General features: G+C 39.1%; 2 protein-coding genes and 2 long non-coding RNA genes across 9 annotated transcripts; all 4 read left to right on the top strand.

The window, feature by feature from the left end:
* The first annotated feature begins 10,441 nt into the window (after positions 1-10,441).
* Positions 10,442-13,384, top strand: TCEAL9 (transcription elongation factor A like 9). 2 transcript variants are annotated; one of them, XM_026489482.4, is made up of 3 exons: positions 10,442-10,573; positions 11,096-11,169; positions 11,555-13,384. In XM_026489482.4, the coding sequence occupies exon 3, from the start codon at positions 11,638-11,640 to the stop codon at positions 11,959-11,961; it is 324 nt and encodes a 107-aa protein (XP_026345267.2). In that variant the 5' UTR covers positions 10,442-10,573; positions 11,096-11,169; positions 11,555-11,637; the 3' UTR covers positions 11,962-13,384. The 2 variants fall into 2 exon arrangements, with proteins under 2 accessions (XP_026345267.2, XP_057170924.1); XM_057314941.1 differs by having other exon boundaries at positions 11,558-13,384.
* A 20,597-nt stretch (positions 13,385-33,981) lies between these two features.
* BEX3 (brain expressed X-linked 3) lies at positions 33,982-35,665 on the top strand. Of its 2 annotated transcripts, none has more exons than XM_026489492.4 (3): positions 33,982-34,225; positions 34,616-34,699; positions 35,100-35,665. In XM_026489492.4, the coding sequence occupies exon 3, from the start codon at positions 35,112-35,114 to the stop codon at positions 35,418-35,420; it is 309 nt and encodes a 102-aa protein (XP_026345277.1). In that variant the 5' UTR covers positions 33,982-34,225; positions 34,616-34,699; positions 35,100-35,111; the 3' UTR covers positions 35,421-35,665. The 2 variants fall into 2 exon arrangements, with proteins under 2 accessions (XP_026345277.1, XP_026345275.1); XM_026489490.4 differs by having other exon boundaries at positions 33,995-34,225; positions 35,056-35,665.
* An 18,318-nt stretch (positions 35,666-53,983) lies between these two features.
* LOC113248104 (uncharacterized) lies at positions 53,984-103,209 on the top strand. 2 transcript variants are annotated; one of them, XR_003313449.4, is made up of 4 exons: positions 53,984-54,158; positions 54,636-54,799; positions 58,718-58,858; positions 102,659-103,209. It is a non-coding gene; the product is annotated as an uncharacterized LOC113248104 (long non-coding RNA). The 2 variants fall into 2 exon arrangements; XR_008959811.1 differs by lacking the exon at positions 102,659-103,209 and adding an exon at positions 88,022-88,229.
* A 21,273-nt stretch (positions 103,210-124,482) lies between these two features.
* On the top strand, positions 124,483-133,648 carry LOC130543982 (uncharacterized). Of its 3 annotated transcripts, none has more exons than XR_008959826.1 (5): positions 124,483-127,412; positions 128,891-129,013; positions 132,477-132,630; positions 132,815-132,972; positions 133,132-133,648. It is a non-coding gene; the product is annotated as an uncharacterized LOC130543982 (long non-coding RNA). The 3 variants fall into 3 exon arrangements; XR_008959821.1 differs by having other exon boundaries at positions 133,181-133,648; XR_008959827.1 differs by having other exon boundaries at positions 124,483-127,389; positions 133,181-133,648.
* Positions 133,649-144,179: the final 10,531 nt, after the last annotated feature.

A 144,179-nucleotide genomic window follows, 5' to 3' on the forward strand; every position in this document is an offset into this window, starting at 1 on the left:
AGATATCTCTCAGCCCTCCCTGAGTATCTCTGGGTTTTGGAGTTCTGAAAAGGCAGTGGAGTGGTGTAGGGTCCATGCCTGCACAGTTCACACATTCAGTACCTCATCTGATCTACTCAGCAGCTCTGGGAGGCAAATAGTATTCCCTTTTCACAGGTGACAAGGGTGACCCTTTAAGGTAATGTCATGGTAATAAATACTAGAGCTATAGTGCTAAATAAGAAATTCTAAAAAATAACTTGAAATGCACTTTTTTATTCTTTCAACAAGTTTTTATTAAACGGCACTTTTAAAAAGCTGATTGACACATTACTTTAACTATTTGTATTGTATTTAGGGATACAAGCAATACGTACAAATTCTGCGAAAGTACAGTTATCAAAGAGAAGAAATTTTAAATCATCTATAAGTATGACATATAAACAGCCCCAGTTTAGTAGATATACTTAAGACTCTGTTCATATATAATACATAATTTAAAAATAAGCAACAATAAATTCACACATTGTTTTGTAACTTTTTCACTTTAAAATACATAATGAACTGTACACCTGAAACTAATGTAACATTGTGTGTCACCTACACTCAAATAAATAAATATCGAACATCTTTCTATTCAATTGTGTGAAACACCTCTGCTGACAAAGACTCGATTTACTCAGAATGCAATCTTCAAATAGAAGCTGGCAATACTAAAAGCTTTGAAGCAATTGAATCAGCAAAAATTACATCAAGAAAAGGCAAAGAAACAAACAAACAAAAAAAACAAGCTTGAAAAGTATTAACTCCAGAGAAAACCTCAGTTTTTAAGGCATAACGAAAAACTCATCATGGTGGTGATGATGGCCTATTAAGGCCATGTGGACTATACCTTAACTTCGCTTACCTGAGTTTAACTCTCTCATCCCTTCCGTGAACCATTCCCATTTCATTCACATCTACATCTACCATGTTAACGTTATTGACAAGACTATTGGGCACCCATCTTCTTTTTTTTTTTAATGATGTTTTATTATATTATGTTAGTCACCATACAGTACATCCCCGGTTTCCGATGTAAGGCTCGATGATTCATTAGTTGTGTATAACACCCAGTGCACCATGCAATACGTGCCCTCCTTACTACCCATCACCGGTCTATCCCATTCCCCCACCCCCCTCCCCTCTGAGGCCCTCAGTTTGTTTCTCATAGTCCATAGTCTCTCATGTTTCATTCCCCCTTCTGATTACCCCCCCTTTCTTTATCCCTTTCTTCCCCTACTGATCATCCTAGTTCTTATGTTCCATAGATGAGAGAAATCATATGATAGTTGTCTTTCTCTGCTTGACTTATTTCACTTAGCATTATCTCCTCCAGTGCCGTCCATGTTGCAGCAAATGTTGAGAACTCGCTCTTTCTGATAGCTGAGTAATATTCCATTGTATATATGGACCACAACTTCTTAATCCAGTCATCTGTTGAAGGGCATCTCGGCTCCTTCCACGATTTAGCTATTGTGGACATTGCTGCTATGAACATTGGAGTGCATATGGCCCTTCGGGCACCCATCTTCTAAAATCTAGGGAAAGTGGAGCCCAACTCGATTATTGTCTTCAGGCTCTTGGCCTTCATTCCCTCCCATAGGGGTAGCTCCCTCTGCATTCTGCGGAGGGCCCTGTTTCTCCTCCTTTTTCCCTTTTCCTTTTTTTCCTGGGGGACATTTTTCATATTGAAGTCCCTCCCCTGACCCGTCCGCTTTTTTTTTTTTTAGACTCCATTTCTCCTAGGAGACAAAAGCCAAAAGAAAGGACTGAATGCTTGGTGGAAAGATTAGCACCCAAGACAGAGGCCCTACTATGTGCCTTTCAAGGTTCTAATACCAGGAGGTTTTTAAAATTCTATTTGCCGCACCCGAGAGGACTCTTGCGCCCTCTAGTGGGCACCTAGTAACTGCTCCCCACCGCCCGCCCCGGCTCGCTCCTCTTCCCTCCCTCATCTGAAGCTCACCATCTTTCCTGTAGATCCTTCCCCGGGACTACTGCAGGGGCCAAAAGGGAAGACGCGGAGGGGAGCCCCAGAAAGGGTCTGTTCCCATCTCCACCACTGTTCCTCGCACCGACCTGACCCTATGCTTGTAGTCTCCCCCTTCACGTATGCATTCTCGCTGGTAGGTGTGCAGCCCTGACCCTCAGACCCTCAGACCTGCAAACGGACGGAGTGGAAGGATCCCTGGCAGCTGCAGCCACGAGCTCGCTGCAGACCCGCCACTCGCCCCTCACCTCGCAGCCCCTTGAGTTCCAAATTTGTCACTCCTTATATTCCCTCTTTCTCCAAAGCCACCTTCTGCCTCCACTACTCCTGGTCTTTTAAATACCCACAATGGTTGAAGAGGGGATACTACTTAAAATAGAACTTTTACATTCTGTGTCTCACTATTGCCTTCTCCTGTGATTTGTTTCCACACCCCTATTACCTAAATGTTTTGCAACAAACGGGCATGGGACACAGGGAATGGGGCTTGTGTAAGTTGAAAGTTTTCCAGAGTATACCCGTATATCCATGTTCCTATACTGCTTGCCCCCAGGACCACCCACAGTGGACTTTGGGTAAGGAGGGGGCCTCAAGAACGAAGACTGACCCACTTGGTGGTTCTTCCTTCAGCTGCCAGCCGTCCTGGTGCCAGAGTTAGCCGAGCCCGCTCAAGTCGGAACACAAACCCAGGGCGTTCCTGGACAATTGTCCTGCCCTCATTCCTTGACTTTAAGTTTTTCCTCCTCTGCAACAGGAATCATTAGAATACAAAGCAAGAAAGGGACCTGGGCCCAGATAGACTCCCGTCATGTGACAGCCACCTCACAGTGGAGTATAGGCTTCCAATGACAACACCCCCCCGCCCGCCCCGTCTCAGGCAGGGCAGCAGGAACCCTTCACCCCTTCCTCCTCCTATCACCACGCTTGATCTGGAATGTCTCTTTTTCCACCATGGCACCTCAGGAGGCCAGATATAGTCTTTGGCTTTCTCTAATCATCGAGAGGCAGCATTTTCTCTTGGAGTTACTGTCCATTTGCAATTCTCATGGAATTAGCCCTTTCTCCTGTTTCCCCTGCCCTCTAACCTGTTCCTTCTCCTGGTCTCCTCTCACCCTTGTCATTATTTTCTCCTGAGGCCCTTGCTTGCACCTAAATGGCCATAAAGTTAGGTATCAGGAAAGGAGGCTGGGAGTGGAAAGTAGAACATTAACTTTCTTCTGTGTACTTTCCTGTTCCATTTTTTTAAATTTAAAATGCTTTGTTTTTACATTACAGAAATGCAATACTTACATTTTGGGTGAGGAAGAGAATGAGTATCCCAAGATTTCTCTTTTCGCAGGAGTGCCTTGTTATTTGACTAAATTAACTTATAACCAATAGAAAATATTTTGCATCAGCTACAAATGAAAGAGCAAACTTTTAAGAGCTAATTGTTCACAGTGTTTAAGACATACTCTTTGGGGAGAAAAGTAACTTACAATAAAAAATAAAATTTTCTGTTAAATAAGAAATCCTTCATAACTTGGTCATGTTTGTATTTGTCAATTAGAAAATGTTCTAATAATGCTTCCTAAATATTTTTTTTGAAAATACAGGCTAATTAGTTTGGCAATTTTAAGCCTAAATTTTTCAAAAACAAATCAACACTGTACATGTTCAGTAAATTAATCCCTATAGAGCCTAAGTGTCTTTCTTCTGTCCTGTTTTAGAGAAATGATCGATCTATTGTTTCCACTTCTGAGAGGTTTTTTTTTCTTTTTAAGATTTTATTTATTTATTTGAGAGAGACAGAGTGAGTGAGAGAGAGCACAAGCAGGGGGAGCAGCAAGGGGAGAGGGAGAAGCAGCCTCCCCAATGCGGGGCTCGATCCCAGGACCCTGGGATCATGACCTGAGCTGAAGGCAGATGCTTAACCGACTGAGCCACCCAGGCACCCCTCCACTTCCAAGAGTTTTTAATATTCATAAATAATTGTTTCAGTTATGTTCTGTTAGAAGGATGAAACCTGCTAGGCCTCTCACCTCTGGCCTCCTTACCTGCAGGGAACTCTAGCCTAGCCTTGCTGGAGGGTTGATGCCTGCCATTCCATCCCCACCATGGTGGCCCCTCAACCAGGCTTAGGCCAGTGGTTAAGCAACTCTCACCCACTGACCATATCAAATTCTTTTCTTTGGGGGGGCGCAGAGGGAGAGGGAGAAAGAGAATCTTTAAGCAGGCTCCACACCCAGCACAGAGCCTGATGGAGGACTTGATCTCACAACCCTGAGATCACCACCTGAGCCAAAATCAAGAGTCATCAAGAGTCAGAGGCTTAACCAGCTGAGCCACCCAGAAGCCTCCCTGCCCACTCACTGACTGTATCAATTAACCTAGACCAAGTGTTCTCAACCCAGGAAGTCTAGGGACCACCTGAAATTCTAAGCAAGTTTGTGCATGTTTGGGGCTCGTGAGGTACATGAAATTTTGTGGGGGAAGGGTTGTACCTGAGGAGCCTGAGAAAGCCTAATACACGAGCAGGGTGACATGATGAGGAAGCTGAAACTATGAGATAGAGCCAAGACATAGGAGGAGAAGGGGATGTGAGAGGAAGGAAGAATGAGAAAGCAGCTGAGCCAGGTTAATGGCAGAGCACTCCAGTGTGCCGGTCCCGGCTGCTTGAGGTCCATTAGAAACCGGCTGTTGGTGGGGCGCCTGGGTGGCTCAGTCAGTGAAGCGTCTGCCTTTGGCTTGGGTCATGATCCCAGGGTCCTGGGGTCGAGTCCATGTCGGTCTCCCCGCTCCTCTGGGAGCCTGCTTCTCCCTCTCCCTCTGCCTGCCGCTCCTCCCGCTTATGCTCTCTCTCTCTCTCTCTCTCTCTCACTTTCTCTCTCTCTCTCAAATAAGTAAGTAAAATCTTTAAAAAAATACAACACAAAATACTTTAAAAAAAAAAAAAAGAAAGAAATTGGCTGTTGGTTCAGATTCCCTTAACATCATAATGCTCTCTACTGCCCCATAAATGCTCACGATGGATCCCGCTTCAGCTGAGCTAACCTAAGTATCTATTCCTTACAAGCAATGAGACTAACTGAAACAATAGCTATCTGTAATAAAATGTTCTTGAAAATCAACAAAATAACAGTAGTTATCACTACCTGAAAACTGGTGGAAAGACATCAAAAAGATACTGACCAAAGGAGACATCTATGCGGAGAACAAGTATAAGTTATTCAGAGTCACTAGTGGTCAAAATATACAAATGAAAACTTCAGGGTACTCTTATTCACCTGTCAAACTGAGGAATATTTTTTTAAAAAACCATACTATCCGTTTTATGTGAGGTTGTTCACATGGACTGTCAGTACACTTGTAAATTGGTTAAATTATCTTGCAGACCCTTTGGCAATATACGTTTAAAATTCATAAGATTTTTCAAACTTTTAGACCTAGCAATTTTAATTTTTGAAATTTTTCCTTAGGGAATAATTATGATTTTGTGCAAAGATTTCAGTGATGGCTTGGCTTATGATAGGGAAAAAAAAAGCATGGAAGAAACCTAAATATTAAGCAACAGGGAACTGACTAAATTACTGTTAATTTTAACATGATGAAGTACAATAATAATAAGTTTGAGTTATCTTAAAAATATGTATTTCATTGCTTTGTGTGTGTAATTCAGATAAACTGCAAAGAATTTGGAAAGTATATAAGAATTATAGACATAAAATTTAAAAAATCCATATTCCTATAAAACTCACATACTGGTAAGTTTAAGTACTTTGCTATGATTTGCACCCCCACTAACATTGCAGCTTATGTTAATATGCTATGAAGTAGGGATCTAAATATTTCAAAGGTAAATTTGACCAGTGGGATTTCACTTGATACGCGGACTTCGGAATCCAGCCAGATGCAACTCCATTGCACTAACACATCCAATCAAGGATGATAATTGAGAAGAAAAGTCTGGAAGAGACATGGATTAGGGTTGACAATACCTAGTAAGCACCTAATTAATATTCGTTGAATGAATAAATGGATAAGATATATGTTCGAGAGTCATCAGATAAATGAAACTGAGTATAGATTCTTGACGGTTTTCTTTCCTTCTATATGTATTTTTAAATATAACCAGGATAATTTTATACACATTGTTTTATAACCTGCTTTTAAATAATATTCATTGTGTTTATTTGCAAAAGTAAAGCATTTTCACTGAAAAAATGTCAAGGAACTATAGAAAAATGCTGTTTGTCAAGCAGAGCCAGAAATGCAATCCTTTCTTTTCCTCTTCATGTGTATTTCTAAAAGAATTGAATTGGGGGGCGCCTGGGTGGCTCAATCAGTTAAGTGTCTGACTCTTGATCTCAGCCCAGGTCTTGATGTCAGGGTTGTGAGTTCAAGCCCCGTGCTGGACTCCACACTGGGTGTGGAGCCTACTTAAAAAAAAAAAAAGAAAAGAATTGGTGAATTGGTAACTAAAACTATTTTCTAATATGCTTAAAATATTATATTATTGCTAACAATATTACTTTTCCTGGCAAAACATTATCCTAGAAAGAAAGGTTTCTCACCAGGTACAATTTAAGGAAGAGATTCCTCCTTTCCTATGTATGAGTAATACTACTTATTGACTATCTCAAACTTAGATTGGAGAAGGCATAGTCAGAGCAATAAGAGGAGTCTCATTTTAATACATACGAGTCACAAATAGGGCAAGGGAACCAAATGTGAAGCATTCAGCTTCATTGCAAGGACCCACCCTTTAAAAGGTAGTGGAGCTCTTAAATCAGATCCTACTCCACTACAGAAGAAGTACGTATGTGAAATATGTGCTATAAAATTAGATTGTACTGTTTGCAGACTATTCTTTATTATAGAAGTTACACATCCCCACTGAGAAAAGGTAAAAAAATCTACAAAGAAGTATACAAAAAGAGAATACAAGTCACCCACAAGCCCACTAACTAACCAATCATACCTACTTTTAATATTTTGGTGTATATTGTTCCATAATATTTTCTATGCATACATACATATAAATATCTGCATACACATTACTTTTTAAAATTAGATCCTCTGCAAGTTACATTTTGTAACTTGCCTTTTTCACATACCAATATATTATAAAACACTTCCATTTCAATAAACATATGGCTGACTTATATTTGTAAGAGATTTTATTTCTTCTGCATGTTTTCAAAGGTTTGTCTCATTTTTCTGAATATTATTAATTAATACGTGGCTATTAAAGATAAAATTTAAATATATAAACGTAACATTGAGACAGTAAAAGTTGCCTTTATACTAAATACTCCTTCTCAAATATACCCTATGGGAATAGTTCAGTATATATTCATTCATATTTCTACTATGATATAGAAACACAGTAAGACCCCATGATAACATGGTGTTGGATATAATGTGGTGGGCGATGGGGTGTGGGGAGAGGAGGAAATGGAAGGACAACATTTAAGCACCAGTGCTGAGTAAACAACTGTTACAAGGTGGCCTCGGGACTCAGCTGAGTCCCTGATGGATTTGGGTTGTGCACACAGCTAACCAAACAGGCTCACATCAGTCGTTCATTCATCTCTCAATAACACAACCTGAAATTTTATAGGAGTTAATTTTGTGGACTTTACGTATGTTATGGTGCAATTTCATTATATGCTCCTATTTTAAATGCCCCAAAATAAATATGTGTGGGTTGTGACAGAAATGTCGTTCTATATATTTTAACTTTCAATTTGCCTTTTTTAATTTATATGTATATATAATGTAATGGTTACTTTCCATTTCTAAATGGTACATACCATTGGTGTAGTTTGAATTGTTTTAACAGAATCGTGAAGTTAGCCTTCTTTAACCCCTATCAAAATTATGTGGGAGAATCCTTGGCTCATGAGAATATGCACACACGTGTGTAAATGTGCATGTACACATGCTTGGGTGCATATCTGCTATTGCCTAGAGCTCTATGAACTTTGGTGTGGTAAATCATTGTGACTACCGTGAAGTATTTTCCTAGGATGAGTACCTAAGAATGGATTTACAGGCTCAAGGGAATGCATATTTCAAATACTGAACAATTGCTTAAGTGTGTCCTGTCCAGAAAGGTTGACCAATTCAGTTTCCATGATCTGGAAATAAGTGAGAAAATCCTTGGGGGTAAGTGCAGAACATGTCAGAAAGTCCTTACATCGAACCTACTTTCAGAAGATAGCCACCGGCAATAGACTTAAACTTCCCCTAAGGAGGAGCAAGTGGACTTTTACCCAGCAAGGCAGCATGACACAGGCCAGGGTGATGGTAAGGCCACAGGGCCTAGGTTCAGTCTGATTGCTCTTCTTTCCTGCCCACCTCCATCTAGATCCTGCCCACCCTCTGAGGCTCAGGTCAAGGTTTGTTTGGTTTTTTTCCTGCTCGAAGCTTTCTCTATTTGGGGCTAAATGGTCATTGACTTCTCTTAGTCCCTGTTGGCCTGGCCATCCACTCTTTCCTTTAGATTTCTCCAAATAGCCTCTTGTGAAGGACATCCTACCTTTTCAGCTATCTCATCGATTCTACCTTTAGTGTGAATCCATAGGGAATGTGGCCCACCGCTCTCAGGATACACTTAGAGAAGAGGCACAAGCCGGTCTTGCATTTGGGCTCCAGGTCTTTTGGGCAGGATATTCTAGGGTCTTAGGTGTCTAGAGTGCGGTCTAGAAGGAAATAAATGAAGGCTCCAAGTAAACACATCTTCTTGCCCCACTGACTCTTCACCCCCTGGGAAAGAAGGCATCCAGAAAAGGGCCAGTTGTTGACCCTCTAAAAAGTGGGGCCTCGGGCTGAGTGAGGCCTTTTCTGCTCAGGTGTAAGGAGATAATGTCTTTGGCCATATTGCTTAAATTCCTTGTTTAGTATAGGAAATGTATATATATGTATATATAATGGAAATGAATTATATAAGATAGAAATGCAAAAATCTTCCTTGCCGTTGGGTTGTTGAGAGTATAAAATGAAATGATGGCAGTAAAGCATCTTTCCCTTTTCAGGATGTTCTAAGGATTTCTGGAACTATTTTTAACAAGCCGAAGGAAAGCAGTTGCCATTCAGGATGTTTCAGTTTTCCTATGGGCAATATATTGAAATGTTTTACTAATCACAAGCTTCTTTCTAAAGTTCTGAGAGCTTGCCTGTGCTCTCCTGTTTTGGAGGTAAGGCCAGTACAGGGAGAGTAACTTACTAAGGGTCACAGAATCTAGGTCTGGCACTGGGACTAACATATCCTGTCACACCAGTGTTCTGTTTGGCAGACCCAAACCATTATATCTTGGGTTTCCTGGTACTCAAATACACATGCTTTCCAGAAGATAGAAAAATGTGACAGAAGAGCAAGTGAAATAAAACAACATGGGGTGAGGGTTTTTTTCTTTCTACATAATCTATTGAGCTCTTTATTCTGCCTCACAAAGGGGCATCCAAACTTACACAAAACAAAAATACATGTATGTCTCCTCCTGTTATTTTTTAAATGTTGCCTCTGAGAGCAATGTAATTTTTATTGGCAAATTTGTGACTTATACTAAAGACTCAAGTGAGGCTGAAAGCTAATCACTATCTGTTGAAGATGATATGAGCCAAGAGCTTGGAGCCAGGTTATCATTTAGAATTCCCAAAAGTCAGTTCTAAGAGGTGTACGTTATCATTCCCTTTCGGATGAGGAAACTTGGGATCATAATGTGTACCTGACACTTGATTCTGCAGGTGGCACAGCTTCGTGGCAAATACCACCGTCAGGGCTCTGGAGTTAAATACTACTTTCTTTTTTTTTTTAAGTTTTGTATCATTCTCCCCAAATGAAATCCTAATATAATTATAATAATAGCTTGCATTTTTAGAGCACTTACAATAGGCCAGGAACTATTCTCAGGACTCTACGTGTATTAAGTCACTTAACTAAAGTAATTTTGTCTTTGTCTTTTCCGACTATTAAAAAAATGTTACTTTTGTTTAAAAAATATACAAATATTAAGAATCAAGTGAAAACAAAATTTTAAAATGTCACTCTTGTCCCAGGCTCCCCCCCCCTTTTCTTTTTACAACCCGCTGCCAAACCAACCCTGTTCACAAGGGCCAGGGACCAGACTGCAGATGAAATGGAGTCTGGGGGAGGGGCGATGGATGGAGGAGTTCTTAAATCTGGGAGCTGAAGGCACCGACGTGACAATTCTGAAAAGAAGTAGAAAAGTTGAGTAGCTCCGGAAAAAAGATGCAGCCCCTCCCTAGTAGTCAGAGAAAGGCGAATAACATTTTGCCCTCCGGGATAGGCAACAACAACAAAGAATGACAAGCCAGATGTATACGGGGGGAGGGGGCATAGGCGGGCCCACTTCTGCCGCGCTTTTGGTGGGAGTGGAGATTGGGGACCCGAGCTCACTGGTGACGTAGATCTCACGTGACCAGGAGTCGACGTGTGCAGAAGTCCTGCTAGTCTGGTCCTTGTTCCCGTCTGGGTACCAGGTTTCCTTTAGCAGCGCAGACGGCGGAGCCTGACGCCGGGGGAAAGAGAAGGAGTCAACTTGTCGGATTTTGCAGGTTGGTGTCAAAATAGGTGCTGCCTGGGGATTTCTAGGCTGGGAGTGGCCTAGGGCAGAGACTTGAGAGGGAGCCCTGGTTAAAACCATCCCTCCACCTCCCTCCTCCAACTCTGCAGGAAACGATGATCCTTGGGAAAGAGACTAGGGGTCCAGGGAGAAGGGCAAGGAGACCTGTGATAATTTAAAAATAATCATCCTCTGCCACTTCAGACCGCTTTCCCAAGACCTACCCTCCCCCCAACCCCCGCTTCAGTCTTAAAGGTAGTTTGGAAATAATCTGTTTTTCCTACTCCCTGTCTGATGGGAAATTCGAGCTAGCTTGCACTGTGGGGCGGGGGGGAGGAGTGGGAGAGACAGAAGGTGGGAAAGTTTTCATAACCAAATACCTTAATGAGGAGAAAGGTACATGGTGCGGGTGGGCCCACCAAGGGCTCGCCCCTCCCCCACCCTCCCCCCTTCTCCAACCCTCCCCCCTTCTCCAACCCTCCCTCTTCGCTTCCCGTTTCCCGTTTGTCCGCAGGTCTTCAGGTCTGTCGTTCCTAGCGCTACGCAAGGCTAGAAAAGGGAAGGAAGAAACAGATCGGATAGGTACAGGTAGGTGAGAGGAAATTTTAAAGACCCCCGGGTGGAAGGGGTCGAGGGCAGGACAGAGGTTGTGGGCCCCACTCTTCCTCCCCCCACCCCCGCGCGTTCTCCCGACCTATTCTGTTCTAGGAGGGTCTTGTGTTTTGCCTTGTGCGGGGAAATGGTTGGGGAGGGCCTTGAAAAAGGCTGGAGGGAGGGACAAGAGAGAGGTAAGGAGGTGGAAAGCGGAGGTTAGAGCCGCAGGCTCAGGGAAGCCCTGATTGCTGATTAAGTCTCCCAAGTGGCAGATAAATTTAATGATAGCCCTGAATCAGAGAAAGTAAATGCTGAGACCTCTGTCCAGAGCACTGGTCCATTCCCCAAGCCTTTGACTTACGGTCACCTTGCTTCCTAGAAGTCATTGTATTCAAAGAGGAATAAATCAGGAAAAAAGAAAGGAAGAGAAAAGGAAAGAAGGAAGAAAGAGAGACTCGCAAGATGAAACCCTGTCAAAACATTGAAGAAAAACCAGAAAATGAGAGTGAACCAAAGCTTGAGGAAGAGCCAAAGCCTGAGGAAAAGCCAGAGGAGGAAGAGGAGGAAGAGGAGCCAGAGGAGGAGGAAAAAACAGAAGGAACTTTTAGAGAAAGGCTGATTCGGTCTCTCCAGGAATTTAAAGAAGATATACACAACAGGCATTTAAGCAAGGAAGATATGTTTAGAGAAGTGAATGAAATAGATGAGATACGGAGAGTAAGAAACAAACTTATAGTCATGCGTTGGAAGGTTAACCGCAGCCATCCTTACCCCTATCTAATGTAGTTTGCCTTGATTTTAATTTTTTCTGATCTTAACACTGTCATATAGCTTTCTTTTGATTTGCATTTTCCTGATATACCTTTGTCCATCTTTCTACTTTTAACTTGTTGCTATTAGTGATTTTAGATGCATCTCTTGTTAATCTGCATCTCATTGTTTATCATATTTTGAGCCAATATACAAGTCTCTGTCTTTTAATAGGAGAGCTTTACTCATTTGTACAAAAAGAGGTTCCTGACAGGATATAAAATGAAAAAAGGTTACTAAGTAATATGTGAATATCATATTTTTGAAAGGAAGAATACATTTGTATATTACATATATACACAGAAAAAATGTGTGAAGGATGAAAGACAAAAAGTGTAGTCAGTGGTAGGATTATGAGTAATTTTTTTATTCTGCTTATTTGTATTTTTCCTTATTCCTAGAACGTACACACATTATTGTTAAAGTAATAAAAGTTTTATGACAAAAAAGGAGTAATCTACAGCACTTAATTTATTTCTAAAGGCATTGGGCGCATTTAATATTTGTTGACAGAATTTTAGAAGCAAATGTGAATTCCAAGTTACCACCAGACCACTTAGCTAGAAGAATACATTTTATATGTTTTCTCATCCGTAAAATAGAGATAATAATCTCTAAGGGATCATGTGAGGACCAAATAAGGTAATGACTTTGAGCTCTATTTTAACAGGGTTTTTTCCCCACTGGCCCATATAGGATCCCAACTTCCAAGGGCTTTGTATCAGCTATTTAGAACGATGGAGAAAGTAGTTCTCACTTGTGCTTAAGAATAAATCCAGGTACCTGTTATGTGGGTGCGCCCTTTATGTTCCTTTCCTGCTGTGCCTGCCCCACCTCCCTTTCTTCTCCTCTCCATATTATCATACGTATTGGGTAGTTCTGGGCCTTCATCCAGGCCCCCACCTATCTGCTGATGATGTTCTGGAATTCTCAAACAGTGAAGCCCAACATATTTCTTCAGAACCTCAGTTGGCTGAATGCTCAGACTGACCTACAGAAGTGGGGAGAATGCCCATTTCTTCAGTTTAGAGAGATAGTTATGCAGGGCAACTTGGGTCATGATATCTTATAGATATCTTGACAGTTTGGGGAATTTTAACCACAGGCCCGAACTTCCCCCATAAGACTCTGACAACAATGTGTCAGTTTGGGGATTGGACCAGAAGACAAGTCTGAGTAACAGACATTATGCTTTAGTCAGAATTGCTTCTCTTTGAGTCTAAAGATTATGGTTTTATCTTCTGTTTCCTTAGGGTGAGTGATCTCTCCCAGAAGACTGGTGGCAGGCCCTCCTCACCAGTTCAACAGATGCCTCTAGACCTGTGTAAATTTTCAAGGGAGGTTAAGTCAGATTTGGGGATGCTGCCATCCTTAACTGGAAATGTGAGAATGCTATGTAAGACTGTGTGTGTATATCTACATCCAAATCTATATAACTATATATGTATGTATGTATGTGTATATATATATATGGCTCATTGCTTTTCCAGTTGTGTGTTATTTTATTTTTCCTCTGTGATACTCTTTTTTGGGGCAATTCATGACTCCAGACTATTCTTCAAGGTCGCAACAGCCTGATGGATGCTGGTCGGGCTGGATTCTGACTGGAGTGAGATAAGCTTCCAGGGGCTCACTGCCAGTTTTATAAGACAGGATGAATCCAATCCCCGGGTGCTCCGAGGGGTGTTACTCAGGCAGGATACAGAAGGGCTCGTCCAAGCCACACTCCTCTCCAGGGTGTGTCTGACTTTGGTTTCTCTGCTTCGGATTGAAGTAGGCACTAGACTCCTCAGCTGATGGCCAGGCTGTCCTGGATAGACTTACCTGGAAGATGACGACTGTCCCTGGAGCAGGTCAGAGCACTAGCCTTAGTTTCTCCCTTTTTTCCTTCACGAGGGGGCTTGATGAGAACTTTTTATAGGGAAGAAGATAAGACCTCAAAATTGACTAACTAAACACACTGGTTGTGATAGTCTGTCCCAGCCATGACCCCTGTGGATGCAATCAGCTTGGGGTTAAAGTAGAGGGCCTGGTGGTGGGTGGGAATGATTTTAGATAGCACCCAAATATATCACATTGTGATATTCATGTGTTTATTTGAATGTGCATTAATGAATACTCTGTTTCAGGCAAATGATGATAGTATAGATGTAGCATGGTATAAAGTTTCCTTTTCAAAAAAGTATTCAAACTAAGTCAGCGAGTCAGTTTGAAGACAGACATGAAGTAGAACACAATACTCAGAGCACAGGCGGTACATGGACAAAGCAAAAATCATCCTAGTGGGAAACACTGCACTAGCATACCTGATTGAGGGATAATATCTGGAAACACCTGTCAAGAATTATGTGACCAGAGATTTTACCCTACTTAAAATTTAACAAGTTAACCTGCTACTGGTTAATGGATACTGGCAGAAGACACTAGAATCCCAGGTCAAAGGACATTATTACTCATGGCAAGAGCCATAGCCCGAGCTTCATATTGATTTGTATTAGTTCTCCACAATCCTCAAGTCCTATGGGGTGACACAGGCCCTTTTATGGATGTCTGCACATGCAGTGCATTATGTAACAGGAAAGAAACCCTGTGTTTGGAGAATTCATTGCTTTCACGGTAAACAGAAGCAAGCCTGCTCTGTATCCAGGGAAAGATGTTGCCTCATTCGTCTAAGTGCTTGTTGCAAACAGCTCTGAGACATGGCCTGCCGCCTGCATAACGAGTGCTCAGGGTCTTACATGCTTTGTATACGCAATAAAAATGTGCAGGGGTAATCAGGATCCAAGGTGGATTGACTCCCAGTAACAGTTTCTCTGTGCAATAAAATCTTAATGTGAATGGTAACCTTTCCTAACAGCACAAATTTGGATTTGCAATTCCAAGTTAGATAAAGCAGATAATGCATTATACGGTAGAGTGTAAACAGGGCATTTGTAACTTTCTAATTTTTACTTAATACATAGGATTTTTAATGAATCCTAATTAACTGAAAAGAACAACTAAGAAACTAAAAGTAAATAGCCTATGAGGAACTTTAAAGTTACAATAAGACATAGCTGCCATGATGCACAAAATAAAAGGAGAGGAGCAAGATGATTTACGAGGACGCTAATGACAGGAGTAATCTTATGCAAAAATTTTCACTGAGAAACTGGCAGGAGAGTGTGTGCTTGAAAACCAGCCTTGGGGTGCCTGGGTGGCTCAGTCCGTTAAACGGCTGCCTTCAGCTCAGGTCAGGATCCCAGGGTCCTGGGATCGAGCCCCACATCGGGCTCCCTGCTCAGTGGGGAGTCTGCTTCTCCTTCCCCCTGCTCATGTATGCGCACGCGCTCTCTGTCTCAGTCTCTCTCTCTCCTCCTCAAATAAATAAATAAAATCTTTAAAAAAATAAAAGAAGAAGAAAAGAAAACAGCCTCAGTTCCCACACACACATAATCACCACACCTCTATAAAAGGAAAAGGCAAAAGGCAAGAGAAAAGCTGCTCTGTTCCCTCTACAAGGAAAGTTCAAGGTAGGGTAAGGGTTGATGGAGGGTGGGGCCTCTCATAACAGTGTCCGAAAGCAGTTATTTGATACTCTGACACCAGCATTTTGCAAGAGCCTTAGCAAAAACACCTGAACCATTGGATGGATAATTTAGTTGGGTATGGAGCATCTTTTTGTGTACTTACTGGCCATGTTTACATTTTACTTTGAGAAATGTCTGTTCAACTATGTTGCCTGTACCCCCTGCCAATATTTTCAGTATAGTGTAGGTAAGGAATCTTTAAAGGAATAAGGTAGAACCATATGTACTACACATTTACCAGCCATGATTAAAAGAGAAATGAAGGACAGGAGGGACAGTATAAAAATATGTACACACGCACACATACCCATCCCCACAAATATGAAGACGAAGCCCTTTAGCTCACTAAAGGGAATGATCATGTCTTTTTAAGTGGCATTTTGATATCTCAACACACCTTCTGCTATCTGGTTATTTAAGAAATAATTATGTTTAAAATTTTCTCCTAATGGATAATTCTATTATCCTTGCTTTGTAACTGTCAAAATATTTTCTTGGACTTACAGAGTCCTTTTTCCCTTCCATGAACTCTGAGTCCTTTTCCAGATGTTGTATCATCAGCCTACTACTTTTTCTCTTCTAAGATTTTATTTAAATTCAAGTTAGTTAACATAGAGTGTAGTATTGGTTTCAGGAGTAGAATTTAGTGACTCATCCCAAGTGCTCATCCCAAGTGCTCATCCCAAGTGCCCTCCTTAACGCCCATGACCCATTTAGCCCATCCCCCCCACCTTCCCTCCAGCAACCCTGTTTGTTCTCTATATTTAAGAGTCTCTTTTTTTAAAAATATATATTTTATTTATTTATTTTAGAGAGAGAGCGCAGGGGGGAGGAACAGAGAGAGAGGGAGAGAGAGAGATTCTCCAGCAGACTCTGTGTTGAGTGCAGACCCCGACACAGGGCGTGATCCCAGGACCCTGAGATCATGACTTGAGCTGAAATCAAGAGTTGGGCACTTAACCGACTGAGCCATCCAGGCTCCCCTATATTTAAAAGTCTCTTATGGTTTGCCTCCCTCTCTGTTTTTTATCTTATTTTACTTTTCCTTCCTTTCCCCTATGTTCATCTGTTTTGTTTCTTAAATTCTAGGTATGAGTGAAATCATATGGTATTTGTCTTTCTCTGATTGACTTATTTTGCTTAGCATAATACACTCTAGTTCCGTCTATGTCATTGCAAATGGCAAGATTTCATTCTTTTTGATGGCTGAATAATATTCCATTGTATACATATACCAACACCTTCTTTATTCATTCATCAGTAGACATACATTTGGGTTCTTTCCATAATTTGGTTATTGTTGATAGGGCTGCTATAAACATTGGGGTCCTTTGAATTAGTATTTTTGTATCCTTTGGATAAATACCTAGTAGTGTAATTGCTGGGTCATAGGGTAGTTCTGTTTTTAAACTTTTAGGGGAACCTCCATACTGTTTTCCAGAGTGACTGCACCAGTCATTAGCCTACTATTTAATAAAAAAGGAAAGTGAAGCCAAGAGAAATTAAGTGTCTTGACCAAGGTCACCCAGCTAGTAAATGAAATGCCTGCCTGAGGTCAAAGCCCTTGCTTCTAATCTCTACTCTGCAACAGTTGATATTTAATAAATAGTAACAACAACAACATCGTGCTTAAAGAATTCCTATTATTTCTTCAAAGTTCCATGCCCTTTTGAGTCCTGATCTTGGTTCCCACAGTTCTCCCTGACTGAAACATTCTCTCAATCACTCTTCACACACTTAGCGTGGATAACCCCTACTCATCCATCTCAGACCAGATGTTACTTCTTTTTTTATAACAGCTTTATTGAGCTGCAAGTCACATACCATACAACTCACCCACTTAAAATGTACAATTCAGTGGTTTTTACTATATTCGGTTATATGTAACTATCACCATAGTCGATTTTAGAGCATTTTCAAGTCAAAACCAAACACCATACCCTTAGCTATGACTCCTCCCCCATGCCTCTATCCCTCCAGGTCTAACCAAACACTAATCTTTCTGTCTCGACGGATTTTCCTGTCTTGGACATCTCATAAGAGTGTGCTCATATAAAATGTGGTGTCTGTGATTGGCTTCTTTCACTTAGCATATATTTTCAAGGTTCATCGATAGTGTAGCAAGTATGTCTTCTTTCTTTTTATGGCAGAACAATATTCTATTGAATGGATATGTCACATTTTGTTTAACCGTTAATCCATTGATGGATATTTGGGCTATTTCCATCTTTTGCTTATTATGAATAGTGTTACTATGAACAGGTTTTGTGAGGACACATGTTCTTATTTCTCTTGGGTAGTTATCTAGGAATTGAATTGCTGAGTCATACAGTAACTCCACGCGTAATTGTTTCAGGAACGGCCATACTGTTTTCTAAACTGGCTGACCATTTGATATTCCCATCAGCAGTGCGTAAGATTTCCAGTTTCCCCATATCCCTAGCAACACTTTTTTATTATCGGACTTTTTGATTCTAGCCATTTTAAGAGAGGTGAAATGGTATCTCAATGTGGTTTTGATTTGCATTTCCCTGTTGACTGATGATGTTGAGCATCTCTTCCTGTGCTTATTGGCCATTTGCATATCTTACTTGGAGAAATGTGTATTCAAATCCTTTAGCCATTTTTAAATTGGGATATCTGCCTTTTTATTATTGAGCTGTAAGTTTTTATCAGGTTTTTATCAAGTTCCTTATCAGATATACGATTTGTACATATTTTTCTCCCATTTTGCAAGTTGTCTTTTCACATTCCTGAGGGTGCACTTTGATGCTCAAAAGATTTTAGTTTTGATGAAGTTCAATGTAGGTTTTTCTTTTGTTGGTCATGTTTTTGGTATCATATCTAAGAACGCTTTGTCATATCAAAGGTCATGAAGATTTACCCCTATGCTTTTTTCTTTACTTTAAGATTTTTATTTATTTATTTGACACAAAGAGAGAGAGCGCACACAAGTGGGGGGAGCAGCAGGCAGAGAGGGAGAAGCAGGCTCCCCACGGAGCAAGGACCCTGGGATCATGAGCTGAACTGAAGGCAGACGCTTAACTGGCTGAGCCACACAGGCACCCCCCCCATGCTTTTTTTTCTAATGGTTGTATTATTTTAGTTTTTACATTTAGGTCTCTGATTTATTTTTAGTTAATTTTTTTATATGGTGTAAGGTAGAGATCTAATATTAGTTGCTAGTCGCTATCTAGTTGTTGTAGCACTATTTGTGAAAGGACGATTTTTTCCATTGGATGGTCTTGGTACCTTTATTGAAAGTCAGCTGACACATGGTTTTATTTCTGGACTCTTGATTCAATTCCAATGACTTATATGTCTATCTCGTGCCAGTATCACACTATCTTGATTACTATTGCTTTGTAGTAAGTTTCAAAACCAGGAAATGTGAGTTGATGTACTTTATTCTTTTCCAAGATTATTTTGGCTATTTAGAGTCCCTTGCAATGCCATATGCATTTTAGAATCATTCCATCAGTTTCTACAAAGAAATCAGATGGGATTCTGAAGGGGATTGCACTGAATCTGTAGATCAATTTGGGGAGTATTTCCACTTTAACAATATTAAATTTTGCAATTCATGAACATGAGATTCTTTTTTCCATTTAATTGTTTCTTCTTTTTCTTTTTTTATGTAAGATGTATGACCAATGTGGGGCTTGAACTCATGGCCCTGAGATCAAGAGTTGCATGCTCTAATGACTGAGCCAGCCAGACATCCCAAGGTTTATTCTATTTTATTTTTTTAGTAATTGCTACACCCAACATGGGGCTCGAACTCCCAACCCCAAGATCAAGAGTTGCATGCTCTTCCTACTGAGCCAGCCAAGTGCCCCATCTTCTTTAATTTCTTTCAATAATATTTTGCAGTATTCAGAGTATAAATTTTGTACTTCCCTTATTAAATTTATTTCTAAGTATTTTATTCTTTTGTTGCTATTATAAATAGAATTGCTTTCTTAATTTCCTTTTCAGATTGTTCATTACTAGTGTACAGAAATGTAATTGAGCAACACCTGGGTGGCTCAGTCCATTAAGTGGCTGCCTTCGGCTCAGGTCATGATCCTGGGGTGCTAGGATGGAGTCCCACATCGGGCTCCTTGCTCAGCAGGGAGCCTGCTTCTCCCTCTGCCTGCTGCTTCCCCTGCTTGTGCTCTCTCTCTCTCTGACAAATAAATAAATAAATCTTAAAAAAAAGAAATGCAATTAAGTTTTGTATATTGATCTTGCATCCTGTAACCATGCTAAAGTTGTTTATTCTATTACTGTATCGGCGGATCCCATAAAACTTTCTGTGTACAAGATCGTGTCATCTATAAATATAGTTCTACTTCTTATTTTTCAATCTGGATGCCTTTTATTTCTTTTTCTTGCCTAATTGCCCTGGCTAGAACCTTCAGTGCAATGTTGAAAGGAAGTGGTGAGAACACACATCTTTGTCTTGCTCCTGATCATAGGGGTAAGGCATCCAGTATTTCAGCACTAAGTGTGATATCAGCTGGGGTTTTTTTTGGTAATGCCCTATCTCATGTTGAGGAAGTTTCTGATTTGGGGATGTTAAACCCATCTTGCATTCTGGGAGAAATCCCACATAGTCATGATGTATAATTGTTTTTATATGTTGCCAGGTTTGTTTTCCTAGTATTTTGTTGGGGATTTTTGCATCCGTGTTTTTAAGAGATTCTGGTCTATAGTTTTTTCTTGCAATATCTTTTTTTGGTTTTGGTATTAGGGTAATACTGGTCTCATAAAATGAGAGGAGAAGTGTTCTCCCATTTTCTATTTTTTGGAAGAGTCTGTGAAAGATTCTTCTTTAAATGTTTGGTAGAATTCAGCAGTGAAGCCATGTGGACTTACACTTTACTTTGCGGGCAGTTTATTACAGTTTACTTTGCAGGCATTACTACTACTACTACTACTACTACTACTACTACTACTACTACTAATTCCATCTCTTGTTATAGTTCTTTTCAGATTGTCTATTTTTTTCTTGAGATAGTTTTGGCAGTTTGTGCTTTTTGGGTAATTTGTCCAATTCACCTAAGTGATCTAATGTAATGTCATACAGTATTTCATATTATTCCTTTATAATTCTTTTTCATATCCATAAGGTCAGTAGTAATGACCCCTTCTTTCATTTCTATCAAATTGAGTTCTCTCTTTTTCTCTCTCCCCTCCCCATCAATATAGCTAAAGATTTGTCAATATTGTTGATTTCATCAAAGAACCAGCTTTGGTTCACTAGTTTTTTCTACTCTTTCCATTTTCCATCTCATTAACTTATGCTCTACTTATTATTATCCTATCTTCTGCTTGCTTTATATTTAGTTCACTTTTTTATCAAGTGTCTTAAAGTGGAAAGTTAGGATATTGATTTGCGATCTTCTTCTTTTTTAATATAGACACTTGAAGATATACATTTACCTCTAGGTATAGGTTTATCTCCATCCCATAAGTTTTGGTATATTGTATCTTAAGATACCGAAGTTCCATTCCATAAGTTTTGGTATGTCATATGTTGTGTTTCATTTTCATTCATTTCAAAGTATTTTCTACCTGCCAAAAAGGATTTCCTTTTTGATTTGTTCTTTGATGCACTGTCCATTTAAGAGTGTTTCGCTTAATTTCCAGATATTAATGAGTTTCCTAATTTTTTCTGTTATGGATATGAAATATTATTCCACTGTGGTCAAATAATATATCTTGCATTATTTCTAAGCCTTAAATTTATTTGAGGTTTGTTTTATGGACTATCACATAGTCTACCATGATAATATTCCATGTGTACTCAAAAGAAGGTGCATTCTGCTGTTGTTGGGTGGGATACTCTACATATTTATTAGGTCTAATTAGTGCATAGTGTCCTCAAGTCTTTTATTTCCCGGTTGATCTTCTGCCTATTTTGTCTATTTATTATTAAAAGGGGGTATTAAAGTCTCCCAACTATTACTGTTGAATTATCTACTTCTCCCTTCATTTTTGCCAGTTTTTGCTTCATGTATTTTGGTGTTTGTAATTGTTGTTATATATTCCTTATGGACTGACTCTTATCATTATAAAATGTCCCTCTTGCTTCTGGTTTTTGGTTTGGTATGTAAAGAACCTGGAAGCCATCCCTCCACCCTAACAACAAGTAAAACACTGAACAAACTGAAAATCAACAACTCTTCTTAGATCCATTAGAGAATTGAGGCCACCAAGCAAATCACTGCTTCAAAAAAGAAGAGACAGACAGGCAGATACAGAGAATCACAATTTGCTGGAGCAAACTTCATGAACAGAAACTTCTCCAGGAAACCAGTATGGAGGTAGATAAACCTAAACTACAATTGACAAATTGCCAGAAGTTCAATGGGGACAAATCTGAGAGTTAAAACTCCAGATAGGCCCAGTCTTAGGGGATGTTCCCACACTTTTATGAGCTTTACCTCCAGGATCCCTATGAGGGTCTCACCGTGAATACTCTAGAAAAAACCCCCTCATGTTTCTGGCAGGGAGAGGGGAAAAGTAACTGTTTTTAAATACATCTGGAACATTCTAGTCTTTTTTTTTTTAAAGATTTTATTTATTTATTTGACAGAGATAGAGACAGCCAGCGAGAGAGGGAATACAAGCAGGGGGAGTGGGAGAGGAAGAAGCAGGCTCATAGCGGAGGAGCCTGATGTGGGGCTCGATCCCAGAACGCCGGGATCACGCCCTGAGCCGAAGGCAGACGCTTAACCGCTGTGCCACCCAGGTGCCCCTGGAACATCCTAGTCTTAAGAAGGCTTTCACTCAAGAGAAACTTTCACCAAGCCTAACCTACTAGAATTTTATCAGAGACCAGCTGACCTGGACGAAGGGAAACATCCCAACTCCAAGCCCCTCTAGCCATCCTGTCTCACTTAAGTAAGAGTGGGGTGGGGAACTGAGAAGCACTTATGAAGGCCACAGCCCTGACCATACCCAGACGTTAGGCTCCTCTAATTGCTGATTGATTAATCTATTATTTTCAATAATGTCCTTGGGCATCAATTGTTCCGCAGATTAATTCAATCAAATTTGGGCTGTTTCAAAGGTCAGTGCTTGATATTTTTTCCAACCCAAGGAAGAGGACTCCTTCCAGCCATCTCCTTTCCTGGATCTTTAAAATAATCTAGCCATCTTACAGTTAACTTGTATTTTCACTGAATGTATTAATCACTTCCCAGTTGCCTCCACCACAACCATCACTGTTTTTAGAGCATCTTGTGGCTTGAACTTCTCCATGCTCTGTTGAAAATGAAGTAAGTTTCAACAGGAAATGTTAGAACCTATATGCTTTGTGGCTTTCTTCTTTTCCCAGGCAAAATCTCTGAGTCTGGACTCTGGATCTGGGGGTGAGGACAATGGCACTCTTCTCTCAGAGTGATACTCATGCTTTAGGAGCTAATGTCTCATTGGAGGTAGGGAGGAAACAGCAGCCTGAGGTCCTCTCAGTTTGCTTCTCATAGTGTGAAACCATACCTTATGAGCCAAGCCAAGAGGGAACAGGGCCCTGGTATTCTCAGTGATGTCACACTCACAGGACAGCCTCCATTCTGTCAGTGGGGGCTGGCTGGAAGAAGAGAGCACTCACCTCTCAAATGCACTCACCTGGAGCTTGACCTTACAATATCAATAGTTGGGGCAGGATGAGAAATGCTGATGTCCTCCTCTTCCCAGGAAGAAATACCCATGGCTGGGAGCTGCAGGAGAGGATGTTCTATGTTTTTGGCTGGTGGTTAAGAATGCAGTTTATTCCTCCCCAACCTGGGAGTGAGAAGGTAGGGAGAGGTCTAGATTCAAATACCACGGACTCTCACTTTTTTTTTTTATTATGTTATGTCACCATACAGTACATCATTAGTTTTTGATGTAGCGTTCCATGATTCATTGTTTGCGTATAACACCCAGTGCTCCATGCAATATGGGCCCTCCTTACTACCCTTCACCGGGCTAGCCCATCCCTCCACCCCTGTCCCCTCTGAAGCCCTCAGTTTGTTTCCCAGAGTGCACAGTCTCTCATGGTTCATTCCCCCTTCCGTTTACCCCCCTTTCATTCTTCTCTTCCTTCTCCTACCAATCTTCTTGCTATTTCTTATGTTCCACACATGAGTGAAACCATATGATAATTGTCTTTCTCTGCTTGCCTTATTTCACTTAGCATAATCTCCTCCAGTCCCGTCCATGTTGCTGCAAATGTTGGGTAATTGTTCTTTTTGATGGCTGAGTAATATTCCATTGTATGTATGGACCACATCTTCTTTATCCATTCGTCTGTTGAAGGGCATCTCAGCTCCTTTCACAGTTTGGCTATTGTGGACAATGCTGCTATGAACATTGGCTTTCTTATGGATTTTTAAATAGATTTTCTTAAATAGATGTTTCTCTACTTGATGTATGCCCTTAAGACCATTTCCAGAGGCTTTAAATTGTTTTGTTTTGTTTTTATAATTTGCACCAGTTTCACTGGAGAGCAGATTGGCAGAGCTCCTACTGCTGTCATTCCAGAAACCGACTTTCTACACATTGCTTCTTCCTGGAAGATTTTGCTGGCAAATGGATTAAGTCCTCTTAAGTGCTCTAACTGTCCCTTCAGTACTTACTACACTCTTCCTCTGGTTTCTTCCCATTAAATCATGAACTTCAGAAGAATATAAAAGCTATATCTGCTGTGTTCTCTTTTATATCTCCAGGGCCTTGCCTGGCACGTAGTAGATGCTCAATAAATTATGGTTGAACTGAAAGTATAGTTCTTATATTTTTATTAAGTGGAAAGTCCTGTGTCCTTAGAATCACTGCTAAATATGGTAGTGAGATTGAGATGTGAAATGGGCAGGCAGTGCTTAGCACAGAAAAGGGCTTAAACAATGGATGGATAAAAGAATGAATGAGATATAGATTTGGGACTTACTAATAAATGAAACTGAGTAGAGGTTAAGAGCATGGACATAGGAACTACACTATATGAATCTGAATTCCTGTTCTATCATTTCCTATCTGTTGCTTAGCCCTGCTTGTCCTGCAATTCTATTATTTGTAAAATGGGGGATAATATTAGGATATTATAGGATTTGGGGGAAAATAAAATGCAATAATGAATATATACACATAATATATATATATTTTTTTATTAATAATGATTTTTTATTATATTATGTTAGTCACCATACAGTACTACCCCGGTTTTCGATGTAAGGCTCGATGATTCATTAGTTGTGTATAACACCCAGTGCACCATGCAATATGTGCCCTCCTTACTACCCATCACCGGTCTATCCCATTCCCCCACCCCCCTCCCCTCTGTAGCCCTCAGTTTGTTTCTCATAGTCCATAGTCTCTCATGTTTCATTCCCCCTTCTGATTACCCCCCCTTTCTTTATCCCTTTCTTCCCCTACTGATCATTCTAGTTCTTATGTTCCATAGATGAGAGAAATCATATGATAGTTGTCTTTCTCTGCTTGACTTATTTCACTAAGCATTATCTCCTCCAGTGCCGTCCATGTTGTAGCAAATGTTGAGAACTCATTCTTTCTGATTGCTGAGTAATATTCCATTGTATATATGGACCACAACTTCTTAATCCAGTCAGAATATATTTGCAAATGACACTACAGATAAAGGACTGGTATCCAAGATCTACAAAGAACTTCTCAAACTCAATACACGAGAAACAAATAAACAAATCAAAAAATGGGCAGAATATATGAACAGACCCTTTTCCAATGAAGACATACAAATGGCTAACAGACACATGAAAAAATGTTCAAAATCATTAGCCATCAAGGAAATTCAAATCAAAACCACACTGAGATACCACCTTACGCCAGTTAGAATGGCAAAAATAGACAAGGCAAGAAACAACAATTGTTGGAGAGGATGTGGAGAAAGGGGATCCCTCCTACATTGTTGGTGGGAATGCAAGTTGGTACAGCCACTCTGGAAAACAGTGTGGAGGTCCCTTAAAAAGTTAAAAATTGAGCTACCCTATGATCCAGCCATTGCACTACTGGGTGTTTACCCCAAAGATACAGACGTAGTGAAGAGAAGGGCCATATGCACCCCAATGTTCATAGCAGCAATGTCCACAATAGCTAAATCGTGGAAGGAGCCGAGATGCCCTGCAACAGATGACTGGATTAAGAAGTTGTGGTCCACATAATATATATTAACATATATATTATTATACATTATACATGTATATATTATACATGTTTAATATATGTATAATATAATACAATAATATATATGTATATATACATATACATACAATAATACACACACACACAATGCCAGGCATACATCAGCATTTATATAAGTGCTGTTTATTTTCTTTTTTAAAAAAAGATTTTACTTATTTACTTGTCAGAGAGAGAGAGTGAAAGAGCACAAGCAGGGGGTGTGGCAGGCAGAGGGAGAAGCAGGCTCCCCACTGAGCAAGAAGCCTGATGTGGGACTCCATCCCAGGACCCCGGGATCATGACCTGAGCCAAAGGCAGATGCTTAACCGACTGAGCCACCCAGGTGCCCCAAAGTTGTTCTAGTTTTAACAATACATGATCTGTGAAAGTGTAGGACTGCTAGTGATACTATAAATCATACTCTGTAAATCCAAAATTAGGCAAAGGCATAGAAAACATGACTATAGAATCTGATGTTCTATAAGCATGCTAATCCATTCTTTTGGCCTCGCAGTTTATTTTATTGTATTTCCAATCCTTTCTGATGACTCTGCACATCAGTAACCAATCAGTTACACAGGTGGATAATTGTAGACAGACATCCTAAACATTTTTCCAGTAAAAATCAATTTCTAAGGGGATGCCTGGGTGGCTCAGTGGGTTAAGCATCTACCTTCGGCTCAGGTAATGATCCTGGGGTCCTGAGATCGAGTCCCACATTTGGCTCCAGGCTTGGCAGGGAGCCTGTTTCTCCCTCTGCCTGTAGTTCCCCCTGCTTGCGAACTCTCTCTCTCTCTCTGACAAATAAATAAATAAAATCTTTAAAGAATTTAATTTATTAGAAATCCTTAAAGTAGGAAAAATACGGGTGGAACAAAGCTGTGGAAATTCCATTCTAGGTCCTACCCAAAAATTATTTTGTACTTAATAGTTAATTTGATTGTACTTAATCAAACAAGTATCACTTAACATATTGACTGCCTTATCTAGCTGGAGGGTAAAAAAGGGACTGTAAGACGCACACACCAGTAAGCTGTGCGATGGTTTTAAAACATGGCTACCCAGCATTGTCCGCAATAACTAAATTGTGGAAGGAGCCAAGATGCCCTTCAACAGATGACTGGATTAAGAAGATGTGGTCCATATATACAATGGAATATTACTCAGCCATCAAAAAGAACGATTTCACAACATTTGCAGCAACATGGACAGGACTGGAGGAGATTATGCTAAGTAAAATGAGTCAAGCAGAGAAAGACAATTATATGGTTTCACTCATTTATGGAAGATTGGTAGGAGAAGGAAGGGAAGAATGAAGGGGGGTAATCAGAAGGGGGAATGAACCATGAGAGACTATGGACTCTGTGAAACAAACTGAGGGCTTCAGAGGGGAGGGGGTGGGGGATGGGGATAGGCCGGTGATGGGTAGTAAGGAGGGCACGTATTGCATGGTGCACTGGGTGTTATACGCAAGTAATGAATCATGGAACATTACATCAAAAGCTAGGGATGTACTGTATGGTGACCAACATAACATAATAAAAAATTACTATAAAAACATAAAAATGGGAAAAAAAAGAAAAGAAGAAAAAAAAAACATGGCTACAAATTAATTGCACTCCTTCATGAAAAGTTGGAATCTATAGTCCCTCTCCTTGAATCTTAGAAGAGAACTTATGATTATTTTGACCAGTGGAGTATAGAACTTGATTCTATGTGACTTTCAAGGTTAGATCATAAAAAGCCATATAGCTTCCACCTTGTTTACAGGGAAGATTTGCTTTAAAAGCCCTGAGATGGTCATGTTGGGCAGGCTATATACAGGAATTTTGGTTGATAGTCCCAAATGAACCTGTCCTTAAGCCATGTCGGTCTCAGCTGTTCCAGGATCCAGCTGTTTGAGTCATCTGCAGCCTTTCAAGGTACCCTCAGCCAAGCCATGGTAGCTGAGGCTGCAGACGTTCTGAAGCAGAGAGGAGTAGTCCCTGATATGTACTTTCTGAATTTCTGACTCACAGAATCTGTGAGCATAAATATCAGTTGTAGTTTACACCAGTGAATTTGGGAGAGTTGTTACCTATCAGTAGAAACTTGGAAGAGCTACACGTCATGCTGCAAGTGATAGCCATAGGCACACAACAGTCATGAAGCCAATGTGTTATCAAGTCAGCCAAATGTAATTGGGCAAGTGTGAGGAAAGGTGAGAAAACGAATGCAGAGTTTTAACTTAGCAGTTCATTTTGGGGGGGAATCACATACATTTTTGTATTTCTTACATCTATTGAAAAAGAGAAGGAATATTTGCCAACCTTGGGCCTGAATCGCCTCCTAACAATAATTGGCAAGAAGTAAGAAGAGGCTGTACCATTTTGATAGAGCATGTGCTCTCCAGTTTAACCAGATTCAGACTCAGCAGGCTTCACTCACGTATATGTTACCTGTGACCGTGTGAGTTGCAATCCTTGAACCAAAATGACCTACTGGGCACTAAGACCTTGCTAAGTGCTAAAATTATATTATCAGTGGAATTTACATGGCACTAGCAACAGTAAGGCCAGGTAAAGTCATGTCATGAACATTGATATGTAAGTTTCCTGATATTCCTCTAAGTTCATCCCAAAGTCTACGGGAAAGTAGGAATGGTACTTGCTAAAATCTGAAGCTGGTAGGGCCAAGATAATTCTCTTGGCCCATACACAGTCCAGCTCAGTTAATCACTTTAGGAAACAGAATTTCTTTTCCACCAGAGTCTTAAACAACAGGAGCGAGTGGCCACGGGTCTCTAGTGTCTCAAGATATCATCTGCAGTCCCTGAAATAAAGAAAAGCTCTCTAATAGATAATGAGGTGTTGAATATTTGTTGCTTTCATATTGAGACATCTTAGCCTTATAGCTATGTTATTATTTCAGATTAGATCTCTTGAATGAAATATATTATCTCTCAAATGTTCCAAATTCTTACAGGAACACCCTTAAAATTTCATCAGGTCCATTCTCCATTCTTCAAACTTATTGGCATCAAAGTTATAATGGTCATAACTTACAGGGAAGTTAGAGTAGGCATAATTCCCTATATTCTTAATCTTTAGTTTTAATTTGTTAATACGTGCTTAAATTTAGAGAAAAAGAGAATAAGAGTGCAGCAATGAAGCATCAAGAAGACACAGAGAGAACTATTCTTGGCTGGAACAGAGATACCCACACCGACAGAGCTCATCAGGTCTCAGACCACCATACCCCAAGGCTGGAATTCACGCAGGAAGGGATAATGAGAGAAAAATGGGATAATAACTATAACCCAGCTGGGTGCATTTCCAGCCAAATACATGTGAGCTATATCATGGTGACATGCAAAAAGATTTCAGCAAAGAGCTTCCTCTGATGGGATACTAATCTGACATCTCCACGGGTTGATTAAGGGATAACTAGTTAAGGCAAAGTTACACAACAGGTTTTTCCCCCCAGTAGCTGTCTCAATAGTGCTCTTTCTGTCAAGCCCCTCCCCATCTTTCTACTGGGAAATGGGCTTCTTTATAACTCGGTCCTGTTCCCCAACTTGTTAGTCACTTTTGCTTATTAAAATAGTCTCTGTTGGACTGTTAGAAATTTGGTTCTAAGTATTTTAAAATATGAATCTCAGTGGTAATTTAGAATCCTCCTCATCCCTCTAGGAGATCTATATCAATATACTCTATATCTATCTATCTACATTTATATCTATAGATAGAGAGATGGATGGATGGATTGATTCATTGATTATAAGGTCTTGACTCCCACAATCATGGAGGCTGTGAAGTCCCACAGTGTGTTGTCTGCAAGCTGGACAGCCAGGAAAGGCAATGGTGTAGTTCAAAGGCCTGAGATCTGGAGAGCTGATGTGTAGATGCCAGTCTGAATTAGAAGTCCTGAGAACCAGGAATACTAAGGGCAGAAGAAGATCAATGCCATAGTTCAGCATTTAGACAGAGAGCAAATTCAATATTCCTCTGCCTCTCTGTTCTATTCAGGCCCTCAATGGATTAGATGATGCTCACCCACATTGGGGAGGACCATCTGCTTTACTCAGTTCACCAATTCAAATACTAACCTCTTCCAGAAACACCCTCACAGACACACCCATAAATAATATTTAACCAGAGATATTGGCATCCTGTGGCTTAGCTGACACATAAAATTAACCATCACACCCTCCTTCATTGTGTTTACTCAGATGGTTTGAGAGTTTGGAGGATAGGGATACAGAAACAACTCTTTATCAGACTACCTAGTGTAACTGCTGTCCCTATGTGATTAATCACCACGGAAGCTCAAGTTTAATTTCTATGGAGACTGCTGATAAGGACTCAACACGCAAGCAGTTCCCTTAGGTTTTGTTGGCACCTTGGAAAACTGGCCCATATCTTGCACGTGACTCCTAGCTGATGACCCTCACAGGGCATTCCTGTGATTCACAGGTCTCTTTGCCCTGCTCTGTAACAGTTTCTGATAAGCCCACATCTCAATAACTTCCCTCCCCAGTTCCAACTCCAGAGCCTATAGGCATGGTAAGATTTATTTCTCATGCCTCTCCAGAATTGAGAACTTAGGTAGGGGTTCAATCCTAGCCCTTTTCCACCTGGCCGTACCACCACATCATCTCTCTAAAATGTTCTTTCCAGGATCCTGTAGCTTATAGGTAGCTCAAAATCCCAGTGGTAAAGCAGATACTCAGCAGAGGAATGAGAAGGAAACCTTACCATCTTGTAGATACCCCTAAACTTGATGTACAAGTTTTTTGGGACCCCACTCTCTTGGCTTTGGGGAAGGGAACCAATCAAGTGCCATCATCTATCATAATTATAGGAGATACGGACAGGGGATAGGTTCTTCCCACAAACACTGCACTTCCTAAAATGCGAACCTAGTTTCCTCTTTCCCAGTACTACACCACCTTTCTATCGCTTTGGGGTAAGAGCCACCAAACTAGTTCATTCTCTCTCTCTGTCCTTGGGGCACATGAGTCCCAAACTAAGACTCTTGTGTCTTTCTTTTCTTTTTAAAGCTCTATTTTATTTATTTGACAGAGAGAGAGACAACCAGCAAGAGAGGGAACACAAGCAGGGGGAGTGGGAGAGGAAGAAGCAGGCTCCTAGCAGAAGACCCTGACGTGGGGCTCGATCCCAGAACTCCGGGATCCCACCCTGAGCCGAAGGCAGACGCTTAACGACTGAGCCACCCAGGCGCCCCTCTTGTGTCTTTCTAACTCAGCCTTGGGAAATTTTAAATTTTGTTCTCAACAGGTTGCCTGTCTCCAACTCCTCAGATAACTCCAAGGACAAGAAAGGATCTCAATCAACAGCTCACAACATGTTAGTAAAGATAACATTTCCAGGGCATTTTTCACCTGTCTTTAAAACATCACTTCATTACAACCAACTGCTTATATAGCATAGTATCTGATCTGGAAAAATATAAAATGTATATTTTTATCTAAGAAAATTTGGCAGTTTCAAACAAAAGACTTATTTGAGATGGGTGAAAAAGACAACAGCAAAGCATTTGGCCATTGTGAGAAACAAAAATACTCTTGCTAAACTTTATATTCAATAGTTACATCACAGTGGTTTTCTACTTTCAAGGGATTCTTTCTAGGTAGTTCCTAATTTTCATAAAAGCTTTTTTGTATTGCTCTAAATACAGTCCTGTGAATGAAAAGCAACTAGTTAGTCTCAGTAGTGGATGCATTCAGTCAACAAATATTCACTCATCACCCACTTCATACAAGAACTTTCTAAGTCATTGGGTATGCAAAGTAGAATAAAGCAGGTATGTTTTGGGCCCTCACGGATTTTTAAGGTAAGAGGGTTTAGCTAAGGAAAGAATTATGCTCTGCCTACTCTTCAAATCTTGTTAGAAACCATCTAATAATGGTAAAAAAAAGTTAACTTTTATTGAAGGTTTATTAGGTTCTATGGTAAGTACTTGATATGTATAATTTACTTCTAACAAAATCCCTGTTCACACAGGAAGCACAAAGACCTTGATAAGTAATTGATACAAAGCCACACTTGAAATAAGTAGCAGGTATGATTCAAACCCAGACATGTCTGATACCACAGCTCACGCTTTCAATCAGCATCCTTTCAGCCAATGTCAATAATAGAACTATCTGTATGAAGAGTTGTGAACTGTGAAACAATCCAGGAATCACTATTCCTTTAAAAGACAATTTTGGGGTGATTATGTAATTTGAGCTTTTGGAACTTGTGAAAAAGAGAACCACAGGCCCCAAATGGCATCGCTTAGGTTAAGGCCCCAGTCAGTAGTAAACCAAGAGTTAATACCTAACCTAACTGCAGTTTTGAACCCCTAGGAATTTAACCTTTAACCAGTCAGTCAGGAATTTTCTGGTCAGCACCAATAAGGTAAACCTGTCACATGGACCCTCTTCATTTCTTCAAAGTAAAATCAAGTAATTCATGTATTAAGACCCATTTGTCCCCAAATGAAGGTGACTTCAGGTGAAATAATCCTTCTTTTTCTGTTTAGGACTTCCTTGTCGTGCCCTTCAAAACCTTTCCTTTTCTGTAGCCTATTGGAGCTCCCCTCTGCTTGCTAGATGGGATGCTTCCTGATTCATGGATCATTTAACAAGCCAATGAAATCTTCAAATTTACTTGGTTGAATTTTATTTTTTCACAAGCTATATATCAAAACATCTCCAAAGCATAAAAACCTCAAACTATGTATGCACTAGGTGTATATTCCTCCTTTATTCCATGTCCCAGCTACTTTAACAGAGTAGGAGATTACACAGGAGTTTGGAACCAAAACCAGGGGCAGTAAACATTTGTCTAGCCTGTCTTGTCTCAGTGCATGTAACTTTTTTGCTTCCTTTATCACAACCAACACCTACTAAATAATTTTTTTTAAATAATAAATGCTGCTTTCCTAAAGACATCTGTTTTCTAACTGTGATAAAATTTGTTAAGTTACTTCAAGGTGGAGAAAGGAACATTTACACTCAAGGTGAATTTCAGTCTCGAGTTTAGTTGCCTCATATACCCCCTGCTTATTTCTTTTTTTAAAATTCAAATTCAATTAGTTAACATATAATGTACTATTTGTTTGAGGCGTACAGGTTTGTGATTCATCAGTCTTCTATAATACCCAGTGCTCATTACAATACATACCCTCCCCAGTGTCCATCACCCAGTTACCCTATTCCCCCACCCCCTCCCCTCCATCAACCCTCGGTTTGTTTCCTAAGATTAAGCGTCTCTTATGGTTTGTCTCCCTCTCTGGTTTTGTCTTGTTTCATTTTCCCTTCTCTTCCCCTATGATCCTCTGCCTTGTTTCTTAAATTCCACATATAAGTGAGATCATAACCCCCTGTTTATTTCTAATATTTTTTCAAACATTTATATCAAAAGGCAGATGTCTGTGGAACTAACTTCTGCATATTGAATACTTCTGATCATTCTAAGAAGATATTTTTAGGGGTGGTTTGGAAAGTTTGTAAAGGAAAGCAGGGAGTAAAAAAGGCTCCTTTTCTCCAAAGACTATGGTATCAAAAAACATCACAAATTTACATTAAATGGCTAATATCTGACAGTTGGACATCTCCCTAAATATTCACTTTAAAGAGCATTTTGAAAATACCAACTGTGAACATAAAGATGCCTCTTTTTTCAAAATAGAAATTTGAAACCTGCTAGTATGTTTCAAAAGGGATGTTAATGTTGTGTGGAACTCAGAAAATATTTTCTGTGTGATACAGGTGAATATAATGAAAAAATGAGGCTTTCATCCCTCAAGATGAATCGTTTCTTTCAAAAGTGAAATCTCGCAATTTTTAATTTTTTGAGGGATGCTGATTTTTGTTTTAAAAAAAGGAAATAAAAGAGAATTCTTTGGAAGAATTCACTCTGTCTCCTGGCCTGACGAGTCCCCTGCTCCCACCCCACCCCAGACCTCATTCTAAATTTCCTGGGGATCTGAATTCAGGGGGCGCAGTGGCAATGGTTGCAGTGCACTTGAGGGTGGGTGGGGGAAAGAGGGGGTGCGGCCAGCGAAAAGGGGAGAGAAAGCAGAACAGGCCAAACTCAAGGCCGGGGCGGGAGTGGGAGGGGTGGAGGGTGTTGCAGACCCTCCCGGGTAACCAGAGAAGGGTAAACTCCAACCGCAGGGAGGTCAGGCACTAGTCGGCCCCCAAATTGGAGAGGACCGAGCTGAGTGACAGGGCGGTGCGCGCTGGGGCTGAGCGCAGAAAGAGGCGGAGGGGTTTGCCTGCGTGTGTGCGTGAGGCCAGGGGTGGGGGCGGGCACTCCCACCGCACAAGCCGCTGGAGTTGGGGGGCAAGCGCGTTGGTGACGCGGGGCCCTCACGTGATCTGAAGCTGCAGAGCGACGCAGCCTTCGGTGCAGTCGTCATTCCCGTCTGGGTACCCGGCTCCCCGCTGCCCTGCGCCTGGCGGGCTGGCATCGGGCCCGAGGCAAGAGGAGCAGGTAAGGGCTCCGGGGCCCGTGCGCCGGGGCCAGGGCGGCAGCGGTCGGCCTGCCCCGGAGGCCCGCGCAGGAGATCAGCGCAGCGGGTCCCGGCCAGCTTTCTCCACACCCGGCATTCTTGGGAACATCAGTAGTGGCCCCCTGGGGTGGGGGTTCTGGGGCGCCCGGGAGGGCAGCAGAGCAACTAAGAGCGATTGGAAATCACCCCCGAGTTCGTACAGTAAAATGGTGTACCTCCGGGGCAGGGTCGGGGGGAGGCTAGGGGTGAGGGCGGGAGATGCAGATGGGGGGTGGCAGGGGGGCCCGGGACCCGGAAGGGACCAGGTGGTGGCCGGTCGGCGCCAAGCGCTTCTCAACAGTCTCCGCTCCCTCCACGCCGGCCCTCTGCAGGTCTGCGGTGTAGGTGTCAAGTGTCGCAGCGGCGCACTTACGGCGAGAATCGGCAGAAGGAGGAGACAGCAAGGATAGGCCCAGGTCGGTGCGGGGGACAGTGTGGGGGATGGGTGCAGAGCCCAGTTTGAGACCCCCTCCTATTTACCCCATCCCCGGCCCCCCACCCTCTGCCCCCCATCCTCCATTTTGGTGCCTGCGGAGCGCGGGGAAAGAATCCTGGGAAAGGAAAAATGGTGGGCTTTGGGGGAGGGAGGGAAAAGGAGGGAGCTGGAGGGAGGGGCTCGATTCGGAGGCCCCCTAGAGGACGCCTGAAGCTCCTAAGGTGGGAAAAAAAAATAAAATTTATAAAACCTTAGATATCAGAGCTCTGAATCCTGCTGGTCAGTGCACGAAGCATCCAGTCTCTCTCCTTGCCTTTGTCTTACTTGTGTTCAAAGAAAAACAACCAGGAAAAAAAAATCTCATGGCAAATATCCACCAGGAAGACGAAGAAATGGAGCAGCCCATGCAGAATGGAGAGGAAGACCGCCCTTTGGGAGGGGGAGAAGGCCACCAACCTGCAGGAAATAATAGACGGGGACAGGCTCGCCGACTTGCTCCTAATTTCCGATGGGCCATACCCAATAGGCAGGCCAATGATGGGATGGGTGGAGATGGAGATGATATGGAAATGTTCATGGAGGAGATGAGAGAAATCAGGAGAAAACTTAGGGAGCTGCAGCTGAGGAATTGTCTGCGTATCCTGATGGGGGAGCTCTCTAATCACCATGACCATCATGATGAATTTTGCCTTATGCCTTGACTCCTGCCATTTTCCATGAGATTAATACTGTGATTCACACTGTTTTCTTTTTCCTTGCATTTTCCTGATATGCCTTTACTGATCCGTTTGCTGTGAACCTTATGTAATTTCCATGTGTCAAGTGGGTTCTGTGTTACCAGATTCCAAATGAAGATTGCCTTGGCACCCAGTCTAAGTTTCTGTCAACAGTAGAGTCACCCAATTGCATGAAAATGTGTAAAGTTAATAAAGCAGTTAAAAAACAATCTGTACATTTATTATTGTCTCCTTTAAAAGCATATGTATATGTTATATGACACTACTCCCCTCGTATCAGAAATCGTACGTCTCAGGGTGTTCATTGGGTCATGTTTCTCTGTAGTTGGATAATATGTGACTTTTTTCCTTTTATTATCTGGAGTTTTAGAAGCAAAAACAATTTTTCAAGGAGTCCAAAAATAGTACAGGTGTATAATACTGGCTCAACAAACTTGAATTTCCCAGTTTTAACTGGAAGAATAAACCCTCCCTTTATTACAGATACATTTCTTTTAAGAGTCAATCTCTTCTGTGAGATGGGGAATAATGCTTGCCTTACAGGGCAGCTGAGTGGAATAGATGAGGTGTAGAACTGGGTTGGGCTGCCTACTATGCAACTCTTATCAGGTACTTGGGAAGGACTAAGGGGAGTTTTCACCTATGCTCCCAAGTCCAAAGGGCAAAAATGGATGGCATTTCTCTGATATTTGCAGTACTTTCCCCCTGATTAGGACCATGTCAGTTAGGCATACTTAACCTTCTGGGTTCTGATTCTGTTTCCATTGCTGATGTGAGCCCTCGAGGTAACAAAAGCCCACTGATTTCTCTTGAGTTCCTTGTGAGCTAAACCCCACCCCTTTGACTCCTATAGCAGTCTGGAGAAGTCTTTCTCCCCCCTTTAAAGTTATATTTATCCAAGTGAGTAACCATTCCCATGGTTCTTGGACTTTTGTTGATTCTTAACAAAATAGCCCTTTTTTGTATTATTTTTGTGCTCCTCCTCTTCAGAGAACTCAGACATGAATGCACTGGGGCCTGGCTCAGGAGATACTATCTAGATGTCTCACCAAGGTGTGTCTAGAATTACACTACTTGAAACCGCCCAAACACAAATGGGCTGAAAGCTTTGTTTTGCCAGTGTTTTTACCCTTTGGGGGGATTATCGCAAAAGAGTCTGGGCAGGCCTACCCAACCAGTTTAACAGACTTACCCAGAAAATGTCCAAATTACATTAGGGGGACACATTTTAAAACTGAAACACTCCCATTTTTATTCCTTCCACACCTGAGACATGAAATTGCTTTGTAAGTTCTTAAAAACTATATTAAATATTTGGCATTATAATTTTTATGTGAGTGTATGCTCTTTTTAGGACAATAATTTTGTCTTAATCATCTTGGAGCTCAGTTTCTAGTGTAGTCCCTGGCATAGCAGATACTCAATTATTCATTTTGATTGGTTAACTATAATGGAGTTAGGAGCCCATCTTAATATTCTTCCTGACTGTCCTTAATTAAGTGTACTAAGGGAAGTAATTACTTGGAAAGTATTACTTTTAATTTCCAGAGGAACATGGCAAGAAAAGTCTCTAACCCAAAATCTGTAATTTCTTTTTTTTAATGATTTTATTTATTTATTTTAGAGAGTGAGACCGAGCCAGGAGGAGAGGTAGAGGGGGAGGGAATCTCGGGCAGACTCCGCACTTAGCATGGAGCCCGATGTGGGGCTTGATCTCAGGACCATGAGATATGACCTGAGCTGAAACCAAGAGTTGGTCACTTAACTGAGCCACCCAGGCACCCCCAATATCTGTAATTTCTTTTAAAAGACCTTTTGTACACCAGTGTTTATGTAAACACAGACCCCTTACTTGCATCATAATTACGTAGGGAAAATGTTAAAAATGCTGACACTTGCGTGCCCTTCCCACTTTCAACCCCCATTATCACCTCTTGAATCACCTGATCAGGAACTTCTGTTTTGACAGTTCCTCAGGTGATTCTGATGCATCTGAGTTATGACAACATAGGCATAGAGAAACACTAACAATGATTACAGCATTTTACAAACTGTGATCTAAATTACCTTGCTTATTTGATAATACAATGAATTTACCTTTCCAAAATATAGTATTTCCCAAATCAGACTGCATTAAACAATCAATATATATCTATAAACTAGTACTGCTTTTTATCTTTCCAAATATCCTATTAAAGTAATGCATTATCGTGAATCTATTAAGTATATAATAATTATAAGTTATTAAATAAGGTAGGCATGATCATTTCTATGCAAGCCTGTGCCCTTTTACGCCAATGATTTTGTCTTAATCACTCTGGAGCTCAGTTTCTAGTATGGTGCTTGATATAATAAATATTTTATTTTATTTTATTATTTTTAAAAAAGTATTTTATTTGAGAGAGAGAGCATGAGCACGAGGTGGACGCAGGGGAAGAGAGAGAAGCAGATTCCCTGCTAAGCAGGGATCCCCACGTGGGGCTCGATCCCAGGACCCTGAGATCATGACCTGAGCCCAAATGCAGATGCTTAACCAGCTGAGCCATCCAGGCACCCCACAGCTCCTTGAACATACGCAATTCAGTTATAATATCTCTTTTCATTTCCTTGTCTAATTTTACCATCTTCTTAATATCTTAGTCAGTTTCGATTGATTTTTCTCTTCATGGTGGATTAGATTTTCCTGCTTCTTTGCAGGGCTAGGAATTGTTTGGATGCCAGACATTGTTAATTTTAACTTTTGAGTGCTAGATATTTTTGGATCCCCGTAAATATATTGGTTTTTATTCTGGGACACAGTTAAATTACATGTAAACAGTTTGATATTTTAGGTTCTTGATTCCAATCTTCGTAAGGCTGGACCAGAGTAGTGTTTAAAGTTAATTGTACTCCACTAATGAGGAAAAAATCCTTCTGAGTACTCTATCTGATGTCCCACGAATTATGAGGTCTTCAAGTCTGGCTATTAGGAACATACACTACTCCTAAACATGTGTGAACTTAAGTTGTTCCCTTCAATCATTTTGGGGTGGTTCTTTCCTTGGTGTGGGGTAGTTTTCTCACAGGCATTAAATAATCAGTACTCAGATAACTATTCAGATGAGACAGGGTGCGTTCAGTGTTGTTCGGCCATAGATTCCTCAGATAATTATTCAAAGAGGATGCTGAGCAGATCATCGAAATTCTCTCTCTGTGAGCTCTTTTCTTTTTGATACTCTGCCCTGCAAACTCTAGCAGCCTTGGCCTCCCTAGTTCCTAACTTCTTATCTTGATGTATGGAATACCACTGGGCTCTTCCTGGATTCCCACTCCTTGCACTGTGGCCTGAGAACTTTCTCTAGGAAGTAGGCAATCATAAGAATAACATTTGTTCCCAGCCTCTCAGGGATCACAGATCTTGTTGCCCAATGTCCACTATTTTGAGAAGAGTTAGTTCATAGATTTTATCCAGTTTTCTAGTTGCTTCAGATTGGAAGGTAATTCCAATCTTTGTTACTTTGTCCTAGTCAGGAGTAGAAATCCTGGCATGTCTTAAATAAATGTTTAATGTGGCCATTATGACTCTGGAGATCCTCAACCCCCAACCCAGTTCTACTCTTGACTAAAGAATTTCATTCTTTTCATTCACATCATTTCTCTAAAGGCAAAGACTTGCATTTCTCAAGGATTGTAGCAGGGGCAGGATGACACAGCAATTTAAAACATGAACAAAATTTTTGCATCATATTGTAAAAGAAAATTTGCATCAGATACTTGTTAAAAATAGCAAGGAAGACTTAAGATTATTGCAATAGGGATCAAGCCTATTGCATACAGGGGAGAGAGTGAACTCAATTCTAAATACAAGGACAGCTGGGAATTTACAGCCAATGGGAAGGGTGAGAGAGAGGATGGAAAATTATGAAGAATAGTTTGACTAGGCTTCAAGGTGGGGAAAGAGCAACGTGATTAGGTATCAAGCTTAATTTAATATTAAGGGTGGGGGGGGATTCTTGATCACTTTGCTAACCAGAATTCCTTGTTAAAACAGCTTTGCAGGACAAGGCCTAGGAGAAAGAAGGCTCAGAGGAGCCTGACTAAAGTTTTGGTCTAGTGGGGGAGTCCTTGTCAGAATGCACCAGTGATTTTTGAAGCATGCCACACAGACTTCTTGCTTCAGAACCTCCTGTCTCTTTTGCTAATAATGCAGGCATAGACATGCTTTCCCCAGATTCCATGAATCAAACATATTTTCAACTGGGCCCCCAAACATACATTATTATTATGCTCCCCTGAAAGATTTTAAAGCACAATAAGAGACTGAAGAACCACTAGTAGTGGAGTAGAAATACAATTATATTGATACAAACATGCCTAGAAAAAGACTGCGAAGAAATACATCAAAATGTCAGAGATCCTGGCAATGCATATATAACATGACCTAAATTGTCTTATTCTATATTAGGTTCTATTTTGAAAAATCTGTCAACATTTCTCACATTGGGATACATCACAGAATAGATGTGTAGATTTTATGTGATGGGTTTTATTTTTATCTCAAAAAGTATTTGAATCAATGGTGTATGTTACAGATGTTGTAATCTAATAATCAAGAAAGCAAGGTATATAAATATATATGGGAATGTACATATTACAAATAGAAAAAACACAAGGGAATTCATCACTGATGGGACTTGGGAATGATTGTGTGATTAAAAATCATTTTTCTGTTATTTACTTCTATGTGAGGTTTGTTATTTTAATGCTTTGTATACTTCCATCTTACTGCCATTAAAACAATTCTGAATACATGTCATCATGTTTATTTGGAATATGCAGAAAATAATGGTAATAATAACAGTGTTCATACTTTTAGTGTGCACCATATTCCAGACAGTGTTCTAAGCTATTTATAGGTGCTAATCAGTTTATTCCCCAAAAGAAACTTGTGAGGGCTATACCACCAACGTCTCCACTTTATATAGGAGGGAATCGAGGCACATGGAGGTGAAACAGATTACCTGAGATTGTATAGCTAGTAAGTTGCAAAATGTGGAGATAGCCAAAACCGCTGGGCTCCAGAATCAGCGCTCTCAGGCTCTTAATAAAATGAGTAATAAATCCATTAAAATGATGATTGGAATAGCTGGAGGTAGTTACCTATTTTCTGAAATATAATTTAAAAATTAGGTTGTTTTCTAGATATTTTAATGGCAAATCTTAATCCCATTGTTTCTTCTCAAAGGAACTGTATCTTCTCTCACATTGAATAAAACTGGGCATAATGGAGATAATCAGGCAATTGATGTTGAAAACCAACAAGGAAAGGAGCAAAGGAAAAAAAATGTAGTCTCTGATACTAAAGACTTGAGAGATCATCATAGTAACTCCATCTTTTATGAGAAAGATGAAATTAGGAGGGAACAGAAATTATGAAGAAGTAAAAACACAGAGAAAAGCTATCCAGTAGAAAATTAACACACCTTTCAGCTATGGGAGAAGATAGATATTTGTTGTAGAGATGAATATTTCATGGGAGAGCTACAAGGCAAGTAGATCCCTGCAACATTTTTGATCCGTATATATTTTCAATATGAATAGGTATTATGTGGTAAAGAATATCTCCTAACTTGCTTTTAAAATAATGACTGGATTGGAGTGCCTGGGTGGCTCAGTCAGTTAAGTGTCTGCCTTTAGCTTGGGTCCTGGGATGGAGTCCTACATAGGGCTCCTTGCTCAGCAGGGAGCCTGCTTCTCCCCCAGTCTGCTGCTCCCCCTGCTTGGGCTCTCTCTCTCTCTGGCAAATAAATAAATAAAATCCTTAAAAAAAACCCAGTACAATAGAAAGCCAGAGTACAATGGAAAGATATTTGAAGTGCTAAAAATACAAACTGTCAAACTAGAATTAGATATTCTGTGTAAATATCCTTCAAAATAATGATCAAATACTTGAGTATTCAACAAAGCCTTAAAACACTTTGTTGCCTGTAGACCAGCAATACAAGAAATATTTTTCAAAATGCACTTAAGACTGAACAAAAGTAATGCCAGAACCTTGAATATGTGCAAAAGACTAAAGAGCACCAAATATATATGTAAATATATTTTTTCTCTATTTTCAATAGTTTTATTTTATTTTTTAAGATTTTATTTATTTATTTGTCAGAGAGAGGGAGAAAGCACGAGCAGGGGGAACGGCCGGCAGAGGGAGAAGCAGGCTCCCCGCTGAACAAGGAGTCCCCCACAGGGCTCGATCCCAGGACCCCGGGATCATGACCTGAGCTGAAAGCAGACATTTAAGCAACTGTGCCAACCAGGGGTCCCTCTATTTTCAACATTTTTAAAGATTATTTTAAAAACTAAAATAGTATAAATACAGTGTGGAATTCATATGTATATGTGTGTGTGTGTGTGTATACCAGTAAAATATACGACAAAAATAATGCAATAAAGGAGAAGAAAACGCAATAGGATTATTATAAGATTTTTAACATTTATAAATGAAGTGCTAAATTATTATTTGGAAGTAGATAGTAATATGTTAGAAATACAGCATGTAAGCACCAGAGAAACTAGTAAAAAATAAAACAGTGTAGTAACAAGCCAGTAGAGGAGATAACATACTAAAAATATTTAAGTAATTCAAACGATGGCAGGAAAAGAGGAAAAATGTGAAAAAGAGACAGAATCAAATAGAAAATAAGAGCAACATAGTAAAATTGAACCAAATTCTGTTGAAAATTACATTAAAGTATCATGAACACGCCAATTAAAAGGCTAGATCGTCTGGCCAGATAAAAAGCAAGACCCAAATATATGCTCTCTACAAGAAATGGACTTTCAATATAAAGACTCATATAGGCTAAACTCAAAGAGTAGAAAAGTATATTCCAAGGAAAACACTAAACACAAGAAAGGCAGAGTGGTTATACTCATATCAGACAAAGTATACTTCAGAACAAGCAATATTATTACAGAAAAACAAGGACATTTTTTATGACAGAAGAATTAATTTATCACAAGTTCATAGACAACCTAAATATGTTGCATCCAATAAATTGCTTCAAATGCTTAAAGCAAATCCTGACAACACTGAAAAGAAAAATAGACAAATATGCAATTATGGATGTAGATTTCAATGCTCCTCTCTCAAAAATTGTTAGAGCAAGTAGATCAGAAAAAAAGGTAAGACATAAAAACCTGACTATCAGCACACAAAAATCTGCACACAAATGTTTATAGTAGTTTATAATTGCCAAAACATAAAAGCAACCAAGATGTCCTTCAATAGGTGAATGAATAAACAAAATGTGGTTCATCCATAAATGGAATATTATTCAGTAATAAAAATACATGAGCTATCAAGCCACAAAAAGACATGGAGAATACTTTAATGCATATTGTTAAGTGATAAGAACCAATTTGGAAAGGGTCCACAGTATATGATTCCAACTGTATGACATTCTGAAAAAGGCAAAATTATGGAGACAGTAAAGAGATCAGTGGTTGCCAGGGATTCAGGGGAAAGAAAGCAAAGTTGAAAAGGTGGAGCACAGGGGATTTTTAGGACAGTGAAACTATTTTGTATCCGAAATGGTGGATACATGCCATCGTACATTTGTTAAAACTCATAGAATGTACAATAAAAAGAGCAAACTCTAACATAAACTGTGATTTTAGTTAATAATAATGTATTAGTATTGGCTCATCAATTGTAACAAATGTACCATGCTAATGCAAGATGTCAATAATAGGGGAATCTTGGGGGTGGGTAGGGTGTATATGGGTACTCTCTATACTTTCAATTTACTATTTCTGTAAATCTAAAACTGCTCTAGAAATATCTATCAATTAAAAAAAAACCTGAACAACATTATCAACTTGACCTAATTGAAATTTGTAGAACTACTCAGCCAACAACAGCGGAAAAAATATTATCTACAATTGAACATGGAACATTAAATAACATTCAAACATATTTTTTAAATAAACAAGTTTCAAAAAATATAAGAGGATTAAAATTTTAGAGTGCAGTCACTGTTGGCAACTGAATTAATTTAACAATAAATAACAGAAAAATAACAGAAAATCCTCTTATATTTGAAATTTAAATAACATGATTATAAATAATCCATGGATCAATGAAGACCTCACAAAGGGAATTATAAAATACTTTGAACAGAGTAATAAACTGAGAACATAGTATCTAAAAATATGTGGGGTCTAGTTGTATACACACTAGGACCAACTGGGGTTTATTCCTGAGATGTAAGGCTGATTCAACATTCAAAAATCAACCAATGTAATCCACAAAGTAAAAATATATTATTATTTCAAATGACAAAGAAAAGCATTTGACAAAATTCAAACCATTTCATGATAAAAATTCTCAGTTAGTTAGGAATTGAGAAAACTTCCTCCGCTTGATACAGAATACCGACAAATTGTGTGCAGATAAGACTGTACTTAATGGTAAAAGACTTAATGTCTTCCTAAAATAGGCAGCAAGACAAGAATGTCAGTTCTCTTCACTCTTATTCAACCTAGTGCTGGAAGTTCCAGCCATTGCAGGAAGGCAAGAAAATGAAATGAAAGGCATGCAAATTGGTAAAGAAGAAATGGAGGAAGAAAGAAAACTGCCCCTATTTGCAGGTGACATGATTGCCTATGTAGAAAACCTGAAAGAACTTACATCTTGTTACCTTGTTTTGTTGTTGTTGTTATCCATTTATCATTTTATTTTTATTTTTTCATTGACATATAATGTATTATTTGTTTCAGGGATACAGGTCTGTGATTCATCAGTCTTACACAACACACAGCGCTCACCACAACACATACCCTCCCCGATGTCCATCACCCAGCCACCCCAATTCCCTCCCCTCCAGCAACCTTTGGTTTGTTTCCTGAGATTAAGAGTCTCTTGTGGTTTGTCTCCCTCTCTGGTTTCGACTTGTTTCATTTTTTTCCTCTCTTCCCCTATGATCCTCTGCCTTGTTTCTCAAATTCCACATCTCAGTGAGATCATATAATTGTCCTTCTCTGATGAACTTACTTCGCTTAGCGTAATACCCTCTAGTTCCATCCATGTCATTGCAATAACTCTCACAAAAATAAAGCTGAGAACTTAATTTCAAACACATATAAAAACACTTACTTCTTATTCCCCTATATATTGTGTTACTGATGTTGTAATTTAATCTATTCATAGTGTATCCATGAACACATTTTTATTTGTAGTTATTTATACTTTTGCCTTTTTACTTTTATACTAGAATTAAAAGTAATTTACCCTCCAGTGTTACAGTAAAAAAAAATATGCAAAGGGACACGTTCCAAAGAACATCCTAAAAAATAAAATAAAATAAATAAAATAAAACATTATTTGCTGATGTGTAAGGGATTCCTCTGCTCTATACAAGTGTCATGAGGCTACTTATGAAATGCTAAGAGGCTTGGTTGTGTTGAATCTGCACCAGGCTACAGCCCCAAAGGAGTTCATGTTAAGCTAAGGGCAAGTTGAGGCAGCACGAGAAATCTTCCCATGTCCCCAAGTTGTACCCCCAAGGATTACAGAAAACTATCACACTCTCTGCACACCAGGGAATATCCTAAGGATTGGGAGTGTGTGTCTGGGGGTCATAGGGTCTGGGTATGAGTCCCAGCCTTGCCACTTAAAATTAGCTGTGCTGTGGACAAATCCTCCAGCCTCCATTTCCTCTTGGGTAAAGCAAGCATAAAAATGGTACCTACCTCATGAGCCTGTGGTGAGGATTAGATGATGCAAGAAGAGCACTTAACACAACCCCTGTCACACAGTAAAGAGTATTTACAGTAAAAGTTACTTACAACACCTGTACAAAATGAGACACTTTTAGGTAGACAATGACAAAAATACGCAGAGGCAGAGACAAATAAATTTGCTGTTTCTTTATGTTTTCTGGTCTTATGTCAAATGGTGAGGAGATCCATGGTTTCGTGAGCAAAGCCAGAGCCCGCTATTCAGTACCAAAAGGCGATGTTAATGAACTACATACTCTTCTCCCTTTCAGCGTGTTCTTTGTTCTTTTCTTCTGAGAGCTGCCGATGACCACAGAGTTTGAGAATCTTTCATCTCAAAGAGGCTGGATCTCCTGGAGTTAAGTTGTCCACAGTTGTTTCCAAACGTGAAGGGCCATGCGTGACGCTAAGGTGATGAGAAGCAGAAGAAAGAGAACTAGCTGCGACATGAAACAGTGATAGGGAATCATATCTAACCAACCACCCATCATGATGGATGGATATTTCACTCAAAGAGGGCGATCTCTTCACTTTGCCAGCATCAGGAAGTTCATCATTTTGTGTTGGAAGAGGAGTCTTCCCACGGCCACACACCCTTCAGGTTGTTGTCCCCTCCTCACTCAGTCTAAATTCACAGTGATTTGGGCCAGAGGTTTAAAGGGAGTCTGACCAGAGGAGTTCAATGTCTGTTGGCCTGGCAACAGGGCAGCTTCATTATTACCTACCTATGGTGTTCATCCTGAAACCTCCCTTATTACCCTAGCATTCAGACCTGCTCCTCAGGCTCTGGGCTTTCAGTTTAGCCTCGGGTGGAGGAGCTACTGCTATTTTTCCTAAGAACTTTGTTCACTGGCTGATTTATTTAGTGTTCCTCCTTTTCTACTGAAGAGTGAGTTGTGATTCTTTTCTGCCAGCACAGCAGGAGGGAAGAGAAGTGCTGTAGCTTTCATCAAAAGTGTCCAACCACTGCTTTACCACATGTGGTTGTCTCCTTCTGGGCTTTACCACAAATCCTTACTCTTGCTGTGGGCGGATTATGCTGAACATAGGTTCTTCTTGCCTCAGGGCCCTTGAGGAGAGACTTCATTCAAGGGTCTTCTTTCCAATCCACTTCCCCAACTGTTCACAGGGAGCAGGAGTAATTTCTCAGAAGCCCTTTTGCCCAGCCCTCAATAAAGACAACTCCCCTCACTTTGCCAGGAGGCCTTAAATTAACTCTTTTAGGATCTTAAAGCCCTTACATTAATTCTTTTAGAAAAACAATCTACACCATGAACCACCTTACTCTATGACTAACTCTTTCCATGTCTAAAACTGCCAGACTGAACATCAAAAACCAGGGATGTACTGCATGGTGACTAACATAATATAATAAAAAATATTGTTATAATTAAAAAAAAAAAAAGAACCTGTGATTTCCAGTTCCTGCCCAGAAACAGCCTTACCCACAGGTGGATTCTGCCACCTCACTGCTCTTCTGGATTGATCCACTGGGCTCAGAAAAATGCTTACCAGAAAGTAGCTAGTGCCTTCCTACAGTTCAGTGGGGACAGTGCAGTCACTTTGGCCTTTTTTCCTTCCAGCCTCAGTGGGCCAGGGAAGACAGAAGCTGAGTGGTACATTGGAAAGGAAAGAGAAGGGAGACTCACAATGTCTGAGGGTGGATCTGCTGAGAATTAGGTATCTGGCAGAGCTTTACCCCACTGGCAGTGGAGGAGGCAGGAGATTGTGACCAACAGATGTGAACATATTTAAGGGGCAGCATGATCTGGAGAATGTAGAGAAAAGAAGAAAAACACATGCATGTTTCTATTTTAACTGTGAGTTAGTGTCATTTCTATGTGGTGGAATGAGTGCCCTGATGGGTTGGGGGAAGGGAATAAGACAATTACATTTTTATTCAATTGAGTCCTGTACCCCACACATGGAATTTAGGGTAAGGGACTGAAGTCACCACCCGCCCCACTCCTGTGTTTTCTTAGTCCCTTATCTTACCCTCTTGTTTTACATTAAGAGTGTTTCTTTTGAGCTCCTGATGGGCAAGATCAAAGCCTAATACTGTGTCTGCTAGGTAGTACACTGGAGTAAGAGAGACAGGAGATCTCCTTAGGTCCCAGTGCCAGACACGAAATAATAACTCTGTGATGTTCACGTCTCATAGATCAGTCACTTCACCCTGTTAGCCTTCCTTGGAAATAGATATTTTTGTCATGTGTGCACTTCATTGATATGTGGTAGAGTGAAATAAGCTGTACTAGGCTTCTGACCTACAGACTTGTGAGCTAATAAATGAGTATAGCTTTCAGCCATGACGTTTGGATGTAGATGATAACTAGAGAAAACACATTACCATAATAGTTTTTATAGTGCTTGCTGTGGTTGAAGGTTATGAATATATTCACATTGGTATTTGAATGCACATTCTGCATTTCTAAATGGATGATGGATTACATGCTAATTAGAAATAAAGCCCATTAGAGCTTTATTCATGCCAAATATGTTATATTTCAGACTTTTTAAAAGGTATAGTAAATACTACAGTAGACAAACATGTAGGAAGTAAAACACTACAAAAAGTAGATGCCCCTGTGTAACTCTCTGAATGCCACACCCCTAGAGAGACCCATTATCCAGGGATGTGAATACATCCTTAAACAAAACACATAACTACTTTATCTATTTTTAGTTCTAATTATATAAGTAATATGTTTATGTATTGCTTATTGAAATTTTTCTCTCTGAAAATAGTGTTTCTAAGATTTCTGTAATAATGTACACTTGGGACTGTTTTGGTATTTTTAAGCATGCTATCATGAGCATACTTGCACATGTGTCCGGGACTCTGCAGTTCAGACTTAGAGTGCAGCAACTGATAAGAACTCATGTCCTTTTCTCATAGATGTTGCCAAATATCTCTGTAAACAGTAAGTCAAGCAGAGAAGACAATTATCATATGGTTTCACTCATATGTGGAATATAAGCAATAGCACGGAGGACCATAGGGGAAGGGAGGGAGGAGAAGGGGAAGGGGGAGAAATCAGAGAGGGAGATGAACCATGAGAAACTATGGACCCTGGGAAACAGACTGGGGGTTTCAGAGGGGAGGGGGTGGGCAGAGGGGGTAACGGGGTGATGGGTATTAAGGAGGACACGTATTGTGATGAGCACTGGGTGTTATATGCAAATAATGAATCATTGAACACTACATCAAAAACTAATGATGTACTATACGGTGGCTAACTGAACATAATATAAATAAATAAATTAATTAATTAAAAAAAAGAGAGGTGTACAACTGTGTTCTCCCCCAGCAGTGTATGGATTTCACATGTCTCCACAGTTTCAATGTAAACAGGATGCAGCATAAATACAAAGTCAATGAAAAAAATACAAAATCAATGACCAGGTTTTCTTTTGAAACTCAAGAACTATTTCAATATATGTTTGGAAGCATAAAGTAAGCATAGAACTGAGCATTTAGAAATGGACATGTGAAATGTACCATTTATATGGAAATAGAGAAAAATGTAATCTAACATTCTAACAAGGTATCAGATTAGCAAATATTAAAAATTCCATGAAACCCATTGTTTGCACACATTTGCACAGGTGCTTTCATCTTGTAGTGGGTTGGAATACACATTAGTAAAGAGATTTCGAAGTTCAACTAGAGTGTAAGTATTAAAAATTATGAAATGTTTATGCTCGTTGACGACGCAGTCTCACTTATGGAATTTATCCTCCTGACACAGTTGGAGAGGCCCCTGCATTGTCACTCATCTGTCCACACTGCTCAGGATGGAGTTACCATTGCCCTAACTGGTTCTGTACCTTCAGTCCCCCAGACCATGTGCCATCTATTCCTCAATTCAAACAGGACAATCTATCTCATAGCTAGATGTCAGCCTTGGTGGACCATCCATGGAGCCATATTAAGCATTGATACGGAACAGCACTCAGTTTCCTCCTGGAAGGATATATTGATCTCTGATCTCACCCCTGTCTAAGTAAAATCTTCCTTCCCCTCATTCTTGGGTCCTCAGAGACCCTCGTCTCCCTACCAGGCACAAGAAGCCCAATCCTTTCCACAAGCTTAACTTTTCTCAAAGCATGGAGGAAACACGGGCTTCAGACACCTTCTACTTCCCACCCTGGCACAAACTTCCCTGAGGTAAGGCAAAGAGGCACCAAGCCTGGCTTTCTACCACAGGGAGGGTAAAAAAGCAGAACAGAGATTACTCAGCTCAGCAGTATGTGTCCTGATATCTTTGTTAAAGCTCTGCCACCAGCAGCTAAAGGTGCCCAGGGTGCCAGGTTCCACCCCTGGCTCTGGCAGTGGGTGTGGGGAGCAACTTCTTTGCTGTCTGTGCCTGTGTTCAGGAGCACATGCTTTGTACTGACATACATCCCTGAAGAGAGGACAGTGATACCATACTATCAGGATTGTCATGAGGATTAAATCCAGCCACTAAGTGAAGAACATGGACCTGGGCCCCGTTCAACCATCTGGTTCATAAATAAAAGCTGTCTTTCCTCCCCAGAGCAGGAAACTCATGTGGTTCCTTGAATTGCTCCCTTAGGTGGGGCCCATTAACCTGAATGCAGGTCAGAATCAACTTTGGGATCCTTTCCTAAACCCTCCCTGAAACTTCCTTGTTGGTGGAAATAGGGCTTCTATCAAAGGCCATTCAAATTTTTAGGTTATAATAATATAGCTCAGAAAACAGGTACACCCATTTAGCACCAACAGTGTATGTGAGTGTCTGTTGCCTTTTCATTCCACCACCACCAGGTATTATGATATTATGTCTTTATTTTCAATCTGTTTGTGTTCCCCAGACTTTCCTTATTGGAAGAGTCTTATCGGATGGCCTTTAAAATTACAGATTCACAGACTTTTCTCCTAGAGTTGTCAGATTTAGTAAATAGACACATCTAAAATAGGATGCCTAGTGTATTTGAATTTCGGACAAACAGAATAATATTGAATGAGACATATTTACACCAGAAAGTTTTTATTGTTTATCTGAAATTCAAATTTATCTGAGTTAAATTTAATTTGGCAACCCAAATTAAAATATGGAGGGCTATGAGGGGTAGAACCAAGATGCTCCAGTCAACAGCTCCAGCCGAGTCCCCATCCCAGCGTGGCTCGTCATCCATGTTGAGGGAGCTCTCTTGGATGTCCCAGCTGAGTGGGGCTGCCAGATGACTGCAGCCCCTGGTGGCAGACACCAAATGGAACAGAAAGATACCCAGCTGAGCCCATCCAACCCAAAAAATCTTGAGAGATAAAAATGGCTACTGTTTTGGGGGTGATCTGTTAAACAGAAATGGATATACAAAACATGTGGTTTTGTTGAACTCTCCCTCTTTTTCTGTGGTTTGTTATCATTGGATAAGATAGCGATTCCCTTATCCTTGAAGGCTTAGTAGGAATTCTGTTAAAATTTTAGCTACTGTCTGCATGTAGGTTGATGTGCAATAGACTTTTTAGCATTTCCTCAATTCCTTCTTGAAGAAAACTTCCATGGGAAATTTTCACAATATATGATTTTCACCCTACTCTTTGAATTTAGAATCTAATTCCAATCCCCCTCTATAAGATGAGCCTCCTTGTCAATCATGCCTGGCAAACGAATAGGATGCTGTTGCTAAAAACTTCATGACTAACATGGAAAGCCATATCCTCAGAAGGTTCCCTGGTGAGTATTAAAACAGAACAAGGCACAGAGCTAGAACAAACAATCCTAAAATTTGTATGGAACCACAAAAGACCCCAAATAGCCAAAGCAATTCTGAAAAAGAAAAACAAAACTGGAGGAATCATGATTCCGGATTTCAAACTATATTACAAAGCTGTAGTCATCAAGACAGTATGGTGCTGACACAAAAAACAGACACGTGGATCAATGGAACAGAACAGAGAACCCAGAAATGGACCCACAACTACATGGTCAACTAATCTTCAACAAAGCAGGAAAGAATATCCAATGGAAAAAAAGTCTCTTCAACAAATGGTGTTAGGTAAACTGGACAGCAACACGCAGAAGAATGAAACCGGGCCACTTTCTTACACCATACACAAAAATAAATTCAAAATGGATGAAAGACCTAAATGTGAGACAGGAATCCATCAAAATCCTAGAGGAGAACACAGGCAGAAACCTCTTGACCTCGGCCTTAGCAACTTCTTACTAGACATGTCACCAGAAGCAAGGGAAACAAAAGCAAAAATGAACTATTGGGACTTCATCAAGATAAAAAGCTTCTGTACAGTGAATGAATCAACAACACTAAAAGGCAGCCTATGGAATGGGAGAAGATATTTGCAAACAACATATCTGATAAAGTGTTAGCATCCAAAATCCATAAAGAACTTATCAAACTCAACACCCAAAAAAACAAATAACCTAGTTAAGAAACGGACAGAAGACATAAATAGACACTTTTCCAAGGAAGACATCCAGATGGCTAACAGACACATGAAAGGATGCTCAACATCACTCATCATCAGGGATATACAAATCAAAACCATGATAAGATACCACTGCATACCTGCCAGAATGTCTAAATTTAACAACACAAGAAACAGGTGTTGGTGAGGATGCAGAGAGAGGGGAACCCCCCTACACTGGTGGTGGGAATGCAAACTAGTTCATCTACTCTGAAAAAAAATATAGATTTTCCTCAAAAAGTTAAAAATAGGAGTACCTGGGTGGCTCAGTCAGTTAAGCGTCTGCTTTCAGCTCAGGTCATGATCTTGGGGTCTTGGAATCCAGCCCCACGCCGGGCTTTCTGCTCAGCAGGGAGTCTGCTTCTCCTTCTCCCTCTGTGATATCTCTTGCTCTTGCTCTCTCTCAAATAAATAAAAACAAAATCTTAAAAGAAGTTATACACAACTGATAATTTATTGAACACTACATCTGAAACTAACGATGTACTATATGTTGGCTAATTGAATTTAAATAAGAATTTTTTAAAAAGTTAAAAATAGAACTACCCTATGATTTAGCAATTGTATTATTAGGTATTTACTGAAAGGATACAGATTCCAAGAGTTACGTGCACCCCGATGTTCATAGCAGCATTATCAACAATAGTCAAACTATGGAAAGAGCCCAAAATGTCCATCAACTGATGAATAAAGAAATGGTATACACACAGACACACACAGACACACAGACACACACACACACACACGAATATTACTCAGCCATCAAAAAGAATTTGCATTTGCAATGATGTGAACGGAGCTAGAGTGGATTTTGCTAAGTGAAATAAGTCAAAGAAAGACAAATACCATATGATCTCACTCATATGTGGAATTTAAGAAAGACAACAGATGAATATATAGGAAGGAGGAAAAGAAAAAAGGGAGGGAAGCAAACTATAAGAGACTCAACAATAGAGAACAAACTGAGGGTTGATGGAGGGAGGTGGGTGGGGGATGGGTTAGATGGGTGATGGGCATTAAAGAAGGCACTTGATATGATGAGCACTGGGTATGTAAGTGATGAATCACTGAATTCTACTCCAGGAACCAATATTGCACTGTATGTTAACTAAAATTTAAATAAAAAAATAAAACGGAACAAGCAATATTTATACACTTTGAGAAGCATTCCTCAAGGAAGGTGTCCTGAAACACTCTCTCTGGCTACAAGGACAGCTTTGCAAGGAAACTTCTTTCTTGGATACACATAGGACATGGCTCTTTCACCAGATACTCACTGCAGTCCTTTGCCTTTGTAACTCTCTCAGTGCAACACTGTGGGATGGCTAAGTCTGTCCAACTGTGGGGTTTATTAATAGGAGATGCTTTGCCTGCAGATTCTAAGCCCTTTCTCTAATATAACTTTTATAAGAAAGTGGATATATTGTTCTCCTTATTATTTTTTTCATATTTTTTCGTTGGTTTAGAGCTCAGATGTGGAGCAGGGCTGTATGGTGGGTGGGACCTTAAAAGCCCAAGCATTCTGGAGCACAACCATAGGAACAGTTGCGAGCCAGCAAGACACAGAAAGGGGAGAAGAGCAGGGGGTGAATTGTAAGACCCACCCCTGAGGATAGGGCAGAACTTTGCTCCATAAGGGCAACTTACCACCAAGGATTTGAAGGGGGAAGACCTGGTATATAGAGAGGCTAGAAGTATTTTGGTTATGTATGGACGTCCCTCCATACGGAAGAAATTACCAGGAATGAATGATCAGAATTTTCCAGTACAAACCAATGTATTGTTCAATTGACTAAGTTTCTGCCTACTAAATTACTATAATATTCTAGACCTGCTTCCTTGAAATAATTTCCAAATTGCTTAAATGACATCTTTTGTGTCACATGATTATAGACAATCTTTTAGTTTTCTGCCACAAATGGGTAACTGCTTAGCCTGGCGAGTAACTTTACATGTCCACCGTCCCAGGGCTAGCTCATCTCCAAAAACCTTAAGATACCTCCTTGGGGCGTGTGTGCTGATAATACTCCTCTACTGTGTCTTTAAAGCAAACAAAATTCTTTACGACAGGGACATTCTTTGTTCCACCAACTTGGACAGAGTTGGACAACTGTCCTTGTTTCAGTCTAGAGCCTCTAATTCCTATGCTTTCTCCTGTGGTTCCCCGAAGAGCGAAGGTGTTTTATGTTCGGCGAGATTCCAGGGGGTGGGTGAGTTTTGCGGAGGCATTTCCGGAGTGGAGGAGAAGCTTGCGCTTCGCAGTTGCCATAGAAACCTGACGTCATGGGGCGACCGTGACGAATTTTTCCTAGAGACAGACTTGCCCTCGGCGTGAGAGCAGGTCCCGCCCTCAGATGTTTGGGACTCAGCTGAAGGCGGGGGGGTCCTCGCTGTGGGGGCTGAACCCCCCGGGGTTGTAAGGAGACAAAGGAATTCAGGTCCAACTCTTCCCCGCTTTGGGGCTCGTTGCCCCGGCTGTCTCATAGGTAAAGCCGCTGGGGTCCTGCCCAGCTCCAGTGAGTGTGGGTCTTGCTCCAGGGGTGTCCTGGAGCTGCTTTCCTTAAAAGGCAGGGGCTAGGGCGGGAAGACAGGTAAAAGGATTCTGTGCCCCGGCTTCCCCCTCTACAATGGAGATGAGAATGCTTCACCCACAGGATCGCTGAGAGCAGTCAGCTATACAACCGAGCAAGCCCATAGCCCTGTGATTACTGGGGGGTAATGAATGCCTGTATGAATTCAGGCCATTTCTTATTCCTTTTCAATTTCAATTTTGTTGTTAGGAGTTAGACAAGAAAGGAGGAGAAAAAGGCCCTGGTGAGAAGCCCATTAAAACATGTGGTTGTTACGACCACCACCCAGTTGTATCAGTGTCATTGTCAGTAACCTAGTGCCTAGCATGGTACGGGGCACATGGTTACACCAGTAAAGCATAATGATTTCTGGATCTGTCTCTTCCTGTGCAGCTCTTCATACCAGTGGCCCAGCTCATACCAGGTGCCTGAAGGAGGCAGGTTCTGAGGATCTGAGTCCTGATGGCTGCTGAAGCTTCTACTCCAGATTCAAGGGCAGCAGTCCTCAGGAGGCCCCAATATCTCACATTCCTGGTGGAATCTGATGCCTGGATCAAGTGAGTTCATAGATCTGAACAAAAGCATGTTGTGGAATAGCTCCTGTGAGGTTCACAAACTAGCCTAGAAGTAGAGAAGCTGCTTTGATCATGAGAGAAGAGGTTTAGCAGGTGGAATGTCATTCCTTCAGCAGCTGCATGGTTTGTAGTAGCCCTTGAGGCCCATCTTGGAGAAATCTTTTGTCTGAAAGCCCTGAATTGTCCAGCTTGAGGAGGGAATGTGATCTTTAACATGCATTTGGAATAAATATACCTAAGTTGTTCTCCCTGAGTAAATATTATTCAGTGATTCTCATATTTCTCTCAGATGCGTGTTGAAAAATGCATTTGATTAGGAAGTCTTCCTAAAAAAAAAAAAAGTCTTCCTAGCAATTTGAGAATGTAATATAGTTTGAGAATGTACTATAGTTCCGTGGCTGCTACGTTTTTATCCATTTTATAATGAAACACGTAAGAAGCCAGAAATTTTCCAAATATTAGTTAAGCATGTCAAAGAATTTATATTTTTTTAAAATACTTCAGAGTGTTTTATTATTATATATTTATTATATCCAGCCATAACTGCTATAATAACCAGGTATTCTTAAATATAGTTATGTTTACTTTCCCTGTATATAATAGTTTCAGTTCTTTAATACTTGGCCTCCACCCCGCAACGCCCCGCTGTGTACCCAGGCAAGCACTGATCTTCTCTTACTATAGATTAGTTTTCATGTCCTCGTATTTTATTTAAATGGAATCATAAAGGTTTTCTTTTTTCTTCTTTGGTTTTGGTCTGGCTTCTTTCATTGAGCCTATTTATTTAGATTTACCCTTTTTTTGCACATATCAATAGTTCATTCTTTTTTAATTGATGAGTACTATCCTAGTATATGGATATACTACAACTTGTTTGAAATTTGTTGCTTTTAAAAAAATTAAAGCTCCAATGAACATTTTGTATATGTTTTTACATGGATATATGCTTTCTTTCTCTAGTGTTTCCCACAGGGTAAATACTTAAAAGTGCAATAGCTGGATCACATGGTAGATTTAAGGTTAACATTGTTAAGAAACTACCAAACTGGTTGTACCATTTTTTCCTTGCCCCCAGCAGTGTTTGTGAGTTACATCCTCCACAACCCTGCCAATGCTTGGTATGGTCAATCTTTTTAATTATAACCATTCTCATGGGGGTGTAGTGGTATCAAATTGTATTTTTAACTTACAATTCCCTTATGATGTTGAGCATATTTTCATGTGCTTATTTGCTCTTTCTATATGTTTGGTGAAGTGTCTATTCATTTGGCGAAGTGTTCACATGTTTTGTGAAGTGTCTGTTCTCCATTTATTTAATGTAGTGTCTATTTTTTTTTCTATTTGACTTTCTATATAGATTTTCTATATTCTAGATACAGGTCCTTTGTCAGATATGTAATTTGCAAGTATTTTCTCCCACTTAGTGCCTCATTTTTTCATTCTCTTAACAGTGTCTTAAGAAGAGCCTTTTTTTTTTTAACTTGGAGGAAGTCCAGTTTATGTATTAGTTCACTTACAGATGTAGTTTTGGTGTCTCTTCTATGAAATCTTCATCTAACTCAAGATGACAAGGACGTTTTCCTATGTTTCTTCTAGAAGATTGATACCTTCAGGATATATATTTAGGTCTGTGATCCATTTTGAGTGAACTTTGTATGTCTGTTTGTAGTGTGATATATGGGTCACAATTTATATTTGTGTATATGATACCTACTTGTCTCAGCACCATTTGTTGATAATATCCCCATTTCTCCACTGAAATCCTTTTGCCCGTTTTTCAAAAATCAGTTGTCCGTGTATGTGTGGGTCTATTTCTGGACTCTATTAAATATTTTCCTTCGATCTACTTGTCTACATTGATTCCTATGCCACACTGTCTTGATTATGGTAGGCTTCTGAGTCTTAAAATCTGGAAGTGTTCATCCTCTAACTTGATTCTTTTTCAGAGTTGTTTTTCATGGTCTAGATCCTCTGCATTTCCATATAAACTTCAGATTTCCTGCCAATTCCTTTTAAAAATATTTGCTAGGAATTTTATTGGATTGCAATGAATATATGGATCTGTATTTAGGGAGAAGTAACAGTGAAATAATGCTGAATCTTCCAGCCCACGAAAACACTTGTCTCTATATTTATTTAGGTCTTCTTTAATTTTTCTGAGCAATATTTTGTAGTGTTTAGTGAATAGGCTTTGCACATCTGTGGACAGATGATCTCTAAGTATTTCATACTTTTTGATGTTATTGTAAAAGACATGGCTTTGTAAATACAATTCCCAATTATTATATTTTTCATCAAACCCTCAGCAGCCAAATGTTTAATAATAGCTGTTGCAGGATCTTTTTGGTTGAAAGCACACTCTAAGATGAAAAAGCTATCTGATGGATAACAAGCGCTTGACTGTGTTTCTGTCAGCTTTTTAACATTATTGGCAATGTACTGAAACTAGGGAGAAAAATGTCACAGTGACAATTCTACAGGTCATCTCCAGAAAAATAGGTCACTAAAAGAAAATAGTTATAGTAGCTTTCAACTTTATATGTGTGGTTAGAATTGAACCAGTTGAATAGTGGGGTTTTCCTTTTTTTTCCCCTAGAATTGATGAATTCTGGATTCTTGAGTGGTGACACAGAGGAAGGAGAGAGCATGTACATATATGAGTATGAATGTATGTACATGTATATTGTGGAAGCTGCTGGGAATCTTTAATGCGAGGAATACTTCAGGTTAATTACTTTACTGTGGTCATGTCAGTCATGTTCACTTCCTAGCACATAATAGGAAGCAAATCACAGTGGTTGGTTTTTTCCACCTTCACTTGGCCAGCATGGTTACCATGGTGACTCAGTGACTGCTGTGGGATCTGGTGGAGATTGAGCATTGTTTTATAATTCTAGCCTGAATCCCTTATTAGGATCATGGTTGTCAAGTGTTGCTTTTCTAATTTCCTCATTCCTTCCAGGTTTATTAATTGAAATTTGGCTGGAGGTAGAGCTTTCTCTTCTCCCTGTTTGTTTTTAAAGTTTATGTGAGTATGACTCATAGATTCCTATTTTGCAGAGTTACCACCTGATGCTATAATTATTTATTTTTATGCTCAAATGTCTCAGAATTGGCCAATGGAAGCCCCTTCAAGATGACTTCTGTGTCCCTTTGACACTTCCTTAGAATTCTTTCTTCTTTCTTTTTTTTTTAAAAGAGATTTTATTTATTTAGTTGACAAAGAGAGAGAGGGAGAGAGAGAGTGAGTACAAGCAAGGGGAACAGCAGGCAGAGAGAGAAGCAGACTCCCTGCTGAGCAGGGAGCCTGATGTGGGACTTGATCCCAGGACCTTGGGATCATGACCAGAGCCAAAGGCAGACGCTTAACTGACTGAGCCACCCCGGCCCCCCTAGGATTCTTTCGACATTTACTTTGCTTCCCGAGGCTATCTTTTAATCTGTAGAAAGAAAATTATGATGCTCAACTCAGAGCATCACTTTGAGGAACTGAGGAGAAAATGTCTGAAAATAACAACCTACAGCATGTGACATCTAGTAGGTCCTCAGTGAATGCTATTTCTCCATTCCAATTTTGCCTCCTTCATTCTGTCAAGGCAGTGTTTCTGACATGAACATCATAGCAGAAGTACCAGAGAGAACACTTGGACATGGAACAGCAAGCAGGGATGAGCCCAAATTTCCATGGTGTGAGAGCTCCAGTGTCACTGCTGTGTGCGGGAGGGGGCTGTGGGAAGGAGCTGGGGAAGGGGCAGAGGCTCACTGCACAGCTTCCAGTGACCTGAGTGGGGACAGGCAAGCACATGCTCACCCATTGCCCCTGTGTTTCATATGTTCTCCCTTCCTCTCACTTTCTTCTCTGTTTCATGTGCTGTCTGATCCCCTGACTCTCCCTTCTAGTGGAACAGCAGACAAGGCTGTGGACTCTGAGCCCCAAGAATAGGAGCCAATAGAGAAGAACAAAGTGTGATGTTGAGTGTGCTAGATCGGTTCCTAGAGCGAGAGTGAGGAGATTAAGATCCTACCATTGGGACCATTTAGGTAAGTCACTACCCTTGCTTCAGTGTTTTCTATACAACAGGGTAACAATACCCAATTCCCCCAATCACCTGGGAATATTGTGGACTGTAAATGTGATCCCATGTGGGAAAGCAATCTGTAGTCATAGGTGGGAGAGAAGGACCAGTGTACTTTTGAATAATTATATTAACAGAGACACCCCAGATATCACTGAACTCTGGTAGTCATGAAATTAATGGTACACAAATGTCAGATGCTTAGGTCAGCATTTCTCCAACTATAGTCCTCAGAGTTCATCAAAATCATCAGTGAGTTCTTTTTTATTTTTTTCCTTTTTTTAAAAATTATGTTATGTTGGTCACCATACAGTACATCATTAGTTTTTGATGTAGTGTTCAAATTCTAGATTCCTGAGCCCACTCTTGGTCTGCTGAATCAAAAACAGGAAGGTAGAATGGGAAGGGTTTACATTTTGAGTAATACCTCCAGTTGTTTCTGGTAGTCATCTAAGTTTAGAAAGTACTGCTGTGAATTTGCAGCAAACTCTTCTTAAAATCCTTAATCCTTTGATGTTTAATTTCCTTGTCAACTTCTCCTGAAACTCAGCTTTAAGTATCTGTGTCTGCTCCTCTGTGTCAAATAAGTAACAATTCCTTCATGTAAATAATATTTATTCAGAGATTTATACATGAAACACTGAACTAGGCGCTAAGACACAGCACAGAACAAGACAGGCAGGGTCCCTGGCAATAAACAGGTAAACAAATGAATAAGCAGGACAATTTCATATGGGAATGAGTGCTTTAAAGAAAATAAGTGAATCCATTTAATAGGAAATGATGGGGATGGGGATTATTATGGATGGGTTATCAGTGAAGTTCTTTCTCAGGAAGTGACGTTTGAGTTGAATCCTGAACAAGAGGAAACCAGGCCTGGACTGGCCCTTTGGTTTGTGATGTGCATGGTCCCAGTTGTTCCAGGAACAGATGATGAGCTTGAGTGGCAAGAGCTTGGCAGACAAAGTGCAGATGGTCAGAGATGAGGACAAAGGGCAGACAGGAGCCACATCCATCACTGTGTAAGGAAATTAGAGTCATTCTAATGGTGGATGGTTACAGTATGGGAGTTACATGATCTGGTTCATGTGCTCACAAGGTGACTGTGGCAGCTGTTATGAGAATGGACTAGACAGGACAAAATGGCTGTGGGGATAACCATTAGGAGAATCTTGCAGGAGTCCAGGGGAGGGATGAGGGTGGATTGGCCCAGTGCTGCCACAGGGTGCAAAGGACAGATGTGGTCTTGGATAGGACATGTTGGCGATAGGACAGGTGGGACCTGCAGTGACTGTGGGTGGGGGTCTGAGAGGATAAGGCTGAATCAAGGTTGAGCCCTTGGCTTTTTGTTCAGCCAAGTGCAGAAATGGTGGTGCTGTTTCTTGACATCGGTTGTTCCAAGCATTTTTGAGATGTTCTCATGATAATTAGTTTGGTATCCAACAGTGGTTATGGTGAAAGTGATTTACAAGATGTAGCATTTGATGAATGGGATTCAGTGGTAAAACTATTATGCTTTATTAAACACATACGCAAACTATAAAACTATACAGATCTTGTATTTGTTTAAAGTAGCTAACATTTTTGAGCTCTTATTGTGTACCTAGCAGTGTTCTAAGTATTTTTGTGTATTAACTCACTTCTCAAAACAACCCATGACATAGGGGTGATTGTGTTCTCCATTTTATAGAAGAGGTAACTGAGGCACAGTTTCTTTCAATCTCCTAAGATCGGAGATCCAGGTATCCTGACGTCTTTGTCATAGAATTTTTTAAATAATAGGATTCAGGACTATTTATCCTTGTAAAGACCAAACACAAAGCAATATTTATTTTAAAATGTTGTGTCTTCTACAGTACTACATAATCCCAAATTTATACATGAGGAAATTGAGTGATTGTAAGGTGAATAAAAGTATTCAAACTCACACAGAACTAGGATTTGGACCTGGTCTGTCTCCAGAAGCCACATTCCTAACGAGTACATCTAGGAAGAAGAAAAAGACATTTGTTGCCCTATGTCAGCCTACAATGGGTGATGTTAGGTCAGGGCCATCTGTATCTCTTTGGGTGGAAACTATGCTTCACTAGGCATTTGCAATGTACCGGATGGCATTTATTTAAGAAAAACAAAAAAGCAATAATTATAGAAACAAAAGGGTGTCATCGATGAACAAAGCTAGACCCTGGTTAAAGTGGTAAGGACAGGTTTTAGTCAGTAATATGCTTTTGCAACAGGGAAGAGTGAGTGTGAACTCATCACAACTTCAATTTGTACAGAGGTGACTGAGCATTTTAAAGGAAGTATAGGGGAATAGGGAGTAGAGGAAGTAGGGGCTCAGTAGAGTCAAGGAAATGAAAAATTACAAAAATAAGAAAGTAGGTTTTGCCCATCTGGGTTTGTTAACTGCCTTTTATTCAAGTTAGATTTCTACTCTCCCACAGGCGCTGGAGGCAGGGGTTCTAGCTTCAGGTGTTGGCTGGAACGAAGAGTAAATTGTTCTGGTAGCCTTGAGTTTTCTCAGGCAATCACTTTAAGGGGATTTAGCGTCATCTTAGGGATGTAGCTTTGAGCTGTTAGAAACTATGGTAGTGTTTAATTCAAGACTTAATTGGCCAGGGTTGAGGTGTAGTCAAGAAAAGGGCGAAGAGGAATCTGTCTAGTTTGGTCCATGAGAGAATCTTTATCAAGGGTAATAATTATATAAAAAAGAGGAATAATCACAATAGTTTCTTTTTTTTAAGATTTTATTTTATTTATTTGACAGAGAGAGAGATAGCCAGCGAGAGAGGGAACACAAGCAGGGGGAGTGGGAGAGGAAGAAGCAGGCTCATAGCGGAAGAGCCTGATGTGGGGCTCGATCCCATAATGCCGGGATCACGCCCTGAGCCAGAGGCAGACGCTTAACGACTGAGCCACCCAGGCGCCCCATCACAATAGTTTCTATGTATTAGACAAATTAGCTGTTAAAATAATTCCTTGGACTTTCATGGTAAATTTTTTTCCCTCTTATGAACTCCACGTGCTTTTCAGATGGGAGTCACATTGCTCTGTGCTCTAGGCTTTGTTGGATGGAGGGCAGGGCTGATTTGACCCCTTTTGATAGGTGAAGCTAGAGGAGGTGTGGTGACTTACCCAAGGTCACCTAGAGTTAGTCGGTTAGGTTGGCCTATGGGGCCAGGTTTGTCTCCTGTCTGCTATTCAGTTTTCTGTACATCAGACATAGCACTATCCTTGTTCCTGTGTGCAGTGAATCACTTTAAGGGCTCAAACGATATGTGCTTCTTTAAAGTTAACCTGCAAGTAAAAAAATAAAAGTAAAAAGTAAAAAAATTAAGTTAATCTGCAAGTAATATACAAAGACACTAAGTCTCTTCAAATAAAAAGAAATAAGGTATTGATTATCCTCTTCGTCCCTAATCTCTATTGGGAGATTAGAAGAAAAATTCCTGGAATCATGCATGCAGCATGTACTCTTTTGTGACTGGCATCTTTCAGTCAACATAATGTGTATTTACATTATCATTGTCCATAGTTGTAAGTTGTTCATTCTCGTTGGGGTATAGTAAGAAGTACATGATGTGGATATTTCACAATCTCTCTCTCTCTCTGTTTTGTGAATTTACATATTTCTACATTTTTGACTTATTTTGAGTAATGGTACTACGAATGTTCTTTTATGTATTTTTTGATGGACATATATATTTTTATTTCTCTTGGACATATACTAAAGAACGGCATTTCCAAGTCATAGAGCATGCTTACGTTGAGCTCAGTAGCCACTGACAGGCAGTTTTTCGAGTGGTTGTTCCCATCTGTGTTCCTACCAACAGTATGTGAGAGTTCTGTTTTTTCCAGTTTCTTGACAACACTTGGTATTTTCCATCTTTTTACATTTTTGTTGTTCCGGTGAGCATGTAGTGGTATGTCACTGTGGCTTTAACTTCAATTTCTCTGTTTTAAATTTTCTTTAACTCTCTCTGAACTGTTTCTTTTAACCTAAAGAAGGTCCATTTTTTTAACCTTCTATTTGCTGAAAAAAACTGGATCTTTTGTCCTGTGGAATTTAAATTTGGGGTTTTGCTAGTTATATCCTTATTGTGTTATTATGTTCCTCTGGCCCCTTCTATTGCCTTTAAATTGATAATTAGGTTTAGAGGCTTGTTTAGATTCAAGTTTTTTTGGCAAGAGTACCTTAGATGTGGTGTTGTTTAGTTCTGTAGTATTACACCATGAAGCTCATTTTGTCTAGTTGTCTCCTGTTGTGACATTAAGATTCATCACTGAGTTCGAGTATTCTTAGCCTGATCCATTGATTATAAAATTTCCCATGTGCTTTTCACCTCATGTTTTATGCAAACTCTGAAGATTGTTGCCTGGGTCTGCATTTCATTAAAGGCTGCGAAATAGTGATATTCTAATTCTGATTTTGTTTGCACTCATTAGCTAAAATTCTTATATTAAAGAAACTTAACCTAATCGACTTTCAGGTTGTGCTAAACTTGGTTTGAACAGGAAGGGAAGGATGAATGTGTAATTCTTTCACAGTATTTCCACTTTTCAAAATAATGATCTGTTTTACTAGAATCCTCCAAAGGTGAACAATGAGTTTGTTTTATTTTGTTTTGCTTTTTGTTAAGAGTGTCATCATGAACTCATAGATCTTTATATTTGATGTTTTAATCCATTGTGGTCATTAATCATCTTGATGTTCAAAATGTTCTATGTTTGGCCAGTGGAAGTTCCTTCAGATTGGCTTCTGAGTCTTTTTAATATGCTTTCTGGCAGGATAGTTTGGTCCATAATTCATGATACAATTCCTACCCTAGACCTGGAATTAACTATTTCTCCAGGGAAGCCTGGTTCCTTTTAGTGGGAAATGATTTTAGAGGATTCAGTCAGGGTACTAGAGGTGCTCATTGCTACTTGGTTAGCCATTGTTTCTTGACCTTTTCAATGCATGTAGCCTGTAAATACTTATCATATATATCATATAAGTATAAATACTTATACATATATCATGTGTATATATATACATATCATATATTTGATATCATATATATCAAATGTATCAAATACATTTCCATATATAATATATAATATATAATATATATTATTTATATTATATTATATGTTCTATATATTAATATATTATTATATATCATATATCATAATATCTCATATATCATATATATTATTATATATCATATTATAGAATATAATTTATATATAATATAAATATATATGTTATTTTTTTAAAACAGTTTTAAGCACATAACAAAATTGAGTGGAAAGTATAGAGATTTCCCATGTATGCCATGCTCTGCACATGCATAGCCTCTCCCATTATCAGAGTGGTACATTTGTTTTAATTGATGAAGCTATTTTAACACATCATTATCACCCAAAGTCCATAGTTTATGGTATTATGGTTAATTCTTGGTGTTGTGCATTTTATGGGTTTGGAAAAATGTTTCTATCATTATAGTATTATACAGAGTACTTTCGTTGCCCTAAAAATCCTCTGTGCTTCACCAATTCATCCCTCTCCCCTTTCTAACCCCTGACAACCACTGATCTTTTTACTGTCACTATGTTTTCCCTTTTTCAAAATGTCGTATAGTTGGAATCATACAGTATATAGCTTTTTACATATTGGCTTCTTTCACCAGTAACATGCATTTATGGTTTTTCCATGTCTTAATAGCTTGATGGTTCACTTCTTGTTATCACTGATAATATTCCATTGTCTGGATGTATCACAGTTTACTTGTCAATTTATTTAGTAAAGGACATCTTGGATGCTTCCAGATTTTGACAATTAAGAATAAAGCTGCTATAAACATTCGTGTGCAGATTTTTGTGAGGGCATAACTTTTCAACTCCTTTGTGTACATACCGGGGATTGTGATTGTTGGATTGCATGGTAAGAGGATGTTTAGTTTTATAAGAGGTTGCCAAACTGTCTTTGAAAGTGGCCATACTGTTTTGTATTCTCACCACTAATAAATGAGAATTCTTATTGTACTACATCCTCGGAATCATTTGGTGTCATCAGTGTTCTGGATTTTGGTGTGTAGTGGTATCTTGTTTTAATTTGCAATTCTTTGATTATATATGATGTGGAGCATCTTTTCACATGTTTACTTTCAATCTGTGTATCTTCTTGGGTGAGGTGTCTGTTAAGGTCTTTGGCCCATTTTTTAACTGGGTTGCTTGTTTTCTTATTGTTAAATTTTAAGAGTTCTTTTTGTATTTTGGATTAACAGTCCTTTATTAGATGTGTCTTCTGCAAAAATTTTCTCCAAATCTGTGGCTTGTCTTCTCATTCTCTTGATGTTGTCTTTTTTTAGAGAAGAAGTTTTTCATTTTAATGAAATCCAGCTTGTCAATTATTTCTTCATGGATCATGCTTTTGGTGTTGTATCTAAAAAGTTATCATCAGGGGGCTCCTGGGTGGCTCAGTTCTTTAAGTGTCTGCCTTTGGCTCAGGTCATGATCTTAGGGTCCTGGGATCCAGCCTGCCTTGGGCTCCCTGCTCAGTGGGGAGCCTGCTTCTCCCTCTCCTCCCTGCTTGTGCTCTCTGTTGCTATCTCTGTCCTCTCTCAAATAAATAAAGTATTTTTTAAAAAAGTAAATAAAAAGTTATCATCATATCCAAGGTCATCTAGATTTTTTCCTATGTTACCTTCTTTGCATTTAGATTTATCATCTATTTTAATTTTTGTAAAGGGTTTAAGGTCTATATCTGGATTTATTCTTTTGCATGTTGATTCCAGTTATTCCAGTACTATTTGTTGAAGAGTATCTGTGCTCTATTATACTGCCTTAGCCTCTTTTTCAAAATCAGTTGAATGTATTTATTTATTTATTTTAAGGTTTTATTTATTTGAAGGAGAGAAAGTGAGTGAGAGTGAGAGAGAGAGAGCATGAGTGGGGGGAAGGGCAGAGGGAGAAGCAGACTCCCGCCTGATGTGGGACTCTATCCCATGACCCTGAGATCATGACCTGAGCTGAAGGCAGACACTTAACCCACTGAGCCACCTGGGTGCCCCAGTTGAATATATATATGTTGGGTCTATTTCTGGGCTCTCTATTCTGTTCCATCGATCTATTTGACTATACTTTCATTAATCTATACTGTCTTGATTATTACAGCTTTATCATAAGCCTTAACATCTGGTAATGTCTGTCCTACAACTTTGTTCTTCTCCTTAAGTATGGTATCAGTTATTCTGCATCTTTGCCTCTCCATATAAACCTTAGAATCGGTTTGTTGGTTTCCACAAAATTACCTCCTGAGATTTTGATCAAGGTTGCATTGAATCTATAGGTGAAGTTGGGAGGAACTGACATCTTGACAGTATTGAGCCTTCCTAGTCATGGACATGGGATATCTCTCCATTTATTTAGTTCTTTGGTTGTTTATCAGAGTTTTGTAGTTTTCCTCATATAGACCTTGTACCTATTTCATTAGATTTATATCTAAGTATTTCCTATTTGGGGTTGCTAATATATATATTATCGTGTTTTTAATTTCAAATTCCACTTGTTCTTTGCTGGCACTTGGGAAAGCTATTGAATTTTGTATGTTTACTTTGCATTTTGCAGCATTGCTATAATTGTTTGTTAGTTCCAGGAGATTTTTGTTGATTCTTTTAGATTTTCTACATAGATGATCATGTCATCTGTGAACAAAGACAGTTTTAGTTCTTCTTTCCTAATCCATATACATTTTATTTCCTTTTCTTGTCTTACTACATTAGCTAGGACTTTCAGTTAGATGTTGAAAAGCAGTGGCAAAAGGGGACATCCTTGCCTTGTTCTTCATCTTCGTGGGAAAGCTTCAAGTTTTTCACAATTAAGTATAAAGTTACCTGTAAGTTTTTTGTAGACATTCTTTATCACATTTGGGTAGTTCCCCTTTATTCTGCGTTTACTGAGAGTTTTAATCATGAATGTGTGTTGGATTTTGTCAGATGCTTTTTCTGCATCTCAATTAATATGATAATGTGATTTTTCTTTTTTAATTTATTGATGTGATGGATTGCATTAACTGAATTTCAAACTAGCCTTGCATACCTGGGAGAAATACCAGTTGGTCATGGTGTATAATTCTTTTTATACATTACTAATGATGTATTTGATTTGCTAATATTTTGTCAAAGATTTTTGCATGTATGTTCATAAGATATATTGGTGTGTGATTTTCTTTTCTTGTGATGTCTCATGTGGTCTTGGTATTAGGATAATACAGTCATCATAGAATGAATTAGGAAATATTCCTGCTGCTTCTATCTTCTGAGAGTTTGTAGAAAATTGGTATAATTTATCCCTTAAATGTTTGGTAGAATTTAGCAGCCAACCCATCTGGGCCTGGTGCTTTCTGTTTTCAAAGGTTATTAATTATCGATTCCATTTCTTTAATAGATGTAGGCCTACTCAGATTGTCCAGTTATTGTGTGAGTTTTGGCAGATTGTGTCTTTCAAGGAATCAGTCCATTTCACTAGGTTATCAAATTTCTTGATAAAGAGTTGTTCATAGTATTTTTTTATTATTCTTTTAATGTCAGTGGGATTTATAGTATTGTCCCCTTTTTCATCTCTGATAGTAATAATTTGTGTCCTCTTTCTTTTTTCTTAGTTAGCTGGGCTAGAGTCTTATCAATTTTATTGGTCTTTTCTTTTTTTTTTAATTTAAATTCAATTAATTAACATATAGTATATTATTAGCTTCAGAAGTAGAGTTTAGTGATTCATCAGTTGCATGTATCACCCAGTGTTCATTGTATCATGTGCCCTCCTTAATGCCCATCACCCAGTTACATCATCCCCCCACCCACCTTCCCTCCAGCAACCCTCAGTTTGTTTCCTTTAGTTAAGAGTCTTTTATGGTTTGCCTCCCTCTCTGGTTTTGTCTTATTTTATTTTTCCCTCCCTTCCTCTATGATCCTCTGTTTTGTTTGTTAAGTTCCACAAATGAATGAAATCATATGATAATTGTATTTCTCTGATTGACTCATTTCGCTTAGCATAATACCCTCTAATTCCAACCACGTTGTTGCAAATGGTAAGGTTTCATGTTTTTGATGGCTGAATGATGTTCCACTATGTGTGTGTGTGTGTGTGTATATATATATATATATATGTCTGATTAAATTTTGTTCTTTTATTTCTCTAGTAAGGGATCCTGTAGTGTCTTCTATGCTTTTTTCAAGCCCAGCTAGTATCTTTATAATTGTTTTGAATTCTGGTTCTGACATGTTATTTATATCCATATTGATTAAATCCCTGGCAGTGAGTACTTCCTCCTGTTATTCCTTTTGAGTTGAGTTCTTCCATCTTGTCAGTATGTCCAGAAAAGAATAGATGAGAGACAGAGAACATACAAAAATAACAACAACATCTGAAAGATACAAAACAAAACAAATCAGAAGAAAATAGAAACCAAAGAAACAATGAGAAAAAAAATCAAACAAGAAGTAGAACAGAACATAACAATAAACTAGATCCTGGGTGTATTTTGGTCTGTTTGTTAATAGAAACTAGATCCCAAAATAGGAAAGAAAGAAAAACTTATATATATATATATATATATATATATATATATATATATATATATATATATATATACAAAAATAAAATTGAATACAATGAAGGAAGCCAAAAATGAAAAAAATATAAAACGTAAATGTAAAACTGAAAATTAAAAGACTTAAAAATTGATAAAATAAAATAGCTAAAAAGGGAAAAAATGTAAAATTGAAAGACTACAGAATAATAAGAAAAAACTATGAATGCTATATAGTGTTTTTCCTAAGAACTGGAATTTCGCAGTTCTCTCTGATCAGTAAACTTGTTATTAGCCTGATGTTCCTGCTGGTCTTCTGGGGGAGGGGCCTGGTGAGCGATTCTCAGGTGTCTTTGCCTGGGCGGAGTTGCACCATCCTTGCCAGGAGGCCCAGCTCACTGTATGGGGCTCTGAATTGCACTATTTGGCTCTGTTTTGGAGCCTGAAGGCTTTCAGCACTAATTGCGGGGGGAGGATGAAAATGGTGGCACATCAATCTCTAGCCCAAGAGCTGAGAGTTCGTGCCCCCACTCTTCAGTGAGCCCTCACGGAAAAGCAGTCAATCACTCTTGTCTCCCTGGTTTCCGTCTGAACTCTATGTTCACCCAGCCAATGACTGAGCATCTTTACCTAAGGCACATGACCCTGCTTCCAGTCTCCAAATTTTATGGACTCCTGCGGTGGGCACCCGCACCCTGGGGAGGGAGGGGGTTCTTGCCGAGGTTCTGTCTCTTTTCTGGGGCCCTGCTCAGAGAGTGGTTGCCCAACTGTGCAGTGATTCACGGTTTATGGCAACACCAAGCAGAAGGCCATCACCTGGACTTGCTGTTTTCAGCTGGTTTCCTGCTCCAATGCTTGGGGACTCCGCTGCACTCAGGCACCCCCATTCTTTTTGCAACCCCGGGGATCCTGAGACCACGCTGTCCTACCTGGAATTCCGCCCTGCTTTGCCACCTGAGCACCTTTCAGGCAGACTTCTGAAAGTTCCGATTTTGCACTCCACTGCTTATGATACTTTCCAGTACCTGGCTTAGGGAGGCTCCCCCCTCCCGCCAGATCTCCGGATGATTTCGTAGGTGTTCAGAATGATTTGATAACTATCTAGCTGAATTCCAGGGACCACACAAATTCAGGGGCCCCTACTCCTCCACTATCTTAACTCCTCCAATTTTATTAGTCCTTTCAAAGAACCAGCTTTTGATTTCATTGATTTTCTGTACTGATTTCTTGTTTTTAATTTCATTGATTTCTGCTTTAAATTTTATTATTTCTTTACTTTTACTTTGGATTTAATTTGCTCTATTTTTTTCTAGTTTTCTAAGGTATTGACTTTAGATCTTCTTTCTAATTAATATATGTATTCACTACTATAAATTTCTATTTACTGATTTCATTGAATTACATAAATCTTGGTAAGTTGTAATTTTTGTTTAGTTCAAAATTTCTCTCGAGATTTCTTCTTTGATTCATGCATCATTTAGAAATGTGTTGTTTAATCTCCAAGTATTGTGGTATTTTCCAGCTATCTTTCTTCTTATTGATTTCTAGTTCAGTTCCATTGTGGTCAGAGAGCAGACATTGTATGATTTCTGTCCTTTAAAATTTGTTCAGTGTGTTTTATGGCCCAGAATGTGATCTATCTTGGTGAATGTTATATGTGAGTTTAAGAAGAATGTGTACCCTGCTGTTGTTAGATGAAGTAGTCTATAGATGCCCATTATATTAAGTTGATTGATGGTGCTGTTGAGTTAAACTATAGTTTTACTAATTTTTTGCCTGCTTGATCTGTCAATTTTTGATAGAGGGCTGTTGAAGTGTCCAACTATAGTAGATTTATCTATTTCTCCTTGCAGTTTTATCAGTTTTTGTCTTATATATTTTGACAGTGTTTTGTTAGGCACATACATGTTAAGTAAGAATCATTATGTCTTCTTGGAGAACTGACTCCTATATAATTATGTGATGCTGGTTTTTTTTTTTTTTATCCCTGATAACTTTCTTTACTCTGATATCTACTCTAATAATATAGCTACTCCTGCTTTCTTTTGATTAGTGTTGGTATGGTGTATCATTCTTCGTCCATTTACTTAAAAAAATTTCTTATTGAAGTACTGTTGACATACAATATTATATTAGTTTTAGGTGTAAAACAGTGCTTTGACAGGTATATACATTACAAAATGCTCACCGCAAGAAGTGTAATTATCATCTGTCACTGTATAGAATTATTACAATGTTATTGACTATACTCTCTATGCTGTACTTTTCGTCCCCATGACTTATTTTTTTTAATCTTTTTTTTTAAAGACTTTATTTATTTATTTGACTGAGATAGAGACAGCCAGCGAGAGAGGGAACACAAGCAGGGGGAGTGGGAGAGGAAGAAGCAGGCTCATAGCGGAAGAGCCTGATGTGGGGCTCGATCCCATAACGCCGGGATCACGCCCTGAGCCGAAGGCAGACGCTTAACCACTGTGCCACCCAGGCGCCTCTCGTCCCCATGACTTATTTATTTTATAACTGGAAGTTTGTACCTCTTTATCCCCTTCACCTATTTTGCCCATTCCCCCACTCTCCTCCTCTGTGGCAAATACCAGTTTGTTCTCTGTGTATATGAGTCTATTTCTATTTTTATGTTTGCTTTGTTTTCTGGATTCCAACCATAAGTAAAATCATATGGTATTTATCTTTTTCTGTCTGACCTATTTCACTTAGCACAATATCCTCTAGTTCCATCCATGCTGTCATGAATGCCAAGATTTCATTCCTTTTTATGTCTGAGTACTATTCCATTGCACGTACACACACACACACACACACACACACACACACACTTACTATATCTTTTTATCCATTCATCGTTCAGTGGATTCTTAGGTTGCTTCCATATCTTGGCTTTTGTAAATAATGCTGCAATAAACATAGGGGTGTCTGTCCATTTACTTTTAATCTATATGTGTCGTTGTATGTAAAGTGGGTTTCTGGTAGATATATTGTTGGGTCTTGCTTTTTAGCCCACTCTGATAATCACTGTCTTTTAATTGGTACATTTAGTGATATTGATATAGTTTGATTAGCATCTACTGTAGTTGGCACTGTATTCTATTTATTGCACTTGTTCTCTAATTCTATTTTCCTTCTACCCTTTTTCTTCATTTTGTACTTTTAATTGAGCATTTTATATGACTCCATTTTCTCTCCTTTCTTAGAGTGTATCAATTATACTTTTTTAAAGATTAAAAAAAATAATCTCCACACCCAATGTGGGGCTCAAAATCACAAACCCAAGATCAAGAGTTACAAGCTCTACTGACTGAGCCAGCCAGGTGCCCTATCAATTATACCTTTATAAAAAAAATTGTTTGTTTGCTTGTTTATTTATTTTAAAGAGAGCGAGAGAGTGAGCAGGGGGAGGAGGAGAGGGAGAGAGAATCTCAAGCAGATTCTGCACACATGGAGTCAGCCACAGGGCTTGCTCTCACGACCCTGAGATCATGACCTGAGCCAAAATCAGGAATTGGACTCAACTGACTGAACCACCCAGGCGCCCCTCAATTATACTTTTTATTTTTTTTATTTTTTAAAAAGATTATTTATTTATTTGAGAGAGAGAACACAAGCAGGGAGGAGGGGCAGAGGGAGAGGGAGAAGCAGACCCCCCGCCGCCGAACAGGGAGCCCAATGTGGGACTGGATCCCAGGTCTCTGGGATCATGACCTTAGTTGAAGGCAGAGGTTTAACTGACTGACCCACCCAGGCGCCCCTCGGTTATATTTTTAAAAAAACTTTGTTAAGTGGTTGTTCTAGAAGTTGTAATATTTATAATTAATCCTATTCTACATTCCAATAACATTATACAACTTTATGAGTAATGCAAGTACTTCATAATAACGAAATAATCCTTATTCCTCCCTCCCATCCTGGTCTTACTGCTGCCATTCATTTTACTTATACATAAGCATAAATGTATACATAAGCATAGATAGTCAAACACAGTGTTGCTGTTATTATTTTGAACAAACTTGTTAGATCAATTAAGAATAAAGAAAAGTTTTTATTTTACCTTCACTTATTCCTTTAATGTTCTTCCTTTTGTTTATGTAGATATGAGTTTTCTACCTATTTCATTTTCCCTGTTTCTAAAGAACTTCTAACATTTCTTGTAAGGCAACAAATTCCCTCATTTTTTTTCCTGAGGAAGTCTTTACTCCATTTTTGAAGGGTAATTTCACAGGGTACAGAATTCTAGGTTGGTAGTTAGTATCTGACGTCACTTATGGATCTAAGATGAGTTGTTGATTTTTTTTCAGTTCATTCAGCTTTTTAACTTTTTAGAATAGTGTTGACTTCCAACTTCTCACATGCTGGACCAGAAACCAGAAGTCCCATTTTACATTTTGAAGAGAATATATACATTATTGGCTTCCATCATGGGCTGTTTCTCTGTCCCCTTACAGACAATCATTTTTAAAATCAGGTTTTATTAATCCTTTCAGTTTTTAAAAATATAAGCAAATATAACATGTATATTAGTTTTTACCCTTGTTCATAGGTAAAAGTTGGCATATTCTACACAAGTGCAGTCCAATAGAAATTTCTGTAGAAATGAAAATGTTCTGTATCTATGTTGCCCAATATGAAACATGGCGAGTGCTAATGGGCAACTGAGTTTATTGTGTAATTGAATTTGGTTTATTAAGTTTAAATGCCATGTGTGGCTAGTGGTTACTGATTGGACAGGAACAGCTTTACATACTTTTCTATACCTTGTTTTTCACTGAACAATGTATCCTGAGATCACTCCACAGCAGTAGAGAAAGGCAGTTCTCATTGCTTTTTATGGCTGTATAGTACTCTAGGATGTAGGTATACCTTAAATACCTGTGTACCTTTACTGATAGCATCAGATCCCCTCTACAGAGATTTTATTGTATTTCCAGCAATGCATCAGAATCTTGCTTCCTCACAGATTCTCTAAGAGGAACCCTAAGTGGGGGCGCCTGGGTGGCTCAGTCGGTTAAACATTTGCCTTCTGCTCAGGTTATGATCCCAGGTCCTGGGATCGAGCCCCTCCTAGGGCTCCTTGCTCAGCAGGGAATCTGCTTCTCCCTCTTCCTCTGCCCCTCCACCCCGCTCAGGTGCTCTCTCTCTCTCACTCTCTCTGTCTCAGATAAATAAAATATTTTTTTTTAAAAAAGAGGAACCCTGAGGGAAGGTGAATATGATGTGAGAAGTCTATGAAAACTATTTCATAAATCAGGAAAATTAGATGTTTGGAGAAGGGTCCTAGTCCTTCTTGTCTTTGAGACTCTGGCTCTATTCTTTTCTGTCTCCTGTGGATCTAGGCCCCTCCAACTGAGAGCGGAGGTCTTAACATGAAGCAGAAACTCCATGTAACCTGACAATAGTAGTGGAAAGGACTTCCTTCAGGGATATGGCAGGCACAAAATCAGTTCAGAAATTCACCACTCTCACCTAACAAAGGGCTAAAGGAAAGAGTAAAATGTGTAGGTAGTTCTCGCCATGAGAAGAAACAAGACTGACTTTGTTCTTTACTTTCTATCTGTGAGTGAGATCTTTGAGGAGAAGTAGGAGCCTGTTAGTGCTATGCAGGAGGAAGGAGGTGTGGGTTACAAGGTGCAACAGTTTTTCAAGGTTCAAATTCTCACCTCTAAACCACATGATTTCCTGTTTAGATGCAGAATTTCTGGGACTCAGGATGAAAGTTGGACTAAATTTGCTTGGAATGGAGTCCATTTGAGGTCCAGTCTCTTCACCCCATGGGGTGAGTGCTAATATCCATCTTCCTGCTTGTGGACATTTCCAGTTATACAGATCTAGAGATCAAGAGAAACAAGGTGTGGGATACAGATATTGAATTGAACTGACAGTGCCTGGCACAAAGTAAAAATGCAATACACATTAATAAATCAGTGAGATGTAGGAATAAACAGAACAGGAAACTATGTATATGTCTGCTCAGTATTTTTATAAACATGAATTTTTCAAAGAAAGTTTGATCACTAAGTACTTATTGTTCCATAATCTGCTTTGAGGAAAACATTTTGTGTCTGATTTAAAAAAATTGTGCCTTTTCATTGGAAAAAAAATAACCTATAGAAAATGGAGGAAGATGCCACCTGGTGATCAGGTCAGTTGCAGGCGTAAAAGCCTCTTCTAGGGAACTTGGCAAAGGATGAGGTAATGGGAGAGAGTGAGGGTAGTATATTGATTTTATTGTACAGGCAAAACTTTCTGGAGTTTTCTGCACACTGATGGTAATCCTGCTATCTTCTTGCCTGCTGGGAAGGAAAGACTTACGTGCACAGTCTTTCAACTCCCACTCAGTCACAACAAGCATGGGCCTTGGGCCTTGAACACTTATTTCCCAAGAGATAAAGAGCCCATGTAGCCTGTGCCACGTTTGTTGCCTTGTGTGGGAATATCTTTCTCTGTTTCAGATTCAGTGAATACTCCTTTCTTTTGCTTAACAGTGTGTGCCAGTGACCCTAACGCACGCCCCCACCTTTCAGTATTTGTCAGCAGTTAATGGTTTAATTGTTTAAGACAAATCAAGCAATATCACAGTGCATTAGAAATTAAAATTATTCTGTTTCTCCTTTCTGTCTTCACCTTCTCCCCCCACATAATACAAAGATAGTCACTGTTGATTTATTCATACCTATTCTCCAGACTTTTTCCTCTCTATATAATACACTAACATATTTAATCACACATAAATATCTATAAATCAATGTTGAGATATATATATATATATTCTTTTACATAATGAGGCCCATATTCTACATTATTTTCTTATATTTTTATTTTTTGATTGTCTTTATTTTTAATTTTTTTTAAAAAGTAAGCTCTAGGCCCAATCTGGGGCTCGAACTCAGAACTCCAACATCAAGAGTCACATGCTCTACTGACTGAGCCAGCCAGACACCCCATTGTCTTGTTTGACTGACTAAATATGATTCTTTTTTCATTTTATTTATGTGTGGTGTGTCTCTAAGTATTTGTTGGGGACTTATATTGCTTTTTAAGTGCATTGTCTTTTTTTCCTATTGAGATATAACTGACATATAACATTATATTAGTTTCAGGTGTACAACATAATAATTCAATATCTGTATATGTTACGAAATGATCACCAGAATAAGTCTAGTTGAGATCGGTTACCACACATAGGTATAAATTTTTTTTCTTGTGATGAGAACTTTTAAGATCTACTCTCTTAGCATCCGTGAATAAAATATAATACTGTTTTACACATTTTCACTGCTTACATACACAGCTATCTTCCAGCTTGCTGACTTATTTAATATATACCTAATATATATATTGTGCATAATATCTTATATATAAAAATTATTTAATATCCTGTATATTGTTTATTATACATATAGGCTGGTGATGGGTAGTAAGGAGGGCACGTATTGCATGGTGCACTGGGTGTTATACGCAACTAATGAATCATGGAACTTTACATCAAAAACTTGGGATGTACTGTATGGTGACTAACATAATAAATTATTATAAAAAAAAGAAGAAAAAAATTAATTATATAACACATCTTATGTAATACTTATATATTATATAATTAATGAATTTATAATGTAGTAATATATTATATAATATGTAACGAATATTATAATATGTAACATGTATTTACTATATATTATTATTATTACTTATGATATACATATATAAGATCTAACTTTATATCTATTTATTAAAATTACATGTAGCATATGTCCCTCCTGGTCCTTACACTTGGGGTGTTGTGAGGAGTTCCAGAAGAAAACTTCATTGAGATTGTAGTGCAGTATTTGGTACATCATTCACAACGCCAATGTTTGCTGCCTTCCCGTTCCAGTTCTTCTTTAAGAAGGATGTTGTTTCTTAGTCTCAATAGAATTACTATATTTTAGTGAGCATTTTGGAATGTAAGAAGGGAACACCACACACACACACACACACACACACACACACACATTACGTAGGGAATTTGGTGCCATCTCTGTGTTATGCATTGTAAAGGAGCTGGGCTGGGGGAAAAGTCCTCACTCTTCACATGATAATAATTGCATTTTTCCTCTCCTCTGTTGGTGCCTTCCTTGTTCACATCCTGACTGCACATAATCGGGAGTCTGGGACCTATTGGAAGCTCCAGGAAGAGGTGACTGGGGGGTTGGCAAGGAGGAACACTGCACTGAGAGTCAGGAGCTCTTCCTGGGCCTCAGTACCTGAGCCATCCCAGGATGAGTTCCTTCCCTTGCTTGTTTTTTTTTTTTTAATAATCATTTTTTATTATAATATGTTAGTCACCATACAGTACATCCCCGGTTTTTGATGTAAGGCTCGATGATTCATTAGTTGTGTATAACACCCAGTGCACCATGCAATACGTGCCCTCCTTACTACCCATCACCGGTCTATCCCATTCCCCCACCCCCCTCCCCTCTGTAGCCCTCAGTTTGTTTCTCATAGTCCATAGTCTCTCATGTTTCATTCCCCCTTCTGATTACCCCCCCTTTCTTTATCCCTTTCTTCCCCTACTGATCATTCTAGTTCTTATGTTCCATAGATGAGAGAAATCATATGATAGTTGTCTTTCTCTGCTTGACTTATTTCACTTAGCATTATCTCCTCCAGTGCTGTCCATGTTGTAGCAAATGTTGAGAACTCGTTCTTTCTGATTGCTGAGTAATATTCCATTGTATATATGGACCACAACTTCTTAATCCAGTCATCTGTTACAGGGCATCTCGGCTCCTTCCACGATTTAGCTATTGTGGACATTGCTGCTATGAACATTGGGGTGCATATGGCCCTTCTCTTCACTACGTCTGTATCTTTGGGGTAAACACCCAGTAGTGCAATGGCTGGATCATAGGGTAGCTCAATTTTTAACTTTTTAAGGGACCTCCACACTGTTTTCCAGAGTGGCTGTACCAACTTGCATTCCCACCAACAATGTAGGAGGGATCCCCTTTCTCCACATCCTCTCCAACAATTGTTGTTTCTTGCCTTGTCTATTTTTGCCATTCTAACTGGCGTAAGGTGGTATCTCAGTGTGGTTTTGATTTGAATTTCCTTGATGGCTAATGATTTTGAACATTTTTTCATGTGTCTGTTAGCCATTTGTATGTCTTCATTGGAAAAGTGTCTGTTCATATCTTCTGCCCATTTTTTGATTTGTTTATTTGTTTCTCGTGTATTGAGTTTGAGAAGTTCTTTGTAGATCTTGGATACCAGTCCTTTATCTGTAGTGTCATTTGCAAATATCTTCTCCCATTCCGTGGGCTGCCTCTTAGTTTTTCTGACTGTTTCCTTGGCTGTGCAGAAACTTTTAATCTTGATGAAGTCCCATAAATTCATTTTCTCTTTTGTTTCTCTTGCCTTTGGGGATGTATCATGAAAAAGGTTGCTTTGGCCGATGTCGTAGAGGTTGCTGCCTATGTTCTCCTCTAGAATTTTGATGGATTCCTGTCTCACATCGAGGTCTTTCATCCATTTGGAGTTTATTTTTGTGTATGGTGTGAGAGAGTGGTCAAGTTTCATTCTTTTGCGTGTAGCTGTCCAATTTTCCCAGCACCATTTATTGAAGAGACTGTCTTTTTCCCACCGGATGTTTTTTCCTGCTTTATCAAATATTAGTTGCCCAAAGAGCTGAGGGTCCATTTCTGGGCTCTCTATTCTGTTCCATTGGTCTATGTGTCTGTTTTTGTGCCAGTACCATGCTGTCTTTGTGATCACAGCTTTGTAGTACAGCTCGAAATCCGGCATTGTGATGCCCCCAGCTTTGTTTTTCCTTTTCAACAGTTCCTTGGAGATTCGGGGTCTTTTCTGGTTCCATACAAATTTAAGGACTATTTGTTCCAGTTCTTTGAAAAACGTTCTCGGTATTTTGATCGGGATAGCATTGAAAGTGTAGATTGCTCTGGGTAGCATGGACATTTTAACTATGTTAATTCTTCCGATCCATGAGCATGGAATATCTTTCCATCTTTTTATGTCTTCCTCAATGTCTTTTAAGAGTGATTTATAGTTTCTAGAATAAAGGTCCTTTACGTCTCTGGTTAAGTTAATTCCAAGGTAACGTATGGTTTTTGGTGCTATTGTAAATGGGATGGATTCCCTAATTTCTCTTTCTTCGTTCTCGTTATTCGTGTACAGAAATGCAGCTGATTTCTGAGCATTGATTTTGTATCCCGCCACGTTACTGAATTGCTCTATAACTTCTAATAGTTTGGGAGTGGCTTCTTTTGGGTTTTCCATATAGAGTATCATGTCATCTGCGAAGAGAGACATTTTGACTTCTTCTTTGCCGATTTGAATACCTTTGATCCCTTTTTGTTGTCTGATTGCTGTTGCAAGGACTTCTAGTACTATGTTGAATAATAGTGGCGAGAGTGGGCATCCTTGTCGTGTTCCTGATCTTAAGGGAAAGGCTTCCAGCTTTTCCCCATTGAGAATAATATTTGCAGTAGGCTTTTCATAGATGGCTTTTATGAGATTGAGAAATGTACCTTCTATTCCTACACTCTGAAGGGTTTTAATCAGGAAAGGATGCTGTATTTTGTCAAATGCTTTTTCGGCATCGATTGAGAGGATCATATGGTTCTTGAGTCTTTTCTTGTTGATATGATGTATCACGCTGATTGATTTGCGAATATTGAACCACGCTTGCATCCCAGGTATGAATCTCACTTGATCGTGGTGGATAATCCTTTTAATGAACTGTTGGATTCTATTAGCAAGTATCTTGTTGAGGATTTTGGCGTCCATATTCATTAGGGAAATCGGTCTGTAATTCTCCTTTTTGAGGGGGTCTTTGCCTGGTTTGGGGATCAAGGTAATATTGGCCTCATAGAATGAGTTTGGTAGCTTTCCTTCTGTTTCTATTTTTTGAAATAGCTTTAGGAGAATAGGTATTATTTCTTCTTTGAATGTTTGGTAGAATTCCCCAGGAAAACCGTCCGGGCCTGGAGTTTTGTTATTTGGAAGGTTGTTTATCACTGACTCAATTTCTTCATAATTAATTGGCCTGTTTAAGAAATCAATTTCTTCCTGTTTCAATCTTGGTAGTTTATACGTTTCCAGGAAGGATTCCATCTCTTCCAGATTGCTTAGTTTATTGGCATATAGCTGTTGATAAAAATTTCTAATAATCCTTCCAATTTCAATGGTGTTCGTCGTGACCTCTCCTTTTTCATTCATAATTTTAATAATCTGGGTCCTTTCTCTTTTCTTTTGGATAAGTCTTGCCAGTGGTCTGTCAATTTTATTGATTCTCTCCAAGAACCAGCTTCTAGTCCTGTTGATCTGCTCTACTGTACTTCTGGTTTCTGCTTGATTGATTTCAGCTTTAATTTTGGTCAACTGCTTCCTCGTGCGTGGATTAGGCCTGTCCCTCTGTTGCTGTTCCAGCTTCTTGAGGTGAGAATATAAAAACTGCATTTTAGATTTTTCTATTCTTTTGAGCGAGGCTTGGATGGCTATGTATTTCCCCCTTAGGACCGCCTTTGCAGTATCCCATAGGTTTTGGACTGTTGTATTTTCATTCTCATTGGTCTCCATAAATTGTTTAATTTGATTTTTGATTTCCTGGTTTATCGAGTCATTCCTGAGCAGGATGGTTCTTAGTCTCCAAGTGTTTGAGTTTCTTCCAAATTTTTCCTTGTGGTTGAGTTCCAATTTCAGAGCGTTGAGGTCTGAGAATATGCAGGGGATAATTTCAATCTTTTGGTATCGGCTGAGACCTGTTTTGTGTCCCAGAACATGGTCTATTCTTGAAAATGTACCATGGGCATTAGAATAGAATGAGTATTCTTTGGTTCTGGGGTGTAGTGTTCTATATATATCTAAGAGGTCCAACTCGTCGAGTATGGCATTCAAAGCCTTTGATTCTTTGCTTAGTTTTTGCCAGGGTGTTCTGTCTATTTCTGAGAGCGGAGTGTTGAGGTCCCCTACTATTAATGTATTTTTATCTATATGTCTCTTTATTCTGGTTAAGAGTTGGCTTGTGTATCTTGCTGCTCCCCTGTTGGGGGCATATATATTTATAATTGTCATATCCACTTGTTGAATACTTCCTTTAAGAATAATATAGTGCCCTTCTGCGTCTCTAACTATAGTCTGTAGTTTAAAATCCAGTTTATCTGATATGAGAATTGCTACCCCAGCTTTCTTTTGAGGTCCATTTGCGTGAAAGATATTACTCCATCCCCTTACTCTCAGTCTGAATGCATCTTTGGGTTCGAAATGAGTCTCTTGTAGACAGCAAATGGATGGGTCATTTCTTTTTATCCAATCTGCAACCCTGTGGCGTTTAAAGCAAGAATTTAAACCATTAATGTTAAGGCTGAGTACTGAGAGATATGCTTTTAATTCTGCCATGTTGTCAGTAAAGTCTTTGTTTGTATTGGCTGTGACTTTCTGTTCTGTATCACTCTTGGGGCCTTTTTACTTTTATAGAACCCCCCGTAATACTTCCTGTAGGGCTGGTTTCGTGGTTACGAAATTGGCTAGTGACTGTCGATTCTGAAATGTCTTTATTTCTCCATCAATTCTGAATGACAGCCTTGCTGGATAAAGGATCCTTGGCTGCATGTTTTTCTCTGAAAGAGCTTTAAAAATGCTCCCCCAACCCTTTCTCTCATTCCAGGTCTGTGTAGACAGGTCTGACGTAATTCTGATGCCTTTGCCTTGGTACGTGAGAAATTTCTTTGCCCTGGCCGCTTTCAATACTGTATCCTTGGATCTCATATTTGCGAAATGCACTATGACGTGACGTGGTGTAGGTCTGTCATGGTTGAGCTTGGGAGGGGTCCTCTCTGCCTCTTGGACACGAATTTTTGTTTCCCTTGCTAGATTAGGGAAGTTTTCAGCTACAATTTGTTCAAATATCTCTTCTAGACCTCTGTTTTTCTCCACCCCCTCGGGGATGCCGATGATTCTAACATTGGATCGTTTCGTTGAGTCAGTAATCTCCCGTAGCCAACATTCGTGGGCGTGGATTTTTTTAAGACCATCTTCTATTTTTATTTTTTCCTCTATTAACCCATCCTCCAATTCACTAACCCTTTCCTCTGCTTCGGTGACCCTGGCCGTCAGAGCCTCTAGTTTTGCCTGCATTTGGCTCATAGAATTTTTAATTTCTGTCAAATTCGCTCTCATTTCCGCCCTTAGGGATTCTATATTCTCAGTAACATTTTCCTGAATACTTTTTTCAAGTTTACTCATTATCTTGACCATTGTTACTCTGAATTCCATTTCTGATAATTTGGTTACATCCATATCCGTTACTTCTGTGGCAGAGGCCACAGACTCACTGTCTTTTCTTTGCTGGGGGGGGGCTTCTCCTTCTTGTCATTCTAATGAGGGGAGGTTGCGGGGTTGTCCAGAGCCCAAAATTATTGACTGGGTCCCAGGCCGTGCCCCTTGTTTTATAGGGATCTTAGAGATGTGGGCTTCTTCTTTAAAGATTTTATTTATTTACTTATCTGAGAGAGGGAGACAGACAGCAAGAACGGAACAGAAGCAGGGGAGTGAGAGAGGAAGAAGCAGGCTCCCAGCGGAGGAGCCCGATGAGGGACTCCTTTCCGGAACGCTGGGATCACGCCCTAAGCCGGAGACAGGCGCTCAATGACTGCGCCACCCAGGCGCCTCGGGTTGTGGGCTTCTTGATTTTTCAGCCTGCCTTCTGTGTTCTGGGGGAGGGGCCTGCCGCGCCGATACTCAGGCAACCCTGTTTGGTTAGAGTCTCCGTGTCCCCTGCGAGGGAGGATGGGGATGGGCACTCTCTGAGCCGGTATTTCCAGGCTTTTGTTCTCTGGCGGCTTTCCCTGGCGGCCGGCTATGCCTCTTCTGAGGGTCAGAGCAGCAGAGGCTGCATTGTCACAGAACAGAGGGATTGCGGCCCGTTCTCCACTGATGTTCTGGCCACTTTAACTCTATTACTGTTGGTGCTGCTCAACCCTGCAGCGTCCCGGGATGTGCGCACCAACTCGGCGTCCCTGCCCTCACTTCCAGGGCCGGCGCGCATCTCTGTCCTTTGTGTTTCTAATGCCGCCAGCCACCGGCCGCCCCGCCCGCTCCCGGGTCTCCCGGTCTCAGTCTATGCCCGGTGAGCACACCTCGATTCCGGAGTTTCGGGAGAAGCCTGGTGGCGCGCGCACCCGGTTCAGGGTCTCAGTCTGCTGTTTTGCGGGTGCTGACCGCGAGTCCGCCCGCTCCCCCGTGCAGGTGGCCCGCCAGCCGCCAGCCGCCCAGCGCGCGCTCCAGGAGCTCCCGGTCTCAGTCTGGATCCCGTGAGCACACCGGGATTCCGGTGATCCGGGAGATGCCTGGTGGCGCGCGTTCACGGCTCACTGGTCTCAGTCCGCTCTCTCGCGCGGGTGCCCTCTGTGAGTCCGCCCGCTCCCCCCTGCAGGTGGCTGCCGCTTCCCGGAGCCCAAACGCGGCGGCTCCCTCCCCCTTCCGTTTATCTTCCGATATCTGTGCACGGTTTACAGCTCCCCTCTTCGTACCTCAATACTCAGCGCTGGAGATGTTCATTTGTAGAGATCCAGATGCATCATCCTGCGTCTCAGGCTGATTCCGTGGTTATTTAGGCTGGTCTGGTACCTATCCAGCTCGACTCAGGGGACCGGCTGAAAAAGGGGTCCCCTACTCCTCCGCCATCTTAACTCCAGCCTAGTCCCTTGCTTGTGACCTGCACCATGATGCAGGTATTCATCGAGCATCCATCACTCTTTACACCTTCAGTGGCCCAGGGGCCGCAGAGGTCATTGTAATGGTTTCACAGGGTCCTGGCCCTTTTAGAAGTTATAGTGACCTTTGTAGAACCTCCTTAATATACAAAGAGGAGGAAGGGCTCACTGGAGTCGTCAGAGACCCCTCAAAGAGGAACTGTGCCTGGCAGAGAGGGCAGGAGTTATGGGTGATGAATAGGAGGGTGGGGACAGGGAGTCCAGACTGACTGGTGAAGTGTAGGGGCTCCCAGATGAGCAGACAGGGCTCAGAGGTAACTGATTGGACACTCCAGGGGGCTGAGACCACCCTGGTTTAGGATTGATTGGAGATTTTAAAAGGACACATTTACTTCCATGGGATGATACATAGTCCCTTTACACACTGAAATGACACAACTGTTGGTCAGAAGGAAAGTGCCCTATATGTCTCACTGGTCCATGGGGGCAGGAAAAAACCAGGAGCACCGACAGTAGTAAAGCTGAATTGCTATTCAGCTCCCTAAACCTTCATTAAAGTAGAAGCAGACATCAAGGGGAAGGATTTACCATTAATGGATCCCCACACTGGTTGGAAATGATACTTTTTCGTTTCTCACTGACCCCAGGTCTCATAGAATCCCATCTGTCAGCAAGTTTCTGCCTGCCTCCTGCAGTCGCATTCTTTTTTTTTTTTAACTTTGGAATGTGTTTCCATTTATTTAGGTCTTACTTTAATTTTTTTCAATGATATCTCATAGTTTTCAGTGTACAAGTCTTGTATTTCTTTTATTACATCTATTCCTTTTTTAAAATAATTTTTATTTTGTTATATTAGTCACCATACAGTACATCCCCAGTTTTTGATGTAATGTTCCAGGATTCATTACTTGTGTATAACACCCAGTGCACCATGCAATACGTGCCCTCCTTACTACCCATCACCGGCCTATCCCAGTCCCCCACCCCCCTCCCCTCTGAAGCCCTCAGTTTGTTTCCCAGAGTCCATAGTCTCTCATGGTTCATCCCCCCTTCCGTTTACCCCCCCTCATTCTTCCCTTTCTTCTCCTACCGATCTCCCTGCTATTTCTTATGTTCCATAAATGAGTGAAACTATATGATAATTGTCTTTCTCTGCTTGACTTATTTCACTTAGCATCATCTCCTCCAGTCCCGTCCATGTTGCTGCAAATGTTGGGTAATCGTTCTCTCCATGTGTTAGCTCTCTCTCCATGCTTTCATTTGCATCTTCCCAGAGATCACTTGGTGAGGCTTTTCTCCTCCTTTGTTGCCTCAAGTCCTTTCATAAGTTCGGTGGGTTATATCAGAGCACCACACTGCTTGGACAAGTTTAGGCAAAATTTAACATTCACTGTCACTGTCTTTTACATATTGCTTTTGCACACTTGGCATTTCTGCAAGGTTAAATGTGGCACCATGACCACAACTGCAACTGGATTTTTGACCAAACACCCCCTGATGGTTGGGTAACTGTGCTGTGGCAGGAACATGAGCCCTGCATACTTTACCCCAATATGCATTTTGCTATTGTCCATACTACCTGGCCTTTTAAAATGTGTTCACACTACCCGACCTTTTAAACTGTGTTCAGTAGAATCTCTGCACAGGATCTCACCTGGGATGTGGGTTTATTTCTGGATTTCAGTCATGTTATCTGCATATGTTGCCACATACACAGTTGGCCCTATCCTGGATTCTTTTTGGGTAGCTTCAGTGTTTTACCAGGTAGACCTAAAATGCTCTTTTCATTTATCTCTAAATTTATCTTTCTGCCAGCTTACCAAAGGTAGATATTAACAAACATGCAAAGGATGATTCCTAGGGTGTCGTGAGTCCTTTGACCTTAGAGCAGAAGTATCTAATAACCAGGGAATGGATCTGATGAAGTAAGATATGTAGTATTTGCACAGTTTGGAATATCTGGAAAGCACTGCATTCCAATAGAGAAGTTTTTAAGGAAAGAGAAAAGATCACTGAGGTCAAAGTAACCAAATGTCTTAAGAAGCGATGTTCAGTTCATAACCATCTATTTAGAATATGGGGGAAAGGTATGCCCTTATCTCAGGTTATCTCTCATTCATTTATTGATTCATACGTGAATGAGTAATAGGTGCCCCAAACAGTGGTGAGTACCTGCATGCCCAGCACTTTCTGCTGGTGTGGTCAGTACAATCCCTTTAACTTCTACCATTTATAGTGATATAGTCTTCAGTATTTCCTCGACATATATTAAGAACCACTGGTGATGGGTAGTGAGGAGGGCACGTGTTGCATGGTGCGCTGGGTGTTATACGCAACTAATGAAGCATCGAGCTTTACATCAAGAACCAGGGATGTACTGTATGGTGACTAACATAATATAATTAAAAAACATTAAAATAAAATAAAATAAAATAACCACATCAGATAGTATTATACTTTTTGCTTCTACCATCAAACAATTTGGAAATCTCAAGAGGAAGAGGTAAATATTTAACCATATTTTTGTGCTTTCTGTTGTTCTTTTTTCCTTCCATATTTTCCTAGATTTCTTCTTATATCAATTCCTACCCCTTCTTTAGGGTATATCTGCTGGCGACAAATTGTCTTAGTTTCCCTTCATTTAAGAATATCTTTTTATTGCTATTAATTCTTGAAAGATAATTTAATTGGAGATAGAATTTGAGGTTGACAGTTCCTTTATTTCAGCACTTGAAAAATGTGCCACTTCCTTCTGGACCACGCAGTTTTGACAAGAAATATGCTATCCTTCATGCCATTTTCTTCCCCTAAGTAATGCATTCTTTCTCTCTCCCTGATTTCAGGATGATGATGATGATGATGATGATGATGATGATGATGATTTGTCTTTAGTTTTCTGGGCTTTAGGAGGAATGCCTCTAGTGTTTCTCCATTTCGTAGAATGCTAGCTTTTTGTCTGAAGTGTGTATACATATTTTCTTTTATAATTTAAATTTTTCTTAGTTAACATGAAGTGCAATATTGATTTCTGGAGTAGAATTCAGTGATTCATCACTAACATACAACACCCAGTGCTCATCACAACAAGCTACATATTTTCATGTTAAGAAATTACCCACCAATTCCAGTTTTATTGAGTTTTTTAAAAACATGAGTTTTGATGCTGATAGATACCTTCCTGCATATGAAGGTGTCATATAATTGTTTCCTCGGCTCTGTGAATACAGTAGATTTATTAATAGATTTCCTGATATTGAAATACCTTTGCATTTTTGGAATAAGCTTAATAAGGTCATGATCTATTTTTATGTGCTATTCAGTTGTGTTTGGTAATATTTTATTTAAGAACATTTCTTCATATTCTTATAGATACTAGTGTGTAATTTAAATTTTGTGAAATTGTTACAGTTTTTAAAATCAGTTTTATACTTCAGCATATTACATATTTTCTATGCCCATGAAATAGTTTAAGTTGCACTGGGATTATGTAACTCTTAAAGGTTTGGTAGAATTCTCCTCTGGAAAGATCTCACCCTGTGCTTTTTCATGAGAGAATTATTTAAACTTATTCATTGTTTCTTCATGTAATTGGCCTAATTAGACTCTTTGTCTCTATTGGGGTCAATTTGGATAAGCTGTAATTTTCAAAGAATCTACCTATTTTGTCTATGTTTTTAAATGTACAGTTGACCCTTGAACAACATGTTTGAAGTGCATGGGTCCACTTACACGTGGGTCTTTTTCAAAATAAATCTATTGGAAAATTTTGGAGATTTGCAACAATTAAAAAAAAAACCCAGATGAATTGTGTAGCCTAGATATACCAAAAAAATTAAGAAAAAGGTATTATTGGGAGAATACGGCATGTAATACAGATAACATACAGAATACATGTTAATCAACTGCATGTTATTGGTAAGGCTTCTAGTCAACAGTAGGATATTAGTAGTTAAGTTTTTGGGGAGTCAAAAGTTATATTCCAATTTTCAACCATGCAGGGGGTCAGCATCCCTAACCCCTGTCGTGTTCAAGTCAATAGTACTTGAACGCAGTTCTGCAGATTTTTCACATAAGAGACTTGAAACTTTCCTTTCTTTTAAAGACTGTGTCATTTCTTCATGTTTTTGTTATCTTCTCCTCCCCATAACCTGCCTTTATTTTCATGTATATATTCTACTGCAGTTTTGTTTCTAACCTCTTCATTTCTACTTTCACTTTGAATTATTCTTGCCATCCATATTCTTTTAGTTTACAACATGGTTCTTAATCTGGTGTTTTGAATTGAATATATAATTCACTTATTTTCATTTCTATTGATAGAGGTATTTAAAGTTTAAAATAGTCTCTGACAGCTGCTGTAGCTGTAGATTCTAAAATATTGTATTTTCATTAATTTTGGCAATTTTAAACTGTATTTCCATTTGAGCATGACATTTGTCGAACAGCCTAAGGTAGAGTCCATGTTAACAAATGTTCCATGTTCTTTTGAAAAGTCAGTATATTGTTTAATATCAAATTTCAGAGTTCAGTATGTCTATAAGACATACCATTGAGGTTGTTGTTTAGGTCTTCTCTATACTTACTCAATTTTTCTCCACATGAATGTTCTTAGATTGAGGTAAGTATGTTAAAATCGTCTATTAGTGTGGTTTTTCATATTTCTCCTTGTACTTCCTATAGTTTTATCTCTTTGAATATTTTTCCTGTGTGACTGGATAAATAAATATTAATAACTAACATTTCTTAGTAAATTTTATCCTTTAGTATTATCAGGTATGCTTTTTTCTTTTAACCCATTTTGATTTCAAATCTTCCCTCTTTTTTTCTTTTAAAGATTTTATTAATTTATTCGACAGAGATAGAGACAGCCAGCGTGAGAGGGAACACAAGCAGGGGGAGTGGGAGAGGAAGAAGCAGGCTCATAGCTGAGGAGCCTGATGCGGGGCTCAAACCCAGAACGCCGGGATCACGCCCTGAGCCGAAGGCAGACGCTTAACCACTGTGCCACCCAGGTGCCCCTCAAATCTTCCCTCCTGAATGAAAAAGGCAAGTGCTTAAAAAATGTGATCACAATTTTACAAAATAATACATGTAAGTGAACATGTGTTGTGTATTTCCTACCTATAGTGTATGTGTGTGTGTGTGTGTGTGTGTGTGTGTGTGTGTATGTGTGTAGTAGATCCAATTCCTGCTTCCACTCAGATGTGTGTGACCCTGTAATAGGGAGATACCCTTTGTGATCCTGGTGAGCCTGTCCTAGGTCATCTGTAAAACGGGCATGTTGGTACTTAACAGGGCTGTTGTGAAGAGAAAGTGAGAAATAAGTAAACCTGTAGAAAGTGTTTAATATGTAGTACTTCAACAAATGTATGTGTGGCCTCCTCTGTGTTCTTCCTTCCATAAGGTAGGACCTTAACATGAACATCTCATAGAAACCAATTATATTTAAAGCAGTAGGGAATGAAAGTATACATATGCATAAGAGAGAGAAACTGCGGCTGCTGCTTTGTAGTACAAGTCATCTGATTATAGTGTGGAGGAAAAAGCAAATCATCCCCTATTTTATTTAATTTCTTTTCTTACCATCTTCTTTTACCTCCTACTTGGACACTGAAAGGAGATGGGACAGAATAACAGAGTAGAAAGATGGGTCAGCTGTACAACAGACTAAAATCAGGAGACTCGAGTTGCAAATACCAGATTGGGCCTTGCCTGCAGGGTCATGGCCAGTCACTTCCTCTGAGCTGGCCTCAGCCCTAACACAGAACAAGAGTGTACATCCCAATGGTTAAGGACATGGGCTTAGGAGTCAGATCAAGTGGGGAAAATTTTGGGCAAATTTAATGACTGGTTTTATGATATTTACCAAATGTTAAGCCTCTAGATATATTAAACCCATATGTAATATATATAAAGTGTAGATGCATAGAGAATAAATGGGAGGAAATACCCAACAATGATATATTTTTCAAAATTAATGAGTGATGTGTAGGGTTATTGATTATATATTCACTTATCTTGGGACTTGACTATGTTTTCCTCAATTTGTAATTAGTATAAGTCATTTTAAAAATCAGAATTACAGGGGTGCCTTGGTGGCTCAGTTGGTTAAGTGTCTGCCTTGGGCTCAGTTCATGGTCCCGGGGTCCTGGGATGGAGCCCCACATCGCATTGGGCTCCCTGCTCAGTAGGGGGGGTCTGCTTCTCCCTCTCCCTTGCTCCTTCCCTCCCCCTCTGCTCGTTCATGCTCTCTCACTCTCTCTCTCTCTCTCAAATAAATAAATAAAATCTTTTAAAACATCAGAATTAAAGCTCATAGTCACAATTGTTGTTATGAAATATTTCAGAGATATAGTTAAGTTAGAGATCTCGAAAAGTGATCATTTTGGATTTAGGCTGGTCTCCAAATCCAATAACTGGTGTCCTTATAAATAAGGGAGAGGGAGACTTCATGCACGCAGGAAGAAGGCCATGTGAAGATAGAGGCAGAGTTATGTTACCACAAACCAAGGAAAGCCAGTAGCTACCAGAAGCTGGAAGAGGTAAGGAAGGATTCTCCTCTCAAGGCTGCAGGCTCTAAGCATGGTCCCACCAACACTTGATTTCAGATTCCTGGTCTTGAGAACTATGAGATCATAAGTTACTGTAGTTCTAAGCCACGAAGTTCCTGTTAATTAGTTATGGCAGCTCTAAGCACTAATACATTCATTAACCACATACCCCAAATGTCATTGCTTGTGGATAAACATCAGTGTATATCCTACCTTTCATGCCTGAGAGGATAGTAATGCCAATAAAAACATATAAGAAAAACAGATATGGCTAATTTTTCTTATGTGCTAATGAATTTTTTTATTGAGTCATCTAATGCTCATTGCACCCCCATGAGGTAGATACTGTTGCTCATCCTTATATTATAAATGAAAAGCTTAGGGACACAGAGAATAGGGACTTGGTCCAGGACTGCACAGTTAAGGAGCAGGACAGCTGGACTTTGTATAGCACCACATTCTCCAGAGCCTGGAAACAGTCAAAGATTTGTTATGAAGTGACAGAAGCAGTCTGCAAAAGTACACATATTTTAGGAAGCCATTAAAAGTAATATTCATATATTCATATATTTATACAAATAATGACTTGGTGACAAAATGTGACTTGTGACCTTGGTGAGAGCACATTCTGTTCTGGGGACAGAAGCTCTAGTGCAGTGAGATAAGAAGTCAGTGGAAAGTGAAGAATGATAACAGGGAATGCAGAAAATGCTTTCTGGAACTTTGATTTTGAGGGCCGGTGGGTGGGGAGGGAGGCAAAGAAGGGAGAGAAGGAGAGAAAGAAGGTGGGAGGCAGGGGAGAGAGATAGAGAGAGAGAGAAGGTCTATGACTGAATGGAGATGAGGCTAGTGGGACATCTCCAGTGGAACAGTATGGGTTTTGAGATCAATATATATTTAGCCATAGGTGAATGGAGGAGTGGATAATTGCATGTCAATGAAATGCTAGTAACTTGTGGATTGTTGCCTCTCTGAGAGGCAGGATGGCAGAAATCCCAATGTGTTGTGGCTGGATAATTCATGCTCCGAGGACTCGGAGGACCCCTGCACTGGTGACTGTGTGATGGGTCCAGAATTTTCCTATAAATGTATCAGGATATGGAGCGGTCCAGGAGCAGCAGTTAGGCAAACACTGCAGCGTGCTGCGCTGGTGCCATTGCCCACTGAGCTCACCAGGTGAGTCAGACAAGCCTGTCTTCCCAGCGTGGGGAACTGCTGCAGTAGGGTCTGTTCAGTGGCATGATGTTAAACAGCTCTTATGAGATTCTGAATCACTCAAGAAAATAGAGAACCTCTGTCTCCAAAAATTTGACTCAAGTCATGTCAGAGAGATATTTGTTTCCCTCCTCTACATGTCTGTAATCTCATTAAGAGAAACAACTTTTCACAGTGCCTGCCTTAGCCTTGAGCCTCAGACAGCACCTACTGTTCTAGCTCAACATTTAAAGGGCCCCTGAAGTCCCACTACATGCCATATAATCTAGACAACTTTTCTCATTTATACTTTGAAACAGTTCTGTACGAAGGTATGGTGAGTCCAGATGAGCTTCACAGATGACCAGGCTCAGACTGACAGAGCCTAAGTAATTGTTCCAGCTAAGTGGCAAGATGGGAATGAGGTTCTATCCCTTGTCCACCCTAGGGGACACAGAGCAGCCTCCCTTTTTGAAGATGGGCTTCCAGGGCTGCTGGAATGTTTGGATCACAACCCCCCTGCTATGTGGCCCCTCGGGCACTCAGCAACTCCTCTGGGTGATGACAGAGGAGATGAAATTCTACCCCTTGTGCAGAGAGACCTGGGTGTTGCACCACATCCATTGACTGATCCCTGAAGTGGGGAGCGGGGTTTGGGCAGAAGCTCGGGTGTTGACCCTGGGACAGGTGATCTTGAGGGAAGGGAAGTGATATGTATAGAACTCCTTTAGGAAATTGTACTTTATATTTCATCTCATCTAATCCTAATAGCTATTCAAGTTATTCAGCATTATTACTATTATATATACCAAGATACTGACTTTAGAGGAGTTTACATAAGTTGGGAAATGCTTTTTGTCATCTCCCTATCAACAGCTAAACTGAAATTTTTCTGTAATTTTTAAATACAAGGCTCTGAACGTTCTAATCTCTCCATAAGATGTCATTACATGCTCCCAGTGTGTTGTTCAACTTAAAAAGATTATGCTCCATAAAGTTTTAAAGTCACGATATTATTGAAATTGAAAAGCAAATCTGAAAGTAAAAAATATAAAGAATTGTGTGAAGACACTGGGGAAGGTGTTTGCAAATATCTCAGATATGCGGTTAGGAAGCACCATTCTATTGACAACAGACCATTTGGGTCAGGGGGTAGGAGTAGGTCTAGTGAGAGATGCAGGACAATTTCACTTTATAAATATACTTTAATATATTATTTGGAATGTTATATTCAGGAGAAATGGTACTTTCATAGAATTTTGGAAACAAAAAAGACTTGTGAACAGATTGAGAAATGGGTACATATATTAGTTACTTTGTAAAGGTCTCCATTATATTCAATTTCATGGAGAAATGAAGATAGATAATGAAGTAGATTAAAGAATTGACTCTGTGTGTGTGTGTGTGTGTGTGTGTGTGTGTGTGTGTGTGAGTAATTCAGACTGGAGCAGGAATTTTAATCTCAGGTTTAGATATCCCAGAACATGTGCTTTTTTATATCCTAGAAAAATGATGAATGCAGAGGGATTGTTCCAGTTAAATAAAACTCCAAGAAACACTGGCCGATACCATGAAGTCAAGCTCCCAAACCTCCACCCTTCTCTCCCCCTTGCTCAGCCCCTTATCTGAAACTTCACAGCTACAGTCTTAGATCTGCTCAGCAGGTGGCATCACATCCATTTCCAGAAGTGTTTTTTAATGAAAAAGAGTACGTTTGGCAAAGAGTAAAAAATATAATGAAACAGTCTGTGGACTATATGAAACCAATTCTGTTTGGAAAATTCATAAGTATGTTAAAGCAGCCCCATCTGCTGTTGACACCAAATCTATATCACGTTCATTGATTTATCTCTTCCCTCATCACTGTCAGCTGATGTGCCCTGTAGGTTGTATACAGGGCTCTATCAGAGAGCACGATGTTCACATTACATTACCCCATCCCTGTACAGACAAATCTGACCTTCTTTTCCACCCCAGCCCATCTGTCATCACCTGTCCTTGACACGGGACACACCTGCTCAGACCCCGCTCTGACGCTCCATTCTCTCTGTCACCTCCCACCTGCCCTGAGCGGCCGGTGGCCCACCACCCACTGCCGAGGCGCGCCACTGCCGCCTGGTGTTGCATCGTCTGCAGACCCGGAGTGTGTGTTTTTACAGTCTTCTTTTGTATTATCAGGGTTTTTTTCCCCCAGGCAGAATTAGAATCATTCTGTACATAGCTTCATAGGCTGTATTTTAAGGAAGGGTATTGCTTTTTTTTTTTGCTCTTTAAATAAACGTCTTTTTAAAGAAATGAGAAAATGGAGGTACGTTGGTGCCACCTCGTGAAAGAAGCCTGAACTGCAGCTTGAACATAGCGGAGGGGGAAACTGGGAGGGAAGTGCCCAAACCTACCTGGCAGAACTTTCTGGAACTCTGGGAAGAAAAGGAGCATTCCTAGGATAAACTCTAGCTTTTACTGATCGTACTGCAATACAATCTTCTTCTATACCCAAGCAATTGAATTTTGTCATGGGGAAAAGGAAATCCTTTCCTCTTAGAAAATTACGTTTGCCTCCATTTGAACAATCATTTCAACATTCCTGATCTGTAAGTGTGACAAAGAGATGGTTGCTGGGGCGCCTGGGTGGCGCAGTCGTTAAGTGTCTGCCTTCGGCTCAGGGCGTGATCCCGGCCTTACGGGATCGAGCCCCACATCAGGCTCCTCCTTTTATGAGCCTGCTTCTCCCTCTCCCACTCCCCCCGCTTGTGTTCCCTCTCTCACTGGCTGTCTCTATCTCTGTCAAATAAATAAATAAATAAATAAATAAATCTTAAAAAAAAAGAGAGATATGGTTGCTGAGTTGGCAAGTGTAATTTCTGTGGAATCATGGGGAAACACAGCCCAGTTAGATTAGAGATGAAGACTAAGTTTGAAGGCAGGTGCAGCAGGATGTGAGTGAGTATTGAGAATTCATCTTAGAATTTTGCTAAGGGGAGAATATATGTAAAAAGGACAGTAACTAGAGATGTGGAGAGAAGCCCAGGGCATTAATGCATATTTTAAAATTATTAATGGTAATAGAATTAAAATTATTAATGGTAAGAGAATTTAATTTTAAAAATTAATGGTAAGAATTGCACAGGTTGCAATCTTCATGGGAAGGAGCCATCTCTTCTTAGATTTAACATCTGAATTTACTACCCCACCCTTTCGACACTTTACTTCCTTTTCTTTTTCATTTTGGAGAAGCCTAATGCTTCACCAAAGGGATGGTATAGAGTTTGGTCCTAATGCCTGTTAACTGAATAGATGGATGAATGGATGGATGGATGCAGGAGGTGTTAAACATGTGCTGGGGAATGACGCATGAGAGACTATGGACTCTGAGAAACAAACTGAGGGCTTCAGAGGGGAGGGGGTGGGGGAATGGGATAGACCGGTGATGGGTAGTAAGGAGGGCACGTATTGCATGGTGCACTGGGTGTTATACACAACTAATGAATCATCGAACTTTACATCAAAAACCAGGGATGTACTGTATGGTGACTAACATAATATAATAAAAAAATATTTTTATAAGAAAAAAAAACATGTGCTGGGAAATCACTGATTTTTACTCTCAGGACAGAGTTCTTCATGCAGCTGATGAAACCATGGTGTTGGGTGGCTGTGAGGATGCTGCGTCTCAGGACTCAGCAACGGATGGCTACAAGATGGAAGGCATTTCCTATGTGAAGGACCAGCCTGAGTATCTTGGTTATCACAGATATGTGAAGTCATTGTGGCAACCGTGGTGACATTTTAATACAGACAGACCTGGCCTGGCAAGAAGAGCATATCCTGCCTTTTAGGTGTTTGGGACTCAGCTGAGCGATGGGTCCCCACAGTAGGGGCTGAACTGCCCTAGGGTGTGGGGAGACAAAGGGATCCCAGATCCAAGTCACTTTTTTCCCCGTTTGGGGACTGGGTGGCCCTGACTGTCTTGTAGGTAACGCCATTGGGTTATGGCCCAGCTCCAGTGAGTGTTGGTCCCCAGGGTGTCGTGGAACTGCTTTCCTCTAAAGGCAGGAGTGCAGGAGGGAAGACAGATAATGAGTCTGAGCCCCATCTTCCCCCAGTTTGAAATGGGGATAAGAATGCTTAACTCAGGATCGCTGAGAACATTTAGTGATACGCATGAGGAAGCCCTTGGTCCTGTGGTTATTGTGGGATCATGAATGTCTGTATGAATCCAGGCCACTTCTTATTCCTTTCCAACTTTGTTGTTAGGGGCTAGATAAGGAAAGGAGAAGAAGAAGGCCAGGTGAGAAGTCCATTATAATATGTGGTTGTTATGACCATGACCCACTGTATCAGTATCAATGTCACTAACCTGCTACCCTAGCATGGTGCTGGGCACTTAGTTACATCACTAAAGCATATTGGTAGCTTGCTCTCTCTCTACCTGTGCAGCTTCTCATGCTTGTGGCCCAGCTCATATCAGGTGCCTGAAGGAGGCAGTTTCTGAGGATCTGTGTCCTGATGGCTGCTGATGCTTCTACTCTAGATTCAAGGCCAAAGTCCGCAGGACAGCTCAACACCTCACATACTTGGTGGTATATGATGCCTGGCTCAAGTGACTTCACAGATCTGAATAAAAGCATATTGCGGAATACTCCTGTGAGGTTCACAAACCAGCCTAAAAGTAGAGAAACTGCTTTGATCTCATCATGGAAGAAAAAGTTTAGCAGGTGGAAATTTATTCCATCGGCAGCTACATGTGTGTAGTAGCACTCATGGACAATCTTAGAGATGTCTTTTATTGCTGAAAAGCAATAAATTGTCCATTTGGAGAAGGAAGTGGGTTTTAATATGCATTTTTAGTAAATATACTTAAATTGTTCTTGCCACGTATATAATAACTTGCAATTTTCACATATCTCATAGATGGATGTGGAAATGTGCAGTTGTTAGATCTTCCTAGCAAATTCACATCGTAACTTAGATTCTCCCGATACCCATGTTCTTTTTCCATTATATAATGAAATTTTAGAGCCAGAATTTTCGAAGAGTTTGTTAAAATGTCAGTTACTAGAATTTAGTATTTTTAAAAAATATTTATTACCCTAGACTTTGCCTTATTACAATGATAGCCACTTAACATAAAATTACCAGTTACTCTTAAGTATTAAAATTTTTACCTAGGGTGTTATATTTTTGTATCTGTACTTCAGAAGGAAGTAGACATCAACTCTCCCTAAATATTTGGTTAAGTTTCATTGCAAATGATTACTTCTTTTTTGGTTATATGTAGTTTGGACCAATTTGATTAGATATAGTGTGGGTCTCTTAATACTGTAAGAACATAATTGTGGGAATCTTCCACCTGATTTCTTTAATTGCATCAGAGAAGTGTGAATATATAAATATATGTTAAATAGTTCATTGAAGTGTGGTTGATACTAATACATATTTAAAGTATATGCTCTAGTAAGTTTTGATATATGCATACATCTATGAATTCAACACTACAGTCAAGATAATGAACATATCCATCACTTCAAAAACCTTTGTGCTCCTTTGTAATGCCTCCATGTACCTCTCTCCAGGCTTGCTCTCCACATGACCAGATCCTATTTCCAGGCAAGCACTGATTATCTGTCAGTATGGATTAGTTTTCTTTTTCTATAATTTTATGTAAGTGGAATCATACAATGTGTTTTCTTTTTTGTCAGTTTGCTGTCCTTTAACCTAATTACTTCTAGATTTATTTGTTGCATATATGAATATTTCCTTTTTAATTATTGACTAATATTGCATTATGTGAATATGTACAAGTTATTCTATCCATTCAACTGGTAATAGACATTTGTTTTTTTTCCAATCTGAGGCTCTTGTAAATGAAGATGCTATGAATATTTGTGTATAATCTTTGCTTGGACATACACTTCTTCTTCGGTAACTACACTAGAGTGCGAAAGCTGGATCATATGGTATATAGAATAGAATCATATGGAAACAGATGAACTGTTTTCCAAAGAGATGAACTGTTTTCATTGCCACCAGCAGTGTATGAGAGTTCTATCCTCCACAGCCCTGCCCCTGACATAGTATGATCAATGTTTTTATTTTATCCATTCTCAGAGGGGTGTAGTGGGATTACATTTCCCTAATGACTAATGATGTTCAGCATCTTTTCATGTGCTTATTTGACATTTGTGTATCTCTTTTGGTGACTTTCAAATATGTTGCCCAATTACTTGTTGTGGTGTCTGTTTCTTCTCTTTTTTAAAATTTTAATTCCAGTGGTTGACATACAATGTTATACTAGTTTCAGTTGTATGGTATAGTGATTCTACAATTCCCTATATTTCTTCGTGCTCATCAAGATAAGTATACTCTTAATCCCCTTCACCTATTTTACCCATGCTCCCACCCACCTCACCTCTGGTAACCATCAGTTTGTTCTCTATACCTAAGAGTCTCTTTTTTGGTTTGTCTCTTTTTTCTCCTTATTAATTTCGCTTCCTAAATTCCACATGAGTATAATCACATGGTATTTTTCTTTCTCTGACTAGCCTATTTTACTTAGCATTATACTTTCTAGATCAATCTATGTTGTTGCAAATAGCAAGACTTCGTTCTTTTTTATGGCTGAATTATAACCAGTTCCATTCTTTTGATTGTAGCTGTCAGCTGTCCAGTTTTTCCAACACCATTTGTTGAAGAGACTTTTTCCCATTGCATATTTTTGCCTCCTTTGTCAAAGATTAATTGACCATATAATTGGGGGTTTATTTCTGGGTTTTCTATTCTGTTTCATTTATCTATGTGTCTGTATTTGGCCAGTACCATACTGTTTTCATTACTACATATTTGAAGTCTGGAATTGTGATACTTCCAGTTTTTTTCTTTTTCAAGATTGCTTTGGCTATTTGGGGGTCTTTTTTGGTTCCATACAAATTTTAGGATTGTGAAAAATACTGTTGGTATTTTGATAGGGATTCCATTAAATGTGTAGATCATTTTGGGTAGTATAGACAACTCTGAGGGTTTTGTTTTTAGTGCATACGTTTGCCACATGGTGTGGATTCCATTTAATGTAACTTCTTTTTTGCTTAAGCATTTGCTTGTATGAATATCAGTGCTTTAAGGTCAATTTAAAAAATGCACAAGTTATAAATACAGAAGAAAGAGCAACCTACCATCCTCTGGTGTGAATAACGCCTCATTTTAGTCTCTCCATGGCTCTCTTGGTCCCTGCATAGGAGGATCTAATTTCCTTCCCCAACTGCTCAATGATGGCTAGCAACTCAACATATTTGCTTTGGGGTACCTGGCTGTTCCCAGTTCCCTGGGTGTAGCCTAGAGATGTTAGCCCATAGTCATTTAGCAGCTGGTGGTACTGTGAGGATGTTGCCATACTGGTGGATGGCAGGTGGACATTCCAGGCGGTGTTGATGGTGGCCACGGGCATGTCTCTATATAGATCATCTTATACATGCATCAATCTGTTTTAAGTTGATGGTCACTTCAGTTTGAACACATTCTTTACTCCTCTCCCCCAACGTTTTAGGTATATGGTGTCATATTTAACATCTTTTTATGTTATGAATCCCTTGGCTGACTTTTACAGAATTACTAGTTTTTACTGCTTTTGTGCATCCTACTTTTCTTACTCTTACTTACAATCTTTCCTTTCCAACTCATGAAATTTGACACCTCTCACCTCCAAAGCCAAATGTTATAGGGATTTATCTAACCCATGTGGGCTTCCTGGTGTGATAATCTGTTTCTTTCCCCTTTACATGCCAGGGTCTCTCCCTCTGCAGAAGGTCCCAAGGCTCCCTTTAGCTCCTCACTGCTTTCTGTGCCTTTCCTACCCTCTCTGATGTGGCCTCTTTTCTGCCTTTAGTTGTGGAGTTTGCTCCACCCAAAGACTGGGTCATTTTCTGGGTTATTTCCATTGATGTGAGTGTTATCTAGTTGGATCCATAGGATGAGGTGAGCTTAGGGTTCCCCTAGTCCACCATCTTTTTTGTAATTCTCCTCTTCTAATTGACATTTATAAGGATTTTTCTTCTAGATACAAGTCTTTTATCAGACACATGATTTGCAAAATTTTCTCCCAGTCAGCAGGTTGTCTTCAAATTCTCTCAATAATCTCTTTGGAAGAACAAAGTTTTTAATTTTAAGGAAGTACTTTTTTTCAATTTATTTATTGTCTTGATTTTGCTTTTGGTGTCATATCTAGGGAATCTTTACCTAACTTAGGGTTAGAAGGATTTTCTACTGCATTTTCTTCCAGAAGTTTTTATATTTTAGCTTTTTTATTAAGTCTCTTGTTCATTTTGAGTTGACTTTTGCATATGGTGTGCTATATGTATCGCAGTTGATGTTTGTGCATATGGAGACCCACTTGTCCCAGTACCATATGTTGAAAAGTCTATACTTTCTGCCCTGAATTGCCTTTTTTTATTATGTTATATTAGTCACCATACAGTACATCATTAGTTTTTGATGTAGTGTTCCATGATTCATTGTTTGCGTATAACACTCAGTGCTCCATACACTATGTGCCCTCCTTAATACCCATCACGGGGCTAACCCATCCCCCAACCCCCTTCCTCTCTAAAACCCTCAGTTTGTTTCCCCAGAGTCCATATTCTGTCATAGTTCGTCTTCCCCCTCTGATTTTCCCCCTTCATTTTTCCCTTCCGTCTCCTAATGTCCTCCCTGCTATTCCTTATGTTCCACAAATAAGTGAAACCATATGGTAATTGTCTTTCTCTGCTTGACTCATTTCACTTAGCATTATCTCCTCCAGTCCTGTCCATGTTGCTGCAAATGTTGGGTAATCATTCTTTCTGATGGCTGAGTAATATTCCATTGTATATATGAACCACATCTTCTTTATCCATTCGTCTGTTGAAGGGCATCTTGGCTCCTTCCACAATTTGGCTATTATGGACATCGCTGCTATGAACACTGGGGTGCATATGGCCCTTCTTTTCACTGCATCTGTATCTTTGGGGTAAATACCCAGTAGTGCAATTGCTGGGTCATAGGGTAGCTCTATTTTTAACTTTTTGAGGAACCTCCACACTGTTTTCCAAAGTGGCTGTACCAACTTGCATTCCCACCAATGGTGTAAGAGGGTTCCCCTTTCTCCATATCCTCTCCAACATTTGTTGTTTCTTGCCTTGTCAATTTTTGCCATTCTAACTGGTGTAAGGTGGTATCTCAATGTGGTTTTGATTTGAATTTCCCTGATGGCTAAGGATATTGAACGTTTTTTTCATGTGTCTGTTAGCCAGCTGTAAGGAAAGTGTCTGTTCATATCTTCTGCCTATTTTTTGACTTGATTATTTGTTTTTTGGGTGTTGTGTTTGAGAAATTCTTTATAGATCTTGGATACCAGCCCTTTATTTGTAGGGTCATTTGCAAATATCTTCTACCATTCCATGGGTTGTCCCTGTGTTTTGTTGACTGTCTTTGTAGCTTTGTCAAAAGTCAGTTATTCATTTATGAGTGGTTCTCTTTGTAGACTCTTCATGTTGTTCCTTTGGTATACAATTCTGTCTTTATCCCAATACCACTGTGTCTTGATTACTGTGGATTTATGAGTCTTGAAATAAGGCAGTGCTTATCTTCCCAATTTATTCCTTTTTTTCAAAGTTATTTTCATAGTCTTGTCTCTTTTTATTTCCACATGACTTTTAGTATAAGAAGTCAACTTATGCTTTAAAATGTATGCTAGGATTTTTATTGGGATTGTATTGATTCTGTAGGCCAGTTTGGGGAGGATAGATAATAAGACTAAGTCTCCTCCCTCAAGAAGATGATATATCCTTCCATTTATTTAGGCCTTTTTAAATTTCTCTCAGCTGATGTTGTGCAGGGGTCACAGTACAGGCCTTGCCCATGTGGGCATGCATATGCTACATACTTTTCTCTATGTAGTTCGTACTTTTCTCATGTAGTTCATACTTTTTGATACTATTGTTAATGGCAGTATTTTGTATTACACTTTTTAGTTACTGTGTTTGCACTGAACTCTCAGTAGGAAAATGTTGCTAGGTAATGTTTTTGGTTGAAAGCACAAGTTACTTAAGGATGGAAAAAATACTTGAAGTTTAACACCTATATTCATCAAGCTTTCCAGAGGAATAGAACCAATAGAGTGTTTATAGATAGATAGAGATATATTTTCAGGAATTGACTCATGAGATTTTGGAGACTTGGCAGAATCTAATGGGGGAAACTGTCAGGCTCAATGAAGACTGAGGAAAGAGTTACAGTTGGAATCTAAAGGCAGTCTGTTAGAGAACCACAAGGTACTGATGTTGTAGATGATGTCAAAGGCATTCTACTGGCAAAATTCCTGCTAGATCAGGGGAGATCAGCCTTCTGTTCTGTTCTTGCCCTTCACCTGATTAGATTAAGCCCACCCACATTATGGAGAGCTAATTGCTTTACTCAAAGACTATCCATTTCGGTGTAAGTCACGTTCAGAAACACTCTCACAGAAATATCCAGTATAATGTTTGATGAAATATCTGGGTACTGTGGCTCTGCCAAGTGGACACACAAAATTCATCATCACAATATTCATTTGCCTAGATTGCCTTATTGGCTTTTAAATGTGATGGCAATTTACTGATCCTAGGGAATCAAATGTCCCATGGGAAATTCTACAGGTCATCTTTAGAAAATTAGTTACTAACATGAAATAGTTTAGTGGCTTTTAACTTTATTTGTTTGGTTTGAATTGAATTGTGGAGTTTTCCTTCTTTATCCCCAAACAGATCCACCTCAATGAATTCCTTGGATCTTGGGTGGTAAGAAAGAGAGGGAGTGAGCACATATGTGTGTGTGTGTGTGTGTGTGTGTGTGTGTGTGTGTAAGTGTGAATGGAGCTGTGAGGAATATATCTTGAGAGGAATATGTGAGGTGAGTTACCATGAGTTATGTTAGTCCTCCTTTGTAGCACATGTTAGGAGACAAGTCAGGATAGTTGCTGTTTGTTTTTTCCCAGCTTTCCTTGGACAGCATGGTTACTATGGTGACTCAGTGATTACTGGGATTTTTCATAGAGAGTGAAAATGCTTTTGTGATTCTTGCCTGGATCACTTATTACCATGATAGCTTTTACATGTTGATCTTATAATTGTCATTCCTTCTAGATTTATAAATTGTCATTAAAATGTTGGGAAGAGTTTTTCCATTTTTATTATTTATTTATTTATTTATTTAGTATGACTCATGGTTTTTTATTTTGCTCAAAGGCTTACCATCTGACAGTATAATTTTGTAGTTTGATGTGCACATTGTTATCGAATTGGCCAGTGTTTACCCCAGTGTTTAGGTTCTGTGTCTATTTGTCACCTCCCCAAATACTTTCGGTATGTACTTTGTTCTGCAAAATGGAGTATTTCCCAAAATATTGAAGGCATGTAATGTTGCCTCTGACATTAATTTGATAACATGAGTACCAGAGAGAATACTTGGACATGGAACAGCAAGCAGGGATGAGCCCACATTTCCATGATGTGAGAGCTTCGGTGTCACTGCTGTGCACAGGAGGGGGCTGTGGGATGGAGCTGGGGAGGAGCACAGTGTCACTGCACAGGTTCCAGTGACCTGAGTGGGGACAGGCAAGCACATCCTCACCCCTTTCCCCTGCCTTTCGTGTGCTCTCCCTTCCTCTCCCTTCCTTCTCTATTCCACGTGCTCTCTGATTCCCTGCCTCTCCCTTCTAGTGGAACAGCAGAGAAGTGTGTGGACTCTGAGCCCCAGAAACAGGAAGCAATAGAGAAGAACCAGGTGTGATGCCCAGTGTGCTAGATAAGTTGCTGGAGCAAGAGTGACAAGATCAGTGTCCCATCACTGGGATACTTTAGGTAAGTCACTACTCTTCCTCCAGTGTCTTTTATATAACAGAATAACAATACCCAATTATCCCAACCACCCAGGAGTATTGTGGACTTTAAGTGAGATCCCATGTGAGAAAGGAATCTGTGGTTATAGATGCGATGGAAGGACCAGTGCCCTTTTGAGTAATTTATTAACAGAGACACCCCACATATCACAGAACTCTGCAAGGTAGGCATTAAATTAATGGTACAGAAATGTTAGATGTTTAGATCAGGAGTTTTCCAAGTATGGTCTATATACCCCCTCATCGTGTTGGCATGGAGTGCTTGTTAAAATAGCAGGTACGGGGGCCTACCCTAAGTCTGCTGTATCCAAAACAGGGAGGTGGAGTGAGAATGATTTCTCCTGTGTGTTATGGTATTTACCCAAGATTGAATAGCACTGCTGTGAATTTGCAGCAATGGTTTTTTAAAATTTTGAATTATTTAATGTCTTATTTTGATGTCAGTTTCTCTTGAAGCTCAGCTTTAAATATTTGTGTGTGCTCCCATGGATCAGAAAGGGAACAATTCTTTCTTTTCAGTTGTACTATTCAGTGTTTATTTGGGAGGGACTGCCATAGCTTCTTAAAGCTCATGTAACCACAAACTGTGTGGCTTAAACCATAGAAATTTATTTATTTATTTATTTATTTATTTATTTATTTATTTATTGTCTCACAGTTCTGGAAGCTAGCCCTGATCGAAGTATTTCTAAGGCCATACTTCCCCAAAATCCTTTTGGGGACTATCCATGCTCCTTCCTAGGTTCTGGTGGTTTGCTGGCAATCTCTGCACGTACTGGCTTGCAGATGTTTGGCTCCAGCCGCTGTCTTCATCATCACAGTATGTTGTCCCTATTTTGTCTTCACATGGCTGCCTTCTCATAAGGACACCGGTCACATTTGTTTGAGGACAGACCCTACTCCAGTATGATGGCATCTTAACTAATTACATCTGCATCAACCCTAACTTCAAATCAGGTTATGTTCTGAGGTACTGGTGGCTCAGACTTAGCATATCTTTTTGCGGGTGACGCAGTTCAAACTATAACAGCCGTTGAAGTAGCCAGTTGCCATGGATGCATCACACTGAACAAGACGAGGCAGCATCCCTGGCGCTTGGTTTCTGGCTCAGGAAAACGGCAGTAAGCAGGTAAGCAGAGTAATAGGCAGGAGAATTTCATATGGGAATGAGTTCTTTAAAGAAAATAAGTGTATCCATTGAGTAGGAAATGATGGGGACCCGGAGTATTATAGATGGTGTTGTCGTTGAAGCCCTTTCTCAGGCAGTGACATTTGACCTGAGTCCTGAGCAAGAGGAAGCGAGGTCTGGGCTGGTATTTTGGTCCGTGATGTGTGTGGCACTAGTTGTTCCAGGAGCAGATGATGGACTCAAGTGGCTAGCGCCTGGCAGATAAAGTGCAGATCGCAAGAGATGAGATTGAAGGGCAGACAGGAGCCACATATTTTGGGCTGTGTAAGGAGATTGGAGTCATTCTGAGTTTGGAGAGTTGCAGTATGGGAGCAACAAGATCAAATTCATATGTTCACAGGGTGACTCTGGCTGCTCTAAGTGTATTGTCTAATAGAGTTCAAATTCAGATATCTAAAAAAATTTTTAAAATATCAGGGAAAATGGTTTCTTTACTATGATACCCATCCTGCTAGGAAAATTCATAAGTGTATTAAAGCAAATTCATTTTCCACTAACCCCAGACTACATGGTGTTCATTGATTTATCTCTTCTCATTACTGCCAGCTAATGTACATTGTGGACTGTACAGAGTGTCCCTACCAGAGAACAGAGTGTTCACCTTCCATTATCCCATCTTTCTGGGCTACCCAGACCAACTCACACTTTCTGTTTGTCATCCCCTGTCCATGACACAGACCACAGCTTCCCAGACCCCACCCCAAGCCCCCATCCTCTCTTAATTGTGTGTCTCCTTGGCTGCCCTGCACTGCCCTTTGCATACCTCCTACAGACTGCCAAAGCATGCCACTGCCACCAGGTGTTTTTTTTAAGTTTTTTTTTTAAAGTAATTTCTATACCCAACATGGGGCTCAAACTCATGACCCTGAGGTCCAAGAGTCACATGCTTTTCTGAATGAGCCAGCCAGGCAGCCTTGCTACCAGGTGTTTTAATGTCTCCAGACCCCGTAGTATATCACAATCTTTTACACCTATCATTTTTTCAGGCGTAGAGTCATTCTGTATAGATTCACAGCCTTGGTTTTTAGGGTGGTTATTATTATTATTATTATTATTTTTTTTTTTACTTGCAAACATTCTATAGGCCTGAAGTTTGATGATGGTGGTACGTTGATGCCACATTGTGACAAAATCATGAACTGCAGTTTGAACATCGCTGAGCAGGATAATGAAAACAAGGGGCTCGTGACACACAGAACTTTCTGGAAGTCAGGATGGAAAGGAGAGGACTCCTTGGGTACAGTTATATGGATGGCCTATCTCTGGACATTTTATATAAATGGAATCTTTCAATATGTGGTCTTTTGCATTTTGGCTTCCTTTACTGTCATAGTGTTTTCAAGGTTCATCCACGTTATCACTAGATGTTAGCATATATCACTATTTGATTCCTTTTTATTGCCAAATAATATACCACATTTTATTTACACATTCATTAATTGGTGGACAATTGGGTTATTTCCACTTTTGGCTTTTATAAATAATGATTCTATGTATGTGCATGTCCAAGTTTTTATATAGACATATGTTGTCATCTCTCCTGGCTGTGTACCTACAGTGGAATTGCTGGGTCATATGGTAACTCTCTGCTGAAGCATTTCAGGAATTGCCAGAGTGTTTTCATGACCTTGACAGTATTGAGGAGTGTAGGCATAGCCTGTTATTTTTTCTCTCATTAGATTGCGGTTATGGGCTTTGGGAAAGAACACCAAAGAGTTGAAGTGCCCTCACATCATGTTACATTAGGGGGACCTGATACCAATATGACATCACTGAGATGTTGACCCTCAGTACAAGGTTAAGGTGATGTTTGTTTAGTTTCACTAGTGTGCAGTAACTATTTTCCATTCACTTACTATATTCTTTAGATGTGAATCACTAAGTCAGTCCTGACCTCAGGTTTGGGAAGTGGAATTAAGGTTCACCTCATGGAGACAGGGTATCTAGATATTTATTTCGAATTATTTGATGAAGATAGTTTGTCTCTTGTCACCCATTTTTGATTATTTCAAATGTTTATTTATATGAATCTTTATTCATTTTCTTATTTTGTAGATTGCTTTTTAATGGGTACATCCCAAAAAGAAGTCTACCATCATGATTTAAATAGTGTAGAAGAAAAATTTGACTGAACACTAAGGAAACTGCAAGAGTTTCCTATCTCCGCCATTATATATTGCCACCATTGTGGTGTCTAAATATGCTATATTAGACAATGATTTTATACTATATTTAATCATGACAGATTTTAGAAGCACATTATTATTTTATATGGCTTTATTGCATACTTGGGCTTTTTGAGGAAGAAATAAAGAATAGGTAAGACAGCTTACTGAAGTGACCATAAAAAGGTTTTGCTAACATGTACAAAATATATTTGCAAATTTTTTTTTCAATGAAACTAAAGTACAAGATATGTGGGAAAAAATGTATGCTTCATTTGAAAGCCCATTATCTAAAGTAGTCTTTTAATTATCTACCTCTGACTCTATGGAAGGTATCTTACAACTGTAGCTTTCACATGACTGTATTGCAATACAATCCTTTTCTATACCCAAGCAATTGAATCTTTCCTGGGGAAGGAAATCCTTTTCTCTTGGAGAAATACTTGTTTGTTTCTATTTGAACAATCATTTCAGCATTCCTGATCTGTACATATGACAATGTGGTAGTCCTTGAGCTGGCAAGCGTAATTTCCATGGAAGGATGGGGGAATGCTGCCTCATAGATGAGGAATGAAGACTGAGTTGCAGGACAAGTTCAGGGACATGTGAATTGAGTATCAGGGATTCTTAGAATGCTGATGTAAAGAGGAGAGTGGCTAGAGATGTGGAGAGGGGCCCAGGGCATTAAAGCTTATTTTGAAATCTCAATCATAAGAGAACTGTGCAGGTTGCAATCTTAATGGGAAGGTACCATCTCATACTAGATTTAATTTCTGAATTAACAACCCCATCCTTTGACACTTCACTTCTTTTTTTCCATTCTGGAGAAGACTAAAACTTAACTAAAGTGATGGTGTAGCGTTTTTCTTAATTCCTGTTAACTGGATGCATGGATGGATAGACGCATGCACGCATGCATGCAGGAGGTGTCACACGTGTGCAGGGAATTCATGGATATTTACATTCCGGGCAGAGCTCTTCATGCAGCTGAGTGAAGCTGTGGTGTTGGTCACTGAGAGAATGTACCTTCTCAGAACTGTGCAGCTTATAGTTTTGGTAGTTTATATATGTTTCTAGGAATTCATCTGTTTCTTCCAGGTTGCCTAATTTGTTGGCATATAATTGCTTATAATATTCTCTTATAATTATTTGTATTTCTTTGGTGTTGGTTGTGATCTCTTTTCTTTCATTCATGATTTTATTTATTTGGGTCTTTTTTCTTTTTGAAAAATCTGGCTAGGGTTTTATCAAACTTGTTAATTCTTTCAAAGTACCAGCTCCTAGTTTCAATGGTCTGTTCTCCTGTTTTGTTTTGTTTTGTTTTGTTTTTAAATTTCTATATCATTGATTTCTGCTCTAATCTTTATTATTTCCCCTTTCCTGCTGGATTTAGGCTTTATTTGCATTCTTTTTCCAGCTCCTTTAGGTGTAAGGTTATTTATATATTTGAGATTTTTCTTCCTTCTTGAGGAAGGTCTTTTTTTTTTAAGATTTAATTTATTCTTATGACAGAGAGAAAGCGAGAGAGGGAACATAAGCAGGGGGAGCGGAAGATGGAGAAGTAGGCTCCCGGCTGAGCAGGGAGCCTGATGCGGGGCTCGATCCTAGGACCTTGGGACCATGACCCGAGCCAAAGGGAGACACCCAATGACTGAGCCATCCAGGCACTCCTTGAGGTCTATATTGCTATGTACTCCCCTGATAGGACCACATTTACTGCATCCCAAAGGTTTTAGACTGTCATGTTTTCATTTTCATTTGCTTCTGGGTATTTTTAAAAATTTCTTCTTTAATTTCCTGGTTAACCCATTCATTCGTTAGTTGGATGTTCTCTAACCTCTGTGTATTTGTGGTCTTCCAATTTTTTTCTTGTGGTTGACTTCAAGTTTCATAGCATTGTGGCTAAAAATATGCATGGTATGATCTCAATCTTTTTGTACTGGTTGAGGCCTGACTTGTGATCCAGTATGTGATCTCTTCTGGAGAATGTTGCATGTGCACTCGAAAAGAATGTGTATTCTGTTGCTTTAGGATGAAATGCTCTGAATATATCTGTGAAGTCCATCTGGTCCAGTGTGTCATTCAAAGCCATTGTTTCCTTGTTGATCTTCTGCTTAGATGATCTGTCCATTGCTGGGAGTAGGGTGTTAAAGTCACCTGCTATTATTTTATTATTATCAATGTGCTTTTTAAATTTTGTTATTAATTGGTTTATAATTGGCTGTTCCCAAGGTAGGGGCATAAATATTTACAATTGTTAGAACTTCTTCATGGATAGACCCTTTTATTATGATATAGTGTCCCTCTTCATTTCTTATTACAGTCTTTGGTTTAAAATCTAATTTGTCTGATATAAGGATGGCTACCCCAGCTTTCTTTTGATGTCCATTAGCATGATAAATTGTTCTCCACCCCCTTACTTTCAATCTGGGGTGTCTTTGGGTCTAAAATGAGTCTCAAAAAAATAAAGAAATAAAAATAAAAAATAAAAATAAAGAAAGAAAGAAAATGAGTCTCATATAAGTAGCATATCAATCATTGGGTCTTGTATTTTTTTTTTCTGATACCATATGTCTTTTGATTGGAGCATTTAGTCCATTTACATTCAGAGTAATTATTGAAATATATGAATTTAGTGCTATTGTATTACCTGTAAAGTCGTTGTTCCTGTAGATTGTCTCTGTTCCTTTCTATTCTTTGTTGCTTTTGGTCTCTCTTTCCCTTTAATATGTCTTCAGAGCTGGTTTAGTGGTCACAAGCTCCTTTAGTTTTTGTTTGTCTTGGAAACTCTATCTCCTTCTATTCTGAAGACAGTCTTGCTAGATAAAGTATTCTTGGCTGCATATTTTTCCCATTAGGACGTCAAATATATCATGCCAGTCCTTTCTGGCTTGCTAGGTCTCTGTGGACAGGTCTGCTGCCAGCTTTAAGTATCTACCTTTGTAGGTTAAGGACCTTTTCTCCTGAGCTACTTTCAAAATTCTTTGTCTTTGCATTTTGCAAGTTTCACTATGTCGTTGTGTTGACCTGTTGATGTTGATTTTGAGGGAGTTCTCTGTGCCTCTTAGACTTGAATGTCTCTTTCCTTCCCCAGGTGGGAAGTTCTCAGCTATAATTTGTTCAAATAAACCTTCTGCCCCTTTTTCCCACTCTTCTTCTATGATACAGATATTATTTTGTTTTATGGAATTGCTGAATTCCCTAAGTCTACCTTCATGATCTACTCGTTTTCTTTCCCTCTTCTTTTCAGCTTCATTATTTTCCATAATTTTATCTTCTACTTAACTGATAAGCTCCTCTGCTTTGTCCACCCTCATGTTTATGGCTCCACTTGGGACTGCATCTGAGTTATAGCATTTTTAATTTTGGCCTGACTAGATTTTAGTATTTTTATCTCTGTAGTAAGGGATTCTGTAGTGTCTTCTGTGCCTTTTTCAAGTCTAGCCAGTATCCTTTTAATCATTGTTTTAAATTGTATCTCAGACATCTTACATATAACTGTATTGATTAAATCCCTGGCTGTGAGTACCATCTCCTGTTCTTTATTTTGGGGTGAATTTCTCCATCTTGTCATTTTGTTCAGAAAAGAAGAAACAAAAAGAAAAAATATAAAAAAGAAAAACAAGAACAACAACAACAAAATACAAAAAATCTAGATTCTGGGTGTGTTTTGGTCTGCTTGTTAAAAGAAACAAGATCCTAAAATAAGAAAGAAAGAAAAAATATGTCTAAAAACAAAATAAAATACAATGAAAGCAAACAAAAAATAAAAACATATAAATATATATAAAAATAAAAAAAATAAAAAATAATTGAAAAACTAAGAAAATAAATGAAAAAATAATAAAAAAATAAAGAATAAAAGTACAAAGAAGGGTAGATCCTATTTTCCTCTAGAGCTGAAGCTTTGCAGCCCTCTGTGATCAGTAAACTTGGTGCAAGCCAGTTGTTTGTGCTGGTCTACTGGGAGATGGGCCTGTTGGCGCTGATTCTCAGGTGGACTTGCCCTAGTGGAAATGTCCCTCCAGGATGCAGGGAGGCAGGGCTTGGTGTAAGCGGCTCCAGACTCCACTAGGTGGCACTGTTTGGTCCCTGAAGCCTTTCAGCACTGATGGGCAGGATGAATATGGCAGCACCCCACTCTTTAGCCCAGAAGCTGAAAATTCGCACCCCCCCACTCTTCAGTGAGCCCTCACAGAAGAGCAATCAATCTCTCTTGTGTCCCTGGTTTCTGTCAGAACCCTGTGTTCATCCTGACTGTGTCGGAGCTTTTTTATCTCAAGGGCGCATGACTGAGTTTCAAAACTCCAAATTTTAGTGACTCCCATGGCACAGATCCACGCTGTTCCACCTGGGGAAGGTCTCACCCCACTTCTGCCATTTGCCAGACCTGAACCAGAAAGCAGTCATACTACCACTCAGCGGCTCACAGTTTATGGCAATACAAAGCAGAAAGCCGACACCCAGAGTCACTGTTCTCAGCCGGCTTCCACACTCCTGTGCCTGGGAACAATGCAGCACTTTAACACCACCCCTTCTTCTTGCAACTCAGGGGATCCTCAACCATGTTGTCACACCTGGGATTCTGCCCTGCTTTCCACCTGAGCAAGGGATGAGATAAATTTGGGGGCCCCCTACTCCTCCACCATCTTAACTGCTCCTCCTTGCAGAACTGATTTATCTTGTAACTGAAAATTTCTACATTTTGATTTCATCTACCCATTTTTTCTTCTTTATTGAGATATAAATGACATACAATATTATGTTGGTTTCAGCTGTAGACCATAATGATTCTACATTTATTTTGACCACTACAATATGTCTAGTTAACATCTGTCAACATATATAGGTACAAAATTTGTTTTGTGATGATAAATTTAAGATCTACTCTGGTAGTACCTTTCAATATGCAATACAAGATTATTAAATATAGTCACCATTCTCAACATTACATCCTCATCACTTATTTTATGAATGGAAATTTGTACTTTTTGCCCTCTTCAGTCATTTTGCCCACTGCCTACCCCTTGTATAGATATTAATGCCTCAAAATATTCTTTGACTGTTTTTAATTTTTATTTTTTTAAGATTTTATTTATTTGTCAGAGAGAGAGCACAAGCAGAGGGAGCAGCACTCAGAGGGAGAAGCAGGCTCCCCGCTGAGCAAGGAGCCAGATGTAGGACTCAATCCCAGGACCCTGGGATCATGACCTGAGCCGAAGGCAGACGCTTAACCGACTGAGCCACCCAGGCATCCCACTCTGATTGTTGTTTTAACTAGATTCTGATATATTGTGTTTTCATTATCATTATCTTCATTAAATTTGGCAATTTAATCTCTATTTCCGTTTGGGCTCAAGATTTCTTTAACAGCCTCAGGTAGAATCAATTGTTGTGACTGTTCCATGTTCTTCTGAAAAATAAGTATCTTGTCTATTAACAATCACAGTTCAGAATGTCTTCTGGGGCGCCTGGGTGGCACAGCGGTTAGGCGTCTGCCTTTGGCTCAGGGCGTGATTCCGGCGTTGTGGGATCGAGCCCCGCATCGGGCTCCTCTGCTATGAGCCTGCTTCTTCCTCTCCCACTCCCCCTGCTTGTGTTCCCTCTCTCACTGGCTGTCTCTATCTCTGTCAAATAAATAAATAAAATCTTAAAAAAAAGAATGTCTTCTTACAACATCACTTTTGGGATTATGTTGTTTTTTGTCTTCTCTGCAATGACTTCATATTTCTCTACTTGACCATTTTTGGATTAAGGGAAATATATTAGAATCATCTATTATTAGTGAGTTTCTTCTTTTATTCCCTTGAGCTGCTGTAGTTTTTGTTCTATGAGTACTTTTACTGTGTAATTGCGTGTATAAATATTGATATCACACATCTTCCTTGTGAATTTTAGCCTTTATCATTAGACATGGTGCTTTTTTTTGTCTTCGTAAATCAATTTTGATCTCAGTTCTACTCTCTCTAATAGTAGGGTCATAACCCCTTGTTTCTTGTTGTTGGCAATTTCCTGGTATATTTTTCCTTATTGTATAATTTTTAACCTATCTGAATACCCTTATGTTAGGTATATCTCTGGAAAAAGTATAGTTTTGGATTTTCCTACAATAGGCAATTTGGAAACACTTTTCTTTTACTAGGGAAGTTAAGCACATTTATACTTACTGATATGGTCAATATATTTTTTAAAGATTTTATTTTTTTATTAGAGAGAGAGAGAATGAGCAGGGGGAGGGGCAGAGGGAAAAGCAGACTCCCAGCTGAGCAGGGAGCCAGATGCGGGGCTCAATCGCAGGACCCTGGGATGGTGACCTGAGCCAAAGGCAGACGCTCCACTGACTGAGCCACCCAGGTGCCCCTGATCAATATTTTTGATCATTTGTGTTCAGTTCTCTCACATTGTTTACAAATTCATGAAATAATACTCTTACAATAGACAGTGTATTTCATTTCCTGTCTTTTTTAATGTAGCATTTAGAATTGTAGTGGTTGTGTTCCAGTAGTACTTTCATATGTCCTTTTTTTAAAAATAATTTTTATTTTGTTATATTAGTCCAGTAGTACTTTTATACTAAATCCTTAAATACGCTACTTAATATTCTTGATATGTAATGAAGTCTTACTAATGAATAGAGAGACCATCAATGATATGAACAGATAATTCACATAACAAACAGTATACATACTAATTAAACTTTTAAAAATATGCCATGTACAATACATAAAGGAATGCCAATTAATATCCTGGGCTATCATATGAGTGAAAAAAGATGTTTCTTTTTGAAATTTCTTTAAATTTTCAAAAATTTCACATTATTTTCTTTTTTTTCCATTATGATAAGTATACTCTTTAATCCCCATCACCTATTTCATCCATCCCCCCCCCCACTTCTCTTCTGGTAACCATTAGCTTGTTTTCTATAGTTAAGAGTCTGTTTCTTGGATTGTCTCTCTTTCTCTCTCTCTCTCTCTTTTTTTGTTGCTTGTTTGTTCTGTTTCTTAAATTGCACATATGAATGAGATCATTTGGTATTTATCTTTCTCTGGCTGACTTATTTTGCTTAGCATTATATTCTCTAGCTCTATCTATATCATTGCAAATGGCAAGATTTCATTCTTTTTCATAGCTGAATAATATTCCTATATCTCATGGAATATTAAATATATATTAAATATATGTCACTCACATCTTCTTTATCCATTCATATATTGATGGACACATGGACTATTTCCATAGTTTAGGTATTGTAAATAATGCTGCTATAAACATAGGGGTGTAAGTATCCTTTTGAATTAGCACTTTTGTGTTTTTTTGGTAAATACCCAGTAGTGCAATTACTGCCTCATAGGGTAGTTCTATTTTTAATTTTTTGAGGAACCTCCATACTGTTTGCCAGAGTGGCTGCCCAGTTTGCATTCCCACCAACAGTTCACAAAAGTTTTTTCATCACATCCTCACCAGCACTTGTCATTTCTTGTGTTTATTATTTTAGCCATTCTGGCAGCTGTGAGGTGATATCTCATTGTATTTTTTTAAGATTTGTTTATTTATTTTTGGAGAGAAAGAGAGAGAGAGAGTGGGGGGAGGGGCAGAGGGAGAGGGGGGAGAGAATCTGGAGCAGACTCCCTGCTGGGTATGGAGCCTGATGCGGGGCTCAATCTCACAACGCTGAGATCATGACCTGAGCCGAAACCAAGAGTCAGATGCTCAACCAACTGAGCCACTCAGGCATCCCTCATTATAGTTTTGACTTGCATTTCCCTGATGATGAGTGATGTTGAGCATCTTTTTATATGTCTTTTGGCCATCTGGATGTCTTCTTTGGAGAAATGTCTGTTCATGTCTTCTGCCCATTTTTTAATTGGATTATTTGTTTTTGGGGTGTTGTGTTGTATCAGTTCTTTATATATTTTGGATACTAACCCTTTATCAGATATGTCATTTGCAAATATCTTCTCCCATTCCGTAGGCTGCCTTTTAATGTTGTTGATTATTTCCTTCACTGTGCAGAAACTTTATTTTGATATATCCAAATAGTTTATTTTTACTTTTATTTCCCTTGCCTCAGGAGATACAACTAGAAAAAAGTGGCATCAACCCATGTCAGAGAAATTACTGTCTGTGTTCTCTTCAAGGATTTTTATTGTTTCAGATCTCACATTTAGGTGTTTAATCCATTTTGAGTTTATATTTGTGTACGGTGTAAGAAAGTAGTTCAGTTTCATTCTTTTGCATGTGGCTGTCCAGTTTTCCCAGCACCATTTGTTGAAGAGATCATCTTTTTCCCATTGGATATTCATTTTTCCTTTGTTGAAGATTGACCATATTTGTGGGTTTATTTCTTGGTTTTCTATTTTTTTCTATTGATCTATGTGTCTATTTTTATTCTAGTACCATACAGTTTTAATTACTATGGCTTTGTAATATAATTGAAGTCTGGAATTGTGATACCTCCAGTTTTGTTTTTCTTCTTTCAAAATTGCTCTGGCTATTCAGGGTCTTTTGTGGTCTCATATAAATTTTAGGATTGTTTGTTGGTGTTCTGTGAAAAATGATATTGGTATTTTGATAGGGATTACACTAAGTGTGTAGATTGCTTTGGATAGTATAGACGTTTTAACAATATTTGTTCTTGCAATCCATGAGCATGGAATGCCTTTGCATTTGTTTTTGTTGTCTTCAATTTCTTTCATCAGTGTTTTATAGTTTATAGAGTACAGATCTTTCACCTCTTTGGTTAAGTTTATTCCAAGATATTTTGTTATTTTTGGTGCAGTTGTAAATGGGATTGTTTTCTTAATTTCAGTGCTGCTACATTATTAGTGTATAGGAATGCAATAAATTTCTGTACATTGATTTTGTATCCTGTGACTTCACTGAATTTGTTTATGAATTCTAGTAGTTTTTTGGTGGAATCTTTAGTGTTTTCGTTATAGAGTATCATGTCATCTGCAAATAGTGAGAGTTCTACTTCTTCCTTACCCATTTAGATACTTTTTATTTTTTTATGTTTTCTAATTGCTGTGGCCAGGACTTCTAGTACTATGTTAAATAAAAATGGTGAGACTGGACATCCTTGTCTTGTTTCTGATCTTAGGGGAAAAGTTCTCAGTTTTTTACCATTGAGTATGATGATCGCTGTGGGTTTTTCATATAAGGCCTTTATTATGTTGAGGTATGGTCCCCCTAGACCCACTTTGCAGAGGTTTTTTTTTTTATATTATGTTAGTCACCATACAGTACATCATTAGTTTTTGATGTAGTGTTCCACGATTCATTGTTTGCATATAAGACCCACTGCTCCATGCGATATGTGCCCTCCTTAATACCCATCACTCTGCCTATACCAATCCCCCACCCCACTCCCTCTGAAGCCCTCAGTTTGTTTCCCAGAGTCCATAGTCTCTCATGGTTCATTCCCCCTTCTGTTTACCCCCCTTCATTCTTCCCTTCCTTCTGCTACCGATCTCTCTGCTATTTCTTATGTTCCATAAATGAGTGAAACCATATGATAATTGTCGTTCTCTGCTTGACTTATTTCACTTAGCATCATCTCCTCCAGTCCCGTCCATGTTGCTGCAAATGCTGGGTAATCGTTCTTTCTGATGGCTGAGTAATATTCCATTGTATATATGGACTACATCTTCTTTATCCATTAGTCTGTTGAAGGGCATCTCAGCTCCTTCCACAATTTAGCTATGATGGACAATGCTGCTATGAACATTGGGGTGCATATGGCCCTTCTCTTCACTACGTCTGTATCTTTGGGGTAAATACCCAGTAGTGCAATTGCTTGGTCATAGGGTAGCTCTTTTTTTAACTTTTTGAGGAACTTCCACACTGTTTTCCAAAGTGGCTGTACCAACTTGCATTCCCACCAACAGTGTAAGAGGGATCCCCTTTCTCTACAACCTGTCCAATGTTTGTTGTTTCTTGCCTTGTCAATTTTTGCCATCCTAACTGGTGTAAAGTGGTATCTCAATGTGGTTTTGATTTGAATTTCCCTGATGGCTAATGATTTTGAACCTTTTTTCATGTGTCTGTTAGCCATTTGTATGTCTTCGTTCGGAAAGTGTCTGTTCATATCTTCTGCCCATTTTTTGATTTGATTATTTGTTTCTTGGGTATTGAGCTTGAGAAGTTCTTTATAGATCTTGGATTCCAGCCTTTTATCTGTAGTGTCATTTGCAAATATCTTCTCCCATTCTGTGGGCTGCCTCTTTGTTTTGATGACTGTTTCCTTTGCTGTGCAGAAACCTTTTATCTTGATGAAGTCCCACAAGTTCATTTTTTCTTTTGTTTCTCTTGCCTTTGGAGATGTGTCATGAAAAAGTTTGCTTTGGCCAATGTTGTAGAGGTTGCTGCCTATGTTCTCCTCTAGGATTTTGATGGATTCCTGTCTCACATCGAGGTCTTTCATCCATTTGGAGTTTATCTTTGTGTATAGTGTGAGAGAGTGGTCAAGTTTCATTCCTTTGCATATAGCTGTCCAATTTTCCCAGCACCATTTATTGAAGAGACTGTCTTTTTTCCACTGGATGTTTTTTCCTGCTTTGTCAAAGATTAGTTGACCGTAGAGCTGAGGGTCCATTTCTGGAGTCTCTATTCTGTTCCATTGGTCTATGTGTCTGTTTTTGTGCCAGTATCATGCTGTCTTGGTGATCACAGCTTCGTAGTATAGCTTGAAATCCGGCAACGTGATGCCCCCAGCTTTGTTTTTCCTTTTCAACAATTCCTTGGCGATTCGGAGCCTTTTCTGGTTCCACACAAATTTAAGGGCTGTTTGTTCCAGCTCTTTGAAAAATGTCATTGCTATTTTGATCAGGATGGTGTTGGAAGTGTAGATTGCTCTGGGTAGCATAGACATTTTAACTATGTTAATTCTTCCGATCCATGAGCATGGAATATTTTTCCATCTTATTGTGTCTTCTTCAATGTCTTTCAAGAGTGATCTGTAGTTTCTAGAATATAGATCCTTTACCTCTCTGGTTAAGTTAATTCCAAGATATTGTATGATTTTTGGTGCTATTGTAAATGAAATTGATTCCCTACTTTCTCGTTCTTCAGACTCATTGTTCGTGTATAGAAATGCAACTGATTGCTGAGCATTGATTTTGTATCCTGCCACGTTACTGAATTGTTGTATGAGTTCTAGTAATTTGGGGGTGGAGTCTTTTGGATTTTCCATATAGAGTATCATGTCATCTGCGAAGAAAGACAGTTTGACTTCTTCTTTGCTGATTTGCATACCTTTTATTCCTTTTTGTTGTCTGATTGCTGTTGCAAGGACTTCTAGTACTATGTTGAACAATACTGGCAAGAGTGGGCATCCTCGTCGTGTTCCTGATCTTAAGGGAAAGGCTTTCAGTTTTTCCCCGTTGAGAATGATGTTCGCTGTAGGCTTTTCATAGATGGTTTTTATGAAATTGAGGAATGTACCCTCTATCTCTACACTCTGAAGTGTTTTAATCAGGAAAGGATGCTATATTTTGTCAAATGCTTTTTTTGCATCAATTGAAAGGATCGTATGGTTCTTGACTCTTTTCTTGTTGATGTGATCTATCACCCTGATCGATCGAGAATCTTGAACCACCTTGCATACCAGGGATGAATCCCACTTGGTCGTGATGGATAATCCTTTTAACGTGCTGTTGGATCCTAATAGGTAGGATCTTGTTGAGAAACTTGGTGTCCATATTCATCAGGGATACCAGTCTGCAATTCTCCTTTTTGATGGGGTCTTTGCCTGGTTTGGGGATCAAGGTAATACTGGCTTCACAGAATGAGTTTGGTAGTTTTCCTTCTGTTTCTATTTTTTGAAACAGCTTTAGGAGATTAGGTATTATTTCTTCTTTGAATGTTTGGTAGAATTCCCCGGGAAATCCTTCAGGCCCTGGACTCTTGTTTTTGGGGAGGTTTTTGATTACTGCTTCAATCTCTTCATAATTAATCAGTCTGTTTAATCAATTTCTTCCGGTTTCAGTCTTGGTAGTTTATAGGTTTCCAGGAAGGCCTCCATTTCTTGCAGGTTGTTTAATTTATTGGCATATAGTTGTTGATAATAGTTTCTAATGGTTCTTCCTATTTCTTTGGTGTTGGTCGTGATCTCTCCCCTTTCATTCATAATTTTATTAATTTGGGTCCTTTCTCTATTCTTTTGAATAAGTCTGGCCAGTGGCTTATCAATCTTATTTATTCTATCAAAGAACCAGCTTTTAGTTTTGTTGATCTGCTCTACTGTGCTCCTGGTTTCTAATTCATTGATCTCTGCTCTAATCTTGATCAGCTGCCTTCTCGTGCGTGGGTTAGGCCTGTTCTTTCTGTTCCAGCTCTAGCTTCTTGAGGTGAGAATAAAAATCTGCATTTTTGATTTTTCTGTTCTTTTGAGTGAGACTTGGATGGCTATGTATTTTCCCCTTAGGACTGCCTTTGCAGTGTCCCATAGGTTTTGGACCGATGTGTTTTCGTTCTCATTGGTTTCTGTAAATTGCTTAAGCTCTTCATTAATTCCCTGGTTTACCCAGTCATTCTTAAGCAGGATGGTTCTTAGTTTCCAAGTGTTTGAGTTTCTTCCACATTTTTCCTTGTGATTGAGTTCCAGTTTCAAAACATTGTGGTCTGAGAATATGCAGGGAATAATCTCAGTCTTTTGGTATCAGTTGAGACCTGTTTTGTGACCCAGTATATGGTCTATTCTGGAGAAAGTTCCATGTGCATTCGAAAAGAATGAGTATTCTATTGTTCTGGGGCATAGTGTTCTGTATATATCCATGAGGTCCATCTGGTCCAATATGTCATTCAAAGCTGTTGTTTCTTTGTTGATTTTCTGCTTAGGTGATCTATTGCTGAGAGTGGAGTTATGAGGTCCCCTACTATTAACGTATAATTATCTGTATGTCTCTTTATTCTGGTTAAGAGTTGGCTTGTGTATCTAGCTGCTCCCCTGTTGGGGGCATAGATATTTATAATTTTCATATCCACTTGTTGGATACATCCTTTGAGAATAATATAGTGTCCTTCTGTATCTTTAACTACAGTCTTTAGTTTAAAATCTAATCTGTCTGATATGAGAATTGCTACCCTAGCTTTCTTTTGAGGTCCGTTAGCATTAAGAAATGGTTCTCCATCCCTTCGCTTTCAGTCTGGATGTATCTTTAGGTTCAAAATGAGTCTCTTATAGGCGTGCCTGGCTGGCACAGTCATTAAGCGTCTGCCTTTGGCTCAGGGCATGATCCCAGTGCTCTGGGATCGAGCCCCACATCAGGCTCCTCCACTGGGAGCCTGCTTCTTCCTCTCCCACTCCCCCTGCTTGTGTTCCCTCTCTCGCTGGCTGTCTCTCTCTGTCAAATAAATAAATAAAATCTTTTTAAAAAATGAGTCTCTTATAGACAGCATATGGATGGGTCATGTCTTTTTATCCAGTCTGCAACCCTGTGGCATTTTATGGGAGCATTTGGCCATTCACATTGAGAGTGGTTATTGAGAGATATGATTTTAATGATGTCATGTTACCTGTGAAGTCTTTGTTTCTATAGATTGTAAATTTCTGTTCTGTATCACTCTTGAGGTCTTTTTACTTTTATAGACCCCCCCCCCTTAATGTTTCTTGTAGGGCTGGCTTGGTGGTCACATATTCTTTCAGTTTCTGCTGGTCTTGGAAGGTCCTTGTCTCTCCATCCATTCTGAATGACAGCCTTGCTGGATAAAGGGTCCTTGGCTGCATGTTCTTCTCACTTAGTGCTCTGAATATGTCTTGCCAGCTTTTTCTGGCTTCCCAGGTCTCTGTAGACAGGTCTGACATTATTCTTATGTTCCTCCCTCTGTAGTTGAGGATTCTTTTCCCCCTGGCTGCTTTCAAGATTGTATCCTTGGATCTAATAATTGCAAATTATACTATTATGTGATGTGGTGTTGGTCTGTTCTCATTGATCTTGGGAGGGGTCCTCTCTGTCTCTTGGACACGAATGCTTGTTTCCTTTGCCAGATTAGGGAACTTCTCAGCTACAATTTGTTCAAATATCTCTTCTAGACCTCTCTCTTTCTCCAACCCCTCAGGGATGCCGATGATTCTAACATTGGAAAGTTTCATTGAGTCAGTAATCTCCCATAATCTACATTCTTGAGATTGGATTTTTTTCAGCAAATTTCCCATTTTTTCCTTCTTTTCTATCATCCCATCTTCCAATTCACTAATTAATTCTTCTGCCTCATTTACCCTGGCCATCAGAGCATCCAGTTTAGACTGCATTTGATTCATAGCATCTTTAATTTCTGTCAGATTCGCTCTCATTTCAGCCCTTAGAGATTCTATATTCTTGTTAATATTTTCATTAATATTTTTTTCAAGCCTACACATCATCTTGACCATTGTTACTCTGAACTCCATTTCTGACAATTTGGTTATTTCCATATCCATTAGTTCTGTGGCAGAGGCCACAGTCTCTGTTTTTTTTATTTGTTGGGGATTCCTCCTCCTTGTCATTCTGATGAGGAGAGGTTGTGGGGATGTACAGAGCCCAAATTATTGACCAGGACCCAGGCAATGTGCACTTGTTTTATAGGGACCTTAGGTATGTGGGCTTCTTACATTTTCAGCCTGCCTTCTGGGGGAGGGGCCTGCGACGCTGATACTCAGGGAACCCTGTTTGGGTAGGGTTGCCCCATCCCCTGTGAGAGGAAGTGGGGATGGGCACAATGCAAATGGGTATTTCTGGGCTTTTGTTCTCTGGCGGCTTTCCCTGGCAGTTTCTTGTGACTCTTCTGAGAGTCAGAGCAGCAGTGGCCATACTCAAGCCTCTGTCTCAGAATAGAGAGATTGCAGTCCTCTCTCCACTGAGCTCTCCTGGCCACTTTAACTCTGTTTCCATCGGTGCTGCTAAAAACCCCACAGTGTCCCGGGTTGTGCACCCCACAGCTGCTCTCCCAGCCCTCATTTCCAAGGCCAGCACGTCTCTGTCCTTTGTGCTTCTAACACCACCAGCCTCCCCCACTTCCCACGCCCGCTCCCGAGCTCCCTGTTTCAGTGTGGTTTGAGTGCGTGCTCCGGAGCTCTGTTTTTCAGTCTGGTCACACGCGCGTTCCCGGGCGCATGGTCTTAGTCTGCTTTCTCAGCGGCTACCGGTCCGCGAGTCCGGCCCGCTCCCCAGTGCAGGTGGCTACTGCTTCCCAGCGTGGGAGCGTGGTGGCTCCCTCCCCCTTCCGTTTATCTTCTGATATCTGTGCGTGCATTCCCAGATCCCCACTTTGTACCTCAATAGTCAGCACCAGAGATGTTCATTTGTAGAGATTCAGATGTATCTTCCTACGTTTCAGGCTGATTTCGTGGGTGTTTAGGATGATCTGGTAGATATCCAGCTCAATTCAGGGGACCAGCTGAAGAAAGGTCCCCTACTCCTCCGCCATCTTTTTTTCTTCCCCTGCAGAGCGTTTTTAAAATCATGAATGGATGTTGTACTTTGTCAAATACTTTTTCTACATCTATTGAAATGACCATATGATTTTTATCTTTTCTCTTATTGATGAGATGTGTCATGTTGATTGATTTATGAATATTGAAGTGCTCTTGCAACCCAGGAATAAATCCTACTTGACCATGGTGGAGGATTTTTTTTAATGTATTGTTGGATTCAGTTGGTAATATTTTGTTGAGGATTTTTGCATCTATATACATGAGAGATATTATTCTATAATTCTTCTGTGTGTGTGTGTGTGTGTGTGTGTGTGTGTATCTTTTCTGGTTTTGGTACTGGGGTGATACTGCCCTCATAGAATGAATTTGGAAGTTTTCCTCCCTCTTCTGTTTTCTGGAATAGTTTGAGAAAAATAGGTATTAAGTTTTTTAAAAAATATTTGGTAGAATTCCCCAGTGAAACCATCTGGTCTTGGACTTTCATTTTTTGGGAATTTTTTTATTACTTATTCCATTTCATTGCTGGTCATTAGTCTGTTCAAATTTTCTATTTCCTGCTGCTTTAGTTTTGGTAGATTATAAGTTTCTAGGATTTTATCCATATCTTCTAAGTTGTACAATTTGTTGTTTTTTATAATATTCTGTTCCAATTGTTTTTATTTTTGTGGTGTTTGTTTTCAGTTTTCATGTTTTATTAGTGATGTTGTTAATTTCAGTTCTCTCTCTTTTGTTTTTTGATGAGTCTGGCTAGATGTTTATTGTTTTTGTTGATGTTTTCAAAGAACAGGCTCCTGGTTTTAGTGATCTGTTCTATTGTTTTTTAGTTTCTGTAACATTTGTTTCTGCTCCAATCTTTATTATTTCCTTTCTTCTACTGGCTTGGGGTTTTGTTTGTTCTTCTTTTTCTAGCTCCTTTAGGTGTAAAGTTAGGCTATTTGGGATTTTTCTTGCTTGTTGAGGTAGGTCAGTATTGTTATAAACTACTTCCCTCTCAGAACCACTTTTGCTGCATCCCAAAGATTTTAGAAACTTGTGTTTTCATTTTCATTTATCTCCATATGTTTTTTGATTCTGTCTTAGATTTCTTGGTTCACCCATTGATTGTTCAGTAACATGTCATGTAACTTCTGTGTATTTGTGCTCTTTTCAGATTTTTCTCTTGTGGTTGATTTCTAGTTTCATAGCATTGTGCTCAGAAAGGATGCATGTCATGTATGACTTCAATCTTCTTAAATTTGTTGAGGCTTGTTTTATGGCCTTATATGTTATCTGGAGAATGTTCTTTGTACACTTGAAAAGAATGTATATTCTGCTGTTTTAGGATGGAATGTTCTGAATATATCTGTTAAGTCCATCTAGTACAGTGTGTCATTCAAGGCCACTGTTTCTTTGTTTTCTGTTTGGATGATCTGTCCATCAATGTTTATGGGGTGTTAAAGTCCCCTACTATTATTATATTACTATTAGTTTTTTCCCTTATGTTTATTATTAACTGTTTTATGTATTTGGGTGCTCCCATGTTGGGTGCATAAACATTTACAATTGTTATATTCTCTTGTTGGGTTGTCCCCTTTATTATTATGTAGTGTCATTCTTTGTCTTGTTACAGTCTCTGTTTTAAAGTCTATTTTGTCCAGTATAAGTATTGCTACTTTGGCTTTCTTTTGACATACATTTGCATGATAAATGCTTCTCCAACTCCTCACTTTCAATGTGCAAGTGTCTGTTGGTCTGAAATTAGTCTTTTGTAGGCAGCATATTGATTGGTGAAAAAGAGAAGTTTCTTAAAATATGTGTAATGTAATAATTTGGGGAAAGAATATATACAAATGAACATATTTTGTACAGTAACATTCCTTCCTCTGAAGATGTGTGTGACACTGGAGTAGTTAGTTATGCTTTGTGAACTTGAACTTCCTCATCTGTACAATGGGTATATTGATATTTACCTCAGAGAGCTGTTACAAGTAATGAGCAAACATTTAGAGAGCACCTGATACATAATATATCAGCAAACATATGTATGGTCTTCACTGTGTTATTTCCAAATGAATTTTCTAAAAAATGAACATCTTATAGTGGTCCTTCAGATTGGGCAGAAGGAAAAGAAATGAATGCATATTTATTTGATGGATAAACTTTGGTATTTCAGTATAGGATAAATTACCTGAAGATGGTGGAAATGAAGATGCAAATCATCACCTCTTTTTATGTTTTCTGTTCTTTTCACCTTTAATTTTGACACTAGAATAGCCATCTTTTTTTGAACCACAGAAAGGAGGCAGTAGTGAATAATAAGAGTATCAAGGTGGATCTGCTGTACTACAGACTGAAATTAGGAGACCAGGGTCCCAAATACCAGATTGGTCCTTGACCATAGTACCATTTAGTCCTTTCGCCTGTGTTGGCCTCAGCCCTAACACAGAACAATAAGTATAAACCCAATGGTTAAGTACAGGGACTTTGGACTCAAAGTTGCTTATCAACCTGGGAAAATTAGTAACTAATTTTATGATCTTTAACACATATTGATTCATATGTGAAACCACATGTAATGAATGTACATTGTAGGTGCATGCATAGAGTTTGTAATGGGAGGAAATGCACAAACATGGTACTCTTTTTTTGAACTAATAAATGGTAGGATTGCTGATTAATTTTATATTTCATTCTAGATTTCACTATTTTTCCCACAATTTCTAAATTAGCATGAATCGTTTTAAAAATCAATATTGATGATGATAAATAAACATTGCTTATAGAATATTTTAGAAATTCCTAAAATAATGTAACACTTCTATATCCTCTTAATAAATAACATCACATATTGTTATAAATCATTTGAAGTACTTTTCTAGCTCCAGTAGTCTTCTTCTTATCCAGAGGTAACCACTCACAGGAATTTGGATTTTTCATTCTCAACACATTTATTTATAGTTTTTTAACATATGTATATATCCTTATGTGAAATATGCTATTATTCTCTTGTATGTTTTATCTATAGTTGCCTGACTATAGTCTGTGTGTGGGTTTTGTGTGGATTTTGAACATTCTTTTAATTGTTGTTTGAAGGTATTTCAGGAGACATTTTCACAATGTATGATTTTCATGCTACTCCTGGAATTTCGAAATTTATTCTAATCCCCTTCCAAAGATGAAACTCCACTGCACTCATGCTTTTTAAGGCAATGAGAGGGTATTCATTGAAACTGCTCCCTGAGACACATGGAAACCCATTTCCTCAGAGAGTGGCTTGGTGATTGTGCAATTGGAACAAGGAATATTATTCATTTTGAGAAGTTTTCTCAAAAAAGGTGTCCTAAAGTACTTTCTTCTGTTACAAGGATAGCCTTGCAAGGAAGCCACTTTTCCTGAATACATGTATACAGGACTCTTTCATCAGACAACAGATAAATATTCATTGTAGTCCTTGACCTTTCTGACTGTCTCTGTGCAGCATTGCTGGGTGGAAAAGTCTGTCCAGTTCTTGGGTTTGTTAATAGGAAGACCACCTGCCTTGTAATGAATCTAAGCCACATTCTCCAACATCTCCTTTATGAGGAATAAAGCCGATGCATTTTCCTTCTTATTTTTTGTACTATATTTTAGTTGGCTTAGGGCCCAGATATGGAGAAGGGTATACTTTGGGGTATCTTAAAAGGCAAAGCTTTATGAAACAAGAACATAGGAATAGTTTGAGAGCCAGAAAGACATAGAAAAAGAGAAGAGCTATGGACCCACCCCTGACAGCAGAGGAAAACATGTGCTCCATAAAGGCAGTTTGCTACAAGAAGTTTAAAGTAAGAGGCCTGGGATGTGCAACCCATTTGTCCTTCCAACCTCTCTAATCAGATAAATGATTCTCTAGGTAGAGGAAGGAGTGTATAGAGAGGTTAGATGTGTTTGGTCATGGATGTGCCTACCTGGAAGACCATATTGGGAATGGAGGACAAGAATTCCCCAGGATAAAACCAATGTATGATTCAACTGACTAAGTTTCTGCCTACTAATTGACTAGTCATTTACGCCTGTTTTCCTGAAATACTCTGAGACTTCTTACATGATATTTTCTGTGTATCTATCTAGATGTTTCAGTCACATGATTATGGACAGTCTTTGTTTTCTGTCACACATGGCTAACTGCTTATCATGGCCTTGATTTCACATGTTCATCCTCGAAGGTCTAACTCACCTCCCTGAACCCTATGATACCTCCCTGGGCCTCGGTGTACTTGTTTCCAAAACCCAAGTTCTGCTACCCATTGATGGAAAAGCCAATATTCAAGAGATGAGTTTTGATTGGAAAAGATATGAGCTTTATTCAGGAAGCCAGCTGCCTGGGGAGAAGGCGGACTCTTGTCCAAAGGCCACCTCTGAGATTTCTGCCTGGCCCAAGAATTTTTTAAAGTGGCTTAGGGCAGTTAATCAGTAAGGGAAGTACAGTGGTCCATAACATTTCTTGATTATGTGCAGACTCAGTGGTGCCAGCTACAGACGTTATCTCAGTGCTAGGAGGTTATGCTAGGGGGCCTGGTCCCTTAGTGCCTGGCGGTTGTGCAAGGGGGGTTGGTTCCTGTTTCCTAATGTGCAGGTGTGCTTTTTTCTTCCTAGGAAAGAATGCATGATCTATAGTTACATGAAGGAAGGTTAATCAATTCACATGTGCTGAAGGCAGTTGCTAAAGTTTAAAGACTACTAGGTTAGCTGGAAGCACCAAGGAAGCTTCATGTCGTTAATACTCCCCTTAATACTGTCTCTTTAAGGCAAAGAAAATTTCTAACCACAGGGACATTCTTTGTTCCATCAACAAGGGCAGAATTCTGCCAATTACCAGGTTTCAGTCTAGAGCCTCTAATTACTATGCTTTCTCATGTGGTGGCCTGAAGAGCGAAGGTGTTTTGCTTTTAGGGGAAAAGAAGGGGTAGGATGAGTATGCACAGGCATTTCAGGTGTTGGAGGAACACCCTAAGCATCCGGGTTGCCATAGAAACCAGATGTCAATTGGGGATTTTAACAACTTTTTGTAGAGACATAGGTGCATTGGTGAGGATTGCAGGGTCCTGCTTTCAGGTGTTGGGAATTCATTTGAGGGTGTGGTTCCCTGCAGTGGGGGCTGAAACGTTCTGGGGCATGAGAAGACACAGAGTCCAGAGCCAGGTCACCTCTTTTCTGCTTTGGGGTTCAGTGCCCCACCTGTTTTATAGGTAAAGCAATTGGGGTCCTGCCCAGCCCCAGTGAGTATGGGTCCCGCCCGAAGGGTGTCCTGTAGCTGCTTTTTTCTAGAGGCAACTGCTTAGGTGGTAAGACAGGCAATGACTCTGAGCCCCAGCTTCCCCCTCTGTACAATGAGGATGAGAATGTTTCACCCACAGGATCTCTGAGAACATTCAGTAATACACATGAGCAAGCCCATGAACCTGTGGTTACTGTGAGATCATGAACGTCTGTATGAATTCAGGCTACTTACTCCTTTTCCATGTTGCTGTTAGGGGATAAACAAGGAAAGGAGGAGAAAAAGCCCTGTGAGAAGTCCATTATAATATGTAGTTATAACCAGACCACAATTGTGTCAGTGTCATTGTTACTAACCTAGTGCTTAGCATGGTTCTGGGCACATATACACAAGGAAAGCATAGTGATTGGTGGATCTGTCTCTTGTAGATGAGCTCATATCACGTGTCTGAAGGAGGCAGTTTCTGAGGGTCTGTGTCCTGATGGCTGCTGAAGCTTCTACTCCAGATTCAAGGGCAGCAGTCGTCAATAGACCCCATCACTTCACATTCCTGGTGGGATATGAATCCTGGATCAAGTGGGTTCATTGATATGAAGAATATCATGTAGTATAATAGGTCCTGTAAGGGTCACAAACTAACTTAAAGAAGCTGCTTTGATCTCATCATGGGAGAAGGGGTTTAGCAGGTGGAATTCATTCCATCAGCAACTTCATTCTGTGTAGTATGCCTTGTGCCCCATCTTAGAGATACCTATTTTTTGTTGAAAACAATAAATTGTCTACATGGTGAGGGAAGTTGGTCTTAACATGCATTTGCAATAAATATACCTAAATTGTTCTCTCAGTGTAAATAATAATCAACAATTCCCTTGTATCTCATAGATGAGTGTGGATGTGTAATTGTTAGATCATCCTATCAATTTAACATTGTAACATAGATTCTTCCCCAATGCAAACAGTTTTTGCCATTACATAATACGTTTTTTAAAGAGCCAGATAATTTCCCAAATGTTAGTTTGAAATGTCAGTGACTAGAATTTACTATATTTTTTAATCGAACTGTAGTTGACAAACAATGCTACCTTAGTTTCAAGTGTACGAATTAGAGTTTCCACAAATCTGTAAGTTATGCTATGCTTACCAGAAGTATAGCTACCATCTGTCACCATACAACCCTATTATAATACCATCGACTATATTCCGTATGCACTACCTTTCATCTTCATGACTTTACTTATTCCATCAGTAGAAGCCTGTACCTCCCACACCTTTTTAAAATTTAATATTATTAAAAATATTTATTACCCTAGAGTTTGCCCTGTTATAATGATACTCATGCTCTTTCCAAAAATTAACCAGTTCTCTTAAATTTAATTATTATTTTCCTAACATGTATTATTTCAATAGTTCAGAAGGAAGTGGACATCAACTTTCTCTAAATATTGGGATAAATTTCATTGCTAATGATGTTTCTTTTTTGGTTATATGTAGTGTAGACCAGTTTGATTGAATATAGTGTGGCTCTGTTAATGCTATAAGAACATAATTGTGGGAAGTTTTCACACAATTCATTTAAATGCATCAGAGAATTATGAATATATAAATATATGTCAAATAATGAGGTATGCATGACATGCAATGCACTACACATATTTAATAAGTATATGCTTTAATCAGTTTATATAAATGTGTGTATATATACATATATATATATTTATGAATTTAGTACTGCTGTCAAGATAATGAACATATCGATCACCTCAAAAAACTTCTTCAACCCCTTTCTAATGCCCGCATCTGCCTCTCCAGTGTCCCTGTCTATGTCACCCTACCTCCTTTCTAGGCAACCACTGATCTTTTGTCACTATGGATAAGTTTTCCTTTCTTATAATTTTATGTGAGTGGAATCGTACAATGTGTTCTTTTTTGTCAGTCTTCTTTTGTTCAACCTAATTATTTCTAGATTTATTTATTTGTTACATGTAAGAATATCTCCTTTTTAAAAAGATTTTATTTATTTATTTATTTATTTATTTATTTATTTATTTATTTAGAGAAAGCAAGCAGGGGGAGGGGAAGAGGGAGGAGAGAATCTCAAGCAGACTCCCCACTGAGTGCAGTGATCATGACCTGAGCCGAAATCAAGAGTCAGATGCTTAACTGATTCATCTACCCAGGTGACTCAATTTCCTTCTCTCTCTTTTTTTTTTTTATCATTGATTAATATTCCATTATGTGGATATACCACAATTTGGTGTTTCCATTCACCTAGTCATGCATATTTAGGTTATTTCCAATTTGGGGCTCTTGTAAATAAAGTTGCTATGAACATTTAGGTATAAGTTTTTGCTTGGACATATGGCTTCTTTCTCTAATACTTAGGTGAATTTACTCAGAGGAGTTATAAAATTAACATTGTAAGAAAGTGCTCAACCTTTTCTAGTGTGGTTGCACCATTTTTTGTTGCCAACAGTGAGTGTATGAGACTTCCATTCTCCATAACCCTGCCAGGTATGGTCAGTGTTTTATTTTAGCCATTCTCAGAGGAGTAGTGGGATTACATTTCTTAAATGACTAATGATATTCAGCATCTTCTCGTGTGATTATTTGACATATGTATATCTATTTTGGTGTATCTTTTCAAATATGTTGCCTACTTTTTTATTAGAATGTCTGTTTTCTTCTTATTTTGCTTTGTGAGATTTTTCATTCTGGGTACAATTCCTTTATCAGATATGTGATTTTCAAATATTTTTTCCTGGTCAGTGACTTGTCTTAATTCTCTCAACATTGTCTTTAAAGAACAAAAGTGTTTAGTTTGAGGAAGTTTAGTTTTTTAACTTGTTCATTCATGGTTTTGATTTTGCCTACGATGTCATATCTAGGAAATTTTTAGCTAACCTGGGATCACAGGATTGTTTCCTTTGTTGTCCTCCTCAAGATTTATACTTTTAGCTTTTAAAATTAGGTCTTTGATATATTTTGATTTGATTTTTGCATATGGTGCAATATAGCATTACAGTTGATGTTTGAGTATATATAGACCTACTTGTCCCAGCACCATTTGTTGAAAAGATTATTTTTTCTCCATTGAATTGCCTTTATAGCTTTGTCAAAATCTCTTGTCCGTATATGTGTGGGTCTATTTGTGGACTCTTCATGTTGTTCCTTTTATATACAGTTCCACCTTCATCCCAATGCCATACTGTCTAGATTACTGTGGATTTGTAATGAGTCTTGAAATAAGGTAATGCTTATCCTCCAACTTTCTTCTTTTTTAAAGTTATTTTCATAGACTAGGTCTTTTGAATTTTCACATGACTTTTAAAATAAGACTGTCAGTTACTTTTAAAGAATTTATGCTAGGATTTTTACAGTGATTGCATTGAATCCACAGATCAATTTGGGGAGAATAGATGTCTTAACAATACTGAGTCTTCTGACCCCTGAATAGAGTATGTCTCTCTATTTAGGCCTTGTTTAATTTCTCACAGCAACGTTTTGCAGTGTTCAGAGCATAGGCCTTGCACACCTGTGGACTTACATGTGCAGCATGGATTATCTTTATATAGTTCATACTTTTTGATGCTGTTGTCAATGGCTGTATTTTTATTACAATTTTTACTGAACTGTCAGTAGCCAAATGTTATTGGGGATTCTTTCTTAGTGAAAGCACAAGTTACTTTAGGACAGAACAGATACCTAAAACTTAACACCTGTATTAGTCAGTGTTCTCCAGAGGAACAGAACCAATAGGATATTGATATGTGAATAGAGAATTATTTTAAGGAATGGACTCATGAGAGTGTAGAGCCTTGGCAAAATCTGATGGGGGAGGCCACTTGGTTGGAGACTCGGGAAACAGTTACAAGTGGAGTCTGAAGGTAGTCTGCTTGAGTACCACGAGATACTGATGTTGTAGTGAAATCAAAGGGAGTCTCCTGGAAGAATTCCTTCTCACTAAGGGGAAATGGCCCCTGTGGGCTTTTCATGCCTTCACCTGATTAGATGTGGCCCAACAAACCTAATAGGAGAGGGCTAATTGCTTTACTCAAAATCTACCTATTTTAACGTACATCTCATTCAAAAACACTCTCACAGAAGCATTCAGGATAATGTTTGATCAAATATCTGGGCACTGTGTCCTTGCCAAGTAGAAACATCACCACAATATTCATTTGCCTAGATTTCCATATTAGCTTTCCTATGTGATTGACAATATATTGATCCTAGGAAGTAAAATGTCTCACAGAAAATTTTACAGGTTGTCTTCAGAAAACCAGTCACCAAAATTAAATAGTTTAGTAGCTTTCAAATTTTTTGTGTGTGGCTAGAATTTAATTGTGAAATTTTCTTTTATTCCCAAACAAATCCACCCACCCCAGTGAATTCCTGGGCTCAGAGTAGTGCTTAACTTTGTAAGTTTCATGTGAGTTGGAGCCTCCCAGAATAAATAGGGGGATGTATGACCTGGCACGTGTGCAGCAAGGATCATTCTTGTTTGAATTGGGATCCCGTTTATGTTTGAATCTAGAGAAAATATGAGGACTGTGTGTAGGGTGACTTACCTGCAATAGCTATTATAAAAACTAATTTAAATTTTCCTTCTAGTGACTCTAGTAAGGGGGAGAGAAAGAGGAAAAACTGAAGCCAGTGGTAATGTACAAAACTTAGCAAAATTTCAGTTTGTGGAAAAATCATTGTCAATTATTGATAATTATATGCAGTCAACCTTACTTCTAACTACAGTAAACTCTTGTTTTCTTGAGATCCAAATTCCCTGTGTTTCACCTTTAATTTTTTGTTAGTGTTTTTATAACATTTTTACCCAAATAATGCGTTTTCATTATTGAAAGTATAGCAACTATGGATGAGCAAAGTGAAGCTCCCTGTGTTTTTCATTTTGAACCTACAGAATGACATACAGAGCTAATATGTCAAAACCTTATTCAAATAAACTGTCTTCAGAGTGACTACCCAGAGTCAGCACAGACTTAGCAAAACTTCTATGTTGCTTAATACTGTCATGTGACAATCAGTGACCCTGAGACACTCCCAGGTTCTCAAGTGCCTTTGGGATCATGAAAGATAGGTTAAATAATGTGAAGTCTTGATCTGGTGTCCAGAATATATCAAAGTTATTGACAAATCAACGGTGCTGTACTGTATATAGATACTCAATTGAAGAAAAGACCTCTTTCCTGAAAAAGAGACAGTTTACATATCTATGTGACAAGGAAGAGAGGAAAACTGCTGGCAGACACATAGTTAAGGGTTGCCCAGGAATAATTCCGTCTGGATTTTGTGTCTCAAGGAACAAGCAGAGTGCCATTTGTGTGCCAAGATGTGAATGTAAATTTTCATGTTAAGTGCCGTAATCAAGAACAAAACACTCTGGATTCTACAAATTAAATCATCCTGCTTTCTTGTAAAAAGAAAAAAGATTGAGGTTTGTGTGCATGTGTGTGTGCATGTGTGCATGTGTGTATGTGTGTGTGTGTGTGTGTGTTTCTGTGTCCCCTCAAGCTTTAGCACCTGCAATACATGCTCGCAGTTGTAGCTTACTCTCAGTTCAGACCACAGCCGGATCCCCAGTCTCAAATTTAGATAGCCAGAACATGTGACTTTTTTATATCCTAGAAAATCGGTTGCAGAAGGATTGTTTCAGTTAAGGGAAAATCCAGAAAGCTGGCTGATCCCATGAAGTCAGGCTCCCACACTACATTCTCTGTCCACCTTTCAGAACCCTTTGGTCTGAGACTCTCAGAGATGCCATCCTGGATCTAACCACCAGGTAACATCATATTTATCTCCATTTTTGTTGTTCTTTTTCAAGTAAAAAGGAGTACACTTTGCAAAAACTAGAAAAATATCGTGAAATGCTTTGTTTACTACAATAACAATTCTGCTTGGAAAAATCCTATGTATTAAAGAAGATCCATTATTTTTTTAAAAGATTTTATTTATTTATTTGACAGAGAGAGAGAGACAGCCAGCGAAGGAGAGAACACAAGCAGGGGGAGTGGGAGAGGAAGAAGCAGGCTCCCCGCAGAAGAGCCTGATGTGGGGCTCGATCCCAGAACGCTGGGATCACACCCTGAGCCAAAGGCAGATGCTTAATGACTGAGCCACCCAGGTGCCCCAGATCCATTATTTTTTTACTCCAAACTACATCGTGCTTGTTGATTTATCTCTCCCTAATAATCACTGTCAGCTGATGTACAATATGGACTATACAGAAGGTCCCTATCAGAGAACAAGGCATTCACCCTCCATTACCCCCACCCTTCTGTAGGCTGCATGGACCTTCTCTGACCCCGTCTGTCATCCTGTCAATGATACAGGACACAGCTGTCCAGATCCCGCTCAGACACCCCATCCTCTCTCAGTCATCTACCTCATGTCTGACCTGCATCACCCTTGGAGTACCTACCATTGACTGCCAAGGCTCATCACTGCCACCAGGTGTTTCATCTTCTGCAGGCCCTGGAGTATGTTTTCATCATCTTTTATACCTGTAAGTTTTTTTCAGAGAGAATTAGAATCATTGTGTATAGGTTCAAAACCTGGGTTTTAAAGGAAGAGGTTGTTAATTTTTTCACTCTTTGCAGACACTTTTTAAGAGAGAAGTTTGATGATAGTAGTACATTGCTTCTATCTAGTGACGAAAGCCTGAACTGCAGCTTGAACATTGAGAATCAAGAAAGGGAGGGAGGGGCTATGACCCAGACTCAGGGACAGAGCTCTGTGGAAGTCAGGACGGAAAGGGCAGAATTCCTTTGTACAGCATATTTATGACCTCACTTTGGACATTCCATATAAATGGAATCATACAGTATGTTGTATTTTACATATTCAGTTCTTTCTCTTGGCATCATATTTTCAAGGTCCATCCATATTGTCGCATGTATCAGTACTTCATATTTTTTTTACTGTCAAAGAATATACCAGATCTTAATTATGCATTCATTAATTGGTGGACATTTGGGTTTTTCCACATTTGGCCATTATGAATAATGATGCTACATGCATTCTTGTCCAAGTTTTTCTGTAGACATATGTTGTCATTTCTCTTGGCTGTGTATCTGAGTAGAATTACTGGGTCATATGGTTAACTGTCTGTTGAAGCATTTAAAGAACTGCCAGACTGTGTTCATGATCTTGACAGTCTTGAGGAATATATATATATATATATAGTATGTCATTTTTCTCCTGATTAGAGTTTGCAGTTATGGCTTTTGAGAAAGCATACCACAGAGTTGATGTGCCCTGCTTGTCATGTATTATCTGTGAAGACACGATACCCATGTTGATCACTGGGTCACTACGGATATTGAGCATCTTCACAGAATTAAGGTCGTGTTTGTGTAGTTACTCCAGTGTACAGTTTTTCCATCAATTACTCTACACTTTATAAGCGAATAACTCAGTTTATGTTACCCTCAGGGGTGGGAGGTAGAATTAAGATTCACTTCATGGAGGCAGGTTATCTACGTATATTATTTGGTAAAATTTGATAAAGATAGTGTGTCTCTTCTCACCCATTACATTTATACCAGTATTTATGCATTTATGATTATTTTGTAGATTATTTTATAATGGACACATTTCAAAAGAAAGTCTAGATCATGATTTCTGTGGTGCAGAAAAAGAATTTTCACTAATACTCAAGATACTCAAAAGAGTCCCCTATGTCCACCATTATAGACCACCAGCATTGTGTTATCTAAATATGGTATATTAAACAATGCTTGTAGACAATATGGCAGAGTTTGGGAACATAGTATAATTTCATATGATTTTATTCCATACTTGCTTTCCTTGAGAAAGAAAGAAAATACAGGTCAGACAGGTTATTGAAATGACCACAGAAATTATTGCTAACATGCACAAAACATTTTAGCAAAATTCCTTTTTAGTGAAGCAGAAGTATGAGGTGTATTGGAGAAAATTTGTACTTCATTTGAAAGCCCATAGTATAAAGCACAATTTTCCAGTTATCTGACCCTGACTTAATGGAAGGTATTTTACAACCGTGGCTTTTATTTAACTGATCCACTGCAATACAATCCTTGTCTATACCCAAATGATTGATTTCTATCCTGGGAAAATAAAATACTTCCCTTTTGGGGAAATACTTATTTGTCTCCATTTGAACAATCATTTCAACATTTCTGATATGTACATGTGACAAAGAGGTGGTTGTTGAGTAGGCAAGTGTAATTTCAGTGGAAACATGGGGGGAAATGGCCTCCTTTAGATGAGGGATGAAGACTGAGTTGGAGGGAAGTTGCAGGGTGTTGTGAATTGAGTATCAAGAATTCTTAGAATTTTGATGCAAAGGCAAGAATATATGTAAAGAGGAGTCACTAAATATGTGGAGATGGGCCCGGGGCGTTAAAACATATTTCAAAATCATCACTTATAAGAGACTTGAGCAGGCTGAAATCTTAAAGGAAAGGAGTCATCTCTTCTTTGATTTAACACCTGAATTTACCACACTACACTTTCTGCACTTTACTTCCTGTTTACATTCCAGAGAAGCCTAAAACTTAACTGAAGGGATGGTGTGGTAGTTTGATCTTACTGCCTGTTTACTGGATGAATGGATGGATGGATGGATGGATGGATGGATGGATGGATGGATGCTGGAGGTGTCAAACATGTGCTGGGAAGTCACGGATTTTTATGTTTTCGGACAGAGCTCTTAATGCAGCTACTGAACTCCTGGTGTCAGGTGGATGAGAGGATACAGCTTCTTAGGACTCTACAATTGATGGCTTCAAGATGGGAGGCATTTCCTGTGTGGAGGACCAGCCTGAGAATCCCAGTTGCTATAGAAACCTGAAGTCATTGACAGGACCATGACAACATTTTAATAGAGCACCTGAGTCCTGTGCCTGAGCACCGAGTCCTGTCTTTGGATGTTTGGGACTCAGCTGTGGTTGTGGGTCCATGCAATGGGATGTGATTAGCCCTGGGGTGTGGGAAGACAAAGGGATCCTAAATTCAAGTCACCTCTCTTCCCGTTTGGGGCTTGGTGCCTGGGGTGTCTCCTAGGAAAACCCATCAGGGACCCTCTTGGCCTCAGTGAGTGTGGGGTCCTGCTCCAGGGGAGTCCTGGAGCTGCTTTCCTCTAAAGGCAGGGGCACAGGACATAAGACAGGTAACGACTTTGAGCCCCAGCTTTCCCCTGTATAAAATGGAGATAAGCATGCTTTATCCACAGAATAGCTGACAACAGTCAGTGATGCACATGAGCAAGCCCATGGCCCTGTGATTGGTTACTGCAGGATCATGAATGCCTGTATTGAATTCATGCCAATTAATCCTTTTGAACTTTGTTGTTAGTGGATAGATCAGGAAAGGAGAAAAAAAGCCATGGTGAGAAATCCATTGTCACATGTGATTATCATGATTACAATCTAATTGTATTGCTCTCATTTTCACTAACCTAGTATCTGGCATGGTGGGAGAACATAGTTATACCAGTAAAGCATGGTGATTGCTGGATCTGCCTCTCCCTGTGTAGTTCTTCTTCCCTGGGTTGAGCTCGTATCAGGTGCCTGAAGGAGGCAGGTTCTGAGGATCTGAGTCCTGATGGCTGCTGAAGCATCTATTCCAGATTCAAGGGCAGCAGTCCTCAGGAGGCCCCAACACCTCACATTTTATATGGTTCCATTTCCTCTTCTTTCTTTGGATATCAATTATATTTCTTTTTTCTTTTTAGTGGCCAACCTAGAGTTGACAATATACATTTACTAATCTAAATCCACTTTCAAATAATACTATACGGCTTCACAGGGAGAGCAAATACCTTGTAATAACAAAATAATCCTATTTTCCCCTCCATCCCTTGTATCATTGCTGTTATTTCTCTCATTTCATCTTTTATAAGAATATATCAGCATACACATTTATATAAAAGCATATGGAATTGAATATATTGTTGCTGTTATAATTTTGAACAAACTGTTTCCTGTTAGATCAATTAAGAGTAGGAAAAATTTACTTTCACTTATTCCTTTTTTAAGGCTTTTCCTTTCTTTATGTGGATCACGTTTCTGATCTATATCACTTTCTATCTAAAGAACTTCTAATACTTGTAAGACAAGTTCACTGGCAACACATTTCCTAAATTTTTATTTTCCTGAGAATGTTTTTATTTCTCTTGTCTCTTATGAAGGAGAATTTGGCAGGTTCAGAATTCGAAGTTGGTGGGTTTTTTTCTCTCAACACTTTATTTCATTCTATTCTCTTCTTCCTTGCATGGTTTCTGAGAGGTCAGATATAATTCTCATCTTTGATTCTCTATAGGTAAGGGATTTTTCCCCCCTCTGGCTTCTTTCAGCACTTTATCTTTGATTTTCTGTAGTTTGAAAATGAGGTGCCAATGTAAAATTTTTGGCCATATATCCAGGTTGGTGTTCTCTGCTTTTCCTGTCTGTGGTTTGTTGTCTAACATTAAGTTGGGGAAATTCTTAGTTGTTGTGTCAAATATGTCTTCTGTTTCTTTCTTCCCTTTCTAGAATTGCCACGACATGTAAGTTATACCTTTTGTAGTTGTCCCATAGTGCTTAAAGATTTTGTTCTGGTTTTGTCAGTCTTTATTGTCCAATATAGTAGCCACTAGCTCTGTGGCTGTGAACACCTGATATGTGGTAAGGGTGACTGAAGAATGAATTTTTAATTTCATCTAAACTTAATTAACATAAATAATAATTATCCATGTGTGGCTGGTGCCTACTGTATTGGACAGTAGCAGCTCTACACATTTTTCTACACCTTACTTTTTTCACTCAACAATATATCCTGGAGTCACTCCATAGCAATATAGGGAGGGAGTCCTCATTGCTTCCTGCAAGTGTGTAGTAATCTAGTACATAGATGTCCTTAGAATATTCAACATGTTCCTTATTGCTGGGCATCTGTCTTTTTTTATAATAATATTTTTTTATTATATTATGTTAGTCACCATACAGTACATCCCTGGTTTTTGATGTAAAGTTCCATGATTCATTAGTTGCATGGGGGAATGGGATAGGCTGGTGATGGGTAGTAAGGAGGGCACGTATTGCATGGTGCACTGGGTGTTATGGGCATCTGTCTTACTTCTGGTCTTCCACTGTTAAGATTTGTTCTCTCAGGAATGATTTTATGCTTATGCCTTCTTTTCTTTGTAATGATATCTTTTGGGTAGATTGTTAGAACAGAGATTCCTTGTTCTAAGAGAAAATATTTCTGTCTCCTAAAGTAGAAGATTTGAGACAGAATGCATGTGCAAACGTGGCAGCAAAAAGTAAAGTTTGGTCTTATTTCATCATTCCTTTCATTCCACGTACATTCTGATCTCTTATTTTCCTTGTAAGTTGACATGGGTGTAGCAATTTGTTATTGAGCCTCAGGAAGAGGAAATACTTCAGTAGAGCAAAGAATAATAAAGGGCCAGCTAGATAGAACATGGAAGTCATCAAACCTGTCTCCCTGTGGCCAGAACCTTCAACTGACCACAGGACATTACATGATCCTGTCTGTTTGTTGGCCTTCAGCCTAGCACAAAATACTCACTATAGAAATAGTGGTTATGGGTGTGATATTTGGGGGGGGGGTGAGAAGGATCAGGATTTGACACTGGGAAGCATTACTTGCAGGTTGCATGATCAAGCAATTTATTTGCTATGTCCCCTGTAATCTTTGGTGTTTTTATCACCATATACTAATTATAATAATATTTATACCACCCATACAAAGTATAAACTATAGGAGTTAGGATTACATTGCCAGGTATTACAATGTTCCATGAGCCTATAATTTTATAAATTTTGGATAGAGTGGATGACATACAGATAAAGGGAGTTCTATGGAAAGCTCATGAGCAGAGCCACACATATAACATTATTTCATATGGTACAGGTATGACATTTCCAATCAGATGCATTGATCAAGCATAGGAGTTGGTCAGCTGGTAAAGGGTTTGTCAAAAGGCAAAGTTAAATCATATCTTATGCTTGTCACTTAATCAGAAGGCTTCATCTACTTGTTAGTACTTGATAAAAGCTAAGATAAAAGCAAAATCAAAACCAACAAAAATGCAGGATCTAATCTGCACATATGGTATGATAATAGTTATATGAATTGTATATGTAATGCATATATAGACCACGTGCATACATCCATTAGCAAAAAATTGAAAGTGTACAGTGTTAATTTTGATGATTATGGGATTCCTGAATATTGAATTTTTTTAAATCAAAGTGTGGTTGACACATGATGTTATGTTAGTTTTAGGTATACAGTGTGGTGATGGCACAAATGTATACATTATGCTATGCTCAGCACAAGTGCAGCTATCATCTGTCACCATAGAACACAACTATAATACCATTCATTGTAATCCCTATGCTGTATCTTTCATCCCTGTGACTTATTCATTCCACAACTGAAAGTCTGTATCTCCCACTCCCCTTCACCCATTTTGCCCTTCCCCCAGCCCCCCTCTAGTAATCATCTGTTTGTTCTCTGTATTTATGGGTTTGTTGTAACTTTTTGTTTGTTTTTTTAGATTCCACTTATAAGTGAAATTATATGGTATTTGTCTTTCTCTCTTTGACTTATTTCACTTATGATAATACCACCTAAGTCCACCCATGTTGTCACAAAAGATATCATTCTTTTCTTATTGCTGAATAATATTCCATTTTTAATATATATCACATCTTCCTTATCCAGTCATCTATGGATTAACACTTGGGTTGCTTCCATACCTCGGCTATTGTAAGTGATGCTGAAGTAAACATAGAGCTGCATATATCTTTTTGAGTTAGAGTTTTCATTTTCTTTGGGTAAGTACCCCCTAACAGAATTACTGGATCATATGATATTTCTATTTCTAATTTTTGAGCAACATCTGTACTGCTTTCCACAGTGGCTGCACCAATTTACATTCCCACCAATAGGGCACAAGGGTTCCCTTTTCTCTACATCCTTGCCAACATTTGTTATTTCTTGTATTTTTGATTCTAACCATTCTGACAGGTGAAAGGTGATATCTCATTGTGGTTTTGATTTGCATTTTCCTGATGATTAGTGATGCTGAGCGTTTTTTCACGTGTTTTTGGCCATTTGTATATCTTTTTTGGAAAAACGTTTAGTCAAGTCCTCTGCCCATTTTGATCATATTATTTATTTTGTTTTGTTTTGGTGTTGAGTTAAAGAAGTTCTTCATATATTTTGGATATTAACCCTTTATCAGATAAATCATTTATAAATATCTTCTTCCATTCAATAGGTTGCTTTTTCTTTTTATTGGTGGTTTTCTTTGCTGTGCAAAAGCTTTTTATATTGGTGTAGTCCCAATACTTTATTTTTGCATTTGTTTCCCTTGGCTGTGGAGACATATCTAAAAATATGTTGCTAAAGGCCAATGTCAGAGATTTCACACATATATTTTCTTCTAAGGGCGTTACGGTTTCATGTCTTAGATTTAGGTCTTTCATCTATTTTGAGTTAATTTTTGTGTATGGTGTAAGAAAGTAGTCCAGTTTCATTCTTTTGCTTGTAGTTGTCCAGTATTTTCAGCACCATTTATTGAAGAGATTATCTTTTCCCCATTGTATATTCTTGCCTCCATTGGTATATGTTCATTGACCATGTAAGCGTGAGTTTATTTCTGGACTCTCTGTTCTGTTCTGTTGATCTGTGTCTATTTTTGTGTCAGTACCATACACTTTTGGTTACTGTAGCTTTATACTTTATCTTGAAATCTGGGATTTGTGATAACTCTAGCTTTGTTCTTTCTCAGGATTACTTTGGTTATTATTCAGGGTCTTCTGTGGTTCCATACAGATTTTAGGATTTTATTCATTCTAGTTCTGTGAAAAATGCTGTTGGCATTTTGATAGGGATTGCATTGAACCAGTAAATTTCTTTGAGTAGCATGGACATTTTAACAATATTAATTCTTCCAATCCATGAGCATGAAATATCTTTCCAATTATTTGTGTTGTCTTCAATTTCTTTCAACAACGTTTTATAGTTTTCAGAGTATAGTCTTTTATTTCCTTGGTTAAGATTATTTCCAGGTATTTCTTTTTGGTGCAATTGTAAATGGGATTGTTTTCTTAATTTCACTTTCTGCTACTTCATTATCAGTGTATAGAAACACAACCAGGGGCGCCTGGGTGGCACAGCGGTTAAGCGTCTGCCTTCGGCTCAGGGCGTGATCCCGGCATTATGGGATCAAGCCCTGCTCAGGCTCCCTGCTCCACTGCGAGCCTGCTTCTTCCTCTCCCACTCCCCCTGCTTGTGTTCCCTCTCTTGCTGGCTGTCTCTATCTCTGTCAAATAAATAAATAAAATCTTAAAAAAAAAAAAAGAAACACAACCAGTTTCTGTGTATTAATTTTGTATCCTGCAACTTTACTGAATTCATTTATTTCTTCTACTAATTTTTGGTGGTGTCTTTAGGGATTTCTATTTATAGTATTGTGACATCTGCAAATAGTGACTTTTAAATTTCTGCCTTACCAATTTGGATGCCCTTTATTTCTTTTCCTTCTCTGATTGGTGTGGCTAGGACTTCCAGTACTACGTTGAATAAAAGTGGTGGGAATGCACACCATTGTCTTGTTCCTCATGTCAGAAAAGAAGCTGTCATTTTTGCACCGTCGAGCATGGTGTTAGCTGTCTGTTTTTCATATATGACCTTTATTATGTTGAAGTTTGTTCCTTCTAAACCCACTGGGTGTTGATATTTTTGCCTCTGCACTTGGCTCAATGTTAAACATTTGTTAATATGAATATGGATTATATTTATGATTAAAAACTCTATCCCCTAAAAACTCTGCTACTTATGAAATGTTTCAGTTAAAAAATATTGTGAGCCATGAAATTAATCCAGGTAGGAAAATTTTTACACTTGTTTCCTTTTCTCCTTAGGATAATCAGTATCCAGAATGACATGATTTTCATTTCCATGCATTCCTTTCTTACTTTATTCCAAATGAGAGCATCCCTAAACAAAACATAGGGAAAGAAACAAATCATGTTTTATATGATTTCATTACCTACAGATGCGCACACACATTTACACATAAACATAGTAGATGTTCTCAGCCTCCAACTTGCTAATTTAACAAAATGCATGCATACATATGTTCATATATATGTATTATAAATAATATGTGTGTATATTTTATTTATATATGTATATATATAGTGTACATATATATTATGTGTATATGTGTAGAGGGTATATATACACATACACAGAAAAACCAATCCATAAACTCAAGGGAGTGTTGGGAAGAGTTCAAGGGGAAACCTCCCTCCAGTTCCAGAGCACGATTGGGTGCATCACACACAATGCCAATTTTCACTTCCTTTCCATCCTAACTGCTCTGAACTTTAATGGGGATTTTGTTTCTAAACCCTTTCATTTCTTCTTTACCTTTAACTATTCTTTCCTTCTCATTCTTATAGTTTAGGTTGTGATCCTTTATCATGCTTTTTACTATTAAGTTTTTAATTTTAATTCCAGTGTAGTTAGCATGCAGTGCATATTAGTTTCAGGCGTGCAACATAGCGATTCAACAATTCTGTATATTACTCAATGCTCATGATAAGTGTACTCTTAATCCCCTTCACCTATTTCATCCATTCCTCCACTCACCTCACCTCTGGTAACCATCAGTTTGTTCTCTGTAGTAGAGTCTGTTTTTTGGTTTGCCTCTTTTTTCCTTTGTTCATTTGTTTTGTTTCTTAAATTCCACATATGAGTGTAATCAGATGGTATTTGTCTTTCTCTACTGACTTATGTCACTTGGCATTATACCCTCTAGGTCCATCCATATTGTTGCAAATGGGAAGATCTCATTCCTTTTTATGGCAGAGTAATATTCCATTGTGTGTGTAGGGGGTATATATGCAATATCTTCTATCCATTCATCTATCAGTGGACATTTGGATTACTTCCATATCTTGGCTGTTGCAAATAATGCTGCAATAAGGGTAGGGGTGCATATATCCCTTTGAATTAGTGCTTTTGTATTTTTAGGTAAATACCCAGTAGTGCGATTACTGGATCATAAGATAGTTCTATTTTTAACTTTTTGAAGAATCTCCATGTTGTTTTCCACAGTGGTTGCACCGGTTTGCATTCTCACCAACAGTTGACTAGGGTTCCTTTTTCTCCACATCCTTGCCAACACTTGTTTCTTGTGTTTTTTATTTTATTTTTATTTTATTCTTGTGTCTTCTTATAAAACACTTATCTCTTGTGTTAAATATCTTGTGTATTTTTATTTTATTTTTTATTTACACACCATTCTGACAGGTGTGAGGTGATATCTCTTGTAGTTTTGATTTGCATTTCCCTGATAATCGGAGATATTGAGCATCTAGTGTCTGTTCATCATCTGTATGTCTTCTTGCGAGAAATGTCTATTCATATCTTCTGCCTATTTGTTAATTGGATTATTTGTATTTTTTTATGTTGTGTAAGTTTTTTAAATATGTTTTGAATACTAATGCTTATGTCATTTGGAAATATCTTCTCCCATTCTATCTGTTGTCTTTTAGTTTTGTTGATTGTTTCCTTTGCAGCGCAGAAGCTTTTCATTTTGGTGTAGCCCAAATAGTTTAATTTTACTTTTGTTTCCCTTCACTCAGGAGACAGATCTAGAGAAATGTTGCTATGGCCAATGTCATAGAAATTACTGCCTGTGGTCTCTTCTAGGATTTTTATGGTTTCAAGTCTCACATTTATGTCTTTAACCCATTTTGAGTTTATTTTTGTGTATGGTGTAAGAAAGTGGTCCAGCTTTATTATTTTGCATGTTGCTGTACAGTTTTCCCAACACCATTTGTTGAATAGACTGTTTCCCATTGCGTATTCTTGCCTCCTTCATTGGAGAGTAATTGACCATATAATCATGGCTTTATTTCTGGGCTCTGTTCTCTCCAGTTAATCTGTGTTTTTGAGCTGGTACCATACTGTTTTGATTACTTCAGCTTTGTAGTGTATCTTGAAATCTAGTTTTGTTCTTCTTTTTCAAGATTGCTTTGTCTGTTCAGGGTCTTTTTTGATTCCATACAAATTTTAGGATTATTTGTTTTAGTTCTGTGAGAAATGCTGTTGGTAATTTGATAGGGATTGCATTAAATGTGTACATTGCTTTTGGTAGTATGGACATTTTCAGAATATTTGTTTTTCCAGTCAATGAGCATGGAATATCTTTCCATTTGTTTGTGTCATCTTCAATTTCTTTCATCAGTGTTTTAGAGTTTTCAGAGTACAGGACTCTCCTTAGTTAAGTTTATTTTAGGTATTTTATTATTTTTGGTG

This window comes from Ursus arctos, chromosome X, assembly GCF_023065955.2.
Source record: "Ursus arctos isolate Adak ecotype North America chromosome X, UrsArc2.0, whole genome shotgun sequence".
In the NCBI taxonomy this organism is placed as follows: domain Eukaryota; kingdom Metazoa; phylum Chordata; class Mammalia; order Carnivora; family Ursidae; genus Ursus; species Ursus arctos.

Coding starts and splice junctions, on each gene's coding strand:
- TCEAL9 (XM_026489482.4), top strand. CDS start 11,638: ATGAAACCCTGTCAAAACATTGAAGAAAAACCAGAAAATGAGAGTGAA.
- BEX3 (XM_026489490.4), top strand. CDS start 35,082: ATGGCAAATATCCACCAGGAAGACGAAGAAATGGAGCAGCCCATGCAG.